The sequence below is a fragment of the Chrysoperla carnea genome, chromosome 3, assembly GCF_905475395.1.
Source record: "Chrysoperla carnea chromosome 3, inChrCarn1.1, whole genome shotgun sequence".
NCBI lineage: Eukaryota > Metazoa > Arthropoda > Insecta > Neuroptera > Chrysopidae > Chrysoperla > Chrysoperla carnea.
In genome coordinates, this window is record NC_058339.1 from 9,972,563 (window position 1) to 10,110,024 (window position 137,462).

At 28.6% G+C, this 137,462-nt stretch overlaps 2 protein-coding genes across 3 annotated transcripts; one reads left to right on the plus strand and one right to left on the minus strand.

The window, feature by feature from the left end:
• Window positions 1-16,304: 16,304 nt before the first annotated feature.
• Window positions 16,305-90,795, minus strand: LOC123295842 (zinc finger protein 480-like). The gene is made up of 3 exons (XM_044877304.1): window positions 90,567-90,795; window positions 16,600-18,297; window positions 16,305-16,309 (listed from the first exon to the last, which is right to left on the minus strand). Exons 1-3 carry the CDS (start codon window positions 90,790-90,792, stop codon window positions 16,305-16,307), a joined length of 1,929 nt encoding a protein of 642 aa, XP_044733239.1. The 5' UTR covers window positions 90,793-90,795.
• A 23,496-nt stretch (window positions 90,796-114,291) lies between these two features.
• On the plus strand, window positions 114,292-117,197 carry LOC123295748. 2 transcript variants are annotated; one of them, XR_006535166.1, is made up of 5 exons: window positions 114,292-114,459; window positions 115,846-115,992; window positions 116,057-116,184; window positions 116,630-116,948; window positions 117,026-117,195. XR_006535166.1 is itself a non-coding variant. In XM_044877193.1 (4 exons), the coding sequence occupies exons 1-4, from the start codon at window positions 114,321-114,323 to the stop codon at window positions 116,873-116,875; spliced, it is 660 nt and encodes a 219-aa protein (XP_044733128.1). In that variant the 5' UTR covers window positions 114,292-114,320; the 3' UTR covers window positions 116,876-117,197. The 2 variants fall into 2 exon arrangements, 1 of the variants encoding a protein (XP_044733128.1); XM_044877193.1 differs by having other exon boundaries at window positions 116,630-117,197.
• The last annotated feature ends 20,265 nt before the right edge of the window (window positions 117,198-137,462 follow it).

Sequence of the window (137,462 nt, forward strand, 5' to 3'; positions counted from 1 at the left end):
TGATAAATGTGTTTTCGTAGCGCTACCGCTGTAAACAAGGAGGTTGTACAAAAAAAACAAAAATTCAATTTCGATTAAAAATATGTTTATTGCTTTCTTCGGCTATTGTGTGTATATAATTTTTGTTTATACATAATGTATATATAATATAATGATAATGATTTTATGTCAATTTAAAATGCTTTCTTTTTTTATTAAATTTTGTTTTTACGTAATACATACAAATCGTTTTGCTTTTTTATTTATTTTTTGGAACATATTCAACTGTAAATTTTGTATTTTATTATTGTAGTTGTTGTTTGAAATGGTTCTAACTTAAATATATATTATTAATCTAAGAAAAATCTAAAAACTAATATTGAAAATCTAAGTTTGAAACATTTTTGTTCACAACATTCTTAAGTAAATATAATAATTCAAAAAATTAGCGACATTCTAGTTTTAAAAAGTTTTACATAAAAAATTAGTAAATTGTTATAAAATATTGCCGCTTTCTAGGAGTATTAAAAAAAAACATTAAAATATTTTTTTAAATAATTTTCCGGAAAATTGCAGTCCAAAAAGGGATTTTTGTGTTTATATACACTTTATTTTTTTTTATAATCTTTTTTTTTTATAAAAATATGCAATTTTTATTTAAGATCAAAAAATTTTTTTTACCATATTGCTTTAAAATATTAAATATTGCTTTTTTTCATACATATTAATAATTTTAATGTTTTTTTTCTTTCATTGTAAAAATTATTTCACCTTCTTCTCAAAATACTATTTTTTTTTCTACAAATTTCTAGTAATTATTGCTTTTTCCTATTCATTAATAGTTTTTGTAAATTTTAAATGTTTATAACTTTTCTAAAGCAAAAACTATTTTGTTTGAAGCATGGGTTAAAATACTATTTTAATATATTTTCAACTCTGTTTTTTTCATAAATTTTTTAAAACTTTTAAAAACTTCTTTTTTTGATTTTTTCTTGTTTTTATGTTTTTTTTTTTTAATTTTTAAATACCATTTGCAAATATTTTTTTAATTCCTATAATCTGGGTTGTTTATAACTGTATTTTTTTTTAAAATCCTGTACCCTGTAAATTGTAGTGTATTTAGGAAACTTTGGAATAATAAAGAAATATTTTTAAAATAAATGATAATTGTCTTTTGAAATAATAATTTAATTCAACTTTTTTGGTCTTTTTTAAGTTAACGTTTAAAGGTGTATTTAAAAAAGAAATTGTTTTCAAAATGATCTTTTGTCTTTTTTGTAACTCATTAGAAACTTAAGTTAGATTAAGAAATAATCTGACACATTGTAATCAAAAGCTTCTATTATTTTCCATAACAATATAAAATACAAATAGTATAAAAGAATGGTGAAGCCAAAGAATAATTTGACATAATAACGCTAAGGATTAACGCATGAACACGAGCCATTTTAAGCTTATTTTTCTCTATCAGCAAATACTGGAAGAAACAGAGTTAAATGAAGAGAAGTTAGTAGTTTAGTAGAAATTTAGAAGTTAATTTATTTGAGTGGATTCCGCTGGATATCCCAAAAGCATGAGCATAAAAAGTAGGTTCATTTTGCAATTTACTACATTAATTTTTCTCGTGTTAGAATATGTTCAGGGGATTCTCCAAATGTAATCCCAAGTTAGCAGGACGAAGGGGGGAGCTCGAACGATATTTTATCAAATATCTCGTGAGCCGGGCATCGTACGACAAAAATAGTAGAGCTCATTTTTGTAGACAAATTTTTCTGTATAATGCATAGGTTTTTGTTTATAATTCTCCAAACATTTAATGTATCATTAATTGTAATGAAAATTACAATTATACAGAAAAAAGTTTCAAACAAAAGTTATAGAATGTTCTTATCTACAAAAATGATCTCAACTATTTTTTGTCTTACGATGCAAGATTCACGAGATATTTAATAAAATAAGAACTACATGACTCTGATAGAGATTAGAATCTAGAAACATGTGCTTAAAGTTAGAGTCTTGACTTTAGAGGAAATTTAAAAAAGAATGAAAAATCAATTATCATCTTTTACAATCTCGATAAGCGAAATTTTCAACCAAATATCCCAAATAAACGTAATTATTTTAAGCAGTTCATTCGTCATTGCCAACGAAATTCAACTCATTTTTAAAACGGTATATCTGGGTCATGGAACATTCTTCATAATTGGTATGTATGTATGAAAGACCATTAATCATGGCCACATTAAAAATTAATTGTAATTTGTTTTCAATTATCATTTCAGATTAGTTTGACCATCTGACCAAACAGTATTTGTACTTACATCGATTTGATTATATAACAGCAAGAATTATTTATATGTTGCAACATATTACAGATAGAATTTATACAAAACATGGGGGATATGGCAGTATAGATGCCATGAGTAACGAACGAGTAGCCTATAAATATTGTTATAGTTATCAAGCCTATGGTATTGAATAGAAAAGCTTCATATAGCAATAATAATAATAATGGAAGCAGAGAGCGGTAACTATGCATTGTTGTGCTTTAGTTTAATTTGTGAGTATGTGTGTGTGTTTGTAAAGTCGAATTGAAAAAAAGTTGAACGGCTTTGAGTTTTACAATTGAGAAAAGAAATCTTTACATGATGTGGAAAATAAATTTTAAGCGGAAAAAAAAGATAATGGTAAAAAACAAGATTACTATGAAGTTACCTTGTAGGATTTTGATGATTCTTTATCTATTTGAAAGCTGGTACTTCCCGTGTGGTACCATTTCATTTTCCACAAAAGTCTAAAATTCCAAATTAAAATCACAAAAGTCTAAAATTCCAATTAAGTATACACGACAAGAGGAAAAATAACTCAATATCACGCAAACCGATTTCGATGATTCTTTTTTTAGTGACAAATGTTAGTGTTCTTCAGATTCACTAAAAATCACAAAATAAAAAATAACTTTTAACAAAAAGAAAACCGACTTCAAAAGAAAAACTTTTCTGTTTTTTTTTTTTATTAGTTGTTGCATTCAGTATTAGGAGAACATTTATTACACTTACACTTAATTTGATAACTCTTGGATTTTTAAAATGATGAATTTGAGATTTTTAATGTCAAATTTAAGAGAATGGGTACATTTTTAGACCATGAGTGTCTATAGCTAGCAAACGAGGAGTAACTTATGAAATTTGATAAAAGAATAAAGAAGTAATCGCCTTGTGATAGAAAAACAGGCGAGGGAAGAGAAACTGACAATATTTCGCAAAGAAAATGACTTATTTTGGTGTGTATCATGCCGTCGTAATCTACCACCCGGCCATGAACCACAACAGAACATTGAACATTAAAAGTAATGTTAAAATGCTGAATTATCCGATCCATGTCAAAAACTTTATAGTTTCTCTAATCAAATACAGTAGAATCTCGATAACTTAAACCTCGGTAACATAAAAACCTCTGTTACTTCAAAAAATACTATGCTCCCTTCCCATCAGAGCCCAAAACCTCTATAGCTTAAAATACGTAACCTCTATAACTTAAATAAATAATCTCTGTATAGGCCCTCAGTAACTACATAGAAACATGTACATACCTCTATATTAACTAGGGTACATAGAAACATGTACATACCTCTATATTAACCTTTACCTAACATAGACTCTTGATAACTTAAAACCTCTATAACTTAAAATATTTTGTGTTTCCCTTGGACTTTAACTTATCGAGATTCTACTGTACATCCAATTTATATTACAATAAATTTTGAATGATTTTCATGAGAAAGTGAATTTTCATTTTTAACCCATGAACTAAAAAAAGGGGTGTTATAAGTTTGACACCCTATGTGTGTGTGTCTGTCTGTCTGTGGCATCGTAGTACCTAAACGGATGATTATGATTTTTTGGTTTTGTTTAAGAGGCAATTTAATGGAAGGTGTTCGTAGATATGTTTCAAATGCGAGTTTAGGGTTTCGTAGCCAAAAAATTTGTCGGGAGTTTTTTAAACTTGTTTGACATTCAAATAAGTGAATATTTTTTTATCGAGAATGTACATTTTATATATACATGAAAATTTACATGTATATACTTATTGCTCGCCATATTGATAATGATGATAGTTGATGTTTGGAGGTCTCTAATTGGTGGAATTATTTGCTAAATCAACGTAAATTCAATAATTGAAATATCGAATCATTAATTAAACATAAATACATACTACATAACATTGTCAATATACATAATATATAACTAGCCATGCAATAATTATACACTATTTATATATAGGTATGCTTTATTGTTATACAGGATGAGTATAAAAAAATTACTTCTTTTAACTTGTATAGTGAGTTTTCCACCAATTAATTACATTTTCATATTTATCATACACAGAATTGATTATTGTAAAGTATAGACATATATTTTATTTCAAAACAAATTACTTGTCTATACAAGTTACTTATTATTTTGTTGTTTTACAAATAGATATTATAATTTAGTGTAGAATTATCTTATTACATGAAATAATGAAAAAGTGTGTTTTAAATGAATCCAATAAGAATATTGCTTCAACTACTTTAACATTGTATAGGTAAATGTGGCTACTCCTTTTAGAAACGCCTCATGGATGTGCTTTGCTGAAAAACCCTATATATTTACAATTAATTAATTCTGTGCATAATAAACATAAACTTTGATTAGGGCAACGGAATATAGAAGGAATATTAAAAATTTTGCATGGTGTTACATATGGCCAGAATCTAAAAACAGTGGTTTTGCTTCTTTAGTTTATAAAATTAAAAGTTTAACTTCTTTCTAACACCTTTTTGCATTATACTTATAATTATTCGATTCACATCCTAACTTGACAACTTAAATTGACATTTTCTTTTTAATTAACATGGCAACTTAATTAAAACACTTTAATATGTAGTTTGTAGAGAAGCGGCTGTAAGAAATAGCGACTAAATAGCGTGAATTAAAAAACAGTCATAATAACGTAAATCTATGTCGCTAGATTATAAAATTTTTTTTTTGTAATCCATAACACATTCAACAGTTACAAATTGATCATATTTTAATATTATATATGCAAAATTGCAATATTACGTATTTATAAGACATTTGTATCCAATTTGCTGTGACAATTCTATTATTTTCGTTTTCTTTTTCACCAAATCTAAAAAAATACTTTTATGTAAATTGATGATTGAAATTTTTAATCCGACTAATTTTATTAAAAATGATTTCATGTTATTTTTGTTGAAATTTTTTGATTTTGTAGAAACTATTCTGTATCGAAATGAGACAAAATCTGGTTTAATTGACTATTATTAATATTTACCACTTACATGTGCTATAAAGTTATCTGTTTTTTTGAGATATAAAATTTTAAAATGAAATGAAACACATAAAAAATAATTTTTATCTACGCCCGTGAGAAAAAACTGGGTACTTTTCTCACTCAGTAAAAATAACATTATTTTCGGTTCGGTTAACATTATTTTCATGTATTTATTTCATGTTAACATTAAAATCGTTCTTTCATCTCAAAACTGCATTTCAAATCCATAATAATTTTGGTCTTATAATAAATGTTAATATAGTTTTTAATATCTTAAAAATTCCCGTTGAAAAAAAACTGTTAAAGTAATTTGAGTAAAATTGACCAACTTAACTAGCGCTACTGATAGTTGTTTAATAAGAACAAAGATATGCTATAAGTTATAAAAATGATCAATAAGTTTAATTCAAACTCACTGTAAGTTAGTAACAACAATCTTCATGTACTTGACACAATCAAATATGGGTTGGTCATGACAGCGATGTGTTCGTCATAAACAAATCCTATATTTAAAGCAAACGCAAAGAAATTTTCTACGCACAACTGAGTACAATTTTATTTGCATTAATAAAATGCATGACTTTAAACTAAAATCAATCTCTTTCATGGTAAGTAATGATTTTGTTTTTTTAACTTCAGTGATTTTGTATCATTGAATTGAAATTCAATCCAATTCTATTTTAGGTAAATACACATATTTAGCTGTACTTGTTTCAATAATTAAGAAATTAGAAGTATTTTTACTTTATTTCTGACCAAATTTAATATGTTCTTGAAATGTGATTATTATGTGTAGTCGATTAAACGAACTTGGATATTTTGTAAGCATACAATTTTTGAATTAAATTAATAATTACACACAATATATGACATGTAAATTGTTTTAATACTTATTTGGTTAGATTTGATTAATACAATTCTTTTTTTAATAAATAAATGTTTTAATTTTTAATTTTTTTTTTCTGTAGACGGATTCATTAACATATGTTTTAAATTTTTTCATTAAAATATTGTTTTTTTTCTTTTAAATTGACTCTTTGTATGATATTTTTCAAATATTTCATAAGTTGTTGTGTATATATATATACTATAATGGGTATAACATATATTTTATATGATAAAAAAAAAATATAAAAAAACTAAATATTTTTTACTAAAATACAGGAAAAAACTAAATATTTTTTACTAAAATACAGGATTTGGAAACAAATCAAAATTTTGTCATGAATCGAAGAGAATGTCCCATTTTTTTTTAATTTGATATTTTGATATAAATAAAATAAAATTTTTATTTTATGTGATCAAAAATTTTGATTGACAAGCATGCGAAATAAATTGATAACAATTTATTTGAAATAATAATATCACAAAAATTTAAACATTGTTTCACATATTTATTTAATTTCGAATTTTATATAATTAATATTGGTTGGTAGTTTCTGTTAAGAATAAATATTTTTTAACAAATTTGATTTACAAAAAATATTTTTTTATTTTTGAATAATCTTTTTTATTCCCCATCAAAATATACACATATTGCTATTCAGTTTCACTTTTCACAAAAACATATCCCTAATTTATTTTCAAATTGTAAAAAAATTAAAATATTTTGGTTTTTTTTTTTTTAAACTTGTTTTTAGTTTTTTTACATTTTACAGTCTACATTTATACAGTCATATTTTACTTATACTAATTTTTTATTAATAATTGTGTTTGCTTAAATAAAATAAATAATGAATTAAAATCCATTGTAAATCAATCAAATAATTTTAAACCACAATAAATTCATATTTAAATTAAATTAGAATATTAAGTCCCAAGGTGCAAGGAAATTATTTATGATTTCTTAAGAGGCTTAAGAAAAATTTCTCAAAATTTAAAGTTATTTACTAAATTTTTTGTTTTTTATTTATTTTTTTCTGTAGCGCCTCAACAACCTTAAAGGACAAACTCAATTTTTCCATCAATAAATTAATTTGACATTTGTATTGTCAATAACACTTCAGTATAAAATTAAAAAATTAAACTGCTTCTAAATATTTATACATAAAACATTGATTATTTATATTTCTATACTAGAGTGATACCCAGCCGCTTCGCTGGGTTAAAAGGAAAGATTGATAAATATTGCTCTCGCTTATCCCCTTTCTATATCATTCGAAGTAATGGTAAGGATTGTTTTACACAGGTAAAATATATGTATGGTTTTCTATTTTTTTAAATGTATAACAGTCGTAATTATTCATTGAGTATATCAAAAAAGATGGCCGTGAAATATTTTATATTGACTATTTTTACAGAAATCTGTAATTTATGGTAATGTCAAATGACTACTTTTACAGAAATCTGTAATTTATGGTAATGTAAAATTAAATTCATTTTAATTTTTTCTTAATTTTTATTAATATATCTTTATAAATCATATCTTATGTGTTATTCTGAAGTATGAGCTATATTGCTGTACAGTTTCATTAAAAACCATTCGCTAGTTTTATCGTGAAAACATAACAAACAAACAAACAAACAAACATGCTTACTTTCGCATTTATAATATATAGAAAAGAAAACAATTTATGCCAAACAATCGTTCGATATGAAAATTTTTAAATTAATATTTAAAAGTAAGAATAATTTAAGATAATACTTCTAAATAAAAAAACCATATTCATAATATTTGCATACCAATTTTAAAACAATTCTATGAATTCCATTTTTAATTTATATCAGTGATAAAAATTAGCATTTAAATTCGATTTTTATTAAAATTGATTTAATCCAACAATCACCGTATGTTTTTAATTCAAATTAAATTTATAAGTTAAAAAAGAAAAAAAGAAATTAATTTAATTGATATAAATGAAAAATATTTCTGTAAAGAATATGAAGTAAACTTTTTTTTATATTTGAAAAAATACTAATAATATTAAAAATGATTGAAAAGAAAAATAGGACAAATTTCCTGTATTTAAAGAAAATAAAGTAACAAAAATCAATGACAATATTCATTAGGTTTTTATTTTATGAAAAAGTTTTTACTGTTTTGATAAACTTTGGAAAAATATTATTCAATTCTATTGTTTATTATTTTTTTTCTTTTTTCGTTAAATAAATATGGAGTGTGTATTTAGATAAAACCTCCATCACAAACAGACCACTTGAGTCTTCCGGGTCTTACGGATGTATGTTATTATTGTTTCCGCTCTCGATTTACCGTGTTATTCCATTTATGTTTACTGTGTTTGTTAGTACAATTTAGTAAAGATTTATATTGGATATTGAAAAGGAAAGTTTGTGCTTTTTTGCTAGTATTTAATTTTATTGTTTCTATTAATAGGATTAAATATTTGTGATTCATATTTCTGTGAAAAAAGGTAATTTTTTTCATTAAATTTATCATATTCAAAGCTTGTCAGACAAAATTGTTTTGCAACCATTTGTTTTAAGACTAAGATAAGAATAGATAAGGATAGTTCGAGGCATAATACCAAAAAAAGGAGTTTCGCAGTGAAACTTTGCAACTTATAATTCTAGAATCACGTTTCGAAGAAAGACAAACAAGCATACATAAGATCAAAAATGGCTTAGAAGCCAAAGAAATTTAAAAAATGGAAGAAGAAAATGAATTAATTTGCTTTGAAGACGAATATGACTAAAAAAATTTTTTTATTTCCAAATAAAATGTACTTTTGCATCTAAAAAAACTTTTTAATCAATTCTGAGCATAAAAAATCCCTTCATTATATCTTGACCAGAAATTTGATATAAATACTTCACTATGCTTCGCAGCAACCAGTTACCTACTTTCGTTGTTCCATAAGCACGAAAATGCTCAATGAAAAAATGATATGATAATTATGAAACAAGTGAATTACCATTCATAGTCAGTGTTGATTTCTTTATCACATTACACATACAAACATGTGACACATACATAACTGATTATCAAGTATAGTACATATTATAAAATTTCCACCTAGTTGGCGCCCTCACGGGTAAACAGTGGTGTTTACGAAAGAATGTTTCAAACAAAAGTTGTTTAATTTTTGATAAGGAACATTTTTTACATTTAAACTTTTGTTCTATCTCTAACGGTTTACAAGATGGGTCCTACGGACCCAAGACCCAAATGACCTATGATGCTCATTTACGAACTTGACCTCACTTTTTACGTCCTGAGTACGCTGTAAAAATTTCAGCTCGATATCTTTTTTCGTTTATGAGTTATCGTGTCCACAGACGGACGGACGGGCGGACAACCGGAAATGGACTAATTAGGTTATTATATGAACACCTATGACAAAATTGTTTTCCTAGCATCATTATTTTTAAGCGTTACAAACTTGGGACCAAACTTAATCTCTATAAATATATAGGAGACTTTCTATAGATATAGATAGTCACTCATCACGATATCTCTGGAACTATAAGACCTAGAGACTTGAAATTTGGCAGGAATATTCCTTTTGCCAAGTAGAGGTCAGCTAAGAACGGATTTTACGAAATTCCACCTACAAGGGGGGTTGCGGGGGTGTTCATGAATAAAAAATTCATATTTTTCAATTATGGCTTTTAATAGTTCAAAACTTGGTCAGAATGTTTTAAATTACATTTAGAAATTTTTTTAACCTTCGGAGGGTATAAAGGTGTAGCGAGAAAGTGGGAAGGAAATATCGAATATTTACAAATATACCTAAGTGGGGTATCAAATAAAAGAGCATGACGTGTACATTACAAAACTGTTATCCAACGCAAGGGAATGTGGTGGGAGGGGTACAAGTGGGGATGTTGCCCAGCAAAGCGGGTAGTTCCCAGCTAGTATACTATGTATATTTCATATATACATAGTATAAAAATGAAATTAATTGATTCACTCAATATTTTTTGTAGAATACAATGCAATTGCATGTATATACATAATTTTTGATTCGATTGAAGAAAAACTTATATAGAAAACAGAAATAGATGATATATTTATTTATATTTTTCATGATATTTTCTTTCTATATAAAAACTAATGTGGAATACTAGGTAGAGGTATACACGCCTGTCAGTTTTCCCATTTGTATATTATATGTTGGTAGGTATACATGGTTATAGTTACCTAAGTACTATAATATTATTTTATTAGAATATATGATTTCGAATTGAACTGACGGATACTTTATTTAAAAAAGAAGTGAATATCATTTTCGATTGAAATCATATTTTGAACTTTGAACATTATTCCATCTTATACTTCCCACGTATACTTGCTATACGATACTATGTTTATTTATATATTATATGTATATACAGCGTGTTAATGCATACGAAAATATTTTCCATTATTTATTTCTAAATGAAATATGTTCAGATATGTATGTTTGTTTATAGATGGGATTTTATTTAAAAAAGTTCAACTTAATTTAAAGATTTTAAGTATTTTTAAAACAGCTTTCTTTCTGTCATTGCTTTACTACAGGTGTTATACCCACGTATGTAATAATTATAGTATATATCCATGGTAATACCATACAAAATATAAGTAATTAATACCATACAAAATGTCAACAAGTCTGACAAGCCACAATTTGAATTTCTCACACTGAATCTGTACTTCTACTAAATTAAAATTGCCAAAGACATAGACAAAATGCATGTGAAGAATTAAAAATTTAACAATTTGAAACGGCCAAAAGAGAAAGAAATCAAGATTGTGGTACTGACAGGGATGTATAAGGTGCGCCATGGAATGCAAATTGTATACAACATTGTACGAATCATTCTTTTCAGTTTTGACACAGCTCAAACGGACTCAACGTATTAGCATGTCGACGGATACATAAAATAATTTATCGTTTCTGGTATTTGAGCAAAAACGATTTGATTCGGAACGGTTTTTTCACGATTTAATTACTAAAATATACAATAATTATTTTACTTTTGTGGTTTTTTTACAGCCTGTGACTTTTTTTCCTTTTTTTCATGTGTAAGAAATACGGGCCATGCAAAAGCGTGTGGGGGGTGTACCAATTCTAGCTTCTGGATTCTGCGTGCTTAACGCTACGTTCTCTAGGAAGCAATATGCAAGCTCTGAACTGATTCCAGAAAACGTTTTAAAGAAACGTTTAACGTGGACAAGCATACTTACACTATATTATTTTTCCTGTGAAAAATTAGACCAGACTTTTTTGATTCAATTGAGACCCTAGAAATGTTGAAGAAAAACATTTCTTTGTTTTTAATTAAAAATTCTTTCTGTTTCCCTTCCTTCATGAAAATTTATTAATTTTTAGCAGCCGATCCAAAAATTATAGTTATTGGGATGTTTTTCTTTCTTCAAATAAAGTAAATTTAACTTCTTACGAATCCTTTTTTTCTAGATGAATTTAAAATTATTGAATAATTTATGGTGAGAGTATATATAATGTGTAAACTAGTTTCTATTATGTTTGTGTTGAAGATACATGTAACAATAGTTTTCTACTTTTCTATCTAGCTTCTGAATTCCAATCCAATGAAATTTTCCCGTATAACATTATCTGTGTATTCAATTTTATCAATTTGATAGAAGGAAAATATATTTCTAAACATTTATTTAAATAAAATATAATATATATCATGCTATTTCTTTATAGTATACGTACTAGTATATGAATGAAATAATAGGTATTAAATCGATCTACCTTCACTATTGAATTCTAAAATAAATTATTTTGTGATTTATTTCTATATTCTATACCTTATTTATAAAAAATTATTTAATAACAAAAGGTTTTTTTGTATAAAGCCACATTTCACATTATGATAAACACATCTATCAGTGTCCGATTTCAATTAATACGCAACTAAAAATTTTACAGAACATGTTTTGTGAAGCAACATTCACAAAAAATTATGTAGGAAAAGAACGCTTAAGCCAAAATACATCCAAAAACAGATCCACAAAGAAAAAACAACACAAAAGGAATGTCTGAAATTTTGATTCATTATGGGCTCGCGAATTAACACTTTTTTCTAACAGCAGCCTGTTTTTGTACAAGAGACGGTATAAGATCGATCTTCACTCTTCTAATAACCAGATGAGACATATTTTTTATGAAATTTTATTTATTTTTAAACATTCCTCTCGTAGTTTTTTTTATCGAAGAGTGTTAAATTCAATGAACGGTTTTATTAGGAAAGCCATTATTTTCGTAATTAACTTATCTTTCTTCTGATACCAATTTCGATTGGTTAACATATCGGTGTAGATCTGTTCATACCATACGAATAGGTAAGTCAATATATATAACTACACCGATCAGAAGACAGACAATTTAATTACGAAAATAATGGTAAAAAAAACTGTTGACACAGAAAAAGTTGGTTAAAATTAAATTTAACTAAAAATAGCCAGGTACACTTTTCGATAGAAAAACTATGATAGGAGTGTTTAGAAAACAATAAAATTTTATTAAAAATATGTTACATCTGGTTATCAGATGGGTGAAGACCACCTTGACTTAAAATACAATGCATAAAAGCAAGCGCAGTTTGTTTTAATTTCTTAATTAAGACAAAGAAATAATTAAACGCGTATTTTGGCATCTGTAGTAGTTTTTGAACGATCGTATGTTCAAGTGTGAATCGAATAACGATTTTATTAATATAAATATAGATAAACTAAAAGTTTAATATCGTCGAATTTTTGAAATAAGCAATTTTATTTTCGTGTAAGGCAATAAAAGAACATAAAGGCTTTTAAAAAATTATATTAAGCCAAATGTTCTTTTTTTAATTTATAAATTTAATTGAACTATCTAGCAATGATTCCAATACTATATAGAGTGTCCTGCAAATAAGCAGTCTAAAATACCTCACACATTTTTTCCAAAGCTCCATCAATTAGGAGTTAAACCAGCAATATAAAATTTCAAATTGACTTGACTGGTAACTACGCTCTAGAAACTTTTAAAGAGAGACGTTTTCCACCATATAAGACAAAATCTGCGACCACTCTATATAATAAAAATTGACACAAATAGAAATGTTTATATGAACTACTCTAATAGGGAGAACAGTCAAAATGATTAGATTTATGTATGAATAAATTGACGGGCCATCATGATCGTCGTCATATCATGTGCATGCTGGTCAGACAGACTACAGCATCGGATTACATTTAGTGTAGAAGACATGTAACTGTCTGTCTCATATTTTAATAATTGAATTTTCACTTTTTTTCGCATGCATATAAGGATACCACATTTAAAAATAAAAAAAAAACTAAACTAAAATTCGACACGTTAAATATAATTATCGTCCCGCAATGACAATGGAATATTTTTGGTTGAATTTTTATAGCTGAACAAGTGGGTTGAAATAAATGTGTGCTTATATACAATGAATTTCGTTTATAGTGAATGCACAAAACTAAAATCTTTTTAAAGTGATTCGGCTGTCACGTAACTAGTCTCTAAAAATATAGTTGAAGCTCTAAAAATATCGTAAAAGCGTCAAAAACTAAAGTTTTCTTGCACTTATAACCTTCAAAGTTTTGATGAAATCTCTTTTGGGGCGTTTAAAATATTGTCTGACGAAAACGATGGTTTGCTCTCTCTATCCAGGGGGTGCCATTCCATTACTTTATATACCAAATGAAAGAGTCCATGAAGGGGATATCTGAGCCCATGATCAGTTCAGGTGGATTGGCAGTCTACTTCTGTCTCAGATATAAATTTGCATTAAGTTCTCTTTCAGAAAATTTTATACCTAACACTCAAATTTTCACAAATACAATACTTGTTTTCAAAGAAAAATAAATAATCAATTAGTAATTTAATTGAGATATTTTCTTGTTTTATACAAAATTCGAAAAATTGGAATTGTTTTTTGAAAGTATTGTGGTTTATTATATAAATAAATAAATAAATAAATAAGTAAATAAATAAATAAAATTAATAACTTATTTAAACAAAGTTTGTTCTTGATATTATTTAATTCCTAAAAATTTTGTTTTTATATATTGCGATGTATATAAATAATAATTTTTATTTTTATTTTTTTGGTATTTTATGACTAGAACATTCTTTGGTAAATTTCAATTAACATTTTTTTTTATTCTTTTTGATATTATATTTTGTAATAATTCTATTGGAACATGACCTAGTAAAAATGATACTCCTACATATATAATAAATTTTGCAAAAACACTAGTTTTATTTTCTTATGGTTTGTTAAAAACTTTGTTTTCAATATCATTTCAATATATAATTGAGATTCGTTGTATAATTTAACTTTGGCTTCAATTGGTATTTTTTTTTTTTTTTTTTTAATATTTTTATTTATTTTTTCTTTTTTATTTTCTAAATTTCTAAAAAATATGATGCTTCTGAAAAGTCTTTATTTATTTTTTTTTTAAATATTAAATTAATAATTGTATATAATATATATAATTAATAAAATGAATTAATATAAATATTATTCCCTATTGGTTACATCACTTGTTTATTAAATTTCATTTAAATTTTTCTAAAAAAATTTTCTTTTAAGCTAAGTTTCAAGATCTCACTCTTTATTTTTCTTTTTTTTTTATTATTTATTAAAGTTGAATAGTAGTCATTAGATAAAGGTTTTGGGAATGTTACATTTATTTGTTTCCTGAAAATATACAATAGTTTTCCTGAATTGTTCACTAAATAAAAAAATAAAAAATTTCACCGTCTAGCACAATCCCTCGCTCTTATGCCGTTTCCAAACAAAATTTGTTTTGAAATTCGCCAAAAACTGTTTTTTAGTGTATGGATTTTAAAAACTTGTAATAAGAGATCTAAATGATATATTTTATGATCTACCGGCTTAGTTGGCTCACCAACTAATTACCAACTACTTCTGTTTTGTGGCACTCACAACAAAAATTAATTTAAATAGTGGCGATTAACTGGCATAGTGCATGTATATCCATGAAGAAGGTAGACTCAGCTTCTTAAAATAATTGAGGAACCGAAATAAAAGCCGCTAAAGGTAGGAATACACATAGAGCTTCAGGCCTTCGAGATCTTATGAGCATTTTGAACGAGCCCTACAACCTAACCTATTTTGAAATATATAAGTCCCGAAGAGTCCACCTACAAATTCAAGCCTAGCATTGTTTATACTCTATAACAGGCATGGGCGAGTTATTTTATGTCGAAGTCACCATTGTTATAACTTTATTGTGTGTCTCTTTATCCAAGTCTCTATTGTTCATAGAGGAGGAAGCGAGACGGGTATACGATTCTTCTACCTATCTCAGCTTTTCTAATAGTAATGAGATAGGTAGAAAAAAAATGTTGTCCCTCTGCCCTACTCTTATTTTTGGTTGTCACTGGTTTGAGTATCACTGTCTTACTCGTATGTTAGTTACAGAAGTCTGAGGGACTTCTCTAAGCCACTTTTTCCCATGTCTGTCCTATAGTATAGGGCCTATACTTAAGTAATTTTACCGAAGCCAACCTTGACGGCTTCAAAGTTTGTTTTCGAGCCTTATAGTACAATTTAGTTTATTCGAATTTGTATTTTAATTTTTTCGAGGTTAAAGAACTTAAGCATAGATTACATATTTTTACACTTTGCAGCAGCTACGATGGTTGCATTCGGATTATTAAGCATGATTCGAATTTGAATAACAGAAACGTATTACATAACTTCAATTGGTGAGAATCAAATGCTTGTTTTATTTCCTTTAAATTAATGCGCAACTTAGCCTTAATAATTGCCTTAAAATCTTAAACAGGTACTTGTTTGCCCTATAGACAATATTTTCAAAAATCTAGGCTAAATAATGCTTATAAAAAAAACTTTTAACGATGTGAACAACTCAATGAAAACTATTGTAGCAAATTGATCCAAAAATTATGCTCAATAGGCGGGAAAATTAAGAGTGAAATTTTATGCAAATCTAAATGAAATACTTTAAAAATTTTTTCTACGAAATCTACAAATTGTTTAAAACAATTAAAATCTATATCATTATTGCTTTTAGTTCACCCTAAAATATACAAAAATTTATTTTGAAACACATAGCAATAACATTTAAGATGTAACATTCCAAGAAATACAGCACAGAGATTTGTGTGGTTTTCTTAAATGTATTTTACTTGGAAATTCGTTGCGAATGAATTATATACGAAGCTCAATAGGTTTGATTTTTTTTTTATTTATTTGGTATCTGTTGAAAGCTTAAATTTTTTTTGGAAAGCTGCAAGTATTGCTTATTATTGCCCTATAGTTCGTCAATTAAAAAAATATTATCAAAAAAATTTGTTATTTACGTCTTACCATTTGACGTCACTGAAATATTAGTTACTTCAATATATTCATCATCTTCAGTTGTGGTAGACGACACTGTATTGCTGTTACTACCCATAATTTCATCATCTTTAAAACATGCCGATTCTAAATGTTTATTTAAATACGATTTCAACGCAAACGATTTATGACATCGTGTACACTCAAAATTTTTATCGGATGAATGTGTTTGCATATGTGCACGTAGATTTGATCGATCAGCGAAAGCTTTACCACAATGTGCACATCCATATGGTTTCTCACCAGTATGTGAACGAAGATGACCTTGTAATAACCATGGTCGTGAAAATAATTTCCCACAAACACCACAACTGTGCGATAATTTATGTGTAAGTACATGCATTGCTAGGGCAGGCATACTTACGTACGCTTTACCACAAGTCATACATTTTTTCGCCGATTGTGAATCTAAACTTCGATGTGTTTGTTTATGTCTAGATAGATTTGATGATGTGGCATATTGTTTACCACATTCTGAACACACATAACGATTTGGATTTAAATTTTTTGTTTGTTCTTGAGCTGTTTGTTCTTCAACAATGATTTCTTTTGACGGATATTTTTTATTCGTTTGTTGTCCTTTTTTACTTGGTAATTTCTCTTTTTTATTCTTACAACGACCATCAGCAACACGTAGAGCATCATATGTATAAATCACTTTATTATTTACAATGTGTTTCGAATGATAGGTTTCATGTTCCCCCACCCCGTGATGATGACCATTATTCATATGTTCTTCTTCAATGTCTTGTAATTGTATTGTACGTGAATTTGGATTATTATTCTCAGTGTCTGATGAACATTCAGAGGTTGGTGGTGTTAAAGGAACTAATGGTTGTGTATTTGGCGACGTTAATGGTTGTGTGATATATGTTTGCGTTGATGTGATTGGTGATTGTGATCGATACACCTCAATTTCATTTGAATTGGTGTCGTATCGATGATGGTGATATGATGTTATATCTGGCGATGGTGTTGTGTTTCGATATCGAATATGTTCTTGATGTTGTTCATAATCGGGTGGCGTATGATGATAGATGATTTCCTCGTGCATTGTTGCTGCTGGTACATAACGATAAATGATATTATGCTCATTGTCGTCATGCTGTGGCGTTGTTGTTGAATTCATTTGTTGAACTGGTGTTATTGTTACATTATTATGGTCGTTATTATTATTACTATTATTGTAAGACACTATATTTTGTTTTTGGTATGATGACGTCGATCGGCTGTATGTTATGACTGGTGGTCGATAAGGCGTTGTTGTTATTACGGTGGGTTGTGGTGGTGGGGTTATTGGTCGTTGATGATGTGAGTGATGATATTGATCACTATATTCATCATCTGTTGCTGGCGATCGTGCCCTTTTTATTGGCGGTGGCGGCGGCGTTGGAGCCCTTGACACTACATGATGATGGATTATTGTAATAACTCCAGGTGCTTGTAATGGCGGTAATGATTGTGATAATGAGAGTAGATCATGTGCAGCTTCTGTTTCTTCTGCCGTACGTGTTCGAAATAATGATGATGAATGGGAAGGTGAACTATTATTGTTTTCTATAACTGTTGGAGGCACCACAATTTCATTTTGTTGTTGTTGTTGTTGTTGTATAATTACTACTGGTGTATTAGGCCTGTGTGGAAGGATATACTCTTGGTGTGAATAATCTGTAAAGAAGAAAAAACAATATTTTAATCTTTAGTTCTACAATTGTAAAGAGTAATGTTAAGCTTTACAGTTACAGAAATGTAACTTTCATTAAATTGGGTTTTGGGTCTAGTACCTTGTGACTGCGGAAAAGTTGTTTAAAAGATTAACATAACATAGGTAATTCATGAAAAGGGTAACAACGTAAACCCAACACGGTCACATACACCCACGCTTTATTCCACAATATTAAAATACGCCGAATATCTTACATATTATTTCCTGTTTTTTCCTGCCCATGCTTATTATTTTTTCTCATTGCTTTATCAAATTCTATGATTTATCCCTCATTTTAAAGCATACCGCGCTGGCTAATGACGAATAAAATAAAGTTCAAAAACTAAAACCCTGACGCTCTAACAAAAGCGTGCTCTTAAAAGTATGAAAACCAGAAAATATTTTCATCTGAAGTAAAATCGTCATTACTGTCGGGGGAACTCTAAGATTAAACAGGATTCCACAAGACGGGAAAGAAGCGTCGTTTTTAGTTCATGACTTTACTCTTGAGGAAGCTATATTCAATTAAATGTGACGTCACCTATAACCAGTGGACGATTTTGACGATATCTCATTTGTCAAATTATGACCAGATGAACATACACGCAAACCTGTCAAACATATAACCGTCGACACAGTAAAGTCGAGGTAAAAATTGATGGTCTATAGATTTTTATCTAAGTGGAAACATTCGATAAAGTTTAATTTAGCAACTTAACTCAAATGTATTAAACGTAAGTATTTAACGTAAAATATCGACAAGTTATAAGAAAAAATGTATTTTCTGTGATATATAAAAAAATGTATTCACTTCTTTTCTGAATTTTATTTTAATAATTTAATATAAATTTAAAATTAAATTTTAGTATGATATAGAGTGTAAAAAGGATAGAAAAATAATATAGAATAAAAACTTAAGACATATTCAAGGAAGATGCACATATAAAAGTATTATACTATATAGTAAGTATACAATAAGAACTCTTTCGACGGAGTGTAAGAGCAGAACAGAATCCTTGTATATAAATATCTTAGTATGTATATATGGAATACATTGTTAAGTATATATAATTCTTGTAAAAACGAGAATAACAGGAAAACTTCTGTAGAAGACATTAAGTATGGAAAAACCTTAACTACCTCATATTTTACATAAGTGTGTTTGTTTATGTTGATTTTTGTGTTATATAACTTTTATATGTGTTAGGTTAGAAGGTTATGCAAGCTCTATATATACTGTGTGGCACACTTTATTCCAGGCCATTTGTTAGTTAAAATGACTGGCGATATTATTACTTGAAAAAAAACATACACTTAAAATTTTTAATAAAGGATTAATAACCTTTTCTTTAAAGGTTATTCACTCCAAAAGTGTCCAAAATCGATGAATGTTGTTTTTCTGAAACACAAAATCTGAATACCAATCGATCTGAGGTTGTTTCAACCTCATCGCTAGATCAAATATGGCGCATTGTGCCACGAATGTGATACAACTACCGAACGAGGTTGAGTGGCGAAGTTGACACAAACGCATGAGTCTAACAAATTTCAAATATTGTTGTTTTGAAATGCAGTCGGATTTGAACCAGCGACATATGGATTACTATTGATTTTAGTGTCTTAAAACTACAGTTAAACCAACTGTGCTACCGATGCTCATTATTTTATACAAAAAATATAGTATATATTATAAAAATGATCAATGAGTTAATTTCAAACTTAGTAAGAACAATCTTCATGTAGTTGGCTCAATCACAAATTGACTAGACAAGATAGATATGCGATCATAATAACCAAATCCTTTATTTAAAGCAAACGCAAAGAAATTTCCTTTTAATTCATCGATTCGTTTTATTTACACGACTATATATTCCAACTAAGTACAATTTTATTTTCCATCAATAAAATGCATAACTTTAAAGTAAAATCAATCTCTTTCATAGAATTAATGATTTTGTATATTTAACTTCAGTGAAAATGAATTCATATTTTAAATTCAATCCTATTCTATTGTAAATACAAATATTGACCTATACTTGTTTCAATCGTTAAGAAATTGTTTGAAAGTATTTTTTCTGTATTTCAATATGAAACGGTCAACTTTGGGATGAGGTTGTCATTCTTTTAATTTTTTTTTTCATTGTAGGTTTCTTTCTTCACATGATGAAATTTGGTATGCTTCATCGAGCACAATACTTGCGTATTCAATAGGCTTATAATTACTTATAAGTCTTGAGGATTTCTTAAGATTTTCTTTGTGTGATCCAACTATCTTCTAAGTCTAATATTAAGTTAACATTATAGAGCAATATTTTTACAAGATACCTTGACTATAGTAAGTTATTCACACAATTGTGAAGGAAAACAAAACGGGAAGTTAAAAAAAGAACTCGCCAAACTTGTTCCCTTTTACACAACATATATATAATATACATAACAACAACAAGTATAAGTAAAATAGTTTGAGAATTCACCCCTAGAGGGTAGTTAATACATAGGTGTGTGCAGAAAGAGACAAAAGAAATTTTATTCCTACAAGTTTCAAAACATTACTACTACTTCTTTATTATATCTAACACCCATGAATTGTATGTACACTTCTATTCAATAAATAATGATACCGATTTGAAATCAATTCGTTATTTTTTTGATAAGTGTGCTTAGTTTTTGTTTCTTTGACGCTCTCTGTTGATGACGTGTTAATATGTGATCTGCTAGTTGGTGACACTTCAATGTACTGTTTACTACAGGTATAATACCCAGGTATGTAGTAATTATAGTATATATCCATGGTAATACCATACAAAATATAAGTAATTAATAGCATACAATTCCGTCCGTTTTAAAATTTGAATTTTTCCCACTGAATTTGTACTTTTATTAATTAATTTTAAGTAATTAAAAAGATATTAATTACTAAAATAATGGTTTAATCCAAATGTCCAGCCCATAAAGTTACGGAAAAAATATTTGAACCAAATTTAAATTTCGTGAATATTCCCTATTTATTTTGGTTAATATTTTGTAACTGAAGTGTCCAAGGTAACGAACGATGTATAATTTGTTTGTTTTGTTACCTGTATACAATCATCCCTTGATACGGGTGTAATAATTGTAATAATAACGGTAGGTAAGTAATATTCTAACATTTTAACAATAAATAGAATAGCTAAGGTTTATAGATACCTACCCTACCTACATACGTAGAAATAAAGTTAAATTGGTAGTTACAGTACTGTACAGGAACTATAAGAACTTTATATAACTTTAATAATGTTAATATCGTTAAATTTAATATCATATTAATATAATTTAAAAAATCATTTTATTCTTAACATGTTTACATTGGAGGTTAGTAAATAATTTACTAAACAACGGGATAACTAAGATATTTTCTTTTTCTGGATATTTCATTTGATACTATTTGATACAATACATAAACTAGGTAAGACTTCTTTAAAAAAAATGTCTATTTTAACATTAGTAGGCCCATAGAATAACGGAAAAAGATATGGCTTACGTGTTGTTCTCAGATACAGGTCAGAGGGTTTTTTCAATCCTTGGGGGGGTTTGAGTTATTAAACGAACTCGCCCGAATCCTGGGGACTGGAGTTATTAAACGAATAACTTACTTATAAGGAAGCAAAAAATATTTCCAGCCAAATTTGTTTTATAACTCCAGTATCCAGGTCCCAGACGAGTGGACTCGATAGATCCATTATTATTCCCTCCTAGAGATAAAAATAACTTCTGATCTTTAACTGGCAACAACACGTACAGTCCTCTACTAACTCTATGGGCCTATATAGTATAAAATTAAACCTTTCTGTACAACGATACAAAATTCAATGATGTTGTTTAATAACATTATATTTGAATGTGGGTGACTGAACATACAACAAGAATGACACATAGAATTTGTAAAACAAATTGAATTTTCGGTATGATTAAACAATTAGTTTTATGTTCGTTACATTCATGTCGTAGGCATTTTATGATTTGGAAAATGAATTTCTTACTAGACATATGATAAGTAGAATGATATTTTTTGTTTGTCCAGAAATTTCTTTAAACTCTGTTGACTGTGTTGTGTGTGGCTTAGCGAGTAAAACTTAGTAGCCAAACATTTAAAGTCGTCTTTAACAGAATGATTGCTATAGTTTTTTATTTTTAATTAAAAGAAAATAAAAAGAGTTTTCATGAAAATTTAAAATTAAGAAATGGGAAAATTTTGTTGGGAAATGCAGGATAAAAATGGTGTAAATAGATTTAGTTATATATTTAATTAATGGGAATACCATTGACTGACATTTGTTTTATTTTATGCGATTTTCCATGTCGTAACATACACAGTCAAGTGAATACTTGCCTAATTTTCATTTGTTTAGTAATATATTGTAGGTAGAGGATTTTTCATTTTGAAAATTGAAATAATATAGGCTGGTTCGTCAAAAAGTTTGACATATCACATGTGAGCCTTTTAAGATATTCTTCAATAAATTTCCTTTCGAAAAGAAAACGCCAAAATTACCCCATCCATTGGGTTTCACCAAATTCCAAAATAAAATTTTTTTACGCTTTTTTCTCCAAGGTAATTTTGACCCAAAAAGTACAAAAATCGGGTTCATTTTTTGACTCGTCGAATAGTTTTTGAGATACGGTCTAAAATCAATCCAAATAATTCGATATCACAGAAACTATGTATCCAATCATTAAACTAACCTGATTTTTATACTTTTTGAAACAAAATAACCCAATCCATCGAGTTTCATCAAATTTCAAAACAAAAGTTTTTTTTGTGTTTTCTCGATTTTTACCTTGGGGTAAAAAAATCTATTTCACTTTTGGCTAACCTGCCTATATGTAGAGTTTGTAGATGTGAATTTGGGTAGATATCTATTCTCTATGCATAGCTATAATACATTCATTTTAGCTGGTTGTTTTTAGAATGATCAACGGTGAATTTATTCCCATAAAAAGTTTAATTATACACATTCTTTTTTATGGTAATTATTGTGGCATTGAATGGAATTTAATATTTTTAAAATATACGTAAATTATTTGAAACATTTTCCTTTTTCCTTGTTGATAATTTAAATTATTTGAATAGTTTGGTTGCATGAGACTTTAATTTTGGATAAAACGTCAAGTAATAGAAGATATCTTCCTGATTCCTTTATCAAATTTTATGATTTACCCCTCATTTTAAAGTTTATTGTGTTTGTTTATGACGGAAAATATAATCACGGTCTAAAAATGTACCGCATAAGAAAAAACAGGCTAGAGAAATAATATTAAGATTTAACTTTGTTCATTATGTAATTTGTAGATCATATTTGCAATAAAATTGCCTATAAATAAAATGAAAATAAATTATCACTTATACAGGGTTGACCATTTTAATATATTATGGCTTATAGCTCGTTAGTTAACCAGAAAAAAATAACTTAAAAAAAATTTGCAGAGTTTAATGGGGGGCTTCATGTTCTGACATCAGATTGAATCTGTTTCACCGGGTTGCTCGAAATTTGAGCCTCATAAAAAACTGTCATATTTTATTAAAACATTTTTTTCGAAAATCGGTAGCTTTTGGAGGAAATATATCGTTACTGCATTTAATCGAAAGAAAATTCGCTAGTCTTAGAAAATTCTTAAGCTAAAAATTGTCAAGAGCAATAGAGGACATTCCCCTGACTGTCTATGACTTTAACCTGAAGTTATATTCTAGTTTCAAGGTTATTTTACCTTGATCTTCAAATGATCTTGATAATTTACCTGGGCTTAAAAGTTATTCACACAGACGAATGATTTTTATTGTCGACCACAACTTTTGGCTGAAGTATTTTGCTGTAGTTATTTTCGTTCAATTAAATGCAATTATGGCATATTTTTAAGTCGCATTTCCTTCGAAAGCTAACGTTTTTCGAAAAAATGTTTTAGTAAAAAATTTTAGTTTTTTTTTTTGAGGATTAGCTCCCCAAAGTGTTTTTCTATCTCTTACATTTGAGGATCTTAATTGACCATTAAAGCAACCCGGGCAATTACGTCCAATCTGATGTCAGCACCTGGTGTTCTCCATCAAACTCTGCAAATTATTTTTTTAATATTTAGCTACAAAAGCCACTTACGAGTTATTATCTATAATAGATTAAAATGATTCACTCTGTATATTATTTCTTCAGCGTGTTCTAAGCCACGGGTACCGCACTTCAATGGATAAAATATCGAAAGAAAATTCTCTTTGAAAAAAATTTATTTTATTTTATAAATATTAAATTACACAAAAAATTTCAGTTCATTGTGTTTTGTATTCTTTGCAATCCAATCATTTAATTTTTGAATCATTTCTTCACTTAAATCTTTTTTATAGGATCCACTCGTGCCAGATCGCATAAATTCCTGGTTATCACTTAATTCAAATATTTCTTTCCGATTAACAGCAGGATTCTTTTTCATTTGTTCAAAACTTGTATGTTCAATTAATCCATCAATTTCAATTTCAGTTAAATTCTTATTTAAAAATTTTGCAATTTGCTTAATTACATCCCGTGTATTTGATTTTAAATCCTCAAATTTAATAAATAATACATTATTTTCACTATTTTTCGATGCATTCCAGAAATCTTCGACATGCTTAAAATATGGTGTATACAATAAACGATCATTTGTTAATAACGAAACAACATCATTAATATCACCAGAAAATCGTTCTAAAATTCTCAAATGATTATAATATGATCCAACAATATCTTTTGATTTTCGTACAATGTAAATAATTTTTGGTTTCTTGATAAAAATATCTTTTGGTAATACTGACCAGGGTAAATGTGTTTTAATGAATCTCGGCCGTGATGAGTTGTCACAATATTTAAAAGTGTCTGTTAAAAATTCAATTCCCTTTTTATCCAGAATTTCTGGTGCCAATTCTGGTTCAAAATATAAAGGAAATTCAAATGTTGGAAATCGTGCAATTAATACTTTCGATTTAGCTTTCTCATAATTTAAATCATTTCCAATACACCATACAATTTCTTGTAACCAATTTGTACCAGATTTTGGATAGCCCATTACCCATACGTCATCACTGTGAACTTGAAAATTTTCAATATCATTTACAAATTTTTCATATCTTGAAGATAAACATACTTTGTCGGGACCAACTAAAACATATCCATAACGAATTTTTGTGTACCGCTCGTATAGTAAGGCATCATACTCGTTGCCACTATTTGGATCGACTTTTTCAATTTGACGTACGTCTTTCGACATATTAGACAATTTTCACTAAAGAAAACTTAACTTTTATAACTACGGTGTATCTGAATAATATTAAAGAAGTTATATAATATCGTCTGAATTTATACTTTTTATATGGAAATAGACAATGTGTATCAAAATTATAAACTAACAAGTGAAAACAAGCAATTGACTGAGTTAATTGTTGAAATACCATGCATAATCAGTGATGATTTCTTTATCACATTACACATACAAACATGTGACACATACATAACTGATAATCAAGTATAGTACATATTATAAAATTTCCGCCTTATTGGCACCCTCACGGGTAAACAGTGCTGTTTACGAAAAATCGTTTCAGACAAAAGTTGTTTAGTTTTTGATAAGGAACATTTTTTACATTTGAACTTTTGTTCTTACTCTAACGGTTTACAAGATGGGTCCTACGGACCCAAGACCCAATTGACCTATGATGCTCATTTACGAACTTGACCTCACTTTTTACGTCCTGAGTACGCTGTAAAAATTTCAGCTCGATATATTTTTTCGTTTTTGAGTTATCGTGTCCACAGACGGACGGACGGACGGACGGACAACCGGAAATGTACTAATTAGGTGATTTTATGAACATCTATGACAAAATTTTTTTCCTAGCATCATTATTTTTAAGCATTACAAACTTGGGACTAAACTTAATATACCATGTATATTTCATATATACATGGTATAATGAATTTCTTTGGCTTGCGTAGATGATACCTTCTCAAAAAGTGAATGTATGATCACACTTGAAACTTCTATTACGAATTTTATTTATAAATTCTGTTAGAAATTTTTAATATTGGAACAAAATTAGGACAAAAATTTTTTCTATATATATCATAGTTTCTGAAATATTGATGCCTAAGGATGTATTTTATGGAAAAACGAGTGCTATTTGCTTTAATTTTCTCCAACTCAAATCTACTAAAACATCGTAAGCCATTAAAAAATTTACTTGCTCATAAAGGGCATTAATGAAAATGCATATACACAATTCAAACATTTTTGTTACCCAAATGAAAATATTTGAGACTTACGTTTCAAATTATGAGGGTGACTTCTGTCTCGGAAATCTAAGAAACTATTGTATCTACAGAGATGATTCTAGTCAGCAAATTTTTGTCAACTTTAAAACCATTTTCAAAAGACTACTTAAAAAAAAAACTCCTTTAGGGTTATGAGAATTTTGAGAAAAGTTCGGCGCTCGAGGTAACAAACTTATTAGGATTATTCATTAGACCAACATCATAAAAAAGTCTGCGAAAAATCAGAACTAACGGATTTGATGCGGACTACCCCATACTTTCAAACGAAAAGGTTACAGAATTATATTTAAAAGTTGCATTGACGGTTCCAGTATCTACAGGAACAGCGACAGTATGCTCTTGATTTGCAAACGATTATGGCTGAATAATTTATAAGCATTTGGACACAAAATAATTCCAAATCAATCTCATTCGATTGAAAATAAATTTTTAATATATCTGTATGTAATATTTATAAAATTAATAAACAAATTTTATTTACTGGTATTAATCTTATTAATCATACCACTTCAATTGGGATTTTGACTATTTTTATCAATTTTTTGTTTCTATATTGATAAACAAATATTAAGATTGATTACAGTTTCAAGGTTAATAGTTTCTGCATACGTAGTTTATTTACAATACCAACCTCATTTTTATACCATGCATATATGCAATATTCATAGTATATTAAGTTTAGTCCCAAGTTTGTAACGCTTAAAAATAATGATGCTAGGAAAAAAATTTTGTCATAGGTGTTCATAAAATCACCTAATTATTCCATTTCCGGCTGTCCGTCCGGACTCTAAACTTCTTTCGTTAGTGAAATGGTCTCTACAAATTGGTCGCTACATTCATTACATATACGCTTTTCTTCAGGATCGACCCACCACGTCATTATAGCTGAAACAGTATCCGAATTCGTGCAGCTTTAATGTGGTAGGTATTTAAAGTTAAAAGTCCACTAAATTAAAATAATTTCAAACTATTAAATCAAACGAACTTTAATTTTTACTGGAATAGTATAAATATAACAAGTGAAAACAAACAATTGACTGAGTTAATTGTTGAAATACCATGTATAGGCAGTTGATAACACACTGTCACATTTCACATACATACATATCTGACATATTTAACTGATATTCTCATATAATGCGCAAGTGTTGATGCGCAATCGTTTGTTTTTTTGACGTCACGTAAATAACAAAAGATATTCACTTTGATATTCCTATATTAATACATACTATAAAATTTGCACCTAATTAACGCCCTCGTCGGTAAACAGTGATGTTTACAAAAAAATGTTTCCAACAAAAGTTTTTTATTTTTTTATAAGCAACATTTTTTACATTTAAACTTTTGTTCTATCTCTAACGGTTTACAAGATGGGTTCTACGGACCCAAGACCGAATTGACCTATGATGCTCATTTACGAACTTGACCTGACTTTTTACGAGTACGCTGTAAAAATTTCAGCTCGATATCTTTTTTCGTTTTTGAGTTATCGTGACCACAGACGGACGGACGGACAACCGGAAATGGATTAATTAGGTGATTCTATGAACACCTATACCAAAATTTTGTTCGTAGCATCAATATTTTTAAGCGTTACAAACTTGGGACGAAACTTAATATACTATGTATATTTCATATATACATGGTATAAAAATGAACATTGATCTGTAAACGTCAATGACGGAAAATTTTCTCTATCTTATGTCTAACCCCGGTATCTTTTACGATAAATCCATAGTAAAATTATAAGATTAATTCATAATTTGTTGATAAATTTATAAAATTAATGGATTTATTATTTTTTATTTTTTATAAAAACAAAACATGTAATATCGATAAAAGGGAAAAATTATCGTTTTTGATTATAATTTGGAAAAAAGAACAGTGTCATTTTATTAAATCGATTTTAAGGACGTTCATGCGTCAACAATATTAGTAGAGAAATAAAAAACAATATGATAATGCGATAATTTAAATGATTTTCTATGATTTAAGACAGGAAAACCTTACCTGTTAAAGAAAACCTGTTATCGAATTAATTTAAATTTTTTTAAAGTTTAAAAAATGACTACAAGTAAGTTTTAACATGGGACTAAATGAAAAATATAAATCGATATTTTTCAAAAATTATATCGATAACCATACTCGAAACTTTTATCAGTTAATAATTATTTAAACTTTTAATAGAATTTCATAAAAATTTTCTATTTTCTATTAATTTAAAATTCTTTAAAATTTACATACTGTTTCCCTATGAACGCACATAGCAAAACAGGTTGACGCATGAACGTCCTTAAAAAGACAATAAATGGTAGAATATGTGAAGTAAAATGAAAAATATAAGCAACACAGTTAAAAAAAATAAAATAAAGCGCAAATTTATCGGAATTATAATCAAAATCGGTTATAACGAAAAATGGAAAGGTGTCATTTTCATCTGTGATTTAGCAGATAGGTAAGTGATAGCGAAAAACTAACACCACAGATGAAAAGCTTGAACCAAAATTAGTGGGTTTCAAAAAAAAGATCTAATAATATCGGATCAAATTTGCCTGTGTTATCAAAAAATCGATTTCTTTAATTTAATGAAATCATCAAAATCTAAAAAATTTGTTCATAAATAGAAACTCTTGTGGCAATTTAAGGTTGTAAAACCACTGGAGAGAAGTATACTATTCAATGTGACTTTATATGGTCCTATTTGATAATATAAGTAAATTTGATGAAAATTTAAAAAAAAAACATTGACTTGTTTAAAAAAAGACTAGAACGGTAAGTAGTACTAAGTAAATTTTTTATCTAATCTTAAAATTAAGTCACCCCATTTGTATAGAACAAAAGAAACAAATTATCTTCCTTACTAAAAAAATAGAAGAACTTTTTACATTGTTTTTTCATTAAATATTATCTCAATTATTATACAGTGTGTTATGTTAAAAGTAGGCATAGGTAAGTCTTTTTTTTTATACCACGTATATAATATGAAATATACCTACATAGTATATTAAGTTTAGTCCCAAGTTTGTAACGCTTAAAAATATCGATGCTAGGAAAAAAATTTTGTCATAGGTGTTCATAAAATAACCTAATTAGTCCATTTCCGGTTGTCCGTCCGTCCGCCCGTCTGTGGACACGATTACTCAAAAATGAAAAAAGATACCGAGCTGAAATTTTTACAGCGTACTCAGGACATAAAAAGTGAGGTCAAGTTCGTAAATGAGCATCATAGGTCAATTGGGTCTTGGGTCCGTAGGACCCATCTTGTAAACCGTTATAGATAGAACAAAAGTTTAAATGAAAAAAATGTTCCTTATCAAAAATTAAACAACTTTTGCTTGAAACATTTTTTCGTAAACATCACTGTTTACCCGTGAGGGCGCCAATTAGGCGGAAATTTTATAATATGTACTATACTTGATGATCAGTTATGTATGTGTCACATGTTTGTATGTGTTATGTGATAAAGAAATCAACACTGACTATGCATGGTATTTCAACAATTAACTTAGTCAATTGTTTGTTTTCACTTGTTTAATATTAAATTTTCTAAGATATTTTTTCAACTATTATCAAAGTGAAGCTAGAACCATAGAAAAAATAAAATAAAAAACACTAAAAAAAGGGTAAAATCTCTACAGATTCCAAGAATATTCCACTTTTTAGAACATGTATATGAAATATACGAAGGTATACTAAGTTCAGTTCCAAGTTTGTAACGGTTAAAAATATTGATGCTATGAAGAACATTTTAGAATAGGTGTTCATAAAATCAAATTAGCCCATTTCCGGTTGTCTGTATGTCTGTCTGTCTGTCACCTGTCGTCTGTCCGTCTGCCATCACGATAACTCTAAAACGAAGAGAGATTTCAAGCTGAAATTTTTATAGCGTGCTGAGGACGTAAAAGTAAAGTTGAGTTCGTAAATGAGCAACATATGTCAATTGAGTCTTGGGTTCGGAGGTTCCATCTTGTAAAACGTTAGAGATAGAACAAAAGTTTAAATGTAAATAATGTTTCTTATACAAAAATAAACAACTTCTGGTTGAAACATTTTTTCGTAAATATGACTATTTACCCGTGAGAGCGTAAATTATGTGCAAAATTGTATAGTATGTATTGTATGCGAATATCAGTTTAAAAAAATTTAGTCATTATCCCAATTTTATCTAAACATAGTGTATAAACAAAATAAAAGTAATAGAAAGAGAAAGTTCTATATAAAATTTACTGAGTAAAATATGGGCTTGTGAAAAAGAAAATTTTATTTCTGTTATCTTTGTCCATGTATATATGAAAATATAATATTATACTCTCTGTATGGTTGAGAAGTTGAAAACAAAGCAGTAGCTTGAAGGCAGTTATCATTATTATCTCCCATGGGATATCTTCAAGCATTATACATAGTATAAATATATTTATTCACCAGGGGAACGAGGATCTCCTAAGGATAATCTAATTTCAGTGCCACTCAAAATTATCCACAATCTTCAAATATCATGTTATTATCATTATTATTAGAATACATTGTATTTGATGGTGAGACGTATCTACTATGATTATCATAAACCTCAAAATATTTTTTACCTTTATATAGAGAACTAGCATGATACCCGCTCCTTTTGTCCTTACTCGTTCTCTTACTTTTTCTCTTTCCGTAATTCTTTAAAAAGGGATAAGGATTTATTTTACGCAGGTAAGGGTAAATGTTGAAAATTTTAAATAGTCATAATGCATTGAATATATCAGAAAGCCCATGTTCAACAGATGTCCGTAAATTGTATCTAGTTCACCATTTTTTCAAGAATCTTTAATTTACGCTTTACAATGATGTTCATAAATGGTGCTGTGAAATATCAATAAGAATAAATTTAATTGAAGTTTTTAAATATATCTTTATAAATTGAAGCTCACTCAGATGTATGAGCTATTGTAAATTTTCTTTGAAATCCTTTGTATAAATTTTGTGCGAAAGCGTAACAAACAAACAGACAAACTCACTTTCACATTTATAATATATAGGTATATTTGTATGTGTCATTATACTAGTGTAAAACATATTGTAGGGTAAGATGTTGTATTTAGAATCAAATGTTAGAGTCATTCCGTATATCTCGGCATATGTTGATATTAATTGAACAGAATTTGAATTGAATGCAGATAGGCTGAAGACTGGTTGTCGGTGTGGTTTATATTTCGAAAAAATTAAAAAAAAAATTTTAAATAAAAGAACAAAAGTTGATTCTTCTGATTGTAGGCATCTTTAATTTGACCATTTTTAAATTTTTTATAAATCATAGACTACGTAATACGTGTTTGCATTAAATTTTAAAATTATATTGTTGTTTTTATGGGTTTTCCAGTGTACGTAAGATTATGCTCATTTGAAAGCGCAGCACTTTTGAAAAAAGTCGTCGAGAGAAAGTTTGTTAGAATCGTTAAATGAAAGCCGTTCATGAAGTTTCAAGTCTGTATTAGCTATTTAACAAAGATAAGTTTCTGCCCCGTGGACTACTACAACAAGTATTAGTGTATGAGACAAATTATTGCATTCCTTAACATATTTTTAAAATTTAACAATTTGTATGCCTGCACTTATTATATATCAGAGCGTAATAGGCTCTCTAAAAAAATTTTTTTTACACAATAATATCCACATAGAACATCTTCGTTTTGCAATCATAAAAATAAAAAATACAAATATTGAATAAATAATAATAATATTATTTATGGTTATTCGAAATACGAATTATTTTGTTGAGATATACAGAGCGTTTGGAAAGTATATTATGGAATTTTACTGGCGATAGAAGTCATCAAAATTACCAGAAAGGTATTCAATTAAATTTTATGGGGGACATAGATTGCATAAATAAAAATAAACTAAAAACTTTGTACCCATTTACACCTTGGAAGGGATTTTCATTTAAAATAATAGATCTTATATCAAATAACTTGTAATGATAGTTTATTCTCGTTTTTATTTGAAAACGTATTTCAGTACGATATGAATATGATTAGGAAAATTGCAGGTGATGTTGAACAACTTTATTTTGAAAAGTATGTAATGTCCTACTAATACTTGAAGAATACATTTTATCGATTTAGCACTGTTCTTCTGATTAGTTGGGAGCACTTTACCGAACTCCTTGTACATACACATTGGAAACGTATTCAGTAGTTTATTTTAGATTTTAGAATTATGGTAATAAAAGTTCAATTTTTTATGTTTAATATTTAAGGCAGCAAAAATTGAAATAAATAAAAGTAAGATATATAACATAAATACACAGTGTATCAGAATGATTGCTCTTTAATTCTGAAATAGGCCTTTTTTTAACGTACAAAGAATCATAATGAAAATGAACAACTAATTTTTTTAACATTTTTTCGTAAACATAATTGTTTATCCGTGAGAGCACAAATTAGGACAAAACTTTGAAGCCCATTACCTCCAAAATTTAAGAAAATAAAGAGTTGAAAATTTGCAGGTAGATTCAGCAAGTGCTCTTGTGAAAACATCTCGAAAAACGAAAAGAATTCTAGACAATAATTTCTAATAGTTTTGAAGTTATCGAAAATCAAAACAAATGTCGACGGATAGACCGCCATAATTGTGTTTTTTTTTTTAGCATTGATATTCAATACTTTCTATACGAGTAATTTCAACAACTAACTCAGTCAATTGTTTGTTTACGCTTGTTTTTGACAAGAATATCGATAAAATAATATATTAAGTATTATTTTTGTTTGTGTAATAAATTTTTTCATAATGTTAGGTACTTTTAGGCAGTTTTAACGGAAAGATGAACATTTCTGCGGGCTGTATTATATATTTAGGAAATAGAAAATTTCGAAATTAATAACTGTTCCATAAGACCTTGTACATATTTACTATACATATAATAATAATAATACGTAATCCATTTTTGATACTCATAAAATCCTGAATTTTATTTTATATTTGCTGATTGGTAATTCATATATACCGTGTTATACGTGTGTATTTAATAGACAAGAAAAGAATTGCGAGTGTAAAAGTAAAACTACTACTGGAGAAAATGTAACATGTTACGCCAGATAATAAACAGAAGAAAATAGTAGCGACTGTCTACTATCACTGAACTGTCACTGTATGAAGATATGTAGCTCTTTTTTTTATAGTGTCATAAAAAATACTTGGCAATAAAAAAAATATGAATTTGATATTAAAAAATACTTATTTGATTTTCGTATGGTATTATAAAATATAATAATTCAACTAAAATGATGTTTATTTTTTAAAAAAATTTTTAAATGAAAGGTATTTTATTGTTTTGAAGAATTTAAGAATGCCATGTTTACAAAACGGAAGATGTTGCTGAGCTTTCAAATGTTCAAGCAACCACCCAGCTTGCTTCCTTTATAAATTCCTCTCATCATAAAATACCAATTTTTTTAATTTTTTCACTCTTAAGAAGTTATTTAATCCGTCTACCCACGGCTCAGCGGACAAAAGTATGTTTATAACTTTTTATCTGAAGCTATTTAAAAGTGATTCCATTAAAATTAAACTTGTTGGGCAAATTGAAGCTTGTTGAAAACGGAAGACTAAAAACAACTGTCGAAATATATGAAAAATGATCAATTCGCTTTTCATAAAATTGACACTCGAGCCCCACGATGAATAGAATTTTAAACAACACTCCGTACACTGAATATTTAGGAGAAATAGTTGAGTGATTGATTGAGTTAACTGTTGAAATACCATGTATAGACAGTGTTGATTAATCTGTTACATTACACATACATACATGTCACACATACATAACTGATATTCCCTTATAATAGGTACATACTATTCAATTTGCTCCTAATTTGCGCCCTCAAGGGTAAAAAGTTTTGTTTTTGAAAAAATGTTTCAAACAAAAGTCGTTTACTTTTTTATAAGGAACATTTTTTACTTTTAAACTTTTGTTCTATCCCTAACGGTTTACAAGATGGGTCCTACGGCTCAAGACTTTGAAATATGTTGCTCGATTACGAACTCGACCTTACTTTTTCCGTCTTTAGCACACTGAGAAAATTTCAGCTTGGTACCCCTTTTTGTTTTTGAATTATCGCGTTGTCAGGCGGACTGTTGGTGATTATATGAACACCTATACCAAAATTTTTTTCTTCGGGTCAATTTTTTCAAGCTTTACAAACTTGGGACTAAACTTGGTATACCTTGATATATATTACATATATACATGGTATAATAACACAATATTCCATGACAAGAATGTATACTTTTGCCATGTATATAGTCCAAAATATTTTTACAATGATGTACAGAGAACACTTTAAAAATAATCATGACAATGCGCGTTTCTTTTTAGGCACACGGTCTAAAAGTATATTTTAAACATGTGTGATCATTCACTTCGATCCATACATTTTTAATTAAAAAAGAAACTCATTAATTAACAGTATAACAGGCATGTTATTGCACGACCATATCTACCAACTACACTCACTACTCAGTACTCAGTACCTAAATGTTATATATATATATATTCTTTATGTTGTATTTTTTTTTACGAATAAACACATATCGAATTAATGAAGCATATAATTAATTTTGTTTTTTATTTGGTATTTTTCATTGTTCCAGTAACGCCTTTGGTATGAGTTGTACATTATAACGTGAACAATCTTTTATCCAAATAACGATACTCATCCCTAATTTTGAGAAGCAAACATGAAATAACTCGAGTCAAAACAGCTTGGTCCAAACAACTCTGTACAATGGGGTTGAATTAATTCGGGTCTGTGGGTTGTTTTTGCCTTTTTGGTTAACTCGGAGATTGCTTTTATCCACTGATCCACGGGTTGGACATGCCTTTAATGAGGTCGAGTTAGCATAGAGATTTTTAGATTTCATCTAAACACCTAGCTACTCTAACTTAAGAATTTCAAATAGCACCCTTTATCTTGCGATACACCACTTGAAAGGGCATGCAATTCTCTCATTAACCATGGTAAATAAATGAAATCGATCGATTGGTTCTTGAAATAGACTACACAGAAGATGTAAGCTATCCACCCTTAATAACTCTTGACATGATATGATTATTTTTTCAATGAAAACGTCGATTTAGATATCGCCGGGAAGTATTTAGAGAAATTTACGTTTCATTTCCTTGCCCCCGCAGTCTCAATTTTGAAATTTCAAATGACACATCATAAATTTTTTTAAGCAAAACGCTTTATTTGTGCATTTTTTTATTTGTACCCACGTTATATCACTTCATCTATCTGCAAAACAGGGCATTGTTATTGGTAACATGGCATATTATTGTCAATCATACAAATAAAAATATGTTATCATAATTATCATTTTTATTTAAATTGTTTATAGAATAGAAAAAAAAATCATCATAAATTTACGTGTTAATTGTCTTTTTTGTGTGTGTGTAGAATCCAAGTTATTACCCCGACTATACTATGGCGAGGATTATGTGTTTGATCGGTATGTATGTATGTTCATATTTTCCTCTGTGGCTTCTAAACTACTTATCATAATTTGACAAATGAAGTATCGTTAAAAGCATCTTGATCGTTCGCTGGTTTTAGACTATGAGACGTTACATTAAATTGTATATGACGCGCTCTCTAGACGACAGCAGCTATGATCGAAAAATAAATTTCGATTCAATGATAGGATGTTAGATATCAAATAAAAGAGCGTTATTATCATTTTTCAAAATATTTTCTTGTTTTCATACTTTTAAGGTGTTTATTTCCCTACATTATTGTAAAAAAGTTTTGGTTTATTGCACGGTATATACATATAAACCGAATAATACATGCTTTATAGTCAAATAATATGTTATTTTTATTATTTCCCAACCCAACCCAACCAAAAATTACAAAAATTGTGTTTTTTTGAATTTTTTATGATTTTTTCGATTTTTACAAATTGCGAAAAGTGTAAAAAAGTTTTTGTTTCCGATTTCGATAAAACTAAGTTTATAAGGTAATTTTGACCCGAAAATTACAAAAATCGTGTTTATTTGACCATTAAATGAGTAATTTTCGAGATATTTTATGAATCTGACTGTAGAGCCAACATTTTCATTCCGTTCAGTCTCTGAAATTATTCCGCATTGAATCTAATTATTCCGAAATTGTCCTTTTCATTTCAATTACGATTCATTACTGTTTCGGACACACAGTAATAAGTTGGACAAAGTTATTATTTTTATCTTTACAATACCACGAAACTACAAAGATATATAATATATTGTGTACAAGTGATACTTATAAATTTGATAATATAGATATCGCTCTTCAATCATCAATACTCTAACTATAGTAGTCTCTGTTCATCAAATGATGAATCTACGAAGAACCAATAATTAAATTAAAATTTTGTTTTGATATCATGGATAACCTTATATTTTTATGGTATTACTTATAAACTACAAGATTGTCTAAATATTTTAGATATTTTTTTATCACACTCTCTAGATTTTTTGATATAGAAATATCCAATTGAAAAGAATAACCTATAGGATTCATCTTTTTTTCAGCCAACTTTGAACGATAAAATAAAAAAACCCGATCACCTAGGAATTTTTTTGTGATTTTTGGATTTGTGTTAATCAAAAAATGATTTTATAAAGTTTTATTGAAATCTCTAGTTTTATTCAATCCTTGCATATTGTAATTGTCGGGGTTTTAGTTTTGAACTTTATTTTTTTTATATTATTATGTTGTTTTTACATGTGTGTGTGTTTGAGTGTATGTTTATTGCTTTTATTGCGTAATTATCATGCGTACGTATGTACGTGTGTATATGCATTGTAATTTGTTGATTTATTTGATTATGTTGTTCTTGTTGTTGTTTTTTTGTTGAATACCAAAAATATTTTCGAGTTCATATAATTTGTTAAATGGCTTACTTTTTATTCATATACCTACCGAACAATCAATTTATGTTTATTTATGTATTTCAGTGAACATGTCCGTTTATTATGTTGTGATTACGTGCCTATTTTATAATATTATTGTTATGTGATAAATATTTTGAAATTTTCCGTATTAAATTTGTTAAATAATAATTAGTTTGATAATAATTATGATCTCTTTTTTTAAATTATCGTGATTATTCAAAAACGCTTTGAACCGTTCTGAACGAAATTCTATTTAAAAGTATAAAAATAATGTTCCTGCGCCTAAAAAATAATGTTACTTATCGTATAAGTCGATCCAAAATTTGGCGATATCTCAGAAACTATCCAATCATTAAATTAACCGGATTTTTATAACCAAAATTTTTGGACCAAAATTACCCTATCCACTAAGTTTCATTAAATTCCAAAACAAAAATCTTTTTTCTGATTTTCTCGATTTTTTCAAAAGGGTAAAAAAATTTCAAAAAATCGAAAAATTTTTTTAATGTTCAATTTCGATAAAACTCAGTATATAAGGTAATTTTGACCCAAAAAGGACAAAAATCGGGTGCATTTGTTGACTGATCGAATAGTGTTTGAGATACGTACTAAAATCGATCAAAAAATTGCGATATCTCAGAAACGATGCATCCAATCATTATATTAACCAAATTTTTAGACTTTTTGGATCAAAATTACCCCACCCACCGATTTTCATCAAATTCCAAAAAAAAATTTTTTTTTCCGATTTTGTCGATTTTTTCCCTTAAAAAAATTGCTAAAAATCGAAAAATTTTTGTTATCTCCAATTTCGATAAAACTCAGTATATAGGATAATTTGGACCCAAAAATTACAAATATCGGGTGCATTTGTTGACTGGTCGAATAGTTTATGAGATACGGACTAAAATCGATCCAAATAATATTTGCCTGGCTTAAGGCAAGAAAAAAATGTTTCAGATCTTGTATCCCTAGACTTCGCCTTGGACGTATATGAATTTTAGATCTGAATCATTCTTTATATACCTATAGATACCATTACGTGACTCCAAAATTATCAGTGACGCCAAATTTATCAGTTACCAATTTGACTAACTAATCTCAGTCTCAATTTAGTCTACATATTAATATATTTTTGCATATAAAAATACAGTTTTGTGTTGTTACACTAAAATTTAATATATTCATAACATTTATATCTATTTCTAATATTAGTTTTGGTATTTCAAATAATAATAATAATCATAATAATATTATTATTATTTATACATGAATTATTATTCCCAATAGTGTTATTAAAATGAGATGCATGTTGCACATTTATTTATTTACGTATAGTCAGTTGTAGTCAGTGTTTATATTTTATATTTTGGAGGTGTTGCAGTTGCTCGTTTATACTTTATATGCAGACATTATAACTAATAATTGGCTACCAGTACATTTATTTGGTACTTTCTAAAATTTATTCCATTGTAAATTATTGCGCAATCCATATAGGAGGAACTCAGCTTTGACTTCATAGCCACTGCACAAGTCTTGCTTAACTTTGACAATCCTTGCCTATATGTCTTGGTCATAGTTAATAAATCCATGTTTGTTTTGTCAGTCCTTTTCTAATCCATGGCCAAGGCTAATAAAACGAATTTCGCAAGCACATACACTGGTTCAAATCAAGAGATACACTATGACTAAAAGAATAAGAAAGTACAAAGAGTTTTAAGTTAATACGGTTGAATCTTGATAGATTAAACCTGAATAACGTGAAAACCTCTCTAAATTAATGAATTTTTCTGTTTCTTTTCCCTAAGAGCTTCAAACTTCTTTTACTTAAAATGCAAAGTCTCTATAACTTAAACAAACAATTTACTACAGTAAATAAAGACCTGAAAATACTTTAAAAAAATACTTAATGGATGAAATTTTTAGGTGGTGTTTGGGGGCTCTAAGTCTAAGAACAAGTTTTCGTATTCATGGGGGGGGGGAGATACAACCCCCTGTCAATATAGGGGACAGTTGTTTTTAATTTGTTATCTTTCTTGCTACCGCAAGTACAGTCAAGTTCTATTTATCAATTTTTAGAATCAATTTCGATTATCTAGCGAATCGTAACAAAGATCGTACGTCAAAAAGATCCATAAGGTCAAGGACAATGGCCGGTCAAAAGTCCAATGTGATAGGTAGTTTTGAGAGTTCACAAATTTTTAGCACATCCTGTTAGTAATATGACATAAGTCTTCACTATATTCAACTGGTTGATTAGGACTTCTATTCCCATTTTTGCAAATGAAGTTATTATAATCGAGAAAGCGATAAAAAATGTTCCCCCCCCCCTTTTAAATTTTGAATATTAAAGTTTGAGAATACGTATATAGTAGAGTGGCATTAATGCGACATTTATAAACCAGAATGTGTCGAATTCCTGGAAAGTTTGGATTACTGGGATTGTATAGAAAAATTCAGAGAAAAGCATTTCTTTGTTGAAAGAATGTGCTTTGGTACAAGGAGCTGTGTAAAAAACGCAAACGGAGGGTGTCCGTTTACCAGACGCATCAGGAAAAGTCGTGAATCATCGGGAATCCAGACGGGAAAAAACGAAAAAATGTGTTATGCAATTTTGGAATATACCTATTTTGATTGTACACCGAAATCGGATCGGAAAAAATATCGCACTGGAATGTAGTGTGGAAAGAGTAGAAACAAAATTGGGAGAGGAGTTTGGGTGGAATCACTTGCAATGTTTTTTTATTGTATTCGACTTCGATAGCTACAGAGTACTCAATACATAAATGATAATATATTTTATAGTAAATACAAATATTTAATAGCGATATATAAATTTAATAGGTTTTTACAATATTTTTATTACAATATAATGTGGTTTCATAAACAAATATATTATAATTTGAATATTAATTATTTAACAGAACACTGGTAGGTATGTACAGAGCCATCATGAGTCATATATTTTGGGTAACAATTTCGATTGCCAGTCGATATCTAGTTTTTAGTTTATTTTTATTACCCTCAACGACGATAACTATTATGTAATACAGGGTTGTTCACTTTTATATCACCACTTTAATTTATCAAAAAAAAATAAAAAAACATTACATTGTCCAAAAAGATGTTACCACTCCGATCGGGGAGATATATGTTTTAAGAAAATAATATTAAGAGTAATTTATTGTTTAAAATAAAGTATTTTACATAATAATAAATTACTCTTTTAGTTTAGTTTAGAAACTAATTAAAGTTAAAAGTTAACCTTTAGCAAGAGTATGGGGTTAGTTGAACAAGGTCAGAAGTACGGCTTTTAATATCTAAAAATCATGAATCTAACATGATACAAGCAGTTAACCATCGGCTTCGCTGGGCAATCCAAAATACAAAGATTATTGTGTTATAACCTTCACTTCATTTGAAATCACTTACCCCCTTTTTTGCTCACAGTTTCGTTGACACTAGCTTGAAGACACTACCAGTGTCAAACCCACATGCAAATTTTCAAGGTTCTACCATCAAGCCCACCGAATTTCTTTTCTAAATTCAGTTTATCCGACTTATAAAATAACCATTTTAGGGTGTCCTCAATAACAACTCCGATTTTAAAATCAGAAACATTTCAAATACAGAAATATACAAATTTTCGTCCCCTATGTCACCCTTTTAGGGGATGAATTTCGAAAAATCCTTTCTTAAATGAAACCTTCAGTATAAAATCAATATCCTCTCGGAATTACAAAATTCTATCATTCGCGATTTAGGCTGGGCATTGATATATCAGTCGTGATATTTCCTATTACCCGTCCAGATTATGCCCCCCCCCTCCTTGAAATGTATCTGATTTTAAATAATATACCAAAAGAATCAAATCGGAGCTGTTATTGAGGACTCCTGAGTAAAAACATTCATTGATGCGACTATCATAGTGGTTGTTGTATAAAAAATTATTTATAATAATACTTTTTGACTTAAATGTTTTGTCACCAATAAAATTTATTACCAAATTTAAAATATTTTAATTATCATATTAAAACATTTTCATTTAAATAAATTTTAAATAAACTTATGTGTTAAATAATCTTAAATATATAATCTCATTTTTATCAAGATTCATGCAAGGTTGCATACTTACCTATTTCTATAATGTCATGTATTATACTTTTTACTTTATACATAACACCTTGTAAAATATATAAAGTTTAAAGTATAAAAAACAACAAAATAGAAAAAAAAAATTGAATATAATAAAGTAATTACCTAAAATTATAAATGAATATTGTTCATGCAACAAGGTGAGTTTTTGCACCACCAAACAAAGTCCGTACACATTCATTTTAATAAAAGTAACGTAGCAACAAGTGTTATGAAAATGTTGTAATGAAAATAACGTCATGTTTTCTTATTTGTTAAAGATTGAAAAACATGATATTATTAACCGACTTCAAACAAGAAAGCACGAGATTATCAATTCGACTGTATTTTTTTTTTTAAGTGTGTTATCTCAGAACTTTCGACTGGGTGAACCGATTTTGATGGTTCTTTATCTATTTGAAAGCTGGTGCTTTCCGTGTGGTTCCATTTTGGTCCAGTTTTGACATAGGTAAGGTTAGGTTAGAGTGGTTGTCCTGGGGTGGGACACACTTAGACCATAGGGTACGTTGTGATACCGAAAAGGACATAGGGATCTATGAGAAAACCATAAAAGTCTTAAATATGTATTAAGTATGCACGACAAGAGGACGAATAACTGAATATCACGCCAACCGATTTCGATGGTTCATTTATTCGTGACAAATTAGTAAGTGTACTTCAGTGTACTTCAGAAAATAAAACTTTTAACAAAAAAAAAACCGACTTCAAAAGAGAAACTTTCCCAAGACAAATTAATATGTACTAAAAAGTAAAAAAATAACGTTAATATAATGTAGTTAAAATTATTGTTATTTTTGGAATCGGTGTCAGCCTAACTAATGTAGCAAACTTGTTATGTCAGAGTTGTTTCCTTGGCTGACACCAACTCCAAAAATAACAATTATTTCAGTACATTATATTATCGTTATTTTTACTTTTTAGTGCATATTAATTTGTTTTGGAAAATTTTTTCTTTTGAAGTCGGTTTTCTTATCGTTAAAAGTTTTTTTTTCTTCTTTGGTTCGTTCTAATATAAAATTATAGTATATTGAAAATTTAGTTTGTTTTCTGTGTTTTTTTTTCCTTTCTGTTTTTTATTTTTGTTTGAAATCTGTTTGCATAAGTTAAATTTGCTGTACGTTTTATCACCTGTTTAATACTTGATATTAATGAAATTAGTGTTATTACTTTGATCGGAATTATATTGGGTGTCCATAATAAACAATCTTAATAGTTAAGACAGACATTTTTGTGAAATTTTAAACCGTTTGAAAATTTATATTAATAGTTTTATATAAGGTTTCTTTAATTCTATGTGCGGAAAATCGAGCCATGTTTTAAATATAAGACAGCTACCCTAAAATTTTTTTAAATAAAACTTTATTTGATTACAAATTGTCTTGATGCTGGCAAATTATACGTGGTAGATTCTGAATAGTAATATCAATTATCGTCAGTTACAGGTATACTAAGTTTAGTCCCAAGTTTGTAACGCTTAAAAATACTGACGCTACGAACAAAATTTGGGTATAGGTGTTCATAAAATTACCTAATTAGTCCATTTTCGGTTGTCTGTCAACACGATAACTCAAAAACGAATACAGATATCAAGTTGAAACTTTTATAGCGTGCTTAGGTCTAATGTAAAAAGTAAGGTCCAGTTCGTAAATGAGCAAAGTAGGACAATTGGGTATTGGGTACGTTGAACCCATTTTGTAAACCGTTAGAGATTGAACAAAAGTTTAAATGTAAAAAAATGTTTAGCTTTTGTGTGAAACATTTTTTCGTAAAAACCACTGTTTACCCGTGAGAGCGCAAATTATATAGTTTGTATTATATGAGAATATCAGTTAAGTGTGTATGCACTGTCTTTACATGGTATTTCAACAATTAACTCAGTCAATTGATTGTTTTCACTTGTTTATATTGAAGGTTGGGTGATAACCAGAACAAATATGCTTTATGCTTTATGAAGAGTTTGCAGTTTTTTTACTATTAAAAATACTCTGTGAATTATTCTCTTACATCAATTAAAAAGATCACACAGGACGGGTAAAGAAAATTAATTTTTTCTATGTTAAAAAGCATAATATTTAACTCTACCATAAAAACTCCAACCCTACAACAAATTACAACCTTAAAGGGCTTTTACAAAAGAGTATGTATAATTTTTTAATAAAAATAATTAAACTTTAAGTAATAATTTACTAACATTTTAATTAGCTTACTTTAATTCAGTAGTAATCATTACTTAAAGAAAATTAAACAGTTAGATTAAAAATGTTACATTTAGTGCATGTAAAACAGATAGCAGTTACATTATAGCGTGGATATTTGAAGTTAGCACCCTCTCATTAACAATTCTTTAAGGGGTTATATCCAATTCGATTTTCAAGGAATTCAGTTTTTTCCAAAATGTACATAGGTTATGTTAGGTTAGAGTTGCTGTCCTGGGGTGGGACACACTTAGACCATAGGTTGCATTGTGGTACCGAAAAAGGCTTGTACACTACTTCATGATCCATTTGGAGCGGTTTAAGAACTTCAAGAGTGCTTTGACGTCGACGAACTTTAGGTCGGACAGGTTGACAAAGAGAGGCTGGCTCAAGTAAGTCCATCTCCTCTCGGCTCAAAGCTGGGCAGTAAAAAAGAAGATGAGACATATTCTCCTCCTTTTCAGATATGCAGTCTTAAATTATCATAATTCGCCAACCGAACACAATTGAAATTTTTACAAACTTGGTATGTGGGGAGTGTAAATTTAACATAGTTGAAAATTTTTAATATATTCTATTTAAAATATAATAATAATAAATAGCTTATAAACTTAGTAAGAAAAAAAAAGGAGTTGGTTTGAGATCTTAATGGAGAAAATAAAATACTCTCTATAAGTTCACAGTCATGCTAATTAAAATATAGATGCAATAGAAAGGAAAAAAAAACTTTGTTTCAACATTCATTAAACAAACTTTTGAAGACAATTTTAAATTTTTATAAAAGTAAATAATTTATTGAATAAGAATTTGTTTAACTTGTATTTTTCTGTAAAAAATTATTAAGTACTGAGCGTGACAATGCAATTTTATGTTTCAATATAAACATTGCATGTTTTTAATTTCATTCCAAAGTTTAGTTGATCATAATAGACTGATAGTTCATGATTTCTAATGGTTGTTTAGGTTAAATTGTTTTGTCTCACTTAATTTATTCTGCAGTGATTTGTTTGTCATTTAAGATAATTTGATACCCAAATCACTTAATCAAAGCAGCAATCACTATCCGACTGTCAATGAGTCGTGGCGGAAATAGTAATACGTTAATTAAAAACATTTACATTAACATTTTAAATTTCCACATTTGCTGGAATTCGGAGAAATCAGTTGGCTCTGCCATGTGCGGAAGGTAGAAAACCTTAACACCTGAAGAAGAATTAAAACTCTTGGTAGAAGATTTTGGAAGACGATGTTGCAACTGTTATTTAATGGAAGGCGGTGATTTTTCGTTTAATTATTACTCCAAACATCTACTGGCAAAAACTCAACCTTGGTCAATTTGTACATTCGAAAGTAATTTTTGCAATGTCTAACACCTGGGAAGACGCATTTTAGAACTTACATTTTCTCACCTCTTTAACTACAATTAATCGATAAAAATAAGTTTCATCTTATTTTGGTTCAATTGTACAATAAAAATTTGTTTTTGCGACGTTTGTAGCTTTGCGACCGGACCCTGCAACGCATACGGATTAGAACACCAATAGTTTGCTTATGTATTGGGTCAGTACTATCGACAAAATGTGTTATCAACCTTGCTCAAATGATCACTTGTCACCAGCTCCCATAACAAATGCCCTAGAAGCTCAGTTGGTTAAGACGTAACCAATTCCGTCCGCGGTATGCATAGGGTAGCGAGTTCGATTCCCGCCGTCGCAAAAAATTAATTAAATTAATAGTTGTGACAGGCTGGTGTAGTGCATTGTATATGCATAAAGGAGGTGCACTCAGCCTCTGAAATTGAGGAGCTGATAAATGATATCAGCGGGACGGTGGTAAAACACAATGGGCTCTAACCTAACCTCCCATTACAAAAGAAAACTCAAATTATATTTCAAAATTTGTTATTTTAGTTTTGTTTTTCAAGCAGACGCTACCAAATATACATATATACACAGGACGGGGCCTTAAATTTGAGGGTAGTCCTGAGTTTCAGTTAAACAAAGTCTGCTTTAACTCCGAGAACATAATTACACAAAACGAGTCGAAATTCAAGTATTAAAACTAAACAAATAAAAATAATAATATTAATTAATAATATATAATAATTTTTATAACCGTATAATACTAATTATTTTAAATTTAATTGAATGAATATAAGGAGCAAATGAAAATTTTTCAACAGGATGGAAATAAAATAACAAATGAAAGTGAGGTAATAAGTGAAAATAATCTAAACAATTTCCCCATTTATCATTTTAAATAATGCGTAACGTAAAAAGGAAATTTAAAAGATAATTTATTGTATACATCCTTTAATCATTATTAAACGAAAGGAGCATATACTACAAACACAAACTTTCCCATGAGAGTAGAGAAAGTATAAAGCTATATATAACACATAAGAAAGAAGCAAATACATATAATACATACACACACAACTTATAACTTTAAAATAAAGTTGTTCAGTGAAAATTAACAGGTGTTGTTGATATTCTGCAATCTATCTTGTTGCTTGCAATCTACACAACAACAATAACAGAATGAAAATTATTTATGTATAAAATATATGACAATTTAATGTCTTTCATTTACTTATTTCACTTATTATGTTATATTTTTATTATTTTAATTTATTAATAAACATATTTTATGATAGGACTCTACATCCGTGAGTAAGATCGTTCGCCATTTTTATGCTAATGTCAAATAGTCAAAATGTTCTCAAATACTATTTTTAAGTAAAGTTAAAAGTTTATTACTGTTATAATTTATTAATTATATGAATGAAAACGAAATACAAATGAAGTCAAAAAATTAAAAAATTCGATTTTTTTTTGATAATACAGACAAATTTGATCCGATTGTATTAGAATTTTTTCTAAACCCACTAATTTTGGGACATTCTTTTCAGCTGCAATGTCAGTTTTTCGTTAGTTATCACTTATGTGCTGAACTCGAGGACCAGGACTTCACATTCTTGAAACCTATTAGAGCTAGATTAATTTGAAAAGTATGACCCAAATTTAGTAGGATTACATACTTCGTTTATAGTAATTGGATAAAATTTGGATGTGATATTGCAAAATTAAATTTTTTGGATTCTGATGACGTCATAACGTTAAAAAATTGATTTTTTCGATAACACAGGCAAATTTGATCCGATCTGAATGGAATTTTTTTTGAAAACCACTAATTTAGGATAATTCTTATCAGCTGTGATGTCAGTTTTTCGCTAGCTATCACTTATGTGCTTATTTTCAGGGCCAGGACCCTCGTTACGGCCTTGGCAAGTGCTTGCATTATTTTTTATAAATTAGATAAGTTTAAAAACCAGTGCAATTATGGATTATGGATAAAGAATTCGATGTTAATAATATACGTAATTCATAAAAACAGTAGAAAAATATTCTTTTTAAACTGAAAGATGCAACAGATATAAATGGATCAATAAAACGATATAATCGACCACTAATTATGCAGAGAATGTAGTACAAATATTTGAGTTATGTACTGTTTATGTAACATTCTCACACAACACAATAACCATATCAAATTCCAATAGTATTTGCTATAAAATAATAAATAAATAAACATTTGATGTAAAACTTATTGAGTGTAGTTGTGAATTCGCTCCGTGCGTGAGTTTCGTTTCCATGGTAACGATACACTACTTTAATTATGGAATTGTATGGATGCATATATAATTGTATGGATTGCATTTAAGACTTACATTTAAAATTTAATATTCTTGTCTCACAAATTTAAATAAATAATTATGATAATTTACATTTGAAAAATAATATTTGTTCAATTTGGTTTCTTATTTTCCCAATTTTTAATGCATTAAGTTTAATTAATTCGTGTTTTTCAATAATTTTAATTTGACATTTCTATTACATTAACATGTAAAGAATTGCAAATTAGTCATAACAGGCCCCTTTAACTCCAAAATTTTTCAATTAAAGCGCTGGCATCGATTTTATTGTCCCTACCATGACTACGCACACAACGAATAGGAATATTTGATTTTAATGCAATAAAATTATAAACAAAAAAACATTAAAATTGCTCAAGTACAAATTATATTTACATATCCTTCCATAGCTTAAGACTTAGAAAGTAGTTAAAAAGTTATAAATGTTTTTATACGTAATTCCTTAACTTGAGTTTTGGACAACAGTATATGAGGCACTTTTAACTTAAATTTTGTCTAAATAATACGCTCTTAAACTAGGACCATCGAGCCATGGAAAACCCCGGATATAAATCTGTATCAGACATCCCTATAAAATGGCGTAACCATTTCCGTCCGCGGTATGCTTAGGGTAACGGGATCGATTCCTGCCGTCGCAACAAAATTAATTTAATTAATAGTTGTGATGGGCTGATGTAGTGCATGGTATATGCATGAAGGAAGTGCACTCTGCCTTTGAAATTGAGGAGCTGATAAATGAAATTATCAGTGGAAAGGTGGTAAAACACATATATGGTATCACAATGGGCTCTATAGGCTAAGTTTGTCCTTCGTGGATAGCCAATATAACCTAACCTAACCTATTATATGCCCACTCTTCTCTGTCTTCGATACAGTGTATTAGATTAGTATATATTTTCGAGGAAAAATATGACTAATAATATAAATTAAAAAGTTGTACATACATTATTGCCTTATAATTTATAGCTTTTGTGGAAAAAAATTGTGGAAAAAATCAAAGAGACGAAGTGGAATGAAATAATATTATTGTTTGTTTGATATGATTTATTTAATGATACATAGAATGTATCTGTATTTAAAGTAAATGATATATTTCAAAATAATTATAAAGTAAAAATTATGAAAAAATGAAAAATAAAATAAAAATTGAATTAACGTACGGATATCGATCTCGTTTACAATTTGAACACTGAAAAAGTCAAAATCGAGCAAGTATGCACTGAAAAAGTCAAAATCGATGAATGCATTCATCTACGTTCTTATTTAACGACAGCTAGAACCGGAGAACTGTAGTAGTTCAACCAGTAGTTAATGCTTTTGTAGGTTCTAAGAGGTAAGGAACTAAGAAATGGTATTTATTGATAGATTTTTGTTTCGGAGGGCGCTAATTTTTGAAATTGCCATTGCAATAATTTCTGCATACTGAGAACATAGTAAGAGAAGTTTTTATAAACCTGTATGTAGAAAATTATTTGCCTTACATGTTTTTAAGAGCAATGTTGTTAAGGTAATAATAATAAGTACATAGTGTTAATTGTAATTTAAAATACACTGATAACGAATGTAAAAAAAATTAAAAATAATAATAAGAGTAATAATAATAATAATCATAATAATAATAATAAAATATACCTTTACAGAAAATAAAAATTCGATTGAAGAATTTAGATTTCGTGACATTTAACATGATAGAATAGGGTATCTGATTCAGACATAATTTGCATAAAAAATTATGTAAATATAACTAAAAAGTTTTTTTTTTATATAATACAAAATATAAAATATTTTATAAGTTTAATAAGAATGAAACACTTGGATTCAAATGATTTGACACAACCTCAGAGCGGTACAAAAATCTATTTGATTGAGGGCAATATCGAAATTTTGGATCCAATAAGATTGTGAACTAGATTCACAATTTGCAAAGATTCAAGAAAATTTTTCAGTTACTGTTAATGGATATTTAATACATCGCAATTTTTAACTCGTCAGAAATCATGTTAACCATTCGGTAATCTTTAGTCGTGTGATGAAAGATTTGCTCACGCATTCTACACATGCGTCATATAATTCGTGCTTTAAATATTCTTTTTGTTTTGAAATTTGATGAAACTCGGTGGATGGAGTAATTTTCGGATGTAGAGTTTCTGAGATATCGCAATGTTTGAATCGGTTTTGGTCCGTAGCTCAAAAACTATTCGACCAGTCAACAAATGCACCCGATTTTTGTACTTTTTGGGTCAAAATTACCTTATATACTGAGTTTTATCGAAATTGGAGATAATAAAAACTTTTCGACTTTTTTCAATTTTTTTAAGGGGTACCTCTTTGAAAAAATCGAGAAAAATTTTTGTGTTATTTTGCTCGAATACTTTTACACAAATTCAGATTTTTTTTCGTGTTAGATGATTACAGTTTTTTTGATCAAAAATATACATGTATAATAAATATATAATGTGAAATTAAATAATAAGTGGTGCTTTTATATTTTTATATCAAATGTTATATAGGTAAGTAAAAGGGACTTTATATATTAGTATACTGTTGTTCTCTTCTTAAAAATGATATTTTGAACATTATAGGGACTCAATGTTGTATAAAGGAAGCATAGTATGCGCAAGGAACAGTTAAATAAACCACAGCGCTGCCATCTTATAAAATTTGCTATGATTACAAAATATGACTAATTTACACTTGTTTACGTGAAAATGGTATAGTAATTGTAAAATTAAATTTGTTGAAAAATATCAATTAATTAAACTCAAAAATTGTGTAAATAAAAACGAATGCAAATTAACATAAACACAAAATAATTTTAATTTTTCAAAGTAAAACATATATACAATTCATAGACTTATAGGCTTACCCATACAATTATATTAATAAAGTATTCATTTGTTAAAATAGTATAAGAATGTTTATCCAGATTTATTAAATATTTTGGTTGGCATAAACCAGCGAATTAATTGAACACTGGCTTATGCCAACCAACCTATTGAATTAATATTGTATCGTTATTATGGTAACTCCCTGAAATAAAACTCATGGACGAAGCCAATATGTAGGTATGTGTAGTATATGTGGTTAAATTTTGTGTTGTTTATTAGTTGTCGTATTGTAGGTATCTATGGGGGTTAAGAGGGGTTTATAAAATAATAACAATAATAAAATTACCTAATATTTAAAAATAAAAACGCAACAGTGCGTGGTAACCATTATTATAATTTTTATTTTTTCATTTTCATTTTTTTTTATATTCTTTTATGGATTTTTAATATTAAGTAATAATTTTTTACCCTTTTCTTTATCCGTTTTTGTTGGTATATTGATTTTCTTCGATGTAAGGTTTATACATGGTTATTTTATGTTCATGTATTGTGTTAAGGGTTAACGAATATCTGGAAATTATCTGTACTTGTTGGAAAGTATTATTTTATTTGGAATTTTTAACAAATATACGAGAATGAGGAACGAACTTTAAGATATTTGAGTCTTTAAGCATTTTTTAATTTAAGCTGAAAGCTACACATACTTTCTGTATTTATAGATGTCAAATGAAAAATCAATTGCAGACGGAAAGCACCAACTGAATCAAACTCAAACTTATTTCTTTTTCTCTTATCAGTCATGAATAGAGATAAGTTGATTGTCTTTACTTTAGCTTTAAAACATAACACATCTTTTTCAACCATTTCCTAATGCTTGAATGTTAAATCTGGAATATTTCCTAAATAATATTTATCCAAAGTATTGAATTAAAAGATATAAATTATATAACAATAATTACATATAATATAGAAACAACAATACAAATAATAATAATTGAATAATAATAATTATAATTAAATAACGCACAATAATTTACAATCACGTTGTTATGTATTTTCCATTTTATTTTGTATTATTGTAAATGTTAGATAGGTAAATATACAAGTTGATTCAATTATACATGGACAAATTACGGGCATAATGTCCTTGTATCAAAAAATAGCAAAAAATTATTTATGGTGATACAATTTAAAAAAATAAAAAACGTGCTTTACCTAAAATAACATACCTTAAAATAAAATTAATTCAATGACATTTATTTTTCGATACATTAAATCCTAATGTTTTGCCCTTTCAAATATTTAATTTTTCAATCATCCTGTATAAATTGTAACAAACAGTACTGGTAGCATCATACATAGGTAAATGGATTAAGTAATAATATAACACATTTTATTATTACAGTGTTACTTTAATTGAATGTATAAAATCCAGACCATATTATATATAATATAATTACATTATAGTCATAGCTAATATTATTATTATTAACTAACTAACTATGTGTGCATGGTTGGTGGTTATTGATTTTAATATTTTCACAAACTAATTTTGGTAAAATTACCTTTCAATATTTCTATTTTTTATATTTATATTATTCCACTAGCTGCAAACACCTGCTTCTCTAAATTTTGTCCTATTTTTTTTTTTAAATTATAAAGTTATTGATTTATATTTAAGCCAATTAAAACAAGTTATTTTCGTTGGACTTAAAAATTTATTTTTTTTATGGCATCAAAATAAATATTTTCAACACACTCAAATTTAGTTAGGGCGTTAAAAATCATTCTCCAGATTCTTAAATCAATCCAGATTATTCTTGACTAATTAGAATAATCTAGAACATTCTGGAACGATTCGAATTATTCTCAACTTATTTAAAACACATATATATATATAATTTAGAGCTTTCCATATCATTTCCAAATTTCTAAGACCATCGACAACATTTTATTTATAAATATTTGATCGTTCATCCCCACTTTAATCTTTTCCCCCATATCCCTTTCCGCTGAGATTATACTTTTGTAATGTACAAGCCATGCTCTTTTTTGATACCCCCATATATTTATAAATGTATATTTAAAAAAATACGATTGTATATTTGCAACACTTTATATGTGCACTACTTTCACGTCCCTCTTTTTCACCCCCCTGTAAGGTTGAAATTAGAAAAAAACAATCCTTGAAACTGGTTGTATATCGTGTCAAAATTAGAGCTCAATCGAAGCAGTACTTTTAAGCTTTTGAAGCACACTCCTTGCGACTCATATTTCAACTTTTTACAGCCCTTTTTCGTATTAAAAAGCAGCCTAGGTCCTTTCTCAGGCTCTAGACTACCTCTGTCATAAATTTTATTTAAATTGGTTTAGTAGTTTAGGCGTGATTGCGACATAGACAGGCAGAGTTATTTTCAGAGAGCATTTATAATATTAGTAAGGATAAAGATATAGAAGCTAAGGGTTAAGGTGCCAAGAGTATTTTGAAAGACTTGCCCATCAGTGGTTTATTTTGATTCACTAAACACGATAATGCCATGAGTAAAAAAATTTTTTTTTAAATTATTAGATAAAGTAATTTCGAACGCTATGAATAAAATAATTAAACTACATTTCTATAAGTATACAATTTTTTCTGTCTCATACAACATTTCAAAAATATTATTTAATACGTTTATTTAAAATAATAGAGAACCATGCCTATTACAAACATTGATTCTTATTTGATGAATATATGTATCTATTAAAATAGTTATTAAATGCAATTTTATCATAAAACCCGTGAGAGTGATCTAAGGTACATTATGATGTGATCCATGGCACATTAATCGATACACAACTTTTCTCCAAGCAGCGTTAATAAATTTAGCTTCTCTTTGCCTTCCAATTTGATTATGTACAGAAAAATGGTGAAATTTGTAAAATTTCGCTGTTTATTATATCTTCGTGTATTCTCTCTTTTCAACACTACAGAAATATGTCTCACTAACTATTTACAATAATAATAATATAAACTTAATAAATGAGACTCTATGGAACTAGATATATTCATAGAAAACTTTCAAGTTTCCAAACACCATTGAATGAATTCAAACACATTCAATAATATAATAGTATGAATATTTCTCATATGAAGAAGTATCTGTATCTATATGGGAAAATGTTGTACCTTGAATGCTTTTTAAAGCCATTTTTAAAATCTACCAATGGCAATATTTTGTTATTGGTTAGGGAACATAGTAGGTGGAGAAGGTAGGTAATTTGTCCGTAGAAAGATGGAGCTAGAAAATGGGGATGAAAAATCGAATATTGTCAAATATAATGAAGTTTTCAAATATACCCAAGGGTATCAAATAAAAGAGCATGACGTGTACATTACAAAACTGTAACCCCTTAGCAAAGGGATATGGGGAAGGAATGAAAATGGAGATGTTGTCTAACAAAGTGCGTAGTTCACAGCTAGAAGTTTTTTAAAATGTGATCTATAGTGCACGACCATAATGTGTCATAATTGAAAACACTGCAAGTTTTTCTTATACACATATTTTTCTCTGAACTCACTCTCAGCTCAATTCTGGATATGGTTGACCCAAAGTGATTAGTCTTTTCGTATTTTTTCACTAATACCACGCAAACCGTAGCTTTCTAATTTATAGAAGTAAATATAATAATTGCAACAGATCAGACCTTCACAGTAAGTTGCTTTATCGAAGGTACAAGTTGGTTAAAATAAGAATTAAAAAGGAAAAAAGTTGATGATAAGTGTAAAGAGGCGAACAGACTACTTAGTCTCACCAATCACTAACCACCAAATTATAAATACATAAATAGCAAAAGTAAATCGTAATACTACACAAAAAATTTTATTTCTATTTTACTTGATAAGAAATGCACGTAGATAACTTCGATAATTATTATCTCGGTTCCCGTTTCATAAATAGATTTTTGGAAAAAAATTAAAGGTGGTCCAAGTTATATTATTCCCAAGGTACAACATTTTCGCTCACATAGTTGAAAACTTTACTTTATGCATTGCTATTATTACAATTTGATTCTATACAAGTATAAAATTTATTGTTATAAATTTTACTATAAACTTTTAGAGCAGCAAGTTAGTTGTAGCATTCACACACTCACTCTCTCTCTCATGGAAATTTATTTTGCGTTTTCACATACGCATTTCAATAGATATGTGATGATTCATATAAGTATTATATTATTATAAAAGCCATAAAGAACTTTACACTTCCCTAGCTGCTACCTACATATTGCTTGTCCTGTTATAATATTCCTGGTTTTACATATGTAACTATACCTATCTAAGGTATGTTTGTAGGTATATGTGAATGAAGGGAAAGTTTCAATTAAATTAAAAGTTGTTACAAATATTTGTGGGTATATTGTAAATGTGGTTATTTTACCATCTATTCTTGAATATCCTGTTTTAATATTCAATTGTATTTAAATAATTACTTCCAATTCTAATGCTGAATATTGATCAATTTAAGGGAGTATGTCATTGACAATGTTCATAGTTTAACTAGTATTTAAAAAGAAAATTATTATCACTAAGTCGACCCGCATGGAATTCCGCGATGAATAAAATATAAGTGAGGAATTTACTTTCTTTTTATTTATAGACAATTTTATTACAGATATGATATACAAATTACATAATGAAAAAAAAATTAAATCTTAATATTATTTCTCTAGTCTATCTTTTTCTAAGCGGTTCATATTTGTTCCATGAGTTTATTTTTCGTTATTATCCAGCTTATGCCCCAATAAGCTTGAAAATGAGGGGTAATTCATGGAATTTGATAAAGAAATATGGAAGATCTCGCGTGGACAGGAAAAAGTAGACTAGAAACGTAATATATAAGATAGTTCCGTTAGAAAGAAGAACTCGTATGAGTGTGTCTGTTAAAAATTGAAGGAAATTGACAGTTTGTGAAAAATTGGTACAGTTGATTACATGAAAAAACAGAAAGAAAAAGAAAAAAACAGAAAGGTTCAGCGAGATTATTTAAAGTATTTGTTTGTAGCAAACATTTACTAAAGGTTACATGTTATAAGTTCGCTTTTAAATAAATTATTACACAAAAACCCTACGTCAGATGTTTTAATTGAGTTAGTAATTACTGTTCGATCAACCTTAAGATATTTTTTTGGGAGTCAAACACTAAAACTAGACGACTCAGATGTCATTAATATACTGTGAACCAATAAGTTTTATATTTTGTAATAGCAATCATTTTTCGAAATCGAGCAGTTTTTCTGGGGGTCGTCCCGATAATATTTTAGTGTATACTTCCAATTGTCATTCCTACATATTCCAGAGAGACTACATTCTTTAAAATAAAATTTTCTAGTAAAATGGGTATTATGTTCATTGCAAAGGTATGTCCTATATTTTAAAATGCATTAAATAAAAACGTGTAAATATTTAGTGTGACAGTGACATTCAAGTGATTGTCTGTAAGATCACTACTTAGGTAAAGAGGGTAGAAAATGTTCATGAATTTCTTTTGCATAGAGTTGTTAGCATAGAGAGCTAAATTTAATCAATTTATTATCAAGAGAATAAAAAAGACGAGCCAGTGTTCATTCTTTTTTTTTGTACGTCTGCTTGTCTTTTAGTCTCTATAGTATTGCTTACGTTTCACGATTGATAATACATACAACATATACCAAAAGAATTGGATATGTGAATATATTCTTTTATATAAATTGTTGTTCCTGAAGGATTCATTTATTTATACCTGGTTAGGATGTACAGGTGGGTGATATAGAAATTTTAGTAACAAAAGTTTTTAAAAGCATGAATTGTTGAATCGTATGGCTAGCCCGTTTTTAAATACTTCGGCGGTATAAAAAATGGTTTGCGGAGAATTGTTACTTTTCTAATTAATAACAATTTTCTAATTTGAAGTGTTCATCTATTGATTGTAATTTGATGATAAATAAACTAATTTTGAATTTAAACACCAGCATCGAGTAACACACATTATAAAAGTAATTACGATTAGCTAATTCATACTAATGATGACTACATGGTAGTCGAAATACGTATTTATTATTACAAAAACTGATCTAGGAAATAGGGGCAAAGTCGACATTTAATTACAGAATCTATTTGTAATTTAGTTTGCATTCGATTAAGAAAAGACGTGAGTTTCGCTTGTTGCTGCTAAATTACATATTTTTTATGCCGCTAAATGTTTTTTAAATAAAATTATGGACAACGTTGAGGGCACAAATCCTTTCAACAATATCTTAAACTAAAATCTTAACGTGATACATAAAGTGTATATTGAATCATAATACAACATGATTAAAACATTATGTTCAACAGTTTGCTTCTAAAATATAATTCTTATCTCAATCAACACTAAATTCTATAAAACGAATAGAAAATGGCAAACAAAAAACTATGACGAACACATGTTATCCTAAACAAAAGTTCTGTTTTGCTTACAACGCACAAAATATAAATGAAATTTCAATCATGTTTAGAAACAGGTTGAAAGACAAAAAAAATACAATGTTTACAACAACACAAGAATTGATCGAACTATATGAGGAACTAACGAACAAATTGAAAAGACACGATGAAATAATTTTTGTTTGTATATGGTATATTGGAATCTAAATAAATGAACCATTATAAAAACAGAACATTGCGAGATAATGTTTTAATATTGAGGACGTTCTCCAAAAATGAGTGTATGAAAAAATAACGTTTCAAATTTTGAGAGAAGCTTCTGTTGGTAAAATTTTTGTATATTAACCATAGTTTTGGAAATATTGATGCCTAGAGATTTAGAAAAAATCACCATTTTATCACTTGAAATGTATTTTTTGAAAAAACGAGTACCGCTTGTTATAATTTTTGAAGTTATACTTCTTTTGGCGCGTTAGGCAGAAATGATGAGGGTAAATTTTTACGATGCGCGCGCACACCGTCACGAAAAAACGACAAGATGAAGTTAGCTACAGTTAACATTTTAGTTTTTCAAATAAAGGTACCAACAAAGTAAAAGTAATGACATCTACATATGTTTGCGTGAGACCTGACAACTGTATTCACAATATTTTTTTATTTAAGTATTTCTGAACCTACCACACGTGTTTTGTATCAGTCCGAATAAAATATATAAAAATATACATAAATACATATTTTCTCAAATAATATCATAATATATTATAAAATAATTTACTGTGATTATAAGTGATAATAATTGTTTTTATATATTACTTTGAGTAATTATTTTAAGTGATAAGAACAGTTTTTACATATTACTTTGAATACGTTTATAGAATTTGGGGTTAGTTGACCGTCTTTAACCTGCGTTTCATTCTAAAAGTTGAAGAAAAAATTATTTTTAAATAAATAAATGCACGCAGAATTTAAAACTGTAATTTTGTAATTAAGTGTGGGTAGTAATTTTATAAAAACTCTTTTAGTTTACGAAACGACTTTGTCAATCGGGACTCATTAAAAATTTAAATCTTTGTAAACTACAGGACTACATGATTAAAAGAACGCTTAGAAAACTACAGGACAAGACTTGTTTTTTCTTTTCAGTTTTTATTTAACACAGTTGGTTTTTTTTAACCGACTTCAAACAAAAAAGGAGGAGGTTATCAATTCGTCTGTATTTTTTTTAATGTTTGTTACCTCAGAACTTTTGACTGGGTGAATCGATTTTGATGATTCTTTTTCTGTTTGAAAGCTGATGCTTTCCGTGTGATCCCATTTAATTTTGGTGCAGTTCTGACAACGGCATCCATGAGAAAACCATAAAAGTCTTAAATTTGCATTAAGTATTCACGACAAGAGGACGAATAACTCAATATCACGCCAACCGATTTCGATGATTCTTTTTTTAGTGACAAATTAGTTAGTGTACTTCAGATTCACTAAAAATCACTAAATAATAAAACTTTTAACAAAAAGAAAACCGACTTCTAAAGAAAAATTTTTCCAAAACAAATTAAAATGCACTAAAAAGTAAAAAAATAACGATAATATAATGTATTTTAATATATTATAAATTATTGTTATTTTTGGAGTCGGTGTCAGCCAAGGAAACAACTCTGACAGAACAGTTTGCTACATTAACTTGGCTGACACCGACTCCAAAAATAACAATAATTTTAAATACATTCATTGTTATTTTTTTACTTTTTAGCGCATATTAATTTGTTTCGGAAAAGTTTTTCTTTTGAAGTCGGTTTTCTTTTTGTTAAAAGTTTTTATTTTATTTTTTAAATTTATTTGTTTATTACGCCACTTTTCTACGAAATGCACTATTATTCTTTGAAAGGACATTCGCATAGTTTTCAGGTTCCCCTGTAACAGATTTTCTTATTCGGGGCTTACGTATGGTATAGTAGTTCATACTTCATACCTATAAATACAAGTACAACATTTATATCTTCTGTTTGTATGCGTGGTTATAATACTTATTTCTTGTACGAATTGCTTTTCTTTTGTCAATACTTTTTAACAAAATAATAAAAACTTTGCAAGCATTGCGCTCTTTTTCCTGTATACAAACACACATACACACACCAAAATAATAAACCTCTACATTAAATGAACGTAGCAAAAACGATAATTCTGTACCTATCTTCAGGTTTTACCTCCACCACCGACCGCTACCATACACGACCACGGCCACTGTTCATTGTCAAAACAAATAAAAAGACAACAACAACAAAAACAACAACAATAATATAAGAATGGAGTAAGTAGAAGTATAGATAATGTTTGAAAGAAAAAGCACATGGTGAGGCAGAAAAGTGTACGATTTTGAAAAAATGTAAAACGCAAACACACAAATTTGTTCAAATTATTAAGTTTCCTTATTGAAACTTATTTGAGGACATTCCCAAGAGAATGAATGTATTAAAAGTTTTGAGAGTGGATTCTGTTCAAGCTTGGAAAAATTTGATAAAAATTAATAGTAAAATTTTTCGATGTATACCATAATTTTTGAAATATCGATGCCTAAAGATTTGGAGTAAATCACTTATTGAAGACATAACACACAAATGCAATTCATTTCATCACTTTAAGTTGTTTTAATGGAAAAGCAAGTGCTGCTTGTTTTACTTTTCTAGAGGAACATATTTGCCATGCTTTTAACTAATGAATATAAGTTTTAGAGCCTAAATGGCCGAGCGGTCTAAGGCGTTTGCCTTTGTCTGTTTGTCCATTTAGACTTAGGTTGCGGGTTCGAATCCAGGCAGCGGCAGTGTGAACAATTTATAATTAATGGGAGTGCAGAATTGATCACATTGTCGTCGCTTGGATAAGAACGAAGTAACCGACTCCACCCACATCAAATTGTAATTGTAAATATGTTTGTAATTAAATAAATAAAGATTAACAAATAATGATGTGGGTGGCCTCTGTTATAGGCGTATATGTCAGAGAAACGGAGGTTAAACCTCATTATTATTATTATTATTAATAATAATATTAATAATAATTATTTCCAAATTATTTTGAGGAAAATTAGCTTTGTTAAAAGCATTAATAAGAATACATATACAAGATTTAAAGGTGATCCGAAGAAAACATGATTTTTTGGGAATGTCCTTAAGAAAATTATATTAATTGTATTTTCAAGAAACAAGTGATTTTTCAAGATACGATTTATAAATAGTTTTAACAACTTGTTGATTGTTAAATTACTTAAGAAAAACATTCAAAAAAATTATCTAAACGTAAAGTACAGTGAAAGATGCAACAGATTAACGAAAATGAATTAACTGCTCACTTTGTTTGCGAAGTTCGCATGAATATGACTTTGTTTAGCATATGTTGAGGTTATGCTTTAAAATTTAAGGAATATTCAACGCGTGAGAAAATCTTTCATTACGTGACTAAAGAATACCGAACGATTGAAGCGAGTGCTGACGGAATAACAACGTTTTCAAAATCACACACTCCTCTATCACAACCTGTATCGAGCAAACAATGTGTTATTATTATTATGTGACATCGTCAAAAAACAAAAGTGATATCACAACACAAATTATTTAAGTTAATTAGAAGATAAAAGAAAAACAAAAGGGCGTTGGTTACTTGTCATTTGGTTCAATTCTATAACGAAATGCACTACTTACTGTTGTGTGTTGTTGTTTTGTAATTGTGTTTATTTTATAAAGGGAAAAGAAAACTCTGAAAATGGAAAATGAGATGGTGTGCTTATTTTTTATTAGATTTATTTTGTTATTTATATCTGATCGACCAATCAAGAATCATCAACAATGTATATTCATTGTTTCATTGTTAGCTATAGTTGTTTTTTTTTGTTTTATTTTCAGATTTTACTGTCCTTGACATAAACAAGTTCTTACACCCATTATGTAAAAAATGTTATCTTAGTTGAAAATCAAAGAGATAATTGTAGACATTTTGTATTTCTTCTGTCGAACTTAGAGAACTTACTTAAAGAAGAAGGGAAGTAGAATAGACAATTAGTACAGTCAAAGATGTAACAGATTAGGGAAAATAAAACCCGGGGGAACATATTTTTTAAGTGGCATTTTTAACGAACCATGAGTATCGCAAAAGTTTGTATTAGTTAATAAACAATAAATTATTAATTAAATCCGGTCCATGTTAAAGTCGTCTTAAAAAAATTAATAAATAGGCAACTTGTATTACGTATATGTTATACATGTATACAGATTTTTCGATTATTTGATAGGCAACCATCATAAATACTAATTTTATACATGTACAACATATACCGGTTGCCTATTTATTATTCGGGTGGAATCTTGGAACTCAATTTTAAGGCAGTTATCTTCAACCGATTGAGTTAAAATTTTAGTTAACTAACACGTTTAGCTTGGTGAAAATTTGGAAATTTAATTTAGAGAATTTACGAAGTTTTAAAGCTCATTGGGCCTTACATGATTCCTGTACCTGAAACGATTAAATTTATGATAAACTGTGTTTTAACAAAAAATAAATAAGGGATAACCCTGATGTCAAATTTGCCATAAAAATGTAAATTTAGACTTGATACCATGATAAAATTTGAAAGTGAAATTAAAATTGATGAAAAACTGAAGAAGTTATAATCAATCAAAGATTTGATTCAAAGGTTTCTCATCTCTTGTTAGAAAAACAATGTTTTATATGTAAACTCTATGGCGATATTCACGTGTGACGTCACTAGTGAGTATCTTCCTCTTTGTTTAATTAGGAACTTTAAACGTTCATATCTTGCATACTGGTAAAGATATTTAAAAACCAACTTCATTTTTCTGCACGTCTAGTAAGAATTTTTCACAAAAATTTAGTCCGATCCATATTACCAACAAGAATTTGTTTCTTCTATGGAACTTATGAGCATGAGTTAATGAGGAAAATGGTTACCAAAATGAATCTGATGATATTAATAAAAAATGTTTTAAGAAATAAAGGATTTCCTGGAACTAATAGACAAATAGAGAATTAAAAAAAGTAAACCAGACAGTTCTTTAAAGTGAAGTGAGACGATTATGGCTACTCTCCCCTATAAACACTTTTGATAACTGGATATTATATTATAACCACAAAGGGGCATATTTTCTCAATAAAATATAAAATGACAAATTATAGTTAAATTAACTTCTTTAAGATCAAAAACACATTTATTTCTTAGCTTTTAAATACAAAAAAAAAGACATGGTTATCATCTTTTGTCTTGTTTTGTTTATAAATTGATTCAAGTTGAACAATTTAACAGGAAGTTAACAAAAAAAATCACTTTTGATTCACAACATTGAAAAGAGGGACACACGAACACAATTAAAATGAAGGAAAAACAAGGTATGAACCAAAACATACAGAATACCTTATAATATAAATATAACAATTGAATTAAACAATTAAATGAAACAATCTAAATTACAATAAAATAACAACAAAAGAAATGAAAATAAGAAGAATTAATTATTTTTTCTAGTTATTTCATTTGTACAATAGAAGAATAATACTTGGTGAAAATGTTGTTTTTCATTTTATATTTTCCTACCGTTGTTGGGACGGTTAGTGCACTAATGTATAGCAAGCAGAATCGTCGAACATAATAACGAGTTGTGACTTATTTATTTATTTTTACATTTTTATTTTGTGATTTAAATTTAAAAAATATATTTGTATTTTTTAATGATTTCTTTCAAAGAAATATAAAATTTTTCTAAAATTGTTTTATATGCTGTCGGTCTTTGCTAGAAAGGGTTTTATATGCGTTTTACCTCTCACTCTAAAAAAATAATAACATTGTAAACAAAATTTATAAAACAGGTGAAAATAATAATAATAACAAACAATTTTGTAAAGAATCATGTAAAAGGCGATCTCATTTTTTTGCTTTATTCCAAGACCAGGATTCCACATTCTTGAAACCCAGAGCTACATTAATTTTGGAAAGTATGACCCAAATATAGTAGGATTACATACTTGATTTATCAAAATTGGATAAAATTTGGATACGAGAGAACAAAATTAAATTTTCTGGATTCTGATGACGTCATTAAGTTCGTCCGATCGTATTAGAATTTTTTTTGAAACTCATTAATTTCGGGTCATACTTTTCAGCTGTGATGTCAGTTTTTCGGTAGCTATCACTCTAGTGTTTCATTCCGAGACCAGGACTCCACATTCTTGAAACCTATTAGAGCTAGGGTAATTTTGATGACATATTTGAAAAGTATGACCCAAATTTAGTAGGATTACATACTTGGTTTATCAAAATAGCAAAAAATTTGAATGTGATAGTGCAAAATTAAATTTTTTGGATTTTGATGACGTCACAAAGTTAAAAAATTTGATTTTTTCGATAACACTGGCAAATTTGATCTGATCTAATTGAAATTTTTTTTGAAACCCACTAATTTTGGGTCATTCTTCTCAGCTGTGATGTCAGTTATTCGCTAGCTATCACCATTGTGCTTAATTCCGGGACCAGGACACCATATTCTTGAAACCTATTATAACTAGGTTAATTTTGATCATAAATTTGAAAAGTATGACCCAAATTTAGTAGAATTACATACTTGGTTTATCAAAATTGGATAAAATTTGAATGTGATAGAGAAAAATGAAATTTTTTGGATTCTGATGACGTCATAAAGTCAAAAAATTTGATTTTTTCGATAACACAGGCAAATTTGATCCGATCTTATTGGGATTTTTTTTGAAACCCACTAATTTTGGGTCATTCTTTTCAGCTATGATGTCAGTTATTCGCTAGCTATCACTAATGTGCTTAATTCCGAGACCAGGACTTCACATTCTTGAAGTTTATTAGAACTAGATTAATTTTGTCCACAAATTTTAAAAGTATGACCCAAATTTAGTAGGATTACATACTTGGTTTATCAAAATTGGATAAAATTTGGATATGGAAGATCAAAATTGATTTTTTTGGATTAAGATAAAGTCATAAAGTTAAAAAATTTGATTTTTTTGATAACACAATTACTTTATTTATTTTTTGATTTTGGAGATTAATCAGTTCCTCATGCAAAAACTCTAGTATCATTTATGAGAGTAATGAGTTCCTCAAAAATATGTTTTGTTTGAAAACGAAAGTCATGGACTATCATAAATGTAATCGGCTCTTAATGTATAGGAGCTTTAGCAACACACTGATTTGTTTAAAAAAAATGTCGTCACTTGGAATGAATTCACGTAATAAAAACAGCTCAACTGCCAATTGAATACAAATTGAACAGATATATAAAGTACCTACACATGAATGTAAGAGAATGAAACCTTATAATATGTGTTTTACCTATAAATATTTGTTGAACTGTCGATAACATCTTAACAACATTTTGTTGTTAAAGTAAATTTAAATGCTAATTTTCTTCTAGTGTTAATTTGTACTCAATATATAAATATACAATAATACTATTAAATCCAATTATATATACTATACCACTCAATACATACCTATATATCAAGGTAAAGTGTTGTAACCTGGATTATCTTTAAGTTCCTAAAATTATATTCATAGTATTCATGGGGCTATACGTATGGATCAAGTTTACTTTCGAGAAGAAAACAACCAACAGAATGGGTGCCTTTGTTTTTAAGGATGTATGAGCATGACAACAATGTTTGATTTAAAGGCTCAAAATTTGTTAGTAGGTAGTCTTTTACTCAAAGAATATGTGGTTAAAATTTCAGCTTAGGTATCCGTGCAAATTTTTAAGAAAAAAGTCATTAAAAATCGATATAAAATACATTGGCTCTTATGGAGGAATCTCAAAAAACGACATATTTTGGAAGTTTTTGATAATTTTCATTTGGAATGAATGAAAACAAATTAAAAAAAAAAACTTTTTAATAGAAAGTAAACATATTAGCAATGAATTAGAAAAGAAAAAAACTAAGTGTCACCGTCCATATAAGGGATGTAAGAGCAGGGTAGATTAAGGGTTGAAATTATTTTTATCTTATTTTCAACTTTGATGATGAATTTTGTTATAACTTCATGAATGTAGACGAAAAATAAGAATAAAATTTTTCGATATCTGTCTTGGTTTTCGAAATATCGAAAGCTAAATAATTAAGCAAAATTTTCGATATTTTGAAAATTAAGGCAGATATCGAAAAATTTTATTCTTACTTTTCATCTTATATCGTCAAGTAATAATATAAATTTATCATCAAAATTGAAAATATCTATTTTTAAATTTGTGCCCCCACTACCATGCTCATACATCCTTAAGTAAGAAAGACATATCATTTTTGAATGAAAAAACGATATAAAAAACTATTGCCACTGATTAATTATTTACCTGGTCAAAATTGAGTTGTTGAACAAATTTTCGCATTTAGTTTCATAACAAAAGGTTACACAAAGCTTTATAACAAAACTATTTATTGTATTATAGTATGTACTACCAAAAACCAAATATAAATTCAATTAATAAAACATTTTTTTTTCGTTTCGTTTCAATATTTATTTTTATACCATGTATATATGAAATATACATAGTATTATAAGTTTAGTCCCAAGTTTGTAACGCTTAAAAATAATGATGCTAGGAAAAAAATTTTGTCATAGGTGTTCATAGAATCACCTAATTAGTCCATTTCCGGTTGTCCGTCCGTCCGTCCGTCCGTCCGTCCGTCTGTGGACACGATAACTCAAGAACGAAAAAAGATATTCATCTGAAATTTTTACAGCGTACTCAGGACGTAAAAAGTCAGGTCAAGTTCGTAAATGAGCATCACAGGTCAATTGGGTCTTGGGTCCGTAGGACCCATCTTGTAAACCGTTAGAGATAGAACAAAAGTTTAAATGTAAAAAATGTTGCTTAAAAAAAAATAAAAAACTTTTGTTTGAAACATTTTTTTGTAAACATCACTGTTTACCCACGAGGGCGTTAATTAGGTGCAAATTTTATAGTTTGTATTAATATAGGAATATCAAAGTGAATATCTTTTGTTATTTACATGACGTCAAAAAAAACAAACGATTGCGCATCAACACTTGCGCATTATATGAGAATATCAGTTAAATATGTCAGATATGTATGTATGTGAAATGTGAGTTATCAACACTGCCTATACATGGTATTTCAACAATTAACTCAGTCAATTGTTTGTTTTCACTTGTTTATAATAATTTGAAAATTATATACAGTTAAAATACTATCCAAAGGCGTAACGGAAATGTCCAAAGAAAGATTTTAGTAAAACATCGTATGACATTTGAACTTGAATTTAGAAATGAACACATGTTGCTATGGTATAGAAACAGATAATCTAGTGTCTGTGTGAGCATAAATAATATAACAGAATTGAATTACGGTTATCCACCAGAATTAATGTCAGTATCACCAAACAGTATGGGTCTGACGCTCTCACGACAACACACACACACACACACACACATACTTATTCTCAAAATAGGTGTTGAAGTCTTGTCCTAACCATGAAACGTAATGATATTTTAAAAATTTTGAGTTCAATAATCGGAATAATATTCTAATTGGGAAAATCACAAAATGATAAATAAATCAATGGCATAACACTCTCTCCTATACGTATACTGGTATTACCTAGTAATAGGTAATAACTAGGTAAGTATGATAAGTACTTCGCACTATAATAGAAGTAATTTTACAATAATTTCAAATCAATTGTAATGCATTTTCAGTAGTTTAACCATTGACTATAGGAGCTTTGTACGATATGTGTTTTAATGTAGGTACTTTGTAATATTAGAACTACGCTTTATCGACATAGTTATAGCTACCCACTTAAGTTGCAAATATTCCAATATTTTACATTAAGGTCAAATTATATGCTTAATATTGCAAAATATATCAATTTATTTAACTAGCTCGACCCATGCGGAATACCGTAGTGCGGTAACCGTGGCTAAAAAGCAGGCAAGACTAATAATATGAGAGTGATAATTTACTTTCTTTTCATTTATAGGCAATTTTATTACAGATATGATATACAAATTACAGAATGAACAAAATTAAATCTGATTATTATTTGCGTCATTAGCCAGCGCAATAAGCTTTATAAAGAGGAGTAAATCATGGAATTTGATAATGGAAAATGGAAGATGTCATTTGGACAGGAAAAAACAACCTATAGAATACAGTTGGGTTAAAATAAGCTACATAGTAACTTGGATTCCGACAGACTTTTGTGAATCATTCTATACTCTAATTCGAATTATTTGTTAACTCCGAGCGGAGTTGTCAAGATATCATTAATTTTTCTCAGTGTATCTTTGGCTGACTTGTATGGATGCAGCTGCAGTCATTTTATTTTTTATTAGCTCATCTTAAGACGACCTAAATACTTTTCAGAGAGCTACACCTTCATATAATAAATGAACAATAATGTGTTTTGAGGCAGCGGGGGGACCTTTTGAACCAAAATATTAATAACATTCGTGTAAGCAATACAAAATTTTTAATTAATATAAAATTAAACTACTTTCTCAAAACTATCTTTACTTTCTTGATTAAATTAGTAGTGCAGTATATAAGATTCTTGACTTAAAATTGTCCAATACCCTTTTAAGCTATATCCATCGAGTCACAGGTCACTCTGTGTATTAAATTCGGCAATAGTTTCATATTAAAAGTAGAACCGTTTTTCTTAAAAATTCCTGAATCATTTTTATTCATTCCCTTGTTTTTTGTGTATGTTTACGTTAGATATTATTCCTATAACATATGTTTGTTTGAAAAACATGAATTTATAACATAAATAATATAGCAGTTTTATATAAGAATAATAAAGATTACGCGAACACATTTTATATCACGTTTGGGAGTAATAAATTTAAAATTGAATCGTATATATATATGCCATAAACTGCATATAAACAACTTCTAAATATATTTCAATTAATTTATAATTTTCTTCCAATGGTTACATTCATATGTTATATTATATAAGCATAACAAAAGAAGTTTATTTTACAAGAAAACAACATTTTTTAATACCTATAATTCAAAATGGAATATTTATTTCGATTTTATGAGAAATTGCTAAAATTTGGATAATGTTGATTACTCTTATTATTGTATTACCATCCAACAACACTGAATAAGAGCTATATTGGGATAATAGTCGCGAGTAAATGGTATGGATTTTAACTGGTGATGATATAAGAATTAAAAAGCTGTTCTAATAATTTGTGATTTATATAGATTACTTTAAGTCCAATCATTGAATTAACCTGACTTTCATACTTTTTGGGTCAAAATTACCTCAACCATTGAGTATTAAATTCCAAAATTAAATTTTTTATCCGATTTTTTCGATTTTTGGTGCGCACCTTAAAAAAATTGCAAAAAAAAGAAAAATTTTTTTAGCTCCAATTTCGATAAATTTCAGTATATAAGGTAACTTTGACCTAAAAAGTACAAAAATCGGGTGTATTTGTTGACTGGTCGAATAGTTTTTGAGATATGGACTAAAATCGATCCAAATATTGCGACATCTCGGAAACTCGGCATCCAATCGTTAAAATAACCGGATTTTTATACTTTTTGGATCAAAATTACCTCATAAACCGAGTTTCATCAAATTCCAAAACAAAATTATTTTTCCGATTTTCTCGATTTTTACAAAGCGGTACCCCTTAAAAAAATTGCAAAAAATCGAAAAAAATTTTTTAGCTCCAATTTCGATAAAATTCAGTATATAAGGTAACTTTGACTTAAAAAGTACAAAAATCGGGTGTTTTTGTTGACTGGTCGAATAGTTTTTGAGATACGGAGTAAAATCGATACAAATATTGCGATATCTTAGAAACTCCGCATCCAATCATTAAATTAACCTGATTTTTGTAATTTTTGGACCAAAATTACCCCATCCATTGAGTTTAATCAAATTCCAAGACAAAATTTTTTTCCCGATTTTCTCGATTTTTTCAAAGGGATACACCCCTTAAAAAAATTGCAAAAAATCGGGAATTTTTTTAAATCTCCAATTACGCTAAAACTCAGTATATAAAGTAATTTTGACCCAAAAAGTACAAAAATCTTGTGCATTTGTTGACTAGTCGAATAGTTTTTCAGATACGGACTAAAATCGATCCAAATATTGCGATATCCGAGAAACTCTGCATCTCGATTTTTTTTAAATCAGTAGTATCCCTTAAAAAATTGCAAGAAATCGAAAAATTTTCGTTCTCTCCAATTAATTTTTACTTTTTTAAAACTTTTTATTATACTATGAATTTATTTGTATGGTCCTCAAGAGCTGCACCAGATTCTATCCACGGCTTGTTTTTTTTATTTCCCTGCTTTATGGGATATAAACCACCTTTTTTCTCACGGTTTAAATTTGTGGCCTAAAAGTAAATTGTTATTGGAAGATAAATATCGATGTATATACAAACACATGCAAACGCCCTTAATAGAGCTACCTTAAAAATACTTAAAACTAAACATCCTTGTATAAAGCTTAAAAAACATTTCAAAAATATATTTACGTTTCTTTTGAGACTGTAATACCTATGTATCTACATACCTATATCTACCTAAGTATTCTATAAAGCTATATTAAAATAAATTTAAAGTAATAATTATATATATAGAATATTCGAGTAGCTCTTTAGCATATTATCTACTTTATAATTTCCATGTCTGCGTTTGGAATTAAGTGTTGGTTATCTTCTTTCAGTATTAGTTACAGATATACATATCTTCTTCATCTTAAATACGAATCTATTTCCCTCGAGTTTTCCCTCTAAATACAGTGTGTTTACATCGTTCTTCCACGCATAATAAAATGTTTTATAAAATTTGAATAGTAATAACTGTTATTCATCGTTTGTTTTATAACATTAGATGCGTATATAATAAATAATTAACGGTTTCAATTATAAAATCGAAATTTATTAAATAATTTAAACGTTTTTAACCTAAACGGGATTTTAACGTCTCCTAATTTTGAAAATAACTGTATTTGTTTCAGAATAACAGTGAATGTATTTTAAATTTAATACAAGCGAAACAAACAATTGACTGAGTCGATTGTTGAAACGAGATAGTCACTCTTAGATAGCCAGACATACATACATGTCACACACACATGACTGATATTCCTTTATAATACGGGTAAACAGTGATGTAAACGAAAAATTGTTTGAAACAAAAGTTGTTTTTTTAAGACTTCTTACGTTTAAACTTTTTTTCTATTATAACGGTTTACAAGACCCAATCTGACCTTTGTTGCTCATTTACGAACTCGACCGCACTTTTTACGACCTGAGCTCGTTGTAAAAATTTCAGCTTGATTTATTTTTACATTTTTGAGTTATCGTATACTTAGATAGACAGACAGGCAAGTGGAGATCTGTCCATCCCAATGGATAGTTTGAGGGAAAGGTTTTCGGATTTACAAAAAATGTATATGCCCATCTTTATGACAAAATCTGCGGGAATCATTCACAGTGCGATTGATATAGGACATGTGATAATAGGGCTCATGATTTTTTCCAGTTGCAAACACTCCGATGTTTTTTTTCCCATGAATATAATTCCATATAAACTTCCATAATTGTTTGCCCAAGAGCGATTGCACTCATTTACTATCCAATATTTTATTTCATCCCTTATTGTGCTTTTTGATACTACAAAGAATGTTTTTAAGCCCTTTAGCGAATTACATGGATTAAGTTTTGAAATTTGTAATCTTATTGGCTTTTATCGATTCCTGATTGTCCGGAAACCCAGCCTATATTGACTTTGTTATGTTTCGCTAAATTTGTAAGCGATACAGTTAGTTTCACTTAAATTAGGGCTTTGATTATAACATTAGCTAGAAATATTTTTTGGAAATATGATAATCCTGTTTTACTACATGTATCATTTCATCCGTGAATCAACTTTTCGGCATGGTGTTCGCAGATACACGACAAAGTGAGTCGTTTATAACGTACAAGAAAGATATGTACGAGAAAGGGAACACATTAAACATGCCTGGCAAATATGGTGCCCGTTATCATATTTCTAACCAAATAAATTATTGATATTTGCGTAAACAAAAATATAATATAATCAAAACATTCGGTATTTTACATAGCGGTAACAATAATATAATATACATGTATAGACTACTTATTTTGTAGTCTAGTATGTAATTGGTACAAAAGATAGAGCAATGATAGTTTAATTAGATTTAAGTATTGTACAAGAGATGGTTGGTTCTCTGATAACTTAATTTGATTTTGTATTTGGTATTATAAGAGATTGGATACCAGTAAAACATTTATTACCTATACTACTACTAAAGTGAGAAAGACGATATATTCAATTGTATTCAATAATTATGTATCTGTCTTTATTTCATACATACAACAATAACAATGTATGTATATTATTACTGCTCTAAATTTTGATATTTGCTTGTTTGTAGAGGTTTACTTAACGTTTGAATATACACTACTTAAAACTTTGTGTATTGTTATCCTATAGATTTAATACAAAATGCACCAAAATTTAATAAAATACATGTTTTGTAGTCAAATAATATGTTATTTTTGGCTTTACAATACCACGAAACTACAAAAATATATAATATAATGTGTGCAAGTGCTGCTTATAAATTTAATAATATTGATATCTCTACTTCAATCAGCAATACTCTGACTATAGTCGTCTCTGTTCATCAAGTGATGGATCTTCGATGAACTCATAATTAAATTAAAATTTGGTTTTTATATCATCGACAATCTTATATTTTTATGGTATTATTATAAACTACAAGATTGTCTAAATATTTTAGATAGTTTTCTATCACACTTTCTAAATTTTTTGATATAGAAATAGTCAATTGAAAAGGATAACCTATATGATTCATCATTTTTTCAGCCAACTTTAAACGATAAAATAATAATAAAAAGCTCTATGACCTATGAATTTTTTCGTGATTTTTGGAAACTTTGTTAATCAAAAAATGTATTTATAAAGTCTTATTGTAATCCTTAGTTTTATTCAATCCTTAAATGAGTCAATTTTTTATAATATTTAAAAAATTGTTGAATATTTCTTTATGTTTTAGTACACTTTATATACTATTTATTCTATATAATGTATAATATATAGTATATAAATTATTTACTATAGTATGGTATACGGCTGTGGTTTCATGTTTATATTACTGGAAAATTATTTGATATTCCACTGTTTAATTAATGTTTTTGTGTTAATTGGTAACAAATTTTTAAATAAATTTTATGTATAAGTATTTAGAATAAAACGCTTGGAATACATGTCTCGAATAATACTTTAGCTATAGAGTGTAAAATAAGTTTTTAACGAGCAAAAACATGAATATATATATGAATATATTTAAAGTAACCCGCTTTTGATGTTTCTGATCCGTTCTGACGGTTCTGAACAGAGTTATGAAGAAAGTCAATGAAAACAACCGCAGAGGATTAAGGTGGAACATGATTGACATACTCGAAGACAAGGATTACGCCGATGGCTTATATCTTCTCTCGCACCAGATCAACGAGATGAAACCCATTAGAAAGATAGCCATTCTTAGATAGCAACTCATACATACATAACTTATTATATTCCCGTATAATACATACTACACAATTTGTGCCTGCACAGGCAAACAAAAATAATGAATCGTATTTATGTAGAATGTATGTATCTTTTATGTGCTGGTTGAAATTTTGAATCAATTACGTATATGTTTATATTTGATATAATAATCAAAACTGATTGACAGCTTCTAGTCCTATTACACCAGTAGATTTTACAATTATAGTGTCAAAAAATAAATAATAGAAAATAACAGAACGAAAACAGTGAAAAATTAATAATAATGATAAATACTGTCAAATTGTTAAATAAAAAATTATATGCTTTGAATAGTAGAAAAAAATAATTTATTAATTTAAATATGTAATATCTCGTCACTCGAAACTTCGTATGACAATTCTAATTTTAAACAAAAATGATTGTCAAAATAAATGTAAAGAATGGATATATACGTCGCTATAGAAATATCGCCCCCCTATCTTAATACCCAACACATAATTTCCTTCCAACCTTTACACCTCTTGATACCCTCTTAAATTAATAATTTTTCAACAATGTTCAACGTAAAACGATTCCAAGAAATTATAACAATTTGTCATTGGAATGAAATTATTAAAATAATTCAACGAGTCAATAATTTCGAAATTATATGTAACATGTTACAGTTATATGGACGAGTTCATCTATTACATCGATAACTTAGTTATAAATTGAATAGGTTAGCAGATTATTTAGATTGTCTTTTCTTTGAAAATTCCAAGAATCAATATACCATCACATCGTAGCATCGCAAATTTCTATATTTTTGTGGCATGAAAGAAAGGAGAAATAAGACGTTGGTGCTTACACTATACTTTGGTGCTTGTTTTCAAAGATTCATAGCCGTAAAATAAACTACCAAGTTTTAAGCGTGCAGTAAATGCAAACAGAAAATAGAAAAATTATTTGCTTGTTTTTCGAAATTTTTAGAAATGTATACTGTGGTTATTCCATTATCAAAGCTTTAGAAATATTAAAACAAAGTTTACTAACTCGATAAGGCGGCATAAATAAGTCCTTCAAATCGTAAAGCTTGAAAACTGCTAAAAATCTTTATAATGTTTAAAAAATGAAATAGTCTGACCTTCACTAACAACAGACAGACATGAAACACCCATTTGATACGTAGCACTAAATAATATTACTAATATAAAATAATAATTAATTTATAATAATAATATTATATGTGAACATAAAAGATAGCGTTTTGTCGATTATTATTATTATTGTTATTATTTAACATATTATACAATAATAAAATATTATTTATTATATTATATTTTAACACATTTAATAACATGACAGAAGTGACAGACTATATAATAATAATAATAATAATATTGAAATCATATACGTATTTGTAAGTAACGTCTGTATGTAGACATAGATAGACATTTAATAATAATAAATAATAATCTTATTGTATTTATATGTGTGTATACGCAATATAATAACTTTTTATACAAAACACTAGCAAACCCGGCCATGTGTTGCTATGGTTAAAGTTCTTGTTATATTACATTGTGGTAAACTATTCAAGGGGAACAGTAGAAAGACATCAGTCATGAAAGCCACCAAGACCATACGTGGTGGTTGTCTCATATGAAACGTTTGTATTTTTATCATAGCGCCATCTATTGAATGCTTACTCAATCTAGCCAACAGCCATCTGTTAGAATCGTTTGGACCTAACAGATAATTGTGACTGTCAAATAATAGATAAAGAATTTGCAATAAAATAATATTGCGACTATAAATTGGGATGTAAGCTAGCCTATCTTTCAAGTTAAATCAAATTGCACACGGTGTGCAAATCAAATTTAAAATCGGTTCTGTATTAGAGTCCATCGCGGATAAACAACGTGACATGTAATTTTTATATATAAAGCAGATTTATAACAATTGACAATAAATATTACATAATGTCGAATAGTTTGCTCACTCAAAATTAATCTATTCTATTATTAGTATACGAACATATACACATACAACACCTACCTACCTCACAATCGTTATCAGATATCAATAATAATAATCCTATCTCATACTGGATCATTATTATTATATATTCATCGTTCTTCCTCTAATCAATTACAGTTGAATATATGTATAAAAAAGTATGATGGTCAAGAAAGATAGAAACTTGGAGAAAGTAGTCTTCAAAGAAAAGATAGAAAGAAACTCAGAAATAAAGATAATTAAAACGCAAGTTTAAAATCGTGAAAGATGGAATAGTAAGCATGTGTTAAATGTATGGAATCTAAGGCGGTACTAGACCCGTTAACTAACTAATCAACTTAAGTAAGGAGGTGTTAAATGTAAGTAATCTAAGGCGGTACTAAACACGTTAACTAACTAATCAACTTAGTGTTATGAAATAACCACAGACATACGAGGAAAATGACGCAGATAGCAAAGTTGGAAGGTCCTCAAGACAAGTCTGTCAATATATATAGATGGTTGTAATAACTACAGACAAAAAAATGCAGTCAGAGTCATAAACAATAATGTCTCAGACCATCCAAAGTTGTCTTAATGACCTAAGATACTGTAAACTAAATACAATGCTGAAGAAATATTACGAATGATGGTGTGTTATCAAAAACACCAAACTGAACACGCGAGTCTTCAGACTGATAAAAAAGTAGCAGAAAAGGTTTTGGTGGCGATTTTGGACTCATGCGTGTTGCAAAAGATTAATAGCATTAACAATGAAGGAATACGGAATCATAATGTGAACCGACACGGTTTTGTCACAGAAATAATAGCTGGTAAGTGTAGTCTCTTCGAACTTTCTAGTCTAAAAATTTGTTTCATCATATTTCTTCCAGGCAATAAACCATCTGTGTACAAAAGTCGTTGAAATAATTTAAATTTTACATTCACTTTTTCTGTTTGACAAAAAAACTAGACTCATATTTTAGTTTCATTAACGTTTTGGGTTTTTAAGGATAGGAATTTCTTTTTTTTTCAGCGATATATTTTCGTAACATTATCTTGTGCACTCTTAAACAGTTTTTACTGTGATAGTTTGCAACTAGTAAATTATGTAATATTGATGTAAGCATAATATACGTCGTAATTATAAATGTTATGTGTTATATCGCAATATATACCTATGTATATAATATGTGTATAATGTTATAGTTAAGCTATATGACTCGATATAATACATTAAATTACTATACAAATATATAGAGGCATATAAGTACCTATACAATATGTTTCAGAAGGCTTTATCTACATTTCAATGATTATTTTCTGCATGAGCAAGACCAAAGCTGTTCAGATTAAAGAGAGGCATTTTTTTTGAAGGGATCTTCAAAAGTTAGATCGTTTCTTATTTTGAATAAATGATTGAAGCGAAAGAGATAAAGTATGTTTATAAGAAAAACTTTCTATATAAATTGGTTTTGTTTTTCTGACTAGACACAAAAATGAGTTGTCCTTAAACGACCTTCAAAATCAAAGTCAAATTCGAGAACCCTATGAGATGATTCTCTTTGAACCATTCTTGTTCAAATGTTTGTTAAACAAAATTGTTTAATCATAAGAAGATTACTAAGAACTTCTTAAACACGCTGTAATGTCAGATACTACAACATAATATAGGAATACTTTAAATTTATAATTATTGGTTGATTAGAAATTAACAGTTTATTACCAATATGAACAAAGAATATTATATAATATTGGACACAAATAAATAGTATTGATCAGCTACATTAACATGAAATATGACTAATATTTTCTATAAGGAATGTACTTTTTCAAATGTCATTACATTTGTTAGAGTTTAAGGGTTGCAAAGGGAATAATTAATTGTCAGTTTATATATTAAAAACAACTTAGCTTGTTCAAATTTGTGATCAAAATTAACCTAGCTCTAATAGTTTTCAAGAATATGGAGTCCTGGTCCCGGAATTAAGCACATCAGTGATATCTAGCGAAAAACTGACTTCACAGCTAAAAAGAATGGCCTAAAATTAGTGGGTTTCAAAGAAAATTCCAATAAGATCGGATCAAATTTGCCTGTGTTATTAAAAAAATCGAATTTTTAAACTTTATGACGTCATCAGATTCCAAAAAATTTTATTTTGCTCTATCACATCCAAATTTTATCCAATTTTGATGAACCAAGTATGTAACCCTACTTAATTTGGGCCATACTTTTCAAATTTGTGGTCAAAATTACTCTAGCTTTAAAAGGTTTCAAGAATGAGGAGCCTTGGTCCCGGAATTAACCATGTAAGTGTAATAACTAAGGAAAAATTGACATCACAGCTGAATAGAATGACCCAAAATTAGTGGATTTCAAAAAATAAATTCCAATAAGAACGGATTAAATTTGCGTCTGTATCAAAGAAATCGAATTTTTTAACTTTATGACGTTATCACAATCCAAAAATTTTAATTTTGCTCTATCATATCCAAATTTCATCCAATTTTAATAAACCAAGTATGGGTGTTGGAAAATGTGTAGAAATTGAATATTAAAACAAAAGAAAAATTAAAATAAAATTTGAATTAAAGCAGTGCTCTATGTTTTTAATCCAAAATTAATTTTTAAACTATTTGTAAATTAATACATAAATAATTGTAATAATAATTAGTTTGTGTTAATATCGAAACAATCTGTGTTGTATATAAATGTATATTATACCTACCTAGGTATAGCAGCCGAATAGACTTTGAAATTAATACCAACGAAATCATCACAAAACCGCTAATCACTTTATAATAACACCAGGTAGATATCAAAACAATATCAGAGAGGCAACAAGAGCTTTAGATATTACACTACCTACCTAGTTAGTTAGTTTAGTTAACTCTCTATATGGAACCAAAAACGTAGTCTATATGTCTGTATCTGTACCTTATTATCTATAGCGCAATCATTTTAAACAAACTATTCAACAAAATTACCAAAAAAATACAACCGGCCTCAATTTTTGAACATTTCGAAAATTTTTCTAATAATTTTCTATAATATTTTTTTTTTGTTAAAAAAAAATCTTTCACAGGACTCATCTAGTTAAATGACTCCTTAAGTTCGACGAGTCAGATTTGGACCAGCGACATATGAATTACTATTGATTTTAGTTTCGCAAGTCTACAGCTTAACCAACTGCGCAATCGATGCTTGTTATATACTTATGTAAAAATATGGCATTTATTATTAAAAATGATCAATAAGTTTATTTCAAAATTTCTATAGGTTAGTAACAACAATTTTCATGTAGTTGACACAATCACATATAGACTAGACATGATAGATAAGTGATCATGATAAACAAATCCTCTCCAGAAATTTTTTTTTAATTCATCGATTCGCTTTATTTACACGGTTTTGATATTCCAAATAAGTACAATTTTATTTTCCATCAACAAAAAGCATGACTTTAAACTTAAATCAATCTCTTTCATAGAAGTAATGATTCTGTTTATTTAACTTCTGTGATTTTATATCAAAGAATTCATATTTCAAATTCAATCCCATTCTATTTTAAATAAAAATATTTAGCTGTACTTGTTCCAATCATTAGAAAATTGTTTGAAATGATTTTAACTTTATTTCAATATGAAACGGCCAACCGGGTACAATGATTTTTCTTTCACTAGTTTTTTTTTTTAGTAATCGAAATTATTTGCTACTTTTTAGTTCTGTTACTAAACTATTATTTATTATACTAATGAATATAATCATTTATTACTTAATTTTCTTGATACTTTCATCTTGCTTCTACTTTTTGAGAAGTGATAAGCCAAAATGATAGAAATATGATTGTATGTTGTTAACTGAATTCAATTCAGATCTAGGTAGATTTTATTACACAACTGCAGGTAAATATAATGTTGGTATTTATATATACATACAACAACTATATAGTAAATAATTCAATGTAACTAACTTCATAATAATAATTATTATATAATTAATTAGGATAAATATAATCTGGATTGTTAGGTTAATAGCGTTAATATCAACTAATATAAATAAAATTGTAGGTACAATATAATTAGAGTAGACATTTCAATATTCTGTTTTATTCAATTCAATTCAAAACATAATTGTATATAAAACGAAATTTTAATTGGTTAAGTTGCCTAATACAGAATACTATTTAAATTGGCAATATGTGTGTCGTATGTATAATGTAAATATAATCAGACAAAGAGTTGTTAATTGATTAACACTAATTATTTGACATAAAATTAAAATACAAAATTTATGAAATTAAATTTCTGTTGTGCCGATTATCAATCAGTACATGTTAATATTTCCCCAAATTTGTATCGATATAAGGATATAACTTAGAAGATGTCGATTTCGATCACCATTAGGATGATTCAATATGTGACTGACACTACATTTGACCCAAAATGAATTTTGTTTTGCGTCATATTATGTTAACGGTTTTCGATTCTTTATTCATCCCTCTGTAGTAAAAAATTGTGCTCATAAAACTGATACTGATTTATTTAACTATGATCTATGAGTTATTTATCAAAAAGCAATTGTGACTGATACTACATGTAAAAAGAAATCGTATTGGGGACAAACTACATAGAAAAAAATGGTAAAATAAAGATCCTTAATAGTTAAGAATCAAATTTATTAGAAAAAAACCGTTAGTGGTCCTACGACAGAACAAAATGTGCGTGACACAACCATCACTTTAGACTGCAAAATAATTGTATTTTAAAAGAAACTTAGAAATGAAAATTAAAGGACCCATGATAGAAACTTCAAAACCAATTATGTATTTAGGCCTTTAAAATACTGAAAGCTTAAAGTACTACAGTGTTGGCAACATACGAAAGTTGTTTATACCATCAAAAACAGTAATATTTGTTTCCCATTCATGGTACACTTTTTTAAGTTGGTAACAAAGTTCGCAATTACTAGAACTTAAATATCTAGCCACTTAAATTTTTAATAATAATATGGATTTTTATTCTATCACAATTTAAACTAGAAGAGATTTTTATGGCCCATTAGACCACCTTCGAGGTTCTGTATGAAATAATATATTTCATAGTTTCAGCAGCATGGAAATCGAAAACAGTATTATTTTTAATTAATTTCCTTGAAATTGTTTAAAGCTTCCCCTAAGCTCGCATATACCTTTGCTGGAAATTTTATTTGGTTTTTCATCGAATCGGTTCATAAAAGACAACTTACTACCGTAATTCATTAAAGGATGTTGTCATGATCACTACAATTTCAAAATTTAACATAATTCGTGATTGAATGCGATTAAGTAATTTGTAACAAAAGCTCTAGCTAGTATATGTAAATTAACCAAGACAAATCAATTGCCACTATACATTATGCATATTAAATAATAATTCTTTGTACTCAATTTCAAATTCTTTGAAATTATTATTAACCATTAGTGATTAAAATGTTTCAAATAAGTTCTTGGTGGTGAATTAAGTGAAGGGTAATGGGTGGGTTTTAGCTAGTTCATGTTCATGGTAAAAAAATTCCATAATAATTTTACATACATTATTGTAGCAACAAATATTATTTACACTTAAAGCTCTAATAATAATGTAAATAATAATATTCTTGCGTGTATCTGTGTATATGAGACACGTCAGTCGAACATTAAGCAGAAACTGTTGACTGTACTTTCTTAAAGGTGATTTTTTACTACTTCCATGTGAATAGGTGTGGAGAATATAGGTTCATAATATGAGATGTAACTAACCATTTCCGGTGTCATTTATTTGGTTTTCGAAAATTTCTTATGTTTTCGAAAGATTTTCCGTTTTTTTCCCACAAGACCAATAGTTAAATAGCAACCTGCAAATAGTTATATACTTTACAGTTTTCGAATAAAATGAACACCAAAGCTTTATCTTAGTTTGCCCCCGCACGGGTATAAAATAAAAAGCAAAATAAATTGGGAGTACCTACTACATAGTCGGTGTTCTACTGAAATCGTGTGAGTTAGATCCCTGCAGTCCACACGACTAACTTCCCAGAGGGGGAAAAACATTAAAAAAGGTCTTGTTAGCCTTCATTGGTTATTCTTCGAACATATACTGTAGATTATACAGGAACGATCATTATCTCAATAGATAAATGATGTGTTTTTTTTATCCACGTTTCAGATTCTGTCTATTCATTTTTTTCCAGTTTTTTTATTACCATTAAAAAACGGCTCAACTAATTCTGCTGAAAACTCTATCAGTTCTTAAATACGCGATTACTCGTCGAATAAGCCCAATCACGTGTTAATGTCATAGCTGGTTCGCGACATAATCCAGACGAAAGAATCCGAACGACCAAACGTACATACGTACACACACACACACAGACATCACATTGAAAAGGTTTGATTCGGATATTGCAGCGGAAATATGTAAAACTGGAGATTTTCAAAATCGGCCCCATTACATTAACTTCTCTGGGAAGTTAATAAAATACCTGTTATTCAAATGTTATTCAAAATTTTTGCAAAACTTGCCAATAATGAATATAAAATCTTTAATGCATAAGTATTGTAAAGCATTCTAAAATTTTGGGTAAGGACTATACTTGTTTCAGCCGTTGTGAAAACTGTTGTATAGCAACATCATTCTTGCCTAAACGGTTTCAAATTGATACAAGAAAAATTAATGTTAAATTCAGAGAGTTTCTTGTTGTGAAAGGCTGTGGAATCGCAGGATATTTCTGTGGATACATTAAGTCAAAAAATTGAGCCGAAAATTAAGTCGAACCTTACCCAACCCAACACAACACAATGTTCAAAATTCATACAAACATCTATCTATGCAGGTAGCATGAGTTAGTCCATGTTGAAGATTGTTTTTGTTTGCTTGTATAGTTGTATAAGGCAACAACTAATAATAATGTATCGTTTATTCATTTCTCTCAAAAATTTCTTAGCATTACTTTATTAAAAACACGCATTTATTATTTCCTTATCGCTTACTGCGTTGAATATTATACACATATGTCGGCATAGCGTTTGACGACACATTCAATGAAGTTAATTTGTATATTTAGTAGTTTTTTAATGGTTACTATAATACTATTTACTGCAGTCGAATATATAATAATTCAAGATTTAAATAATAATAAATCAAATCAAAGTTTAAAATTGAAGCCCGACAATGCACATAAAAATTTATCAAAATTTCTAAAATGGTACTTTTTGATTCATTTTAATGGACAGCGAATATATTAATAATAACTACAATTTTAACACAATTTTTTATTACTCTGTATAATTTACTTTATTTATCATCAACAAAATTTCCATTTTGATAGTTAATCAGTTCCTTTTACAAAATATTCCAGTATCATTTAGGAGAGTAAAGAGTTTCTTAAAAATTTTGATATTTTGATTTGATACTCGTTTATTCGAATAAATTAAAAAAGTTCATCAAATAAATGTACATACTCTTAAAGGTAAAACGGCACCATTATGGCTACTCTCCCTAATTTTGTCATTACTCTTATGCTAAATACTATCAGTATACGAATTTTCATCAAAACCGTTAGAGCCAAGAGCAAGGCGCAATCTAAATACTTGCCACCGGCGCTATGAACCCTAGTTACGGCCCTACCTGCGTTACTAAAAACTGAAAAATATCAAACGACGGTTGTTCAAATGTTTAAATCGAAAATATACGGTGCTAATATTAAAACCCTTCTTTTCTATGCTCGTAGTCGAGCCAGAGTTTAATAACTAAAGTTTTTTATTTATTTTTTAATTTATTTATATTTGAATAATAATTTCGTGATTTATTGTTTAATCGAGTTTTTAAATTAGCTATTATTATTATTGTTATTACTAAATATAATGGGTATTATAATAAAAATGAAAAAAAAAAAAACTGAATTTTGTGAAGTATAATTTGTGTGTTATTTCATACAAAATGTTGTTGTTATATTTTAATTAATTTGTGATTACTGCAGTTACATTTAAATTACATAAAATTATTTTCAAATTTAATACCTGTGGAGTTTTGATTGTATATTTAATAGTTGGTATAATTTGTAAATGTTTTCCACAAAAATTCCAAAGCACTGATGCAATATTTCCGATGAGTTTATCAAACAGAATTTGGGTATTTGTTTTAATTAATTGTAATACACTTAAGAAAGATAGAGCTATGAAAATTTATACTATTTTGAGGAACATACTATAGAAAAATAGAGAAATATTTAAGTAACTTAACTTCCACGCTTTGTTGGTAGATGCTTGATGACCTATGCCAGTTATTTTAGCATTCTCTACTTGAATACGATCAAAACCTATGAATATTTTTTTGAATCCATGAACTTGTCATCTCAGGCGAATTGAGGCACAGCCAGATTACCGCATATCAATTAAAATTAACGGAAAATTTAAGTATTAAAACATGACTCGATGATCCGATGAACTTTAACCTACAATTTATTTAATTATAACTCTAGATCAGCAATTATTAATCTTAATGGACCCTTCAGTTTTGAACACAGTTTTATTATAAAACTTTAATTCATTTTGATAAAGTATACCCCCTTTAGGACCCACAGTAAAAATATTTAGCTTGATTAAAAAACTATTATTAACCATTTTTTGTTTAAGAAAAAAAATTGGGTTCAAAAAACCCAATTCTTGATAAATTTGGTGGGAGCGCAAATAAATACTTGGTATATAGCAAGATGTGATATATTGCAATATTTAAATGCGTTTCCACCATTTATTTCATGGGTTTTAATGTTTTGGTTCGGATCCTCTAAATCATTTTGTAGTAGACTGGCTTTTAAGTTTTGTGGTGCTTTTCGTTTGATGTCAAGATCATTATTATTAATTATAAATTGGTCTTACACAAAATAATTGTATAATTGAATTATTTTATATTTAAATTAATAAAAACTTAATAAAAACAATTATATCATTATTTAATAAAATCATTTTTTGACGATACAACGACATACCTTCAACACATTGCAATGTTGCCAAGCGTAATATAATCATATTAAATTTCATACATTTTGTAAAAATTTTTATTTATTATTTCAGAAACCAAAAACAGGAATATTTTTTTAAAATGTGTACAGTTATTTATAAGCGTTTGATAAATACCGTGGTAGGTTTTTTTTAAAGCTGTAATTTCTGGGTTTCTCACCTTAAATTAGTTTGTTTGCTGTTGTTTCTCTGTAGGACAATGTAATAATCCATCTTAAACTTGTAGCTTCAACATCGTTTTTTAAGAAAACCAGGGAATGGCTTCATAATTTGGCAAGAATTTCCTTATTATATGAATAATTGAAATGGCTTCATATTTTGACTAGACTTTTCTTATTTTATGCATAATTGGTTGCCAATTTATGGAAAGTTGGTCATTAAATAGCATTTTCTTCATATCAACCTGAAATTTTTTACGAAAAACCAGTTTTTCATATCTTAATCTTATTCCATTTTTAAGTACACATTCATTATTAATGAAGTTAGCTAATATAATTATTCAATCAAAAATCCATTAGAAAATCTTAAAAAAGAATTTCTAAACCAATTACAAATAAAAAAAAAGTATGTAGTAAAAATTATAATATTGACAATTAAAAACAAGTTACTATATAATCAAGATGAATAAAAAAAAAGTAAAGTTCGTAATAATTCGTGTGACTTGAATCAAACAGCTTGTGTTGTGTGTGTGCTTGGTTGGTTTGGGTTGAGTTGGTGTAAGTAACATGGCACGCAAAACATATATGAGTAACACGCAAACATAAATTTATAAATAATAAATTATGTATGTCCTTTTATTATCATTTTACAAATCAAATCACTTTTCTTTCAATCATCATTCTTTATTGTGTGTGTAAATTTTTTTTTATTTTCTCACAAATGGGAACTAACTAACTAACTAGCTGGCCACTACAATGTATGTATAATTTGTTCCTTAATTAGAATTTAAAGTGAATTAACCTAGTGATTTATATCACTGATATTATATCTATATACAACTTATGTATTACGATAATCTTGTTGTCACGTTAGAAAACCCTGTTGCCGTGTTGAATATTATTAGGTAACTTTGGTGGTGTTCACAGCTTACTTACATCCCCTTGATAGCACAAATTTAAGGATTTTGAACCTCAATAAAAAATTATTGTAATAAGCTTTGATGTTCTGATCCAAATTTCTCAAAAACGTGATCAAACTTAGTGACACAGAGGCCAAATTCTCATAATTTAATAATCTATATAGTCGAAAATAGAGGCAAAACTTAAATCGTACTAAGTGTGATTCACACATAATGCTATTTTAATAACACTTTGTAAAATACATGCATTTTTTTAAAAAATAAAGAGTGATAGTGATAATGATATCAAAAATTTTAAATTTATCAACTAATCACCCTTTTACACGGCTTTTGTAAAAAATTCATGCCGATTCCTGTACGGTTTGTGAGAAATATGCTCTTTTATGATAAAAATTGACTTTGTTAGTTAATTTCTCATAAATCGTACAGAGAATCGATATAAATTTTTCACAAAAGACGTACAAAAGGGCGATTACTTTTTTATCATAAAATGATCCACGTTTTTTTACGATAAAATGATTTTTTCTCAATCCCTTCATTTTTATGCCCTGTATATATGAAATTTATTAAGGTATTCTAAGTTAAGTCCCAAGTAACGCTTAAAAATATTGATGCTACGAAAACAATTTTGGTATAGGCGTTCAGAAAATCATCGAATTTGTCGATTTTTGTTTGTCCGTTTGTCTGTCTGCCTGTCTGTGTTCAGCTAGTTACAAACGTGTGTTTCATAAAAAATATTATTTATTATCTACTTATTAATACAGCTACCTATTATGGAATTTTATTTGCGCTTCCACCATCAAAGTCCTTTTAATTAATCGTTAATCCTGAAGAAGATAATCGAAAAAACTTAATTAACTATTGTTTTGTCATTGATCCTTTATAAGCAATTCAAACTAACGTTTTGAAGTGGGTGAAAATCACGTTCATAGATTCCGTTACCTGGATAGATAGATATATACCAAGCTAATAAAAGCGTATTAAAAAATTAACAACCATAATCGATTCATAAGTGGTATATTTTCTACAAAAAACTATAACTTGACTGAATATCATCTTTTTATCTCAATAAACAAACATTGACATTTAAATTCTATCCTTTGATAATTATAAAATAATTTCAAGAATGTATAATGAATGAAAATATATTTGATAATTGTTTAAAATATATAAATTTATTTGAATAAATTATGTTTAAAAAATATAATAATATTATATAATATTAAAAGTAATTTGAATAGTCCACCAACTACGATCATTCATTTATAAATAAAATATTTGACATACCGATGATGACGGTAAGTCTGTAGTTAATGTATGGTAATATAATTTATATCTATTTATCTACAAACCAACATTATATATACCTCTAAATATATATATATTTATATTCATACATTTAAATACTAGTACTAATGACGTCATCCATCTGCCATGATAATCACAATTTAATCTCAGAAAACTTTTCAGCTTTCAAAATAACTGACAATTTTATTAATTAACGTGTGATAAAACAAAAATAATGAGGTAGGATTTACAAACACTCAAAGTATTTATACTAACATTAAACTATTTGCCGTGTGTTTTAAAAGTTTACTTATTTACTTTTTTTATTCTTTAATTTCTGGTGTTGTTATACATTTGGAATTTTGCTTAAAATTGAAATTTTTGATATCTAGGGAAGCAAAAATGACTTTTAATTGAAAGTATATTTCGACCAATTATAATTTAATTAAACCAGCATTTCTAAACCAAATCAGAAGTGAGATTTGGATGACATTTGATGTTTTTCCTCGAAAAGAGAAAAAACAAAGTCGTACGATTTGCCATGGAATATTTTTTCATTATTGTAGAAAATCGCATGTCAATAGCTTAAGAATTTCATCAAAAGGTGTACTGAAAAAAAAAATTAAAATAATAACAACCTCATTTCGAAGTTAGCCGTTTCATATTGTAATAAATTAAAAATACTTTCAAATAATTTCCTAATGATTGAAACAAGTAAAGCTAAATATTTGTATTTACAATAGAATGGGATTGAATTTAAAAAATGAATTAAAGTTAATTAAATGAACAAAATCATTACTTCTATGAAAGAGATTGATTTTAGTTTAAAGTCATACATTATATTGATTGAAAATAAAAAATTGTACTCAGTTGGAATATATAATCGTAAAAATAAAGCGAATCGAATTAAAAGAAAACTTCTTTGTGTTTACTTTAAATAGAAGGTTGGGTATTATGATCACATGTCTATCATGTCTAGTCTATATGGGATTGTGTCAACTACATGAAGATTTTTTTTACTAACTTACAGAAAGTTTGAAATAAACTTATTGATCATTTTTATAATATATTCAACCATTAATAAAATTAATGAAATTGGTTACGCCTTAAACCACTGAGCCACTACAGTTGACTATGGAATAAAATGAAAATCATTTTTTAAATATAAATAAAGTGAAAATTCATTGAATATAACAAGTTCAATTTATTCTAAAGTTGTTTTCACATAATATAAAGTGTATATATGTATATAGCTAATACGCGCAAGGGTTTATGTAGAAAACTTCCAAATTAGATATTTTATACCAGCCATTTGTCACCTAAAACTTTCAAAAACTTTCGTAATTCCATTTAGAAACAAATACATACAAACATTCATACCATACATACATATACATTATATATTTGTAATGTATATATGATACATAAAATCTATAATATTAATCTGTTTATTGTAAAACCAAACATTCGCATGACTTTTATCAAAATTTATCATTTTCAAATAAATATATTCAATAAAATGAAGGTATTCTGTGTATTACATACATTCGATTTACAGGGAATACAAACTTTGAAAAGAATTATGGTATACATTTACATTCAAGTTAACTTCACCGCGTTTGTATTCCCAAATTCTTTTTTGACATTTTATCCTGTGTGAGATCTATTAATCTTAATTACACTTAGGACTCTCTGATTAATATAACTTAAATAAAAATTTTTAGAACCAGCAAAAATTGTAGAAAACAAATTTTTAATTAGTTAATCAGCATACTATGTTCCATAAATCAAAATCTACATCTAACTTCTTGTCGCTAGAAAGTTTGGCCATTGCTATGAGCCAAAAAAGCCCCTTATTATAATAGTTGATTTTTGAAAATTTCAAAACCTTGAAAATCTCCATTTTAACTTCGGCATCGTGATCAGTGACCTCAAAAACCCGAGGGTATACTTTTTTGATCCATTTTGTTGAATATTTAAAGAATATTGCAATTTTGGACCAGCGAGATAAATTACCCCAAGAGGGGAAGATTATATCGAAATTCTATTTTCGGAATAATGATCAGAGACCCTGAAAACCCCGGAGAATACGCTTTTGGCCCATATTTTCAAGGTTTTAAAATTTTCAAAAATCACCTCATAAATGGATTTTAATAATTGGCCTATGTGGCCCATAGCAAAAACCAAAACTTTATAGCGGCAAAAAGTTAGATGTAGATCCCGATATATAGACCTTCCTGTTCATTAAAAAAAACTGGCTCTAGGTTGAGGTACAAAAAAATTCTCTATGAAATGCTAAAATGACACGACTATAAGGAATCATTCGAATTATCAGTATTTCAAATTTAATTTTTCATTTCCAGTTTACCTTACATCATTCAATTTTCCATTTTAATGATTCAAAAGATTATTAAAAAAGTCTGTAGTAAGTATATATTGTTGAGAGTTCACTTTTTTTTTTATTATTGTTAATTTATTATTTATTCCTATGTTTATTGTAGTACAATTTTATAGTTCTAATACCGGTTTGATAAATTTTATAGAATCGTTAAACATTTTTATGATAGCCGTTATGTTACGTTTAATTTTTATTTATCAGTTGTTTTTTTCGGTGAATTTTTATACCTTGAAAGAATAACAAGTGATGTCAAGAATTTATAAACAGTCAAATGGTTATATAGTATCGGCCGTCCGTGGCTAAGTGTTCCATTATTTATTTAAAATTTATTTTATGATAGTATATCTGTAAACAGTTATTTTATTTTATAAAAATAATGTTTAATCATCAAAACATTTTTAATTCAATAAATCTTTTGTCCTTCGATGTGTCCTTTTTTTTTTTGTTTAATTTAAACTTATTTTTATTAATATACTTTGAGGCTAAAGAATTTTATTGAATATTGTGAAATATTACGATTGAAAACAGTCATAAAATTTTTAATTTTATTAGTTTCATAATTATGAAGAAATAATAAATAAAATGGAAAAGATTGAACAAGAAAGAAATAGCTAATCGAATATTTTGTATAAACTTTTCTTTTTTTAACCTATTTCAATTATTTTAGTTTTATATTTTCGAAAACTTAAGCAATAAAAATATATATTAGGAAACCATATTAGGATCCCATATTAGGAAACCATATAAGGAAACTATAGTAGTTTAGAAATCGAAATTTTGTTGCAAGTTGCCTACTTATTAATTTTTTAAGTCATATTTTATGTCGATCATGTTGGTATTGCAAGACACATATGGTTTGAGTATAATCGTAGGTCAAAGATCTTATATCACTTCCAAGCGCTCCTATTAGCAAAATTGTTGCTGCTACTACAAGACACTGGCTACGTTTCAGGCACGCTGGATGCCGGGACCTTACAGTGTATCATGACTATTGCAGGAGCTGTCACAGTGGAGAGGAGGAAGAAGTGATGTCTCATCTTCTGTGTCACTCCGTAGCTCTTGCCTCGAGGAGGTGGACTCACTTGAGTCGGCTTTTTTTTGACGACCTCTCCGGCCTCAAAATACTATATAATAATTGATATATAATAATTGACGATATGACGATATATAATAATTGACGACCTCTCCGGAGGTTCACGCAGTGTTGGCCGAGAAGGAAAAACCCTCTTTCGGTATTAAAACGGACCCTCTGATCTAAGTGTGTCCCACTCCAGGACAGCAACTCTTACCTAACTTAACCTACATCGCCCATTTCCCTTAATAAACAATTTATTGCCTATTTACAAATAGATTTATTTGGTCAGCTAACTCGTGGGTTGCATATTATATTTGACACCTAAGAAACGCATTCCATCAGATTTTAGGAAAACCTGAAGGTTTATTTCATTTTTCTTAATCTGTTCAGTCTTTGAAGGTACTAATAAGGTATATGGCAATGGATGAAAGGAGTCTCCGCTGCACGAAGTAACCAAATCGAAGAATTCAAGGACATGGTATGCACATAACAGCCTACCTTAACAGGAAAAAACCTTGAGCAACGAATATTTCCTATGTAGGCGTTATTATTCTAAAAATGAATAAATAACAAAAAACGGCTATAAATGAAGAAAAAAGTGCTCTTTCACTAAGACAATACACTGTGCCACAAATTGATGCCAAACACAACGGCAATGAATAAAATTTTGCTTAATTGCTTCCTCATTCGTATAAGTGAGTGATTTACTTTCTTATAATTTATAGGCAATTTTATTACAGATATGATATACAAATTAAACAAATCTCTAGCCTGTTTTTCGTGGACAGGAAAAAACAGGTTACAGAAATCATATATAAGATACTTGAATATGTAATAGTTTCAAAATCCATGTAAATGTTTGAGATAAAGAACTATTTACAACTCTGTAAGTTTTAAAAAGTAAATAATTCAAAAATTATTTTTTTCTTAATCATAAATTAAAAAGTATTGATTACTATTTTGCATGTTCGTCATTTTAAATGAATAATAATAAATACAAATAAAACCCATTAAACAAAAAAACTATATGAATCATATTCGTTGCTTACAGAAAACGTTGCGTAGGTGTATTGTTAAATCGATTTATTTTAAATAGAAATATGTAAGGTAAATAGTGACTTACAAGGTATAAATGTTTGTAAAGGAATTAAAATTAATTATGGAAGTACTTACTTGAAGGTTGACTGTCATTATAGTATGATGGCGCAACGCATGCTTCCGTAGGACTAATAGGTCCTGGTGTTTCTACTTTTATGTCAGAAGTGGAATGAATAAATGAACCAGTTGTTGGTTCTGGTGATGCTGTTGATATCCTTGAAGAAATTGGTGAAACTCCATCATCTTTATTCCAATTATTTGATTCCCGTTGATAAGTTTTTGTACACTGTTTTTTTACCATATAACACCGTGGCATTTTTTCCAAATTTATTTTTTTTTATTTAAAAAAATATAAATGTTTAAAACTAGTTTTTTTTAATAATTACTTAATAAATTTATATTTTTAAAAAATTTTCTTTTTTTAATACTAAATAATTGTTACTAAAAAACGGTATTAAATATTGCTTTCGTTGTTAAGTTAAATTCTGGTCGAAATATTTTTTGTTTTGTTTAAGAATACTGATATAATATTAAACTATTTTAAAAATTGTGTTTTAATTTGGTAATATTTTTATTTTTTTTATAAAAAGATGCCGACTACTACGACAAAGCTTAAGCAACAAGTTGTCTAATAATAGGGCGTCTCGACGTTCGTATAAACTCATCCAACAGGTAAACAAGTGTTCGTCGATCAGAGTTAACGCAAATGAAACACAAAAACACTTTTTTTTTTTATTATGTTTATTTTATTTTATTTTTTTTTGAAGGTAACGATGTAGATTTTAAAAAATATGTTTTAATTTTCTTTTGGGAAGATCTTTTGAAGCACTCAACTTTTTGAATTTTTATTGGACGGGCAAGCTTTTTATGATGTTGTATACATTGTTTTTAATATTAATATTTTGTTTATAATTTCAGCACACTTTTTGGTCCACAAATTTAAAAATGAACATTTGATGTTTTGAATATTATTTTTTTGGCTACATAAATGTTTTATATTATTTCGTAGCCCTCCATGCGTTCATTTTTTTGTCGCATGTTGATGAATTTTTCGTCGGCGATGATGATCATCTTCTTGTTGCATGACGTCAACAATATTTTGTAATAAAAGTAATAAATGGCGCCGATTGTTTCATATTGTTGCATAACAAATTTATATTACAAAAGAAATCATAAGATATTGAATTATTTTTATAATTAGAACACTTTATTTTAATTTGTTTATTGTATTTTAAAACCCGAATTATTTATTTATTTTCCAAGTAATTCACATTCAGAGTATTTTGTTTCGTTTCACTTCGTAGTACAATCGTTTGACGTTGCACTTGTTTTGGCGTTGGTAACCACTCCCTTCTCTCAAATAATGCCTGTTGTTACACATTATGTATGTGTATATTTGTAAGGGTTGTTTAGACGCCATATTCAATACGCATGCGTTGTTCTCATCATTTTCATTTACAGTACATCGTATATATTCGGTATTCAATCGATTTCATTCCCGATGTGTGTATATATTCCGCTTATCCGTATCATACAAGTGCTATGCATGTATGTATGTATGTATGTATGTATCTATACCCGACACCTGTTACCAGCGTCGTACCTATACATCTTTCTCATACTCTTGTTATAAAATTGCATCGAGGGGTAGTTTATATTACACCCTATTACCCTCTGCATGTATATATATACAGTTCAGTACAGTCTGTCATATTACAAATACATATTATACATAAAATCTGCTTTACTGTAGTAATAGCAGAGAGACTCTTGACTTATCATTAACACGTAAGAGAATAAATAAAGATGTGGACTTTAATTGCAAATTGAGAATTGATTGTTAGTTATTTTTTATTGATTTCAAAGAAAAAAAATGATAGAATACATTTTAGTACAGTCAAAGATATTACACATTCAGAAAATATGAAAGAATTGAATCATACTAGGGATTTCAGTCAAAGTTTATAAATCCATTTTTTGATTAACAAAGTTTCAAAAAATCACAAAAAATTCCTAATTCACCGGGCTTTTTATTATTTATCGTTCTAAATTGGCTGAACAAATGATGATTCAAATAGATTATCCTTTTCAATTGGATATTTCTATATCAAAAAATCTAGAGAGCGTGATAAAAAACTAACTAAAATATTTAGACAATCTTTTAGGTAGTTTATAATAATGCCATAGAAATAGAAGGTTGTCGATGATATAAAAACAAAATTTTAATTTAAATATGAGTTAATCGAAGATCCATCATTTGATGAACAGAAACGACTATAGTTAGAGTATTGATGACTGAAGAGAGATATCTATATTATCAAATTTATAAACACCACTTGCACAAAATATATAATATATTTTTGCAGTTGCGTGGTATTGTAAGGCTAAAAATATTAATTGACTACAAAGCAAGTATTTGGTTTATATGTATATCTCGTGATATGATCCACCATATTTCATTATGGTAAACCCTCGTTGATTTTTAGATGCCACTCAGATTAGAGGGGACCTGCAAAAATTTCAGAACATTTGAAATTTCATTATTTCAGAGATAATGAAATCCACCTTTATTCGGAACAATGCATACATCCCAGAAGCTAAATCCTTTGAACCGTACATGGTATGAAACATTGAAATCATACTATATATTGCATTTAAATTGCTTGCCACGTTGGGCGCATAATAGCAAAACACACTTTGAGGGAATATAAGGGCAGTATATTTCCCACGGCGATTACTTGAAATATACTAACAAGTTTTTCGATTCTTGAAATAGTTTAATTCTACTCGAATATATTTACAAAATTAACTATTTAGGATCCTACGTTTCAGGTAGAGAAAACCAAAACCAACAGTACCATTGAGGCTTTCCATATCACGATATATTGTAAATTTTGAAGTATAACAAAACCTCCACATCGAAAGACAGGAACTATGTTAAAAGTCTTCCCTTAGAGAAAGCAGTGGAATGATTTGAATATACATATTTTTCCGTAAAACTTATTTAAAAAAAAAAAAGAATTTTAAGCTGAACACGAACTATTTATTATTCTTTATATCAACTTTACTAAAACCAATACTTTTTCCACTTGTGGATTTATGTAGCTTGATTTTCTTGAGGTTAAAAATAGATTATATTATAAAATGAAAGTTCATTTTACGTGGAAAATTATTCTAAAAATGAAAATCGCAAAGAATATGCATTAATATTAATAAACTTAAAGTATATCCTACATATATAAATACATTAATTTTACATCATCATTTCAAATAATGTTTATTATTATTTATACATTTATTTTACCTTTTTTTATTTAAAGTTATAACTGATATGGATGAAAAAAGTAAGGAAACGGGATGGAATATAAAAGGCATTGGGTGGCCTCTATCATCTTTTAAATCAAATTGATCTTCTAGAGTAGCTACTTCAATGTACGCTAAGCTAAGAAGGTAAGTAATCTCATTCCATTCAGTAACGGATCCATGATCAGAAGAATCTAAGAGAGGGTGGCCTCTCTTAGATTCTTCTGATCACGGATCCATTACGGGAATGAGGTTACTTACCTTCTTAGCTTAGCGTACCTTGAAATAGCTGCTCTAGAAGATCAATTTGATATAAAAGGCTATGACCTCAATTTAACAGTTTTAAAAGCAGAAGAAGTAGTATTGACACATAGGGTAATTTTTCGTCTGTATCACAATAGATATGGTCTATATGCTCAATAATTAACATAAAAATGAATTTACTAAATTGGGATCAATTTTCCAGATGCATATAACAAACGATTTTGTTTACCGATTACTTTGTAGAGTTTTCACATAATAGAGTTGTTGGACAAAATTTTGTTGCAACTAATGACAACAAACAATTGACTGAGTTAATGGTTGAAATACAATGCATAGAAAGTGTGGAATACCATTGCTTGCATTATATTTTTATAAAGTAGAAGAATTTAAAAAGTCAATAGTATCATGGCCAATTATTGGGTTTTAAGAAAACACTTACCCAACCCAACCCAACCCAACCCAACTGTAGTTGAAGCTATGTTTTAACTTTTGTTCTATTAGAAAAATCTGTGATTTTCCAAGCGTAAAAGTCCTTTCTGTATTGAAGTTATGGTTCGAAGTAAAAATTGGTGAGGTGATTGTTGTATTGGTATGTAATGTAATACGCGTATAGGTAGACATAATAATAAAACATGATTGTTTTCCTACTTGAGACTTTCCATTTTTATACCTAAATTATTTATATAATAAGGTCATGACTAATATTATTTATCTGGGAACAACAGTTTGTGAATAAACTGGAAACTCTTTGAATAATATTCCATAATTTAGTAAGCAGGTTATATTCAAACATGTGTTTCTATAAAGAACGTTTTCTTGACATTTTCATTTTCTTATAAAACTAATAGTATCTATAACAAAAATTATATACGCCAATTAAATTGGCCCTTGTGTTGTTTTTTATATTACAATGTTTAATATACCATGTGTGTTTGTACCATCTAGGCATATACATATCTGTAGTATGACAGAATACATTCGTTTAGTAATGCATCTAAGCGAGAGGTATTATATACATGTATTGAACATTAGTTGGAAGACGCTTGGAGAGTGAGAGTTTTTTAGTTACAGATAACTAGTAAGTATGCAACAAAACTCCCACTCTCTGCATGCATACAACAGAAGGTCTGTCGTATGGTATCTGTTGTCTTACGACACATGTATATAATACCTCTCGCTTAGATGCATTACTAAACGGATGTATTCTGTCATACTACAGATATGTATATGCCTAGATGGTACAAACACACAAGGTATACAAATTGGCAATTTGGCTCGAATCATTATTTCATTACTTCAATTTGTTATTTTACATTCATTCTGTGTGTAGCATATTTTTATACCCAACTACCTCGACTCGTGCGGCATTCCGCAACGTGGCATCCGTGGCAAAAGAACGGGTAGAGAAATCATATAGGCAATTTTATTACAGATAAGATATACAAATTTAATACTGAACAAAATTAATTGTTAATATTTTCTGGGTTTTTAAATAAAAGGCTTTATACCATAAATATAGCAGCCTATTTTTCAAATTCACCTTGAAACGTCTTTGTTAGTATTGATTTATCCGTGAATACTCCAATTTGCCCAGTAAGTAGCTGTAAAACAATCATATCTAAAATAGAATATGATGACAGACAGCAACGGGAAGATTTCGTGGTACAAGCGTTAAAATTTTCACTTGATTTTTGTCCTTAAAAAATTTCAATTAAAAAATACTTTTTCAGTGAAAGCTTTTTTAATTGAGCTTTTAAAATGAATGTCTCAATGTTCTTTATATTAAAATGAGCACATTCTTCATAGATTTAACGCCTTTGCCATTGAATGGCAAAAACCGAAGCTGTTAAATTAAGCTAGTTTTAAAGTAGTTATTCTAAAATTTTCAAATTTGTAAGAGTATCATTTTAGTTGCATCCTAGTACAATTCCTGTTGTAATATTTTTATATCAACTTGTGAATTGGTTTCATACATAAGTTTAATATATAGCCAAATATGTTATAAATATTTATACAATGCTTATATTATGGTGAACATGTTATTTACCTTCTTGAGAAGAGAACGTTGAAATGTAAAATAATGTTAAAAAAAATACACCAAATGGAAATATTGTTATATTTTAATATAAAATCATAATTGAGTATCTAAAAAATAAATGGAGAATAAAAAACGTACATTGTACATACTTTTAGGTCTTGTTTAGTTCTTACCATTATTTTTTATATTATTAAAAAATAATAATCATTGTTTAGATGTTTTTTTATACGCTGTGTATATGAAATATTTATCAAGGTATATATATTTTAGTACCAAGTTCGCAACGATTAGAAATATTGATGATAAGAATCAAATATCCTAAACACTTTTAACAAAAAGCAAACCGACTTCAAAAGAAAAACTTTTCCAAAACAAATAAATATGCATTATAAATTTGTCAGTAAAAAAAGAATTATCGAAATCAGTTGGTGTGATATTGAGTTATTCGTCCTCTTGTCGTGCATACTAAATGCAAATTTAAGACTTTTGGGACCGCACCAGCTTTCAAACAGATAAAGAATCATCAAATTCGGTTCACATAGTCGAAATTTCTGAGGTAACACACATAAAAAAATACAGTCGAATTGATAACCTCCTCCTTTTTTGTTTGAAGTCGGTTATAAATCACCAAAATAGTCCACTTCCACCTGTCCATCCGTCTGTCGGTCCGTCAAGTCAATAACGAGATACAAACGAGATTTCAAGCTGAAACTTTTATAGCAGATATTTCAATAGTTAACTCAGTTAGCTGTATGTTTTCATTTGTTCTGTTTTAATATCTGACATGTTTTTTCATTTGACATTAATTGTCATGACATTAATATCGTTCACTATTATTTTGTTATTATTTGTGCAGTGAATATGAATGAACCCTAAATTTTTCTTTTAAAAAAGTGTCACGTCACGAAAAAGAATTTCTATAACTGTTGCTATATGTATATTAATATCAAATTAAAAATTTGAAAACTACGACATAAAATCAGGTTTATTAGTTTGTGGCATCGTAGCTCCGAAATGGGTGCAACTTTTTTTATTTTTGTTTGGTTGAAGCCTGTTGAGTGAAGGAAACTCGCTCGGTAACAGAGCCGAGGAGATCTTGAAACTAAACAGAGCTGATATTAGAGTCATCGTAGAGTTATTCACAGGGCATGATAACCTGAACAAGTTCCAACATCAGATTGGAAAAAGACAATCTCCCGCGTGTGACAGATGCGGAGAAAATTCAGAAGAAACATCGATCCACTTTCTCTGTTACTGCCCGGCGCTCATACAGCAGCGAAGGAAATGGTTTGGTCCGGCCATAGTCGAACCAGAAGAAATTAGGAAACTCAATGCTAGGCAAATCCTGGGTTTCAGTACATCAGTTGGTTATAATAGTCACTGAAAAGCGTAGCGGCGATAGAGTACAAGGGTCTATTTGGCTAGGTGCTCTGAACCATTGCTTCGAGGCGCGATGCTCGAGTATGTCCCGCTAACGTCCATACCCATACTCATACCCATTGCTTGAAGCAAACCGATTTTGAACGAGATTGTTCATAGCTTTCCATGCTTACCATGTTTTTTTCCATGCTTACCTGGCCATATTTTTTGCTGTTAAAAAGATTGTCCGCGTGTTAGTAGAATCCTATTGGTAGTACTACTCTTCGTGTATTACAAATAAATATAATAATACCAATTTATTAGTTTCGTTAATAAAATTATATATACCGACATAATTATACCATATTATTAAATCGATAAAAGGAATATTTAAAATGTTCATAAATTATTACTGATTTATTTATTAATGGTTTTTAAATCATTTATAATAAATTAATGATAATAATTTAATTTTGTTCAAATATATGTTGTTAATATGCATTACATATACCTAATTTTAGAATTATAATGAAATTTATTAAATATTAACTTGATGAAACCTGTTGAAGTTTAACAAAACTTGCCAGTCCCAATAGGTTTTTGGGCTGGGGAACCATAGTTTTTGGGATTTTAGTTTAAAAAGACATACTGCTGATTTAGTAACCTAATATGTGCAAATTACCCACAATTTGTTTGATCAGGATATTTAGTATGACATACCAAAAAATTTCTTTAAATTATCTCTATTATGATGAACTTCTGATAATTTATAGATCATTATTTGAATGAAACGAAGGAAAATATCCATTTTTGGTACCAGATTTGCTGAATGGTTTGGCAGAAATTCAAAAAATTTGAAGCTTCACCTGTGAAAAGAGAAATATTGTTAAAATAAGCAATATAAGCGTCGTAAATACTCGACTATTATTCATATATGAATACTCATATTGAAGAAGGTAAAATGTTGATTTGAACTGTTTTACTATTTGTTTGATCAATTTAAACATTTAGTTTATGCATCACTGACTTTAGTCACGCAATTTTCATTAACATAAAGCTATTACAATTGATCTAGACATTTATAAATAATTACATAGGATGTATGTGTGCAAGAGAAAATAGTTAGGTATTGTTCTCAACTAACATGTTTCTATTTTTTACCTCTGTATACAAGCCACAATATCAAATGGTTTCCTCCACAAAAGTAATCCTATCTAAACTAACTGACAATTTTTTAACTCGCCAGCAGTCGTTTTTCGAGAATGTTTCACAAGACAATTAATTAGATCCTACCTAGAAATTGTCAACTGTATGTATGTGATGTTTACAGTGATGTATACGAAAAAGTGTTTCAAACAGAAGTTGTTAATTTTTTGATGAGGTAAATCTTTAACGATTTACAAGAGGAGTCCTACGACTCAAGACCCAATTGATCTACTTAGCTCATTTACGAGCTCAAACTCACTTATTACGTCCTGAGCATGCTACAAAATTTCTGCCTGATAACTCTTTTCGTTTTTGAGTTATCATGTTAACGGATAGACAGACATTATGATTATACTGTCATCGCCAGTGTACAGTGTATTATAGTGAAACCCATTTTTCAATTTGAATGTAAAAAAAAAACCAACATAATTATAATTTTGTTATGGTTTTAGAAAATTTTCGTTTTTCGACAATCTTTTTTTAGTTGAAGCTTCCTGCAAATGTTCAACTGCCTATCTTCTATGCATTTGGAACTCAAACTCAAACTTATTTAGTACGCTCTGACTATTTCAGCTTTGACAACTCTTTCCTTTTTTTGTGTTATAAAGTTTGCGGATGGACAGGCAGATGGAAAAACGAAAATGAACTAATTATATGATTTCATGAACACCCATATCAAAATTTTGTTCGTAGCATCAATATTTTTAAGGCACTAAAATTAGTATACCTTGATATATATTTGTGCATATATACTGGCTGTAATTATGAGACTAAATATATATTCAAATGATATAAATATATGAATATGGACATCAGCTTTGGAGAGATATATTAAATGTAAAATGTTGCCTTAAAACATTCGGTACAAACACAGGTAGATATTATGTAATATACCTACCTATCTATGAAAACGTAGTTTTAAACATTTATTGAATTTACCTATTAATAGTTTCACAAACTCCTATAATCAAATTTAATAAAATGAAAATACGTAACGATATCGTTTAATACATAGATTAGTAAATTGTATATTCATTTATTATAAATAATCATATAGGATGTCCTATGTGTTGACAAAATAACAAATATTTTAATATTTTTATTTTATTACACTCTCCCTCGGTGTTTTAGAAAGACCTCAGGTATGATTCGAAATTAACAAAAACGAAAATTATTTCAATGAAAATGCACAACTACTTTTTAACTCTCTCTCTGAGCGAGCCACTTGATAGGCTTTTAACGCTAAGTAGATGTGACATTTAATGTTTGCATAATTTTTTTCAGGGAAATAAAAAACATTTTAGTTTCTAGTTCGAAAAGATGTAATATATAATATTCTACTGGATTTGAATTAGTAGAATTACAATAAGAATATTTATTTTCGTTATTTACTATGTGGTTACTGAAAAAATAAAAAAACTAAATTAAAAATTATTGTAAAGAAAAAACTATTTTCTAGAGTCTAATCTGCTACTGCTCGTCGACTAGTCGTCATTCATGGGCTTAATGTATACTTTACAGTAAAACCATGTCAAATAGTTGTATATTTTATTGAAATGTTAAAAATAAAAAAAATTATTTGTCCTGAACTGATGACCCGAAACTTGGAGGGTGTGTTCTTTGTATGACGTAAGCATCCAATAAAAAAATATTTTCCGAAATTCTCCCCTTAAGCAGGTGAATAACGGGGGGAAAGTTTGTATGGGACAACGTAATTCGTTGTATATTGTAATATTTGTTAATGTTTCTTAGCTATCAGACTTTTTAAATATTTACTATTTACAGCGGGAATTTACTAAGTTTATAAAATTTTCTCTATGTAATTTCTTCTATTGATTTAGTGGTTTGACTGTACATATACATATATAGATAATAAGACTGCTAGAGTCTATATGTACAATCGTATAGAGATATACGTATACATTATATTTATACAGAGTGTCACGTGACTTGGTGGAAATTGTTTAAAAGTGTATTCTTTGGACATTTTAAATCGAAAGTGCTTTGTATACTTTTATCCAGAACCCAAAAGTTATGGGTACTATTGATTTTAACCAACAAAGTAAAAGCATTCTTGAAAAAAAGCAGTTTAATGTTTTATTAATTCAAAACCTATTCTTCGTACCTACACTACTAGAGAGACTTTTTTTTGCCTTTTTATGTTAAGAATAGCTTCTTCGTCGAAAAGTTTTCTCTAGTACATGAAGAAGTAGATTTAAGATCACTTGTTTATTGGGAATTCTACGATCGGGAAACCGCACGCTAATATTCCTACACAGATGCTCTTGTATTTCAATCACACTATCCAGAATAAAGTTAATATTATTATAATTACAACTAAAAACATAAAATACACAAACATAAACATAATAGTGCACATAACTCCTTAACTATTAGGTTTTGGACAAAAGTATAAAAGGAACTTTCGATTAAAAAATGTACAAAGAATACTCTCTTGTAACTATGTTCATCGAGTTATGGGACACCCTGTATATATGTAGCTTGTTGGATGAATAGATTGTGTATAGATACAAAATATGTATGGAGAATCCGTTAGTTTGAACGTTTGGTCGTCGCGTCCATAGAACCGTTATTAAAAACTTTAGGTTTGATGTTCTATTTAATTAAATGGATCATGAGATTTGAACGGAAGGTTTATCTTTTACAAGGTTCATACCTACTATTTATATAACTGTATATATTGTGTGTATTGTACAATACCGTTCAATAAATTGGAAACTAACTAAATGTAGAAAGATATATATGTCAAGCTTACAGCTACGTCTATACTTCTAAACGTTTCACAAATCCTGAAGGACTTGAATGAAATATATTACACATATAGCTTTTAAGAAATAAAAGTTATTAACTTCCTAGAGAAAGTTAATGTAATGGGGCCGATTTTGGAAATCTCCAGTTTTTTTTCTCTGTTCCTCGGTTTCAAGGCCGCAATATCCGAATCAAACATTTTCAACGTGATGTCTGTGTGTGTACGTATGTTCGTATGTTTATTCGGATTCTTTCGCCTCGATTATCTTGCGAACCAGTAATGACATTAACACGTGACTGTGCTTATTCGACTTTCAAAAGAATTAGTTGAGCCGCTTTTTAATAAATAAACTGGAAAAAACTGAATAAACAGAATCTGATAAGTGGATAAAACACATCATTTATCTATGGAGATAATGATCGTTCCAGCATAAGCTGCAGTACATGTTCGAAGAATAAACTATAAAGGCTAACAATACCTTTTTTTTAATGTTTTTTCCCTCTCTGGGAAGTTAGTCGTGCGGACTACAGGGGTCGCACTCACACGACTTAAGTACCACACCGACTATATACAGTCAATTTGATTTATGTCAAATCAAACGTGAGCAAAATGGTCATAAGACGAGTGCAGTCGTGTTAATTGTATTTCGGAAAACATTGACTCGATTATTTGGAATTAAAGTCCTTGCACTTCTATATATTTCAATTTAAATTGTATATCTATGTAATTCTAGTCTATTTGAACTATATGTATATATGTTTTTAACGAGTATCCCTTAAGTCTACAAAATAGTGACAAATACTATTTAAAATGTCTATACATTTTATTCAATGTGTACTTGGGAAATTTATACGTACATACATAAAGAAAATCTTCGTATTAATTCTTCTCTTTTTTTTTTGTTCTCTACATATTTCGCTGCTAAATCATTTTCTATGTTTGATTTAAATTTTCTATTAACACAATGTAATCATTTTGTGTTATTGAAAAGATTTATTTATTTTTAAACTCGAAAATTGATTTAAATTAAAGTACTTTGTGTATTGTAGTATGTTTATATTATCTTTGTGACGAAGTTATAGGAATGATTTTAATCAAAATTTATGAATACTATTCTTAACCCCCGAACTAAAAAAAAGGGGTGTTATAAGTTTGACCGCTATGTGTGTCTGTCTGTGTGTTTGTCTGTCTGTGGTATCGCAGCGCCTAAATGGATGAACCGATTGAAACTTTTTCGTTTCATTTGGAAGGTAATTTAACGGAGAGTGTTCTTAGCTATGTTTCAAGTGTGAGCTTAGAGTTCCGTACCCGAAAAAACTAAAAAATAGGCGATTATCTTCAAAATCAATTCAGTTTGGAAAAGGCATTACATATAATTTTAACATATAAATAATTAATATGAAAATGGATGGTCAAATAACCCTGGCTCAATTCATTTCGATAAGTGAAACGGTAAAATAATTAGGTAATTCAAAGAATAATTCAAAAGAACAAAGTCAACTCAAATATTTCAATTTCAATAAAAATATTTCCAAAAATTTGTCTCACAAAATGATAGTTCTATAAGTATACTTTTCATCTCATCTGATGTCCTTGACCATCACTTTCATATTGATTTAAGAAGGAGTGCGTCTTGATTAATAACATTTTATAGCTAGGTTTCCAAAAATCGCTTTACAAGAATTAAATCGTGTTAGTCGAGGGTTTTTTAAAGTTTGTAAATTTCACTTGTTAATATTGAGGAGAATCTATTATCTGAAATATTTTACTGTCCAGAAAAAACGATTACATAAACATTATTGTGAACGAAACGTTTATGTTACAATTATTTCATAGAATCCTTTTTTCGAAATTTGAATTAAAATTTAAACGTAACGTAACAAAAATGATAACAAGTATCCAGAAACAGAAACATTAAACATGATAACATTCTTGAAATTCTTTTTAAATATGATATCTTTGTCTTTTTATGTTACAATAAATATAAAACATCATGGATAAAATTAAACCAAATAAAATGGTGCTTTTAATTTATTTTACAACACTTCTGTGCGTTTGTATATGTCACCGTTTTATTGTAAGAATCGTTAATTTATAATATATCTGGCCACTTTGTAAACTGTCGAAACATTGAGTTTATTTTCGTTAAATTATAAACTAACAACTATGTAAAATTGTCAATTCATAAAGAAACAAGCTAGCTTTTTTCCAATAACTCCAGTCTTATTATATTACTATAATTTAACAATTCTTACAATAAAACGGTAACATATATACACACACACTATTGTCATATATTTGCGTGTTGGATAATATAAAGTTCTGTTTACAATCATGTATATAAATACATAAGGCACATAGTATTTAGTAGAATCGGAATATATGAAATATATCAAGGTATATTAAGTTTAGTTCCGTTTCAAAATCTTGATGCTACGAACAAAACTTTTGGTATAGGTGCTCATAAAATCACCAATTAGTTCATTTTCGATTGCTTATCCGTCTGTCCACCTGTCTGTCAACACGATTACTCAAAAACGAATAAAGATATCAAGCTGAAAGTTTTATAGTTAGCTCAGAATATAAAAAGTGAGGTCGAGTTCGTAAATCAACAACATAGATCAGTTGAGTCTTAGGACCCATCTTGTACCTAAACCGTTTAAGATAAAACAAAAGTTTAAATGTAAAAAATGTTCCTTTTAAGAAATAAAAAACGTTTGTTTCAAACATTTTTTCGTAAATATCACTGTTTACCTGTGAGGTCTTAAATTAGGCTCTAATTGAACATGTTTTATAAAGGAATATCAGTTATATATGTGTGACATATATGTATGTGTAATGTGACAGTGTAATCAACACTGTCTATACATGATATTTCAACAATTAACACAGTTAATTGTTTGTTTTTACTTGTTACTGTTGCATTCGGTGTGAGCGTGTCTTTAAAATTCCTACAACCAAATTATTTGCTACACACTTATTATAACAATATTACCAAATGATATTATCAGTATTATTGTCAGAACACATCATCATCATTATCATGATGAGAATAAGAAGAAAGTAAGGTAGTTAGGCTCTCTTTATTGAAGAACAACAATATGCTCAACCACAAACAATGATTTTCGCTGTTCAATGAGGCTGTGTTACCTCTATGAACAATGTAATTATTACACTATATCTGTCTACTTCTATACAATTATTAAAATAATACAATACAAAAATAAAATAATAAAATACCTCTGTATATGTTTTACCTTAGGTATTATAAGGTTGGTATTAATTGTGTGTGGGTTTTAATAATAAAATTTGTAACTTAATTTTATGTGTTTTGTATGAAGATAGGCAAGCAACAATCATAATTGTTGAAGAATTTAACTTTTAATTTATAAATGTTGGCATGGAACATAATGCGTAGTGGAGACAGTTAAATTGATCGCAGCGCTGTTATATTATGTATATATGAAATATATTATTATACCATGCATATATGAAATATACATAGTATATTAAGTTTAGTCCCAAGTTTGTAACGCTTAAAAATATTGATGCTAGGAAAAAATTTTGTCATAGGTGTTCATAAAATCACCTAATTAGTCCATTTCCGGTTGTCCGTCTGTCCGTCTGTGGAGACGATAACTCAAAAACGAAAAAAGATATCGAGCTGAAATTTTTACAGCGTACTCAGGACGTAAAAAGTGAGATCAAGTTCGTAAATGAGCATCATAGGTCAATTGGGTCTTGGGTCCGTAGGACCCATCTTGTAAACCGTTAGAGATAGAACAAAAACATTTTTTCGTAAACATCACTGTTTACCCGTGAGGGCGCCAATTAGGCGGAAATTTCATAATATGTACTATACTTAAATATCAGTTATGTATGTGTCACATGTTTGTATGTGTAATGTGATAAAGAAATCAACACTGACTATGCATGGTCATTTCAACAATTAACTCAGTCAATTGTTTGTTTTCACTTGTTATAGTATATTAAGTTTAGTCTGTAAGTTGTGTTAATTAAATTATCTAATTAGTACATTTCTGGTTGTCTACCTGTCCGTCTGTACGCTTGACCGTCTGTGTACACGATAACTCAAAAACTAAAATAGATATATACCTGAAATTTTCATAGCGTGCTAAGGAAGTAAAAAGTAAGGTCGGTTTCGAAAATGAACAAAATAGGTCAACTGACTACCGATTTTTTGCAATTTTCTTAAGGGGTACCCCTTTGTAAAAAATCGAAAAAATCGGGAAAAAATTATTGTTTCCGATTTCGATTAAACTCTGTATATAAAGGTAATTTTGACCCAAAAAATACAAAAATCGGGTTTATGCATCGACTGGATGCATAGTTTCTGAGAAAATCGCTCTTTGTGTCCAATTTTTGATTATATCTCAAAAACCATGCATCCATTCATTCAATAAACCCGATTTTTGAATTTTTAGGGTCAAAATTACCTTATATTATGAATTTTATCGATATCGATGGCACAAAAAATTTTCGCAATTTTCTTATGAGGAAAAAATCGGAGCAAATTTTTGCTTGTGATTTTGACTACGGTACACAGTCTATGGAATGTTATATCGAAGGACCAAAGATGTATATCATGTTTTATATCGATACAACACATTACGACCCAACGTGAAAATAGCTAATGTTATTTCTAATTGAAAATCCCTAGTATCAATTTCACTTACGCGACTAGCAAGAGCTAACAACGAATATACACTGATTGACAGTCATAATTTTTTGTTTGTTTTGTTGTTTTAAAGATATTTAATTAAAACTGATTAAATGAAGAAATATGATTGATTGAACATAAATATAAAATATTGATTTATTAAATAAAACATTACCTCTGGGTAAATGAACAATTGAAAGTCAACATAATAATATGACAGTTAGTTATGAAACGATAAAGATAGAGAGATAAATTGAACAATGACAATTAGGTAAAATACAATAATAAACAAAACAACATCAACCACTCACACACACACACACACACACACACACATACATGGTGGTAGGATGCACAATGGTGTCGTACACTTTACAAAACAAGCAAATTCAACTTGAATGAATACTCTATGTATACTGAAACTTTGTAAAATATTGATATGGTATGGTATGGTATGGTATGGAGGTTAGCGGGCCATGCTCGAGCATCGCGCCTCGAAGCAATGGTTCAGAGCACTTAGCCAAATAGACCCTTGTACTCTATCCCCGCTACGCTTTTCAGTGGCTATTATAACCAACTGATGTACTGAAACCCAGGATTTGCCTAGCGCTGAGTTTCCTAATTACTTCTGGTTCGACTATGGCCGGACCAAACCATTTCCTTCGATGCTGTATGAGCGCCGGGCAGTAACAGAGAAAGTGGATCGATGTTTCTTCTGAATTTTCTCCGCATCTGTCACACGCGGGAGATTGTCTTTTTCCAATCTGATGTTGGAACTTGTTCAGGTTATCATGCCCTGTGAGTAACTCTACGATGACTCTAATATCAGCTCTGTTTAGTTTCAAGATCTCCTCGGCTCTGTTACCGAGCGAGTTTCCTTCACCCAACAAGCTTTGGGCGATTCGCCCTCCCTCGTAGCTGGTCCATGCCTTTAATTGTTGGTTTTTCAGATTATCTCCTAATCTGTTAAGATCTTCTTGGCATGGCATCCTCGCAAGCTTTTCTTGAGTGGGAGCCATGGTGGTTTCCAGTTTGGCCAGCTTGTCTGCTTTCTCATTACCGTTCCAACCAGAATGTCCGGGGATCCAAAAATATTGATATGAAAAAAGAACATTTCATAGATTTAGGATACAATAATACTAGGGATTTTAATAAAACTTTGTAAACACATATTTTGGCTAACATAGTTTTCAAAAAATCACAAAAAAATTACTGGGTTATCGGGCTTTTTATATTCTTTTATCGTTCAAAGTTTTTTCATCATCGCCACAATTATCCCTGCAAAGTTTCAGCTTAATTGGACCACGTTCAAAGGGACAAAAATTGACCCAAAGTTTTTTTTGGCAGACAAGCAGATTACCACATAGACACTACAAGATAAGGTATTTCGATACCAAAAAAATGAAAATTATCCAAAAATTTAAAAATTTTGAAATTTTATTTATCTATGAATCATCTATTTAAATGTCTTTTGTGAAAAATTCATATCGATTCTCTATGCGGCTTTGGAGAAATGTGAGAAAAGTCAGTGGTTTACCAAAAACGTACTTTCATTTTTATGCACAGTTATTAATTTTGGTGTGACTTCTTCATAATTACTATCACTTAAAAAAGACTGTTTTTAATAATTAATTTCTTGTAAACCTTATACAGAGAATCGACTTTTAATTTATACAGAAGGCGTATTAAAAAATCATTAATTCACACAGAAAATTTCAGTTTTTTTCAAGTGATCAGGTAACACTTTCGCTTTGCTATCGAAATATTTTAAAATAAAGGAAGTAAAAACCCTCACTTAATGTGTATATGTTATTCGGAAATTGTTAATTTGTTTTGAAAACCTTAGAGGCTCACCTTTCATAATCTTACATCCTTTAATTACCATGACTTACTTTTCATCCAACTAATTTAACCTCCACTATATTTACAAGCTCTCTATATAACAACGAATATAAAATCGTAATCGTAGTAGTATACTTGAATTCTAGATTGTATGAATGTATGTGCCTGTCTATCAAATTCTAAATAGAATAGTGGTGTGTGCTTGCTTGCTTGCCTGCCTAGTTTGTTGGATGACATGGTTGGTGTATTCCTTCAGGACATTCATTTTGTCAATAAAGTGAAACTCTTCCGTCTCTCTATGGATCTCTCTTAACAACACAAATGTCTTTGACAAGAGAGAATAATATGAACAGAGAGTATGATTATCATCAACAACATAAGTAACTGAGAGGCAACCGAAAACCAAAGTACGACGTTTTCTATGTATTACTTATTACGTTGTATATATGAACAAGAATGCCTGAAAGCGAAAATTGTTGTTGATAACTTATTACAATTATTAATTTAAGTTATACTTACGATAGATAGTAAGGTACTGGAACCATATAAGGTCCACATAACATGAAAACGCTTTAAATTTAATTTTTTTCAAAAAGTTACCATGAGTAGAATAAATTGACCTTCAAGTGATTCTGAAACAGAAAAAGAAAGTAAATTAAAAACAAGAAGTGATGGGCTATCTTAGAAATATAGTAACTCAAGGAATGGCGTTAAAAATAACTTGGGACACCCGATAGGAACTATATTCCTTTCGTACCTTGGTAGATTATAAATGTAGCACTTACTTTTCTTATTTACAAGATATTTTGTTTCTCGGTCGCCATTGTGTTTGGTTTTCGAAAATTTCGATAATTTGAGAAAGTATTTTCTAGAATTTTATTTCGTTTTCATTTCGAGAATGTTTCATAAGACCTATAATTAAAGCTAGTTGTAAAGTTTTAACTCGCTATCTTTTCTAGTTTTGGAGAAATTAGAGACGATGTATTTATTTGCAACCTCATTTCAAACAAAATCTGTTTATTTTTTGATAAGGGATATTATTTACCTTTTTCTATCTCTAATCTAACGGTTTACAAGATGGGTCCTATTCACAAACTTAGCCACACATTTACATAGGGTATAAAAAAGAAATTTCCCTTTCATCCAAAAGTTTTAGTATGAAAATGTTCTGCCTATAATAAAAGAATTTTATCCATGTTATCTATGTTTCTTTAATAATTTCACATTCAGAAGTTTTAAAACCTGCACTTATATTGGTATGACACTGAAAACTAACAGCCAATGTTAAAATGGCAGCGTATTTGTTTATAGATGGGGTTTTCTTCTTGTGTTTGATAGAATTTATGAAAGAATGAAATGAATTATGTAGGCTATCATAGTAATTGGACCATCATTGGTTCCACTACCTTAAATGTAGATATGTATACATACATATTTTTGTTTTTAGTATAAATGAGGTTAAATTAAATCTTAATACAATATTTATTTATTAAACAATGATGTATATAAATAAATACGTCATAGTTCATATACAGATAAATTTGTTGTTATCATGTTGAGTTAACAATGAAAGATTAATAGCATACATTCTCATTAATACCCTTTACAAGCAAGTAAATATTTCAATACCCCTTACTGTGATCAATTTATAGATTTGATCTGTTTAAGTTTACGATTTAAAAGTATGCTTAATCCTGTAACAAGCATAAAAAAATTTTTTAAAAACTGTATGTGATGGTGTGTTTATTAACATCAGACAGTCGCTTAAACGGCTTGTCAATTGTTCTTTAATTCAGCTGTTCAATCTGGCCACAGAATGATCTGATCCGGGTTATTCTTAGCGTACTTGTACTACCGTCGAGACGAATCGGAACTGTGCCATCATTGCCCTTAGTAATGCGTTCCTCAGATAACCACTTCAAGATCATATATTGTGTATTGATTGAACAATTGAAAGTGATCGACTTGCATGAGCTTTGAACCCTAAACCTATGGATTAGAAGTCCAACACTCTACCAAGCCTACCACAACCACCGTTGGAAATGACAAAAAACAAATATATAATGTAAATTTGATTTTTCCTCAATTGGTCTATAACTCACATAGATTAGCGCTGAAATTGCACTACAATTGGGTTGGTTTCTTTAAAATTATGGAAAAAAATTAGTATAATTGGTGTTTACTGCATTGCAGGTACCAAACGATTGGCTTCTATTTTTGAATTTATGATTTTTATTAAATCTTCTGACATTAATTGAACAATAAATTTAATTGATAAGGAAAAAAAATGACATAGCACAGGTTACGGTTGGATGATTATGATTTGTGAAAGTAATAATCACACATGCATGTAAGTTACAACAATTTATACAATTTATACATCACGCTAAAACATTTGAAATATTAAACTATCTTAAATCTAAAATTGAAAAGTGTTAGATTATTCCCTTGAGAACAATATAATTTTCATGTAAATATCTAATAATTTTACCAATAATATATAATTTTGTATGAATTACTCTTATGATATGTATTTCGTGTGGCCACCAAGGCAGTGTGTAAATGATATGTGATATTTTTTCACATAACAGGTCTGATTGATAACCAAAATGGTAACTAAGAAGTCTTGTTGGATTGTTATGCGACTTAAAAATATGTTATTAATCAATTTGGAAAATACGCTAGATTTAGAAAATTTTTTGAACAAAAGTTATCAAGAACAGTAAAGATCATTCATCTGTGTTAATAACTTTTAAGCTCCGGTTCTAAATTGAGTATTAAAGCTAACCGATGAACTAGGTCCAATCTGATGTCAGAACATGATGCTCCCATTCATGTGTTTCGCCATTTATTTTCTCGGCTTGTATGACTCGTTGCTGCGATCTTGTAAAATTTCGTCGTAAAACAATATACTATCAAAACTTCAGTGATTTACTCGACCAATATTTCTTATTACAATTATATTTAATTCAAATTAGATATACTCAATTACTATTTAATTAATAAATTAAATATACTATTTTCTTATTGTGGTTACAATAGTCAATAAATATAATTTTAATCTTATATTTTAGATATTCTATTAATAATAATTGATATTAATAGATAATAGATAGATATAGATATAGATATAATTATAATTGTAATATTAATTCATATATTTAATGTTTAGTATCATTACATATTACTCCCATCAAATTAGATGAAATTTCATACGATTTACTGTAGTTTTGGAGGAAACAATTTTGTAGCTATTTGCTTTTAACCTGTAGAATAAAAATTTGTATATGCGCAGAATACAAAAATTTGATTTCAAAAATTTTTTGGCACAGTTTTTTGTAATTTACTCGGAAATTAAACGTTAGAAAACTTTGGACAGATCTTTCAATACATAGTATGAAACAAAGTCTCTTCAATCCGCCTGCCTGTCCATAATCCCAATGTATGATTAGATCTTTAAAACTACGAAACAGATTTTGATGCGGATGACATTGTCTAATAGATAGTTATTCAAGAAAGAGGTTTTTATGTATAATACATGCATAATATAGTAGAGTAAGGAGTTGAAATAGGGTTGGAAATGGATGTGCTTCAAAAACTTCAAAAGTTGTACATTGATTAAGCTCAATTTTGACAAGATATACAACAAACTTCAAGGATTGTTTCTATCTATTTCTAACCTTCAGGGGGTGGAAAGGTGGAGCGAGAAAGTGTGGATGATTAATCGAATCAAATATACCCAAGGGGGATACCAAATAAAAGAACATGACTTGTACATTACAAAACTGGAACCCCAACGCAAGGGAATAAAGAGAAGGAGTGAAAGGGGGGATTTTGATCAACAATGTGGGTAGTACTCAGCTAATGTTAAAAAGAAAATTCATAATTTTTGAGTAAATTGCAAAAAATTGTGGAAAAAACGTGGAAAATCGTTAATTTTTCCGAAATCTTTTTTTTTTCTGCGTATATGAAGATTCTTTTCTCAAAAACTTCATTGAATCATATGAAATTGCATTCTTGTTTGATAGGAGTAATTTCGAGAAGATATTCTATATTAGTATTAGTGGTAGATATGATGATTAAATGTCTAATAATATTGTAATATTACTAATACTGCAATGCGCATTTCTGCATATATAATAATTTAACAAACATACATATTACATACACACACACATACATATATACATATTATAACAAAGCGTCCTTAAACAATCTAATTAAATCAATTAAACCAAATCAAATTAGTGTTACAAACATTAACTTTTGTAATGTTTACAAGCAGATTATAAAATGGTGTGCACATGAATAACATACTGACATTTATTGTATAATATAATATCAACTGTATTTAATAGATTAGACGACAACATAAATGATATATTTATTAAATATTAAATGTTTCAAATATCAAACCAGATAAATCGTTTTTTATTACAAAATCATTTAACAGATTGAGACATTTCTCTTGCATATTTTAGTAACGATGGAGAATTGTAGAATCTTGGTGACGGCAAATCTAAAAGACACCTTTTTTCTGGTTATTAAAAATAGAAAAGTTAATTTTTTTGCCACAAATTCGTATATAAATGAAAGAATCAAAAGTACATTTCAGTAATTTAAAAAAAAAATAAATAATTTCCTTATTTTGTTAATTATTTTTACAAAATTTTTATATTTTTGAATAAGTTAAATTGTAGTGACGTATTAAACCCCGTTGAGGCTGTGAGTCAATCAGTTTCTATGGAAATTTTCGTTATAATATAGTGAAAGCCAGCTGAGAAACAAACCATTGATCATTAATCGTGTTATATTATCATTTCTCCGTGCGATGGCATTACGAAAAAGAGATGTTGACGTGAATTTTTTTTCAATTTTGTTCGTTAAAATCAAAAAGTAGCTCTTGTTGTTTTTTTGGTTCACTGCTAGTCATTCAATGTTGGTGTGATGACTGAAGCCCACCAGAACCTCTTTTTTGTTTATTTGATGTATTGTGATGTACGATGCCTAATCTTGGCAATATTTCAATTTAACAATTTGTCCCATTAAACAACCAATGCCGGTCAACCCTATTAATTACATTACAATCTTACTGCATATATATAATTATAAACTTTCGAGAAAGAATTGCTTGATCTAAAAATATTATTTATATTCCAATTTAAAATAAAAAATATTTCATGTTACTTAAATAAATAAGAATCATTAGTTATATATCACAATTATGTATTTGTAATTATATACTTGTTTGTACAAAAATAATTACTGATAACTAATTACATTTGAATACAAAGGATTTAAAATAATATCATAATTTATAAGATTTATTTTAATATGCTTTTATTTAAATTTATTATATATACATAAAATAGCAATTTTAATACAGAGTGTTCGGAATTTATACAGAGTATTTTTTCGCTAGCTATCACATATGTGCTTAATTCCAGGACCAGTATTCCACATTCTTGAAAGCTATTAGAGGTACATTTAAAAATTATGACCCAAATTTAGTAGGACTACATACTTGGTTTATCAAAATTGGATAAAATTTGGATGTGACAGAGAAAAATTAAATTTTTTAGATTTTGATGACGCCATAAAGTTAAAAAAATTAGATTTTTTTGATAGCATAGGCAAATTTGATCCGATCTGAAAGGATTTTTTTTGAAACCCACTAATTTTGGGTCATTCTTATCAGCTGTGATGTCAGTTTTTTGCTAGCTACCATTTATGTGCTTAATTCGAGGACCAGGACTCCACATTCTTGAAACCTATTAGAGCTAGTTTAATTTTGAGCACAAATTTAGTTGGATTACATACTTGGTTTATCAAAATTGGATAAAATTTGGATGTGATACAGCAAAATAAAATTTTTTTGGATTCTTATGACGTCATAAAGTTAAAAAATTCGATTTTTTTGAAAGCACAGACAAATTTGATCCGATATGAACCGAATTTTTTTTTTTTGAAATCCACTAATTTTGGGTCATTATTTTCAGCTGTTGTGTTAGTTTTTAGGTAGCTATCACATATGTGCTTAATTCCTGAATCAAGACTCCACATTCTTGAAACCTATTAGAGCTAGGTTGTAATTGTAATAATGTACGTTAGTTGTATGCCTAAAGAGATTTACATACAAAAAAAATGGATTTTTCGAAGGACAAAAATTATTTTTACTAAAATAAAAAAGTTTTAAAACACTTATCTACATTTCATTTTTATAAAAACTATGTTAACAAATATATCTATCTAATTATATTTATGTAAAAAAAGTTATTATAAAAATAAAATGTTTTTCATTGTATTATTAAAATAATTATTATTATTTAGTATAAGATTGTCGATACCACACAATTTAAAGTTACAATGTTTACCATTAAAGTTTACGTTTCATTAATTATCCTACATTTTAATGTACAAAATATATTTTGTGAAAATTATACAACAGAGATAATTAAGAATTTAAATGTAAATAAAATAAAATTGGGTATTAATGGATCGCAAGGTAAATCGTTACTACATAACTTTAACTACATAAAGTGTGATTTAAAAACTTTTTTTGTGTGTTAATGTCGAAGAAAACGTTATATAGGAAATTTAAATAATTGGGATTTAAAATTCATCAAACTTGTGGTATTTAAATTTCGTCAGTTAGATGCTATGTTCACGTACTTACTTATAATAATGAATTAAATGTGATCAAAATTGTTATGACGTAGGTTAAGTACAAAGAATTGAAAGTAATCGTGCCTTTAAATATGTAAAAAAGTGTAAAATTTTAGAATAAACAAGTGAAAACAAACAATTGACTGAGTTAATTGTTGAAATACCATGCATAAATAGTGTTGATTACTCTATCATATTGCACATACATACAATTTATATAATACATACTATACAATTTACATCTAATTTGCGCCCTCACGGGTAAACAGTGATGTTTACGAAAAAAGGTTTCAAATAAAAGTTGTTTATTTTCTGATAAGGAATATTTTTTACATCTAAACTTTTTTTCTATCTCTAACGGTTTACAAGATGGATCCTACGGCCCCATGGCTCAAGACCTAATTGATATCTTTTTTCGTTTTTGAGTTATTGTGCCCACAGAGTTATCGGACGGACGGACGGACAAACAGAAATGGACTAATTAGGTGATTTTATGAACACTTATACCAAAATTTTGTTCGTAGCATCAATATTTTTAAGCATTACAAACTTGGGACTAAACTTAGTATACCTTGCATATTACATATATGCAAGGTATAAAAATATAAATGGATGAAAGTTATTCAACTTAACTTGCGCCGTTAATTCAAATAATTATTGAAAATCATGGCCATTTAACGAACGTTATCAAAAAATCACGTTTTCTTAGGATCACCTTTAAATCACGTGTATATGAATTCTCATGAATGCCATTTATAAGCAGGTGAATTAAAAAAAAACCCTTACGATGTTGAAGTTTGAGCCTTGTGTTGTAAAAGTTTGCGTTTTTATACCATGTATATATGAAACATATCAAGGTATACTAAGTTTAGTTCTAAGTTTGGTAATCTTAAAAATATTTATGCAACAAACAAAATTTTGGTATAGGTTTTCATAAAATTATCTAACTAGTCCATTTTCGCGTCAATTTTTGATTATATCTCAAAAGCCATGCATCCAATCATTAAATAAACCCGATTTTTTGATCAAAATTATCTTTTATTATGCATTTTATCGATATGGAAGGCAAAAAAAATTTTTTCGATTTTTTGAAATTTTCTGAAGGGGTACAGAAAAAATCTAATAACCCTTAAAAAAAATCGAAAAAATCGTGAAAAATTTAATAGGTGCTAATTTGGTAAGTGCTTCAAATAATAATTATGATACAAGTTTTGTTTTATTATAGATTCACTTATAGAGCCTAATATGCTTTGTTTATCGCAAAGTGGTGAAACTGGAGTATGTAGACTTTATCGAGTTTGTATCAATCAAGGTGGCCAAGCTTCCGGTAATTGTCGATTAAGCGGACCAAGAGTTTGTTGTATAACGAATTGTTAGTGCAGGCATAAAATGTAAATAAATTTGAAGTATATTTAATTAAAATTGAAATTTTCTAGCTCAAAGTGGTGCTGTAAATAATAATCCGTTTTATTATCAAAATCCAGGATATCCAAGTGCTATTACTCCTACATCAGATTATCAAGATACCTATTCTATATACAAAGCAAAACCAAGTTACGTACAGGTAAGTTAAGTATAGTGTTCAATTTCACCTTAAAATTAAATTTTAGTTAATTCTTCAGTTTAAAGTTCTGGCCCTCATGTTTTAGAGAGAGCACAGAAAATCTCTTGATCCAGCTCCTAGACGGAAAGAGACCCATTTGAACTATCTCTCTTATTTTTTAATATTACTACTGCGCTCATAATGGGATCCAAGACTCAATTGACCTATGTTGCTCATTTACGAACTTGACATCAATTTTTACATCCAGAACACGCTATAATAATTTCAGCTTGATATATTTTTTCGTTTTTGAGTTATCGTGATGACAGACGAATAGACAGAGGGACAACCGGAAATGGACTAATGAAGTTATTTTTAAGCATTACAAACTTGGGACTAAACTTAATATACCTTGATATATAATCACTAAATGAATTTATACTTATTTAAATTATTGTTTTTATAGGTTAGATTAGATTTTATTCAATTTAACATCCAAGGAGACCTTACTGGCACAGGTTGCAGTGTTGACACATTTAGTGTATATAATGGAGAATACAGGACACCAAGTATTTGTGGCACAACATCTGGAACAAGTTTATATGTTAGATTTTCTGGTAATAATCCAATTCAGTTATCAATACGATTAGATTCATTGGCATCTGCAGAGAGTCGTTTATGGAACATACGTATTACACAACTTTCATCGTAAACAGAATTATTTCGACAACATGTGCGACAATTAGTTTCGCTAATAAAGTAGGCGAAAGATATACAAAAAAAAAGTAAATAAACAAACTATAGTAAAAATAGGTTAGTTGTATTAACATTTTCCTGTTTTTTTTTTTCATTTTACATTCAGCAAGGTTGTTTCTTCTTTAAACAATTTCCTGATCATTATTCATTTGCTCATCCATCAAAATATACTGAACGTGTTCCCATAATATGATCGGTCAAAGAACGGCCTCATCATCATGAACAACAACAACAATATCTTTCTTCGTCGTCATGTTGGAAATGAATGTTTTACGGAACTATGTTATTATTAAAGATAATTCTTGTTTGCTTAATATATATATATATATATATATATATATATATATATATATATATATATATATATATATATATATATATATATATATATATATATATATATATATATATATATATATATATATGTTACACGCCCTGGTGGTGTGGCAATGTTATCCATTGAAAAGGATTCGTCTTAGCTATAAAGAATAATCATTAATGTTATCATTATTATTATTATTATTTTTCTATGATGTATATGTCACGGGTAACAGGAATAAAAATATATTTCTAGCATTTATCAAGATCAGATATTTAAACAGGATAAGAATTAAACCAGGATTCCAATTAAATATGTTATTATTGCACTTAATCGAAAGAAAACACATTAGCTTAAAGTTATCAATGACAATAGAAGAGATTCACCTGTGTCCATGACTTTGACCTGAAATTCTAGTTCATTCTAGATTAGGTCATTTGACCCTAATCTTCAAATGATCTTGAAAATTTACCAGATCTTAAAAGTTATTATTAACACACATGAATGAACTTTATTGTCTTTGATAACTTTCGTCTAAAAAATTTTTCTTTTGGACAAATACAATAATGATATATTTTTAAGTCGCATTTTCTCCGAAAGTTAACGATTTTTATACCATGTATATATGAAATATACATAGTATATTAAGCTTCGTCCCAAGTTTGTAACGCTTAAAAATATTGATAGTACGAAAAAAATTTTGGTATAGGTGTTCATTGAATCACCTAATTAGTCCATTTCCGGTTGTCCGTCCGTCCGTCCGTCTGTGGACACGATAACTCAAAAACGAAAAAAGATATCGATCTGAAATTTTTACAGCGTACTCAGGACGTAAAAAGTGAGGTCAAGTTCGTAAATGAGCATCATAGGTCAATTGGGTCTTGCGTCCGTAGGACCCATCTTGTAAACCGTTAGAGATAGAACAAAAGTTTAAATGTAAAAAATGTTGCTTATAAAAAAATAAAAAACTTTTGTTTGAAACATTTTTTTGTAAACATCACTGTTTACCCACGAGGGCGTTAATTAGGTGCAAATTTTATAGTATGTATTAATAAAGGAATATCAAAGTGAATATCTTTTGTTATTTACGTGACGTCAAAACACTTGCGCATTATATGAGAATATCAGTTAAATATGTCAGATATGTATGTATGTGAAATGTGACAGAGTTATCAACACTGCCTATACATGGTATTTCAACAATTAACTCAGTCAATTGTTTGTTTTCACTTGTCCAAAAATTGTTTTTGATATACAATGTAAGAATTTTTATGAAAATCGACTTTCTAACTCAAAGTATAAGTTTTTCTCTTACCTTTTGGGATCTAAATTTACTAAAAAAGCAACCCGGAAAACTAGGTACAACAACTATGTCAGAACATGATGTCCGCCATCAAACATTTGCTTAAGCTATTTTTTGATTGATTAACTACAAAGTGAGCTATTAGCCATAATATATTAACGGTTGGCTGATAAGTCCCCGGTCTGACACATAGATGGCGTCGCTAGTATTAAATGCATATTATTTTTATATAGTACCAACCTTCAAATGATTCGTGTCAAAATTTGACGTCTGTAAGTCAATTAGTTTGTGAGATAGAGCGTCTTTTGTGAAGCAACTTTTGTTATTGTGAAAAAAATGGAAAAAATGGAATTTCGTGTTTTGATAAAATACTGTTTTCTGAAGGGAAAAAATACAGAGTCCGGAAACTCATTATCAAGCCAAGTTTTTGCTTCCACTGTATTTTTTCCCTTCAGAAAACAGTATTTTATCAAAACACGAAATTCCTTTTTTTCCATTTTTTTCACAATAACAAAAGTTGCTTCACAAAAGACGCTCTATCTCACAAACTAATTGACTTACAGACGTCAAATTTTGACACGAATCATTTGAAGGTTGGTACTATATAAAAATAATATGCATTTAATACTAGCGACGCCATCTATGTGTCAGACCGGGGACTTATCAGCCAACCTATTATATTAAATGATTCACTCTGTATATGACTGAGCTGTTAATTGTTCTTCAAAAATATGATTAAGTTTTTATTTAAGTTTTTTTTTTAACGTAAATTACTACAATGGGAAAAGACTGTTTTAAGTTGCACTTATTGTTAATTCAAATGACAATATTGCGATTTATTATTTGCATATAGAAATACCTGTACATCAGACCTGGATTATTCACTTTTTCTTTAACATGTATATAAAAGTATTTCATATCTAGATTGTTAAGTTTACCCATTTGAAAATGTGTCTAGGCAAACATCAATATAACACTCAAAATGTATATTGTAAATTTTCTTATAGATAAATTCCCTTGTGCACTATATTCGTTTGACAATTACCGACATATCTCTTCAACCAGTTATCTTTATTGAACATTCTACGAAACAGCATCAATTTTGCAACCAGTTACAGCCAGAATCTTAATCTTCTCTCTCTTTTAGACAGAATGTTAATTACTGAATCTTTGCTAATTATAAAAATTTCATTTCGATTTAGTACAATTGCGGGATTGATCTCGTTAATGATTAGACCAAAATATAAGACACATTCTTCTAAAAAATTTGTCATATAATTTCACTCTACAGTTTTAATGCGTTTAATTTGTTTGGGGTCAAATAATGATCAGACATATAAAGCAATAAGCAATTGATAATACTATTATTAAATATACAGACTAATATTTTATATTCGGTACCTATGCATTATAGAAGTTTAACCAACCTACATTCCTTTCCTACCGATATGTTATCGATAAAAAAAGGAAATTGTTAAATCATTAATGAACAGTTTCACGTCATAGACTGATCAATATTCTGATACCGGAATGAAATTGGGGGCTATTAAATATACATAATTAAATTTTAATGAAAAAAGTTTTTAGGTATATCTACACTAAACAAGTACAAACAATCAATTGACTGAGTTCATTGTTGAAATACCATGTACAGACAGTGTTAATTACGCAATCGTTTATTTTTTAACGCTATGTAAGTAAAAAAAGATAGCCACTCTTAGATAGCCACACATACATACATGTCACACACATATAGCTGATATTCTACGTACTATATAATTTGCGCCCTCACGGGTGAATAGTGATGTTTACGGAAAAAAGTTTCAAACAAAAGTTGTTTATTTTTTTAAGAAGAACATTTTTTATAATTAAACTTTTGTTCTATTTCTAACGGTTTACAAGATCCAATTAATTTTCTATAAAAATTTCAGCTTGATATCTCCTTTCGTTTTGGATTTATCGTGCTAACACATAGACAGACGGACAAACAACTGGAAATGGACTAATTAGGTAATTTTACGAACACCTATACCAAAATTCTGTTGGTATCATCAATATTTTTAAGCGTTACAAACTTGGAACTAAACTTCATATTAGTACAATGATATATTTCATATATAAATGGTATAAAAACAGTTTTGCAATAAAACTAATGTGTGGTCTTTCGAAAAATTTCGAAAAACAAATCAATAGTCTAAACATTATAAAGCTACCATATATTTTTGCTTGAACTATAAAACTAAACATTAAAAAGAACACATGGTATATAAAGTTGCTTCGAAAAAATGTTGTTAGTTAATTTTGTTTATGAAAATGCAAAAAGAATTCCTCCCCGAATGTTGCATTTGATAAAAGAAAAAAATATTTACATGCCATTATCATGTGGACTATATATAGATATTTTGTATGCATATACATACATAGAAGGAAATGCCGCAACGCCCTTGTGACCATCCGCTAAAAGTGTATATATATATAGACATAAGAGGCAGTAGAAAAGACATTAACGTCACCATTATATACCCTAAAGACAGGCAAACGAACAGGAAACAGAATATAGAAACACATAGGTTATATGGTATACATATACTGTGGTATATTATATCCACGACAATAACGCAAGAAGGCCTTTTTCTAGAAGAAACATTTTCTAGACCGTATGTATATAAGTATGTAATGTGGTTGGTATTCAGTATAATTTTACCACAGTACAGTTAAAAGTCACGTAAATGTGCAGACTTGTTGTATGTGATGCATAGCAAGTTTTTAGTGGCAAGTAGCATAATAATACTACAGTCACTTCAAACAGCTTATTACTAAACCTATAAAATGATTGGATATTTTGTAGAAGGAACCTTTGATGAGCAGAATTCAATTTAAAAATGCCTTGAAAAAATCGAGACAAACGCAAAAAAATATTTTGTCTTGGAATTTGATGAAACTCTGTGAATGGGGTAATTTTGATCCAAAAAGTATAAAAATCAGGTTAATTTCATGATTGGATGTTGAGTTTTTGAGATATCGCAATATTTGGATCGATTTTAGTCTGTATCTCAAAAACTATTCGACCAGTCAACAAATACACCCGATTTTTGTACTTTTTGAGGTCAAAATTACCTTATAAACTGAGTTTTATCGCAATTGGAGATAAAAAAATTTACGATTTTTTGCAATATTTTTAAGGGGTACCGAAGAAAATTGGAAATTGGAAAATTTTTGTTTTGGAATTTTGTGATGAAACTGAGTGGCTGGGGTAATTTTCATCCCAAAATTATAAGCTTAATTTAATGGTTGTAGCCATAAAAAGTTACTATGTCAGCGAGTATCATGGGGAAAACTTCATTTTCAAAAAAGTTAGAAAAATTAAAATCCATAAAATTGTGAATAAAATGGAGGATAAGTGAGGGCTATAACGTGATAGTCTTTGTTTTTAAAAGAAGAAATTTCCCAGCAAAGCGGGCTGGTATCTGCTAGTTTTCACATGAAAATTGTATAGAAAATGTCAAACTAAAATTACAGAAATATAACAATTAATTAAACTTGTTGCATTAGAAATTGTGAAAATAAGAAAACATCAAATCGTATGACGTTTTCGTTTTTTTCGTTATTATAGGGAGAATTGAGCCCTTATCAAGCTCCCTCCTTTTCACCTTGATGGTATTTTTTAGAAAAATGAATAGCCAAGACAACTGTAGTATGGCTACATTGTATATATTGCTGCTACATGAACATGACTATGTACATGAATAAATACATCTTAGTAATTTTAAAATACTCTACGAACATTATTGTTGGCTAACAACTTTGCAAATTAAGCATCAAAGTTTTTACATTTAATGAGAAAATTAGCGAAAAACCAACAAAAATATAAAATATATTTCTTTTTTCTATATATTAAGAATGAGTGTTTTTTACCATAAAAGTTAAAATGTTAAAAAATAAAAAGATAACGATATTAATACCTCTACATAAACAAAACGAACAAAAAAAAAAACAACATGCGTTAATATTCTTTTCGAAAGTTTTATTTTACTTTAGAATTTTTTAACGTATATGTAGGTATGTATGTATATTATTAGTAGACTAGATGACCCGATAAACTTCGTTTCACCTACAATTTATTTGATTTTATTTTTTCAGCCATAATATTAATCTTAACTAACCTGCAGTTCCAATTCGTTAAAAGGTATACTATACTCAAAGCCCGTTCGGTAAGTTCGGTTTTGGCACCCGCCAGGTCGCCTCTAGCTAAAAAGAAATTTTACTTCCATCTATTGCATAATAAGATGGCTTTCAGTCTGGCTTGGGCCGTCAGCGTGTGAACCTCAAACAAATTACTCCTGTGATTCACGTGTATACACAAACCCATTGGGCTATCTGAAAATTAAAGGATGTTTTGCGAATTTATTTGACTATGGTCAATTTTTACTAAATACCGTAATGAAAAATGACATTTTTCTAAAAAAAAGCAACTTAGCAAAAAACTCGAGATTAGTATCCAACTGCAACTTAGATACTCGTGATTCACGTGAGTGTACATTCCCCTTGAGGTAGATGCAAATTGAAGAGTGTTTTGGGAGCGTATTTGAATATGCTTCATTTTTAACATATACCAGTTGAAATGGAAAATGAAAAAGAGAAATTAGAAAATGCTCGAAAGTGGTATCAAACTCTAGCTAACACTCTCTTGATTCACATGAATATACATACTCCTTGGGCTGAATGATAAGTTAAGGTCGTCTTGAAGCTCAATTTGGAAATGGTGGATTTCAAATATATTCTGTTTCCTATAAAGAACTGCATATATTTTAAAAAACCAAGTAGCTGGTAGTAAAACAATCGCAGTATTGTTCTTTTGTAGAAACATACTTTGGGGTTTATAAAAATTTTCGGTTTTTTTGGATATTAATTTCAAAAATAAATGTGCTGGTGCAGTCAATGTAATTGCAAAATAAAATTTGGGTGAGAATTCGGATATATTGGTCTAAAGTTGGTATAAAGTCGATCTTCACCCATCTGATAACCAGATGAGACACATTTTTAATGAAATTTTATTGATTATTAAACACTCCTATCATAGTTTTTCTATCAAAATGTGTTCAGGGCTATTTTTAATATTTCTTAGGTAAGCTCCTAAGCCTCATTTTCGTTATTAAATTATCTTTCTTCTGATACCAATTTCGATTGGTTAAAAGATCGGTATGAATAGATCTAAAACGATCTCTTTACCAACCGAAATTGATATCAAAAGAAATATAATTTAATTACGAAAATAATGGTATAGGCTTTCAATACCAAGTTTCATAAGAACTACCACCAATTTGAATGTCTCAGTTTTCCCTTAAAAGAGTCGAAAATTAGATCTAAAACTAAAGATACTAATTTTTGTAACATAAAATAAAGCCATATAACCAATATTGTATGCCTTCATAAATGTTAATGTAAGAAAGGTATAAACAGTCACAGTTAAACTCGTTGTAATATTTTTATTCGATAATATTTCAAATTTTATTCTTAGAAAATATTCTCAATAGACTTCTATAGTAGGTACATTATATCATTCCCAACCAACCAGAAGTTGCAGACATTTAGAATGAAGGTAACTAACTGATAATAGTATTCCCATTAGAATAATAATTGTGAATGTGAACACAATAATGGATAATGTTGAGAGTATCGTTTTGAATCATTAGTTGAAAAATTAAATTTGTCACATTCACTAAATGGTTACGACCAAAAAATTGGCAACGATATCGAATTCAGTAACTATTGAATTGAAAGTAGTTCAAGGATAGCATGACACATCTTTTTAAATAAGTTTATGGGTGCTGTTTACTAAGATTTTATTGCGTTCGTTATTTGTAAGTACCTTCTTGCTTTATTAACCGACTACTAATCGTTAAATTTTATTATTTTGATTATTTCAATTAAATGATTGCATATTTTATTTTGAAACTTTTTAGTTTTATGATTTATGTTTTCAATAATCTTTAGAATTAAATAACTAACTGATTTCAAGTCATGGTTATTTTTTTCCTGACTATATAATGGCGGGGAATATGTGTTTGACCGATATGTTTGTATGTTCTCTGTTTCGACCTAGCTTCTAAACTACTTATCGTAACTTTAAAAGCGTCTTATGCGTCACATTAAATTGAATATGGCTCCATCTAGAGGATATAAAGTTACGATTGAAAAACAAATTTCGATTTAATGATAGTGTGTTTTGTATCAAATTATAGGACCTAATAAACATTTTCAAAAATATATTTATACTTTCTCTTGATCGTCCGCTGGTTATAAGCTATGTGGCGTCACATTAAATTATAATTGGCATCCTCTAGAGGACATAAAGTCACGCATTAAAAAAAGGAACTTTTCTTTTAGAAATATCTGTCTAGAAAATATTTACACCCCGCGATTTTTTACGATAAAAAGATTTCTTTGAATTATTTTCTACCTATTAGTTTAGCTAGTTACAAAAAAGTGTTTTTTAGTATCTTTAAACTTTTTTATACCATGTACATACAAAATATATCAAGGTATACTAAGTTAAGTCTCAAGTTTGTAACGCTTAAAAATATGATGCTTCGAAAAAAATTTTGCTATATGTGTTTATAAAATCATTTCATTAGTCCACTTCCGGTTGTCCGTCTGTCTGTTTGGCATCTGCTGTCTGTCGGTCAGTCATCACAATTACTCAAAAACGAAAAGATATATCAAACTGAAGCGTATAGTGTACTTAGGACGTAAAAAGTGATGAGGTCAAATTCGTAAAGAAGCAACATAAGTCGATTGATCCCCTATCTTGTAAACCGTTAGAAATAGAATAAAAGTTTAATGGTAAAAAATGTTCCTTATAACAAAGTAAACTTTTATTCCACACATTTTTTCGTAAACATCACTATTTACCCGTGAGAGCGCAAGTTAAGCGCAAATTAAAAAGTATGTATAATGAGAATATCAGTTATATTCGTGTGACTTGCATGTATGTGTGGCTATCTTTCTTTACTTACATTAACGATTGCGTTATCAATCCATCTATACATGGTATTTCAACATTTAACTCAGTCAATTGTTTGTCTTCACTTGATTTTTCTTAACCAAAAGGATGCCAAAAGTATGAGGTGGAAACTCAAAATGATAGCACTATGGTATTCGCTCCGTGCGTGAGTTTCGTTTCCATAGTAACGATACACTACTTTAGTTATAGAATTGTATGGATGCATATATAATTGTATGGATTGTATTTAAGACTTACATTGAAAATTTAATATCGTTGTCTCACAAATTTAAATAAATAATTATGATAATTTATTTTAGTTTTAGAAAAATAAAATTTTATAAATTAATTATTTCAAAATATTTATTTATTTATTATAATTTGCAATTCCACTATTTTTATTTAAAAAAAATTTATAATAATTTATATTTGGAAAATAATATTTATGCAATTTGATTTCTTATTTTCACAATTTTCAATGCATTAAGTTTAATTAATTAGTGTTTTTCAATAATTTTAATTTGACAGTTTCTATAACATTAACATGTAAAGAATAGCAAATTAGTCATAACAGCCTCCTTTATCGCCAAAATTTTTCACTGGAAGCGCTGGCGTCGATTTTATTGTCCCTACCATGACTATGCACACAACGAATAAATATTAAAAAGAAATTTCATTTACTTGATTTGTTTTAGTTATATATCAATTCAAGAATATCACCTTTTAATTATCATCTCATCTATTTTGATTCAATAATACCTGACAAACGTAAAAGGCAATAAATAGCACGACGTGTGAATGAAACCTACTACAATTGTCTAGTTTGAAACCAAAGTTCAACAATCTATAATTATAATAATATTTACTTTTCTTACTTACAATAATAATACAAATATTTTGTTGGAAAATTCAAACATTTAGTTAGTGTTTTGTTTTATCAAGTTCGAGAGTTGTTGGTTTATATCCTTCGTTGGTTGGATGGTTATATGATCAAAGGCATTGTGATAACCACAAGTATGTTTTGTTAAACCATCAAGAAAAACCTCATCAAAACACCACAATTATATAAATGTCTGTTGAATTGTGTGTTTTGAATTCATTCATATATTTTAACAAATTTTTGAAAAAAATATATTTTGTGGTTAATTTTGTTTAAAGTAGTTCAAGAGATTTTATAACTAGATAGTAAACTTCGATCTAGATTTTTATCCCGTCACCACTCGCGATGTATTAAATAATATTGATCATTATACCATGTATATATGAAATATACATAGTATATTAAGTTTAGTCCCAAGTTTGTAACGCTTAAAAATAATGATGCTAGGAAAAAAATTTTGTCATAAGTGTTCATAAAATCACCTAATTAGTCCATTTCTGGTTGTCCGTCCGTCCGTCCGTCTGTGGACACTATAACTCAAAAACGAAAAAAGATATCGAGCTGAAATTTTTACAGCGTACTCAGGACGTAAAAAGTGAGGTCAAGTTCGTAAATGAGCATCATAGGTCAATTGGGTCTTGGGTCCGTAGGACCCATCTTGTAAACCGTTAGAGATAGAACAAAAGTTTAAATGTAAAAAATGTTCCTTATCAATAATTAAACAACTTTTGTTTGAAACATTTTTTCGAAAACATCACTGTTTACCCGTGAGGGCGCCAATTAGGCGGAAGTTTTATAATATGTACTATACTTGATTTTCAGTTATGTATGTGTCACTAATTGTATGTGTAATGTGATAAAGAAATCAACACTGAATATGCATGGTATTTCAACAGTCGATTCAGTCAATTGTTTGTTTTCACTTGTTTTTCCATTAAAATTGATCGTTGATCAACGAACCCAAAACTTTATTGATGTTTTATTAAATTTTCATACTCTGCTTGTGCTCATTTGAACCGTTGAAATATCTATTTTCTAAATGGTCTGTCTATGTGTATGGTTTTATTTTTCATTAAACCGCTTAAAATCCAGCAAAACCGAAAAAAAAAAGATTTTTCGTCTGTAAACACAATAATTTAAGAGCGATAAGAGATATCCATTCGTACATAAGCAACATAGGTCAATTGGCTCTTGGATTCGTAGGACCCACCGTTAGAGATAGCACAAAAGTTTAAAAAAAAATGTCTCCTATAAAAAAATAAGCATTTTTTTCGTAAACATCACTGTTCACCTGTGTTTTTTAGCTTCTAGAAATTACTTTCTTTTTTTTAGTACAGCTATTTACAACGGCGTGTTAATTTCCTATACTATGATTTATTAATATTATGGGATGTTATCTGCGCTTCCACCATTAACGATTCTTTTGTTAATCGTTTATCCCAAATATTCTGATAAACGGGCAAACTTATTAAATTATTGTATTGTCATCACTCCTTCATATGGTGTACGAAGTTTCAATTCAATCTGACGTTTTAAAGTGGTTGAAAATCCCGTTGAAAGGTTTCGTTACATAGATACATACACAGCCAAGAAACAAGGTAAGTATTATGTTCTGAATTTTTATTGAGATATTTTGCGCATAGCCTTGTTTCAAAAATTTTTTTGAATAATATATTTTTTTAAATAATCAAAAATGGTATATTACGTTTTTGTCCCTTGAAACTGAATTTATGTAGCTTACATGATTATACTTCCGGGCGGATTTTTTAATTAAGGGTAACGACCTATATATTTTTCATTATATCCTTTAACAATATTTTAATTCAACACGTTTTGTATGTTCAACACTTTTTGAAGCCCTTCATATACCCACCAAATGAAGTTTATTCATTTTTATTTGTTGCTTCACTTCCTTCTATGAATTTGAACCTTCTACTGTGTGTATCAGTGTGTTCTATCTACTTAAAATATAATTTAAATTTAGTAAAATTTTCTTGTTTGTCTTGAAAGTCTTTTTTTTTTTAAAGCTTGTAACGAACTTAAATTAAGTGTTTTAATCGCTGCAACACCAAAACCTATTGATTTTTCCAGAATTATTTTTTCACTATCGTGTTAAAACAATTTATTATTTATGAACGCTGAAAGGGCTGAAAACTTCAGATCCCAACCAATTCCTTAATAGTCGACAAACGCAACCCATCCAACTCGTAATTACAACATTGCTCTGGGTCTATGAAATTTTTGTTCTATTTTCGACATATTTAAGAATGGTAAATGAACAATTTAGACAAAATTAAAGATTTTTCCATATTATAATTCTTTTTTTTTTGCACATTTTCTAAAAGAATTTTTATCGTAAACTCGTCTCAATACTTATTCGATTCCAATAAAAGTTAGTGTTTTCCTTTTTTTTTAAAACTTTTATCGGTATTTTTTACTTTTTAGTTCATATTTGTAGAGGTTCATATCCGTTTTACTATAAGTCTTCATGTAACCACAACCTGTAGATCACTTTATACCCGTTAAGGTAAGTTTGGAAATATATTTTTTAATAAATATCAAATATTTAAGCGGATTATAGACTGGACAATATTATGTGTATAAAATCAATCTCATTTCATTCTTCAGTACCAGTTTCTATTAAAATTCTTTTATGGAAACTATTTTGTTAGCGTTGATCTCACGTGTTGAAATAAAATAATCTATTTTAAAGTGAAATTAATATTTTTCATTCATGTAATTTCCACACCATTACCCCCAGCAGATAAATATATACTTATAAAGATAATTGATTTGTCTTTACTGAAACACAGAATATCTATGCATATAAAATATTGTACACATATTTATAAATTTAGGTAACTAAATCCCTAAGAAATGCACCTCACATTACCAATAACAACAGATGATAGACAGACTGTAATAATGTGATATTGGATGCATATAATGAAGTAAGCCTGCATATATACCCTCCATAATTTTTGTATACCCTATATATACGAAATATATATCATGCTATACTAATTTTAGTCCCAAGTTTGTAATACTTTTGGTGTTTGATGTAAGTGTTAAATAAAATCACCTAATTAGTCCATTTCCGGTTGTCTGTCTGTCCGTCTGACATCAAGTTGGAATTTTCACAACATGCTCAGAACGTAAAAATTGAGGTCGAGTTCGTAACTGAACAACATAGGTCAATTTGGTCTTGGGTTCGTAGGATCTATCATGTAAACCGTTAGAGATAGAACAAAAGTTTAAATATGAGAAATGTTCCTTATAAAAAAATAAACAACTTTTATTTGAAATATTTTTCCGAAAACATCACTGTTAACCCGTAAGGACCCAAATTAGGTTCGAACATTGTATTGTGTGTATTATATGGAAATATCAAACATGTGTGCGTGACATGTATGAATGTGTGGCTTTATAAGAGTGGCTGTCTCTCTTCACTTACATGACGTGAAAAAACAAACGATTCCGATTAGAACAAAACTGTCTATACATGGTATTTCACCAATTAACTCAGTCAATTGTTTGTTTTCATTTGTTTTTAATGTTTTATATTTTTTTATTTGGTATATATTACACGCACATGTTATATATTTAGCTTGCGTACGGTACGGTTACACGTATGAACCAAACATCATACTTCATACATCATACATGAAGCAGGGTGAAAGTAAAAGTGAACTTGAATAATTTCAGCTTTAAATAGACACACACACACACACGTTTGCATTGCTCTTTAAATGAATGCAAGTTCAAATAAGGTATTCAAATGAATATAATGAATGAATGAATCATGTTCAGTTATAAATTGCCTCAAGTATTTTAGACGTAACGAGTAACGAGTAACCGAGTATACCGATAAATTTATTGTTCAAATTTTATGTATGCAAGCTTCATAAAGGTGTTTCTCACTGTTTAATTTCAAAATAAAAACACGTATTTATTGAGTGACTTGTATTAAAATCGAAAAATGACCAAAAGCTCCTAATTTGAAAGTATCAACCCCCTCGATTTTTATGAAACCGTACGCTGTTTGTATGAGGGTATCGAAAAAGTTTGGTCAAAAAGTGAGTCTTAAAATTTACGGGCATGACCACACACAAAAATCTTTATCATATTTTGAACTATTGTTAGCATTATTACTTTTTGTTTTTGTTTACTTTTAATCATGTATACGATATTTATTTACATCATGGTCTCTCGATTATAATTGATTTTTAATATGATACATACAGCGTAAACTTACTATTGACAAATATCTTGTCTAGTAATTTTAATTAAAAGAGAATTGGAAAAATACACTCGAACCAGTACTTCTTGGATTCATGTCAAGCGTCGTACCAATTAGGCTATTCGAGTTTTAGACAGAGAGTGCAATTTTTTCAATTCATTGAATTTTTATTTTTACTTTGTTTATCCACTTATTTATTATTATTAATTTTTGTTTTTATTTCATGGTATCTTGCATTCTTAGCATTATTTATCCTTTGATATTTTTTTCTAAACCTCACCGTTTCCAAAATACCTTATTTACGAATATGGGGTCAAAGTATTGCATTTACGCTTGTATTTCAAATTCAGTTATGTATGTAAAAGAGAAGTTATAATCAATTCGTATATTTTATTAACACTTTTATTTATTACAAAACGCATGCATGCATATAATTAATATGCTACATTAAAAATTAAATGCATCTCCTCTATTGTATAACACACAAACAAAACTAGTCAAGCATGATACGTGCCAGTAGTAGGTTTCGTAGTAAATATATACTGTGAAATTTTAAGTATAATACAGTTTTTGATACTATTAGTATATTATTGTTAGTAATGAAAAGGTCTATTCAACTCCTTTAGGATGTTGTCTCGCAAGAAGCATAGCGCCACAAAATTCTAAATTTTTTTAATATTTATAAAGTATATTGTAATAAAACTTTGGGATTAATTTAATTTAAAAACTTGACATAAATTTAATTAAATTTCGTGTAAGTAACAAGGAGAACACAGGAGAGGTTGTGTTTTTGACAAGTTTTTAATTCTAGCAAAAAAACTTCTTAGATAACCACATGTGTATGTAGAACACGACTGTGGTGTCACACACACTATTTCATTGCCCTTATTTGGGGGAAAACATTTATGAGGTACACACTTCGTGACCATGGGATATGGGTTCGAAGTGACCGACCACACACCAACCCTCAACATTTTCGAGAAAAAATATTGTCATTTTGAAATTTCTTATAACTAGAGAACGGATAAAGATACAGGTTCGAGGCTAGAAAAACGTATTTTAGAATTATCTTCAATACTTCCAGTTAATGTTATCAGTAAAAATCAATATTTTTCGAGAATAAAACCCAAAAACTGCCTTTTTCCAAAACTTTTCAAAAACCCCGTCAAAAAAGGTTTCGGGGCAAATTTTTATGAAAGTTTTTTAGATTTTTGTTTTTTTTTCAAGATTTTTAACTCATTCCCCATGAAGTGTGTACCTCAAAAAAGATTTTTTCCAAAGAGGGTGGCTGAAGTACGCACATAATTGATATTCCCATACAATACAAACTATATAATGTTCGAACCAAATTTGCCCCCTCACGGGTAAATAGTAGATCTTATATGTCTAACGGTTTACAAAATGGGTTCTTTACGATGCGTCGAAAACCCAAGATCTATGTTGCTCATTTACGAACTCAACCTCACATTTTACGTAATGAGCACGCTATAAAAATTTCAGCTTGACATCTCTTTTTGTTTTTGACGAACAGTCGGACAGACAACCGGAAATGGACTATTTAGATGATTTTTTTAACACCAATACCAAAATTTTGTTGGTAGTCTCAATATTTTTAAACGTTTCAAACTTGGGACTAAACTTAGTATACCTTGATGTATTTGATACCTTCATGGTATAAAAACGGTTCTTGATTAACAACTACAGAATCATAAAATAAACTGCATGCGTGGTATTGTTATTAGATTTTATACGCGTGCACACGTGTGTACATTACATATACCATACCATGTATTTGCACCATGTATGTATGGTAGAGGTAGTAGTAAGTCTATGTATTGTAGTATATCTCATATATGTGAATGTTCTGCAACACTAACTTGATCTAAACTAACTCCAGCTGTTTGTTCTTGTTAGATCCCAGGTGCGTCAATTTGGCACGAGACCCTAATAATGAATGACTGACGACTGTTTATATACAATACAGGGAGTTTTTTAAATAATCAAAACTAAATTACTACTAATTGTGTTGGTTTGTAACCATGCTTCTTAAACTATGGGTCGCGACCCCATTTGGGGTCGCGTAGCAAAATTCTGGGGTCGCGAGAGGTAAGAACACAATTTAACAGAAAATGTTTTTTAACTTGTAAAATTATTGTTATAAAGATAAAATAACAATTATCGTAGATAAATATATCATAAAATCTTCTAGTTCGGGAAGATTGTTTGTACCTGCATTTCTATTAAGAGTATTATAATAACTCGAATAACATTTACTATGAATTATGAAATGTTATTGGAATTAATAAAAAATATAAATTTATTTTTGTCAATCTCTAAAAGCCGAAATAATCCCGAGAAATAATTATCAACAAAATTTCTAGGTATTAATGCTGAAGAAACAGCTTTAACACATATTAAATTCCAATATCGTTCAGCGATAAAAAATGTTGAAGAGGTTTTACGTCCAGCAGTTTCAAACATTCCACCAAGATTTGATTTGTTATGCAATAAAAAACAGGCACATCCATCTCATTAAATTTTTAACTTACACTTTTATTTTTGAAGCTATAATAAATACAATTTTATAATTTTTTGTGCAATTTTTAATTTTAGATTTTTGTATGTTTCAAAACGAATTCTAAACTTATATATTTTCATAGGTATATGTATATTGTTACCTAATAAATAAATCATCAAAAAATATTAATTTATTTTATTTTTTATATTTGTATGGGGTCGTCAAGAAACTCGCAATCATAAATGGGGTCGTGAATTACAAAAGTTTAAGAAGCCCTGATCTAGAACGGTTACGTAGAGAAAATTTGGTACGCTTATTTTTTTTTTCAAAATTTCAAGTGGAATGACCACTTGAAAATTTTCTTACTTTCACAAAATTTTATGCTTAACAGGAGAGTAAATAATTTTTTTTTTTAAATCTAAAAAAATAAAGCAAAAAATCACTTTTATTAACAGCTGTGAGTGTTTTTCACACCAATTCAGTAAAGTCGATAAAAAAGAATCGCAATTCGAATGGGTTTGTTATACTTCGAGTGTCTTCGAACATAGGTTTCAATGACAGATGACAGATAAATAAAACGTGATGACTAATTAATGTAAAAATATATCTTTTAAGTGACATTTTCTATCACGAACATTTCACAAGTAAAGAAATTTAATATGCTACTCTTTCATATGAATTAATGTATTATCACACGTATCCTATGTAGCCCAAAAACATATTGAAAACAAGGCATGAAAATTTCATCTTGGCGCTTACGAAAAAGCGTGAGATTTTATTTCATCACAAGAGCAATGGTTGTGGTACGAAAGGCGAACAGTCTGAAGGGTTAGTAATCGGAAAATATACCAAGTATTGCAATATCATATACATTAGGGGATATTTTTGGAAGCCATGGAAAACAGGTAAGTCTATGATTCGTAATTTTACCGTCAGATCTAAGGGAAGTTGACGCTATTGATATAATTTTAATGGGCATAGCTGAATGTATAATCCATCTACTTTTAACGTAACTGAAACTTCTTCTTTTCAAAATTTTCTGGTGAGCTATCGACTGTGGTCTATGGGCTTACTCCAGTATTAACATTATACTTGTTAGATTCATTTTTAACGAACTCCCTGTACAGTATATATATATAGGTGTACCAACTATTTTCCGTATTATATTGTAACCTAACTATAACAACATAGCAGACGCCATGTGTGCATACTATAATACATTTTGTAATATATATAAACCGTCACCACTTAATTATTAATTTATTATAAAATATTTATGGTAACAATGTGTATATTTATTTATATTGTAATAAAATTTGGGTGATTTTTTTGTTGTTTTTAATTTTATTTTATTTTTTCTATATTTGATTTTTTATGATTTTTCAACTCCCGCAACATATTTTTTTTCTAAATAGTCCCTTAACAATGAATCATGATACCTGTAAGGTTCGGAATTTTCAGTGTAGTAGCTTGGCATCTCTTGCCGAAAAATTTTTTTTATTTGAGAGCACACAAATTAGTTTGTGTTGGTACTGTAAATTAAATTTAAATTTAGCGCCCCTAGCATTTGCTCTATCAATTATTTCAAACTTCACTTCAATTCATATACGTCAAATATGTATCTAAATCTAAGCATGTAAGTAAATTGTTACCTGTATAAGAATATTAGTAAGATTTGTTAAATAAATACTTATAACCTCGGAAGTATTTCCAACCTCGAAGAGTGGTATGATAGTACCAGGTACCATTTCACTAATAATTATAGTATTTTTTAGTTGTTCCCTAACTCGAAAGTTAAAAGTAAACATATTTTTGAAGACTAAAAATCAAGACTGTTTCTACAAGTATGTATAAGATGGGAATACGAACGACAAAATACTGTTACTTTTCTTTTATAACAAGTGATTTTTGGATAGAATCCCCAAATTTGATCTACAAGCTCTTCTTGCGTTCGTGATTATTTGTATTACGTATGTGCTGTTGTGTATGTGCTTAATGAGCTTTTATTGAAAGTTGTGTATGTGCTGATTCAGCTTTAAACAATATTTTAAATTTAGAACTTAAGTGCACCGTTCACACAAAAAATAAGCCAGCTCGTGTTCTTAACCTGTTAAAAATTGTTTTATAGCCATATTTATTGTAATTTTTTAGGCTCTAGTATTTCGAGCAACAAATGTCAAATTTATTAAAATCGAAGTTCGATTCTTCCAAATGTGTTACATATTTTCCTTTTCATTTCGTTGAACACTCAAGGTAAGATAATAAATATAACGGTGTTTGATTTTTACCTACTACATAATTACCTACATGTCTATAAAGGTATTAGTTTATAATACATACGGATATTGTGGTTTTATATTTTTTTTGTTTTTTTGAATCAGGATGTAGATGTTATATAACCAAAACGGATAAAAAAACACTGTTTTTTTGTAAGCCATACGATTTTTTTTTTGTATTATTAAAATTACTTCCGTTAAAATAATTAACAAATTTTTGTTTTAGTTTATTTTAAACATAATCAAGTCATAACCAACCACTATTGGTTGTATGAACTAAATCGATCTCCCATTGTACTCTAACATACAAATAATATTCGACATATATATATATATATATATATATAGTAGAAAATAATTTATTTAGGTTAATAGTAAAGTTTCATTATGTGAAAAAAAAATTATATATATTTAAATTAAAAGTATGACCCCATATATAATGCCTTTGAAAACTGAAATCTTTATTAAAAATAATTTCCTTTTAATGTTAATTAACATTTTAAAGCGCTTTAAATCATCAATTATCGAAAATATTTTACAAGTTATAGGGTAAGATCTTTGTCAAGTTGTGTTTACATTGTAAGTAGTTCTATACCAGTAGTCCAGTCAAAAATTATTGGCTTATTACTCAAAAAGTGTCTTTTACTGGAAAAAACTAAAACGGTTTCTACGTTCCTATGCTTCACCCATTTGTTAAAAATTTTTGATTGCATTTATCTTATGTTTGGTGTCGTAAATTGTCTTGAAACTTTGGTGTCAACTCAAAAGCGTCATAAATATTAGGCTATCAAACTGTCTACATGAAAAGACGCTTCAAAACGGACATTATGGTTTAAATGTTTTCTACCCCAGGACTAAGAAAATAAATGTAAACTTTCACATTATATCAGTTTGAGCCGCTGTTTACGAATCCGATTACATGGAATTTAGGGCGCCTTCCGAAATCGTGTTATGTTTTATAAACACTAAGTTTGTCATTTTTATTAAAAAAAATGAAATTGATGACCAAAAATGGTATGATTTTCGGAATACGTGACAGAATCCGTTTATTTGACATCAGATTCGACATCAGCGACCAAAAACCTCTCCTAGATAAAATCATGGACGATAAATATTTAGTTTTCCGTTCTGGTGCCAAAAAGTGGAATTTCGGGCCAAGAATAGCACGATTTTTGGCACGTTACAGAATTCGTGTAATCGGATTGTTTTTAGAGACCAAATATACCTACTGGATGACAATTTTAAGCCAAAATAAAAATTTCAAACAAATTTGGCCCATATATGCCCCCGGCCGAGACCCTGTGCCAAGACCCTAACCCCAATTGTCCACGTTAGACACTTTTTCCCGGCTTATTAATTGGTCTATCTGAAAAGTTTATTAAATTTGTACTACCAATACTTATTTTACTGATTTAAAAATTTAATTTATAGCATTTATGGCGTTTTGAAGTTAGATGAACCTTACACTTACTTCCAGTACCTTATTTTAGGGTGCTTAAAATCTAATAAACCAGACAATAAATTGACCTATTTATTTATGAATTAAAAGTCATTTAATACTATCTGTTCCAGTTTTAAAGATATTAAAATTGTTGAATTTTAAATAACAATACATATAGGTAAAGAATAGAATGAAATAATAAATAATAAATGGAATATCTATAGAATATCTAAGCAACAATTGACATGTAAAAATAATAAATATATATATGTAGTGATAGTTTAATACAGAACAAGTATCTTTTACTTGTACTACCATGACAAGAAACAAGACCATGGGAAAAAGAAAAGAATCATGGTCGTAATAGCAAAGTAAGTGTTATAAGTTACGTAGACTACACTACGTACGTATATCTATCTATTGTGTAACGTAAAACAACTTGTAGTCTTTTGAAAAAGACGTGGTGATTTCTACCAACAAGTATAATATAATATCGCATACATAAAATTGTTGCATATGGAATTGAATTGTAAAATGTTGTGTATACCTTCTACAACCTAAAT

Bases quoted from the DNA above. Each gene is read 5' to 3' on its own strand.
- LOC123295748 (XM_044877193.1), top strand. From the start codon at position 114,321: ATGTTTACCATTAAAGTTTACGTTTCATTAATTATCCTACATTTTAAT. The intron at 114,460-115,845 runs GTAAATCGTTAC...GTTTTATTATAG, and splicing joins GGGTATTAATGGATCGCAAG to ATTCACTTATAGAGCCTAAT. The intron at 116,185-116,629 runs GTAAGTTAAGTA...TTGTTTTTATAG, and splicing joins CAAAACCAAGTTACGTACAG to GTTAGATTAGATTTTATTCA.
- LOC123295842 (XM_044877304.1), bottom strand. From the start codon at position 90,792: ATGGTAAAAAAACAGTGTACAAAAACTTATCAACGGGAATCAAATAAT. The intron at 18,298-90,566 runs GTAAGTACTTCC...TCTTCTTTACAG, and splicing joins TAATGACAGTCAACCTTCAA to ATTATTCACACCAAGAGTAT.